Consider the following 144,179-nt stretch of genomic DNA (forward strand, 5'->3'; position numbering starts at 1 on the left):
TCTCCATCATTTGATTCGCCTCTCCAGAACCCTACTCTGCCCTCTTTGCCTACACCCCCTCCGCCTCCTCAGACCTCAAACCCTGCATCCGTTTCATTGATGCCGACGAACCCCCAGGGTGCTCAGCGACCCCCCCGTTCATTGCTTCCGGGCACCAGCAGTATCGACCCCCGCTCCCCTATCCGCTTGGGTTGTTTTAACACGCCGCTGCTACCTGCCCGCTTGGCGGGATCTGCACAGCACAACACTTCTGACCCGTGCCGCAAACTACTAAAGGATTTCCCTATTGGAAAGCGCTCGGAGAAACTGAAAAAAGGCAAGTGCCTTCGGGCTATAGACTCGGATATCAATCTTACATTTGGTGAAGACGTTCAGATGGCGGATGCTTTGGAAAATGCCCGAAAGGTTCTGGTCGGCCGGGTAAGAGGTCGTACCTATTCGGTTGAAAGATTAAAACTATGGACAGAGGAGATTTGGGGCTCTCTCCTCAAAGAACTACCAGTTATCAGGGTCCTTGCGAGGGGCTGGTTTGCATTGCATTTTCACAGACCCGAATATACCCAATGGATACTTTCCCAATACTGGCATATTGAATTGGCACCTGTCCTGCTGAAGCGCTGGGATCCTCTTTTCGACCCGGAGCGAGAACAATTGGGTGCCAGACCTATATGGGTTCGACTACTAGGTTTGCCCATGCAATTCTGGACTCCGCAAGTTTTCAAGAGAATAGGTGACGCGCTGGGCACCTACCTGGAGCATGATAAATCCTATGAGCAAACTGGAATCATGACCATGGCTCGCATCCTGGTTCACCTTGACACTAGGCCAGGACTGGAGGAGAAAATCACCCTGCATCGCAGACACTTCTCGCGCAAGCAACTGCTGGACTATGAAGGAGTCCCGTTTCGATGTCGTAGATGCCACAAAATAGGCCATCTGTACAAAGACTGCCCTCTTCTTTCGGGGGTGACCTCTGAGGATACAAAAGGACCCAGACAGCCGCCTACAGTGGATCAAAACGGAGGAGTAAACAATCCTGCGGAAGGGGATCTGACTCATAATGAGACTCCAGCAAATGTGGTATCAGAAGGCACCAAGAAGATCAACAACAGAAGGAAGGCTACATCCACTCCTGCTCCGTCGCGCACCCGGTCCAAGACAGCGGAGACTGCATCATCTCATCCGGGTAATGCATCTATTCCCTTATGTTCTCATAATTTATTTGAAGTATTGCATTCTGTTATGCACACCTCTTTGCTGTCCCCTCATATTGATCCGGCACCGTTTCCTTCCATCCTCTGCACAATTGCCCCCCCCCCCCACTTTCTCCACCACACCCTCCTCTCACAAGTTGGAGCAGGGCCTCCCCGATCCCTCATCCTCCCCTGCCAGCTCCGGATCGCATCCCTACCATCTCAGACCTCGGGCCCGTACCAGATTGCTAGGACTTGGTTCCTCCCCAGGTCGATACCGCAAGCCTAAGAGGGGCCGTCCATCAAAAATCAACTCGGCTATTCAAAGCGCTGTAGCTGATGTCGCCCAGGGGCGACAATACACCATTGAACGGGCACTTAGAGCAATTGAGCCCCTGGCAAGTGGTTCCCCATGATTTGGCTCTCCTTCAATTGTAGGGGATTAGCCAACCCCAAAAAGCGATTGGCTCTAAAACGACTGATTCATGAATCCAGATGTGACATACTCTTCCTACAGGAGACCCTTTGCACCTCGGAGGTGGCGGTGCGAACCCTACAGGCCCTTCTCCCTGGTTGGATATTTCAGGGTATGGATGCTAGTGGCCGGTCAGGAGGTCTGGCCATTGGCATAAACCCTAGAAAGGGCAAGCCTCTTTCCTCATGGGGGGGCAGAGGATTCCTTGGAATGGACATCTTCTTGGGGGAGCTGGGTTTCCCTATTCGTATTATCAACATCTATGGCCCTAACCTGAATAGGCTGACCTTCTAGCAAAACTTTCTGGGAAGCAACCACATTACTCGCGCTACTGTTATGGGCGGTGATTTCAATTTCTCCCTGGGCGTTGGAGAATCTTGGGGACATCATGCACAAATTGATCCCATCTCCTAACAGATGAGTATGCTAATTGATGCATACAGGCTTGTTGATATTCCTATGAATATGAAAGTTCCAACATGGCACAATCAGAGAACTGGGGAGGTAGCTCTGGGAAGATGGCTAGACAGGTTTCTGGTGCATGAGGATCTGATTCCATTATTCCCCCTGTATAGACAATGGGTCAGCTTAGGTGGACTCTCTGATCATCTCCCAATCCTCCTACAAGTCAGTGATGCAAAAATCAAGCCCCGCTCCCCTTTCAAATTTTTTGCTGGATTCCTACAAGACCCGGATTTTATTAAAATGGTCTCGGAATACTGGGGATCTCAACCTCCACTAAGAGAGCAGAGAAAAGCTGCGGATTTTTGTGACAGACTAAATGAGCTAAAGAAATTGACTGAGACCTGGGCAAGAAGGAAACGACTCAGAGATGAACAGCTGCTTATTGATACAGAAACCCAGATAGCTCAATTGACGGATGAAAGGGGGACTGGCTACCTATCTGAGGTATCTAAATCTTTACTGAACCATCTGGTTGCACAAAAATCTAAGATCTTACAAGAAAAAGAGGAGCTGTGGAGGTTAAAAAGTAGAGCCATTTGGCTCAAAGCAGGTGACTGTAATACCAAATACTTCCACAACCTTGCTAATGGTAGAAAGGCCTCAAACACTATTTGGCAACTGCCCTGTGAACCTGAAGGATGGGCTACTACGCACCAGCAACTTGCCAAAATGGGGGTATCACATTTCAAACGGCAATTCACTGCACCGACTGCCATCAATCTTCCAGATATCATCAATCTTGCTGGTCACTTCCCTAGATTTGTTGGTCAGGAGGATATGGATGACCTCACTCAACCAGTTACTAAACAGGAATTGGAAAGCACGCTCAAATGGTTCAAGAAAGATAAGAGCCCGGGGCTGGACAGCTGGCCAGTGGAGTTCTATCTGGCCTTTTAAAATCTATTGGGCGGGGACTTATTGGAGGTCATTGAAGAAAGCCGGATCACAGGGCACATACATCCCCCTATGAACTACACCTTCATAGCCCTGATTCCTAAATCAGATGACCCTACATCCTTTAATGACTTCCGTCCTATATCTTTATGCAATTTCCTCTACAAAATCATTTCCAAGATCATAAGAAATCGCATCAAGCCCATTTTGTCTTCTCATATTTTTGCTAAACAATTTGCCTTCCTCCAAAATAGACACATTCAAGAGGCCATTGGCACTGCCCAGGAAGCTTTACACTCCATAAAGCATAAGAATCTTAAAGGCATATCTCTTAAGATTGATCTTGCAAAGGCTTTTGATAAAGTTAACTGGCTCTATCTGAAGATGATACTCACCCATTTGGGCTTTCCCCTCACACTTATAAACTGGATTATGGGCTGCATCTCTTCTGCCTCCTTTGCTATCCTCATCAATGGCTCGGCCTCTGCTCGGTTCAATATCAACAGAGGAATCAGACAAGGATGTCCTCTATCCCCACTCCTCTTTCTAATTGTCATGGAAGGGCTAAGCAGGCTCATTGCAACTGCTAAAAGGAATGGCGATATCAGTGGACTCAAAATCATGGAGCATTATTTCCTCACTCATCTACTCTTTGTAGATGATATCCTTATTTTCATTAATGGGAGTGTTCGGGACACCACTGCCCTAAATGACATTCTCCAGCTTTTCTGTAAGGCTACGGGAATGGAGATCAACAGAAGGAAATCGACTATGTCCATCGCGGGGTGTACAAATCAGGAATCTCAGCTGGCAACTCAGAAATTCCCATTCCTGGAAATCAATCTGCTGGATGGCATCAAATATCTGGGCTTTAGACTAAAACCAGATGGTTACAAAATAGAGAACTGGTCTTGGCTCATCTCCAAAATAGAAAAGAGGATCAACTGCTGGCATCACCGGCTCCTATCCAAAGCAGGCAGGCTTATGCTGATAAAATCTGTCCTTGAGGCCACTCCAGTATACTGGATGTCACTCTCATGGATCCCAAAGGGTGTTCTCAATAGAATTCAACAAACATGCAACAAATTCCTTTGCAATGGAAACAAAAAAGGGAAGATTTTTTCCTGGACATGATGGTCCTTGATTACTACTACAAAGAAATGGGGGGGTGGGGCCTTAAAGCACTCCCGGATTTTGCGCAAGCGTTGGCTGCCAAGCAGGGCTGGTTATTACTTAAACAGAATAGTCTCTGGGTAGAAGTTATTCACCAGAAGTATATATGGCCTTTGAACATCATTGACTGGATCCGGAGGCCTCATTGGAACCGACAGGGCATATCGGCGATTTGGAAGGCCACTCTAAACGCCATGCCTCTTATCAGAGATAATCTTTTATGGCGCATTGGTAATGGCTCTTCAGTCCGCATTGGTTTTGATCCATGGCCTGGTTCTGGTAATGCACACATATTACCAGAAGGGCTGGTTCTACATCTAAACAACAGGGGCATCAAATATCTCTCGCAGATAGGTGATCAACAGCATTCCACCATATTCTCACAAGCTTGGATAACAGATCAGCAATGGCAACTAACAGAAGAGTGGAGCACAATATGGAAAGATTACATACAGGCATTAATTGAATCACATATCAGACTCAGGGAGGAAGAGGATGAGTTAATCTGGGCAGTATCCAAAACTGGTCAATATGTGCCGAAGCTTGGATACTACAAACTGATTGAAGCAAAAAATCCGGACACTCATAAAAGCTGGTGGTCCGCTATCTGGCACCTGCAAGCCCAACCACGAACAAGACTTCTCATGTGGAACATTCTTGCAGACAAAATCCCTACGGGATCCAACCTTAGGAAAAGGGCTTTTGCTGGACCAACATGGTGCGTTTTATGCAGGAAAGAGGAAGAAACTACCCCCCATTTATTTCTTACCTGTACGATCACCAAGGAATTATGGACACAGATCACCCAGGCTCTTAATATAAATGCGGTATGGCAGGGGGAAGACATACCAGCGGCATGGGATCAGTGGTGGACTGCAGTGGCATCAGAAAAGCCCAGGAATTTGCCACTCTTGGTGGCCTGGTATATCTGGAATAGGAGGAATGCAATCATATTTGAGAATTGCAATGTAAATTGGAACCTACTCCCCTCTACCATATGTGCGGCATATATTGAGATTCCAATTGAAATCAAACAGAAACAACCTAAGATCATCAGCCCAGAACTCATAAACAAAGATATGCCGTGGGCATATTTTGATGGGGCAGCTCAGAGACAAGGATGTGGAGGAGGCATTCTTCTACATCTTTCAGACTCACACTACTTTCATATGAGATTGGGACTCGGTCCGGGTACAAACAACCATGCTGAACTCATGACCCTGACGCATCTGCTATATTTTGCCTTGTCAAAAAACTGTCAACAATTACAAACTTTTGGGGACTGAAAGACTGTGGTTGATTGGGTTAACAACAAATCCATTTGTCATGCATATTCATTGAAGCATATCTTGGAAGAAATTGTTTTTTTCAAAACACATTTTGACCAGATAACCGTTTCTCACATCTACAGGGAAAGAAATGCAATTGCTGACCGGCTCTTGAAAGAAGCGGCAGATCGTCCTCTAGGAGAATGGCTGATTGAGGAACAGAATCCAGAGGGGATGCACAGTTTCTATCATAGACCATATATTGATGGTCCCCTTCAGGGAGGCAATGGCCTCATCTAAATTTTTGCACTATCATGATATATTTTTTTACATAGCTCAGTATATTCTAGCTTGATCTGTTTTTGTATAGCGAATATGCACTACTATGATGGACATTGATCCTATTATTGTATGCCTGCGGGTACCTATATGTAAATTTTGCTTTTTGATCAGTGGTGAAAACCACATTACAACATATGCCTATGGGCATCAACAGCATGTAATTTCTTATAATAGAAATTATGATTTTTCTTCTTCGGAAATATATGTATATCTATATATATATATATATATATATATATATATATATATATATATATATATATATATATAGAAGCCTTGGACCTGGCCGATTGTGATATGCGATGGGGCTCTGGACCCAATATTTATATAATATGGTTAATAAAGCCGTTGGTCCAGAGTATAGTGGTACGCATCAGTTCTTAGTGTTGATTCCGATAGGTGAAAAGAGGTGATTTATGCATGTTTTGTGAAGTATTTATGCTGTAAAGAGTTATGATGGAAATAATGATGCGATAGAAGGTTTCGGGGGTTAAAATAGGTCCTGATGAGGATATGAATGAAGGGGTTAGAAAGGGTTATAGATGAATCATGTGGCAGGGATTTATGAAGGGGGCCTTAACCATTTTAAAATTTGAAGATTTGACTTGGAAAAGAGTTAAATATTTGGGATAAAATAGATCGTTCGAAGAGCTGAAAAATCAACTTTTAGGGGACCCATTCAAAATTGCTACCAAGGCAGGTTTTATTAAGGTAGTGGTTGTGGCCACAACAAATGGCGAACCGCTAGGCAAACCAATTATATCTATTTCCAAATAAACCTTGGATCAATAGAACATCAAGGTGTTAAGATAAACTTGAAATGTAAACTGTATAGATGGATAGGCATGGGTTCCACTTCTACATTAATTGCTACAGGGGGGATAAAGACAAATAGCTTCTACCTACTAGCAGGGTTTTGACAGGCATTCTCCAATGGTAATATTATGGGATTTATTGACCCTCCTTTACCTATTTCCTACTTTCAAAAATTATTTCGCGGCCATCACTGGTCTGTCAATACCTGTTTATGTGTGTACCTCAGCTCTTTATTGCTCATCAAGCTTGATGTGGATATGTTTATCTACACTTTATATAAGAATTTCAGTGCTATATTTTCATATGATTGAATGGGGCACCGTCATGGATCATGCCATATTTTTAAACCTCTTAAACAAGGTTGGGCTTGCTGTATCAACCGGTACTCTGAGCCCAGCAACAGTCCCTACTCTAACCGGCTTCCCAAAGAACCTGTCCTTCCATATTCGCACAAGGACTTGACATTTCATTTTCTTTTAAATAAGTCCTTCCTGTTTTAGGCACAAGGACTAGAGCACAATTAGATTTGCCACAGGGTATATTACAATGATCTTAGCCCATGAAAGGAGGTTTACTTGTAGATGATAGGTATTGGAAAACTTAGTGTGGTGGATGGGACCAATGGAGAATGACTGCAAGCCTTACAAGCAAGTATAGGCTAGGTCTGAGTGGGATTTTAAAATGCAGTGTTCCTCCATGCCAATCCAGCTGTAGTTACACATTTTTTATTTTATAAAGATGCCCCTACATGCTCCAGGTATCCAGGTTATCAACAGATCTTACCTAGTTCCCAAGAGATGCTAATGAATGGCTTCGATTGGAATTCCACAGCTTTCGAGTTCTCATGGGCTCATTGAAAATTTGTTTGATTTGCAAGGTAATGATGGATTTAGGATCAACAGACTCATCAGCATGTTAATGAAGGAGGAAAAAGATGAAGGTGGCAAATGGGGGCAATCTGAAAAGGTAAATATGAGACTGGAGGACCGAAATCATCTGGTTAAAAAGGACTGCACTTGAAAATAGAAGGAAAATAAACTTTGCAGAAAACAAGAAAGGAAAAGACGGAAATGTAACTAAACTAACAGCAAAATAAAATGAATTCTAACCTAATCAGGAGGTAACCACCATGTGGTGGCTACTGGAAATATCTCTTCAGATGTTGGCCATTAACAAGGAGTTTTTCAGTGTCTCCTTGTAATGTTTTCAATCTGTAATTTCCGTGACCAATTTTTTCCACAACTTGGAATGGGCCCAGCCATAAGTGTTGGAATTTCGTGTGTTTACCTTTTGGCTCATTCAACTTGTCCCATTTCAGGACTAGCTCTCCTATTTGGTAATCTTTATATCCTGTCAGATGGTGATCAAAGCACCTCTTCACAATCATTTGGTGATTTCTGAATTTATTTTTGGCTTTATCTCTCAATTCCTCCAACCTCACTAATTGGTTGATCCTTTCTTGAAGTAAGGCTGAAGGGGTCCCTCTTGAGGCTTGGGAGAGCTGTAAAGAGGGAAGGGTAACGTTTGGAGGCAAGATGGCTTCCTGTCCATAGACAAGGAAGTATGGGGAGTTTCCTAAGGCCACTTTAGGGGTGACCCTATCGGTCCAAAGGGCATTTGTTAGAGCGTTGTGCCAGTTCTTCTAGTTGTCAGTGACAGATTTACAGATTATGCATATGAGGTTCTTATTTGAGGATTCTACAACTCCATTTCCCTGGGGGTAATAGTTTGATGCATACCTTATGTGAATTGATTTATCAATAGCAAATTCAGTCAATTTCAGTGATGAAAAGTAAGAAGCATTATCAAATATGAGAGTGTCAGGGATGCCATACATGTTGATAATGAATTTCTCAATAAATGATATTACCTCATCTTCGTTTACCTTCTAAAGCGGGATGGCTTCGGTCCATCTAGTGAAGTAGTCGGTCGCTGTGAGTATATACTTATGCTATTGTGAAGAGTTTGGAGTGATCTCGCCTATGATATCTAGGCCCCATTGTTGGAATGGGTGATAAATCATAACAGGCCTAAGGGGAACAACTGGTTTTCTTTCTTGTCCTGCACCAGTTTGACACACCTTGCATTTCTGAGCGTAGGCATTCGAGTCTTTGAATACTGTGGGCTAATAATATTTGGCTCTTAATATTTTTGTGATTAGTGGTCTCTTCGCCATAGTGACCACCTGCTGGGCCGTCATGCATTTCTTTCAAGACATGGTTGGCATCATCCTTTTCCAAACACCTCAGCCAAATTCTAGCATAATTTTTTCTGTATAATGTGTTATTGGCCAAATGATATTGATTAGATTTCAATCTGAGCACTCTCCTTTGTGATGCATCCATGTCTTCATGACATGATCCCCGTATTAGATAGAAGCATATATCGTAATACCACGACTTAGGATCCAAAAAGGCTTCCAACGTTTTGCGCTCGCACATTAGTGTCTCGTTCATCCATTGGGGATCCTCCCTGAATACTACTTGTGCATATTGCATGCTATGCACTTCTGGTTCTTTGGACACCCCTTCTTTATCTGCTAAGGCTTCTGCTGCTAGCTTTCACAATCCCTGCCCTCAAACTATCTCCGCTGGCCTTATCTCGAGGTTGAATTCTTGAAGTGCGACTATCCAATTCCCTCTTCGTTCACCCATTTCTTTCTGCATGAAGAGGGTTCTTAAAGCAGGATGGGGAATGACTACTTTAGTCCTGGCCTTTAATAAATAAGGGCGGAAGTGTTTTACGGCTTTTAAAACCACAAAGCCTTGTTTCTCCACGTTTGGGTAGTTCAGTTCTGCCCCTTGAAGACTAGAGCTCATATAAGAAATAGGGACTTCATTGCCTTCATCATTTTTTTGAGTGAGTACTGTGGCATATGAAACATCAGAAGAAAAGGTGTACAAGAAGAATTCCTTGCCGAAATTGGGGCTGACCAATGCAGGGGCTTCCGTGATGGCTTCCTTGATTCACCGAAATGCTTTCTTGGCATCATCGCTCCACTTATACACAACATATTTCTTCATCATTAGCTGCATGGGACACACTATTTCCATGAAACCTGAGACAAATTTCCTAACAAAATTGATCTTCCTGAAGAAATATTACATTTCCCTTTTATTTTTACGGGGTTGTATTCTCATTATGGTCTCTATTCTTTCAGGATCAATAACAATCCCTTCTTTAGAGAGGATATGACCTAGTAGTTTCCCTTCTGTGACTACGAAGACGCTCTTCTTGGGATTCAACGATATTCCATACCTTCAACATCTTTCAAAAATCTATTTCAGGTGATAAATATGATCCCTTCTATGATATGAATACACAGTGATGTCATCCATGTAAACCACTACTGATCTGTTAATCAACCCTCAGAAAGCTATATCCATAGCTCTCTGGAATGTGGCACCCGCATTAATAAGTCCAAAAGGCATTTTACGATATGCGTAAGTGCCCCATTTAGTGTTGAAGGTTGTCTTAAGCTGATCCCCATTGGATACCAATGCTTGATTATATCCTGAAAACCCATCTTATAAGGACAACATTTCAGACCAAAAAACGCACTGAAGAATGTGTTCCATAGAAGGGACAGGATAGTTATCCTTTTGCGATGCTTTGTTTAGGTTTTTGAAATCAATACACAACCTGATGTCTCCATTTTTCTTTCTTACTAGCACGAGATTGGCTACCCATCGTGTGTGTTTGACAGGAAAGATGATTTTAGGATCCAACATTTTGCTTAATTCTTTCTTCACCAACGGTTCTAGGCTTGGATGCATCTTACGAAGCTTTTGTTGGTAGGGCCTAGCCTCCTTTTCCAAAGGAATTACATGTTTCATAATGCTGGTATCAAAGGTTTTTAGGTCTCCATATGTCCATGCAAAGACGTCCTTGCATTCTTCAAATAGCTTGACAAATGCAACCTTTTCTTGTGGAGAGCACCCCAAACACAGATTGACATTTTTGGGTCTTCTTTGGGTCCAAGGTTGACTGATTCATACTTCATGGATGAGCTATGCATTTTGCAGTTAGTTAGCTTCTTGAATTTATCATGCAATTCATACAAGTGCTCCATCTTAACAACTAACTTGGGAATCACATTGGGATGATCCTTTTCCTCATCTTCCCTCTCGTTCATAAGCCTGTCATGCTCTTTTTCATCAATGACCGCATTCTTGAATATCTTCTCATAGAGCAAGAACTCAAGGATTTTCTCGTCATCTTCGAACACCTGCTAATTTGAGATGTTATCAGGCACAGATGGTCTAAAAATCAATTCAACATAGCATTTATTCTTCTTTAATCTAAAATCAGGCAAAATTTTAGCAGCCATACTAGCCATCAGACCAACATCTTCATTTTTTCCTCGAGGTATGTATGTGATATTAAAAGAATCAAAGCTGTCAATTAAGCTCCATACCTCATGTTGGTACCTTAACGGGTGTGGCGAATTGCAGTGTATCCTTTTCGTTACCTAATCCACAATTATCTGTGAGTCACCAAAAACTTTAAGATTTTTTACCTTCATATCAATGGCTTTCTTCAAGCCCTGCAGAAAGCCTTCATATTTTGTCGTGTTGTCGGTGCACGTGAAATCCAACTAGCTGGCCATCAGATGTTGGTTCCCTTACAAGTCAATGAGAATGCTCCCAGCACCTACACCTTCAAGGTAGTTAGAACCATAAAAATAGAGTGTCCAAAATATAAAATCTAATGTTACATCAATTGAATTGCTTCCTACAAAATACAAGGTGGTTCATCATTTGGAATATAGGGGAGAGCTTCCAACTGTGTGTTTATCAAATTTTTTTCAACTGTCTCTGCATGGAATTCTCCAAAACAGGTTTCTGTGGCACAAACACTGAAACTATAATTCCCAAGAATATAATTGGTAAACATTACAGGTTCATTGGGGCTGTTTAATTCTGTCATCACATACTTCATGTATCTTTCTCGATTAACGCTCAGCATATCACCCATCCCCTTCTGAGGCAACAAGAGATGGGACCAATCAGTTGAGAAATATCCATTCAGTTTTGCTGACCAGTCCCTACTAAGCAGCATTCCATAAGCCTCAGGTATATCGACTACCACTATATCAATGACTTGTGTGTATTGTGGTTTGGTAGCCATCCGAATCAACACATCTTTCAATTCCCCAATCGCTTTCACATTTGTCCTGTCCAGTTGCATAATTCGAGTCCTAGTTTTCTCGAGTATCGCATGTAATCTTTTGGCAACAACGTAAGGCATCACAGTGGATGAGGCACCAAAATCTAGTAAGAAAATGTGTACGTTCATGTTGAGGATCTCAAATGTGATAAGGAAAGGTGGAGTCATGGATTTAGATTTCCTCCCTATCATGGCTACACTGACATCTTGGGGTTTTTGATTCATTCTAGACAGAGTGGCTTCCATAGCTGATTGTATTTGGGCTATAATGGAGGTGTTGACAGGTCTGGACACTAACTTCTTGGTTTGACTATTTGGGATGGTTGTAATTTTGCAGTTTCGCTCATTCATAGCTTTCAGGAGTAGATCTCTTTGCTATGTTAATTTTAGCAGGTCAAAGTATGTGATATTAGCCCTAAATTTCTTAAGATCATCCACAATATTGTAATCAATGTTATAAACATGATAGGGCAGAGTAAACATACCAGTTTTGCTGTTCTTAGGTGGGAGTTTACCATTTTGAGTTGCCTTCGTTGCAGTGGGAGATGTATTATCTTTCTCTGGATGGTTTACAACTGGGGTATTCTTGGACTGCTCATTAGGCCTACCCTTCTAAACAGGAAATTTGGGATCGGGTGCCTTCAAAAGGTGAACATCTTTGTTTTTTTGGTCTACAGGCTTCATCACACCTGCATGTGGCCCCTTACTTCATGAGTGGATTTCATTAGTCTGGATTTCTACCATATTATCTCCTTCGTCATAATCATTCTCATTTGTATAGAAATCCCATAGTACATTGATTTGAGATTCTTCGTCCAAGGGCTCTTCTACTTGATATTCTTCCTCATTTTCTTGTTTTGGCTCTAGCTCCACTATATGTTCTTCTCTATTAAGGAGCGATCTGATAAGAGGTAGCTCTTCCATATTTAAATTCCCTTCATTGGGTGGAGCAGGTAACGCAAGTTGACCTTGACCACCTTCTGTCTTCTTACGATAGAAAGGTTTGAAGGGTTTTCTATTGTAATACTCTCCTCCATTCCCACTAGTACTCTCTCCAGAATTCCTTTTCATATCGATGACTGTGTTTGTCAGTTTCTTAATGATCCGATATAAACCTTCCACATCTGTGGTGTCCCTTTCTTCGCCCTCAACCACATTGTTATCACTCCCATTATTATTCTTGGATGACTGAGAGGCTTTCTTTACTTTAGTTGTATAATGACATGTTGTGGGACTGATCATTTCATTCTCGACTTTTATTGCTTCATCGATAGCACCTTGTAAATTTTGTGCATTACTTTTCTTGACCCACATCACATTAGGGACTGGGAGAGCAGTGATATAAAATTCCATGAGCACCTCATCAGTATGTCTAGCGTTAGTCGGGATCCTATTGAACAAAGTGTTAAACTAGATGTTGAAATCCTTGACCTTTTCTTTGGTGTTCATTTTCAAATGGGATAGCTCTAAAAGTAAGGCTGTCAGTGTTTTGTCATCGCCAAACTTGTCTAAGAAGGACTACTAAAAGGCACCCCATGAGGTGATTGATCCTATTCTCAAGCTAAAGTACCATCTGGAGGCTGAACCAATTAGAATAAAAGGGAACAAGTGACATACCACATCTTCATCATCTACCCCTCACATGCGCACGACTAAGAAGAAAGAGTGAATATGGTTATTAGCGGTGTCTCCCCGCTCAGGGTCAAATTTAGGCAATACTCTCTCTGCATTCTTGGGTAATGCATGTTGCTACCTAGGTACCACTATGGCATCCTGTGCAAGCCAGGGAGGGAGTGCTCCTAGAGGAGCTGGTGGAGGTTGATTCCCATCTGGAGGGGGAAGTAGAGGTTGATTCCCACTTGGAGGAGGAACATTAGCCATGTTATGGATATGGAGGTTCTAGTTGAGGCTTTCTTTGAGGCTTTATTTACTAGGATTTCCCAAATCAAACAAGGGATTACCTTCAGATGGGGAATCCTTAGGAATTTCTTCCCAAGGAGTGTTGATACTTTGCAAAGAGTCTAGCACAATATCTTCAAGAGAAGGGACTATGGATGTCTCTTCACTTATGGGAAGTATCCTTAGCTTTCTTTTAGCTATCAAAGGTAAGGAATGGAAGATGGGAAGCTGGGATAGGGAGCGAGCGCAGGCACGAGTAAGCATTCTGACTGGTTGTTCTTGAGTGACAAGATATTGCCACAGTCTATCTTCTTTGGGTGACCCAGACATAGGACTAAGATTTCCTTCCTCTGCTTCTTCGAAATGAGGCTTTTCCAAATGGGAAGAGGGATCTTTTAGACCTTTACGACCCATGGATCAATATTTTTGAATCCATGTGTGGAATTTACAAATGAAATCTTGAAAAGCTGTGGATGGCGGTTCAGGCCCTCCTTCTAGCACAAATTTGTTGACATGGTGAATTTTCGCTATACCAACAAGGGGAACTAACCCAATCGCAGGCCCCAATTAGACCTGCTTTCGTTTGGGGTGGCTAGCTCCAACGGGTTTTAAGGGACCTTATAAACTGTTAAATGTGTTGAAATATGGCTTCTGGGAGGAAGACTTCAAGTAAATCAATGAAAGAAAACAACTAACCTCTATGCATAAAATCCTATCTAAACTACTTAAGTTAGTCCTAACTATCCTAATCTATCCTGCAGGAATATATCAAAGAAATAGGTTAAACATCATATATAAATTCCAAGTCTAAATGAATCAATTACTGGTTCACATAAAAACAAGGCTGCATCAATTCTTAATTGCAATCCAATCACTCATACAGGAATACACATTCATTTTTATGGAAGTAAAGCTTGCAACTGATGTCTAACATGGTTTCAAATCAGGGACTGCTCATGGATTAACTATGATGAAGAATTACATTCAAACAAACAAAGCTAGTCATAAGTTTTAAGTTATCAATATGCACAAAGAAAAACACATTTGTATTTATGCTAGCAACAACATCCTGTTTCAAAACTCATAAAAGCAAAGGATCTTAAATCTGAAACACAAGGCTCCTCTTTGAGCTAAACAATCTTCTTTATTCACAATAAACCAAAGCTATTTTCTCCAAACAAAAATCCCCACTCTCCTATCTGGAGGTAATACTTATGCTGCTGGAAATGACTCTCGATCTTCCCCTAACCTTTTGCCTTCCCCCTGTTCTTTTCAATATACAGATCAGAATACACAGATGTAGAACAATCAGTGTCACTGCTGACATGTAGCAGGCGTTTCCTGTCACTGGAGCGCTTCATTTCCTGGGGAAATGAATAGATGTTGATTAGAAGAGGATGACTGTATGTCATCTCTTCATGATGAAACCTGGGGCAATTTCACTTTCGGAATACATAGGCGACAACTGGAAACATAACCGCCAATGCCTAAAGCCAAATCTTTAAATAAAACATATCCGCATGGATAAACTCTTCGTATCCGCTCATGCATCCTTTATCTAGAGCCATACTTGATGCTTGTACATTCGTTCTTTGAACTCGCTCGCCCTCTCTTGGTCCTTGTCTGCAGAGATAACAGACATTAGCTATGCCTATGCAAATATGATAAAAATGCTTGAAAAACATAATCCTTGCCTTCATTAAACGTTTATAACATCAACAGGAGCAAATGTGAAAGAATCGGAACCTTGTTTTTTAATTCACACATTGATTAAGTCCTACAAGAGTAGGCTTGATTTACATGGAAAATAACCGTATAACACATAATCAGATCTGAGATCTGGACTTGAAATATTATATATGGGAACTCATACTTTATCGAGTCCGCCATATAGGATTTTCCATTAAAAATCGTGACCACGACATTTTATCAAATACATAGGAATATATGTGAAAACCCGCAGCCGGGTCGTACAGCCGGACTTAAAAAATTATATACTGGAGCCTATAATTATCGGTGGGTCCGCCATATCGCAAATAGCTTTATATATAAACAAAAAACTTTTCCTATTGCGATAAGCGATTGGGGAGGCAGACCCAAAATACATATGAGCTGGGTTAATAATCCTTTTGGGTCCGCAGTATAATACTCTCCTTTGAAAATCGGGTCCAGAACATTTTATCGAAAATACAAGGGAATACATGGGAAAACCCCATGACCGAGCCATAGGGACGAACTTCAAATATTATGTATCTGGGCATATTATTATCACTGGGTCTGGTCATCACCCTTTCGCTAACTGCATAACCCCTGCACTCCGCCGATTGCGATAAGCAATCGGGAAGGCGGACCCAATATATATATATATATATATATATATATATATATAGATATATATATATATATATACATATATATATATATCTATATCTATATATATATATATATACATATATATATATATATCTATTATATATACATATATATGTGTATATATATATAGATATATATATATATATATATATATCGCCCTTAATAGTCCTGGCGGGTCCGTAATATATGTCTTCTTTTTGAAAAGCCCCAACCTCAATAATTTTCGAAAAACACAGGAATATGCGGGAAAACCTGCCTCCGGCCATAAGGCCGGACTTGAAATATTATATACTTGGATTCATAGTTGTCAGCAGGTCTGGTAGACAGTGGCGTGCCATATATATAGGCCTTGGACCTGATCGATTGCGATATGCAATATGGCTTCAGACTCGACACACACACACACACACTCACACACACACACACACACACACACACACACACATATTTATATATGTGTGTGCGTTTTAATATTACTGGCAGGTCCAGTAGATAGTGTCATGCTATATATATATAAGCCTTGGACCTGACCGATTGTGATATGCGATGGGGCTTCGGACCCAATATTTATATAATCTGGTTAATAAAGTCGTCAAGTCTAGAGTATAGTGGTACACATCATGCCTTAGTGTTGATTTCGATAGGCGAAAAGGGGTGATTTATGCATGTTTTGTGAAGTATTTCTGTTGTAAAGAGTTATGATGGAAATAATGATGCGATAGAAGGTTTCGTGGGTTGAAATAGGTCTCGATGAGGATATGAATGAAGGGCTTAGAAAGGGTTATAAATGAATCATGTGGAAGGGATTTATTAAGGGGGCCTTAACCATTTTAAAATTTGAAGATTTGACTTAGCAAAGAGTTAAAATCTCTGGGACAAAATAGATCATTCAGAGAGCTGAAAGATCAACTTTTAGGGGACCTATTCAAAATTGCTACCAAGGCAGGTTTTAATAGGGTGGTGGTTGTGGCCATAACAGAATGTTAGGTTTTTTCTACCACATTATAAGGTTGAGCGGATGAACCCTTCACTCAAACCAAAATCATTGGTTAGGCATGCTAAAAGGTTGAGCAATCCAAGTCTGAAGACTTTAATCTAGATGATGTTTATGTATCTCTTGTTGATGATCCCATTTTTAGTAATGTTGAATCAATGATGTGTTTAAAAACTGGTCATGTTGATCAGTGATTTGTGGATTAAAACACCCATGAACCTTCAGAGACTACTGCTAAGTATAGGAAGGCATGAACAGATTGAATGTGAAAATTTTCAAAAAATCAAGATCACCACTAGACATATTATTAATATACATGATAAGGGAGGAATCCCCTGAAAAAATAATCTTGACAATGTTGGTGTTTGTCAAGCCCCACAAGGCTACAAGAGAACAAAAAACAGTGGAAATGAAAGCAGGCAATCCTTTCTGCAATAGAAATTTTTTGAGCCTCGACATATACTAGCAATAAAGGAACCAATCTTCAAGTATTCATGCCAAAGCAAATATGAGTTGAGATGAGAGCATGATGAGAACTGCACACTTCAATTGTCAAGAAACAAGTCTTGCTAAAAATAACCACCAAGGTTGAGCAAGATGATGTTGGTGGCATTGATTGTTGAACTTCATTGATGTTAGTGGTATTGATTGTTGAACTCCTCTACCATGGCCCTAACAAAAGTGTACCCTTCACTCAAAGGAAAATAATTGGTGAGGCATGCTAAGTTTTTTCTACCACATTATAAGGTTGGGGGGATGAACCCTTCACTCAAACCAAAATCATTCGTTAGGCATGTTAAAAGGTTGAGAAATCCAAGTCTGAAGACTTTGAGCTAGATGATTTTTATGTATCTCTTGTTGATAATCCCATTTCTAGTAGCATTGAATCAATGATGAATTTCACGAGTGGTCATGTTGATCAGTGATTTGTAGTTTTTATGTCTAGTTTTGCTGCTACTACTACGGAGGTTGCAGAGCAGTCTTAGGAGCCCTAAAACTCTAAGCCAGATTATTTATGCAGCTCACATTGATGCTCCCATGTCTATTAGTGGTGATGAGATTGATCATGATGAGGAGTGATCATTTTGATCACTGATATGTAGACTTGTAGTAGGTTAGTGGCCCCATATCTTGTAGCATTGTTTTTGGACTCTAAAGGTCATTTAGAGCCTCATTGATTATGTATTTTGTTGTTGATATGTAGTGCACTTAGTTCCCTTTTGATATATTCACCTTTGCATGGTATATAGATGAGAAAAATTTGCATATTTTTTCTTTATTGGTTTGGAATCATGGTTTTAAATCTTAAAAATAGTTTTTTCATTAAAAATTAATTATTTTATGTATTTTTTTAAAAGCACAATTCATTGAGATCTATTAAAATTGGAAAGTAGGGCCAAATTCCACCATTGGAAATCTCATCTATTTGAGATGATTATTTCATTGAAATCCTCTTTTCAAGAGGACCAAAATCGACCTAAAGATCATCAAATTTGGACAAGAAAAAGTGTGTTTTTGAATTTATGCCTACCCATGTGCAAATTGTCAAGGTCGGCCTCATCATCATAAAGGCCAATGGCCATGTCTTTTGACCCTCAACAATTTGTCTATATAGAGGTGCCTTCAACCTCATTTGATACATCAAAGGGCTCCAATTTATATCTAAGCTATCTGATCTCTTGAGGACGAAGGGTCATCTGTTTTGGGTTTCTTCTTTAGCAACTAGGGCAAAGATACCTCAAATATACAACCACAGGACTGGATGAAATTTCGGGGAAAATTGTATGGGTAATCCTATCATTACAAGTCTGAATTAAACCTCATAAATTCATGTCATGTTTGGGTATTGACTTTGAGTTGATCTATGGTCAATTTAAGGAAGAATTTCTCCCTTTCTGTGTGCGTACTTTAGAGCCATTACTCCAGGTAGGTCCATAGGCATGCACCAGGTTAGACAGAGCAACCGAGAAGCCTGTCTTAGGTTCAGATAAGTTCTAAGGGCCAATGATGGACAACCTCTTGCTTTCCAAGGAAAGCTGCAGTTGAAAGGAGGGTTTCTTGATCAATTGAATGGAACAATAGTGGACTGTAAGAAACCCTAACCATATCTTAGCTGACTAATGTTGAAAAAATGATGATATTGCAGTTTAGGGCTATTTACTTGTCCAAGGGAAGTCATATTGGATCTTCAAATCGGAAAGTCATTTTGACTTTAATTTATTGTACTTTCTCTCTCTGTTGAACATTTGATATTAGTAATAAGATTAATTGATAAAAGGTTTTCCCCATCTTGGGTTTTTTCCTTGGCTTGTTCCATATCCTTGTGTACTCTTGTCTTGGTTTGTCTTTTGCATCTTTTATCTGTGTTCTTTCTCCAGTTACTATCTGTTGGGTAGCGAAGGTCTCGTGTAATGGTTTTGCGACAAAAAGCCCAAAAAATTGGATTAAATGATTATAAAAACTCCGCTGAAAGCACGAAGTGTGAACTATAATAGGTTGGGTCAAAGGGTAGTCCGCCTAAAAATAATGAAAAGAAATATAAATACAGTAATCCCGTGCAGGGATCGCGGGCCAAGGAGGGGTATAAATAGAGCGCGACTCTATGAGGGAAAGGCAATTCTTTTGAGGATATAAAAAATATGGGTTTTTGAAGAAGATAGTCTGAAAGTGTCTATAAGTCTGATTCAAGGGTTAGGGTAGTAGATAGAGGCTCTGCAGCTGTGTGTGCAGAGGCTTGGAAAGTCTGCAACTATGTGCGTGAACCCCTGCAGCTGAGTGTGCAGGGTAGATCTGGATGTATTGGTGGGAAATACTAATAAAGATAAGTTGCTTATGTAATTCTATGTTATTGTGCATCTAAATTTATGATTTATCTGGCTATATCTAGTTAAATGCGAATGTGAAGAATGTATGTGAATCTAGGTTCATTTTAATGTGTGAATCAATTGTGTTGATTAAATGTTTGATTAAAGACCTTGTTGATCTGTAACCACATCCTCCAATAGAATAGAGCACTAATAAGAAATATATAATCAATTTGGATTTGAGCGAATACCAAGTAGTGTGGAGCTATAAACCAGTCCGCGAAACCTCCAAACCACACTGAGACATCCCCAAGGTGCGGAAATGTGGTTCCAGCACCCTCCCCTGCTACCTCGGGTGGGAACTCAGTCCGAGCTCCACGGGCTGTTGTCGAAACCGCCGGTAGCTGCCGGATATGTTTGGGTAAATAAATCTTTCGAACCTAGGTTAGGCCCAAATAAGCCAACAAATGGTTCCATTGCCAGGACCGGGATTTGCATAAGGGGTGTCTGGTGTGGAATGTGGGGTTCTATAGAGAATGTTGAAAAATCAAAAGGATCAGGGATGGTAGTAAAGCAAGGGTAACTATGGCGAACACGATTCAACTACCAGTGTTCAAAGGAGTAGGAGGAGAAGACCTGAAGCAATTTTGGTTTCTGATAGCATCAGTATGGAAGCCACAGTAAGTCGTCGATGATAATATCAAGAAAGCCATCCTAGTCAGCGAACTGCAGGATCGAGCGCTAACATGGTACATGAAGTATTCAAGCATCAACCCAACGGTGGGGATAGTGGACATCCATACTGAATTAACAAAGGAGTTTAGTTGGCCAAAGTCAGAAGCGTAGTTGGTTGTAGGATTCAAAGAGATCACGATGATGCCTAGCGAGACCCCGTGGGACTTGGATTAGAGGTTTAAAAGCACCATTCGTGAAGCCAACATGACCTTGACAAATGCACAACACCGCACTTGGTTCGTCGCATCATTAATGCCATATTTGAATTTGGCTTTGTCACAAAAAAAATCTCAACCCAAGTGGAAGCGCTGGAGGCAGCAATGGGGCTGCACGAAACCCTAGTACAAGACCCAGGGTTGGGAGTTTAACAAATCCAAGTGCAGGTCCAAAATTTGTGTTTGGAAATACAGAAGTTAAAACAGGAATAGACACTGTGTTCGGAGGTCCGTGAGGAAGTATGGTGTAAAAAGTGCAGGAGCCAGGGACATGATAAAGATTAGTATCCAGTCTCGATGAATTTTGTGGTCACGAGGGGACCGACATCACTGTGACTAGAGGCATAGGCAGGGCCAAGCGCGATCACCCCACTTTGGTGCGCAATTTGTTAGGTAGGAGGAAAGCACAACACTAATAACTATCATCTATTGCCAAAATACAACCAGACCCCCCGACAGCTCTTTTGCAACTTTTGTAGATTGGTGGATCATGAAGAAAGAGATTGTTGTAGCTTTCGAATGTTGATGGACCAGGCACTTGCCTATAGAATGCAGACTGAGGTGCAAGGTCAGGATCCAACCGTGGCAATGGAACACGGTGGATTCCCAGGATGAGGTCGAGGGCGAGGCGGAATGGGACTAGGAAGGGGTCGCGGGCAGCTAATCTGTTACAACTATGGAGGACCAGGACATTATGCGTGGGATTTTACCAATTCGACCTGAATATCATGTCCTTATTATGAGCAATTCGATCATGAGCTACTAGATTGCCCTTGCTGATCGCACAGATTCGCGAAAAGAAGACATCACCTCGTACAACAACGCAAAACGTGCAGATGATGAGATCCAAACGATGCAACGACGAATCTATGGTAAACATGGTATTGCAAAGCAGCACAGCCACAGGAGAGGTCAATAAGGAAACCAGTATGTAAGCTAGGGAAAGCTTCATGGGCATCTCTACCCAAGGTAGTAGGGATCAGCTTGAGCTGGCTAGGGATCCCTCGATGTTGACTACCTTTTTAGAGACATGCATAAAATTACTTCGCGACTACAGGGCTATTAAAGGGTTACAAGAAGTGATTAATAGATGCGTAGGGTGGGGTGAACCTTGCGTAGTCTGGAAATTAGGAAGACACACATCGCAGACGGGTCGGGAAATGCGGTTAACGGCGCAGGTTGGCGACTACAAGATGGATTAGGTCATTTTGGACCTAGGTTCAGATGCAAACGTATTGCCTAAACAGACATGGGAGCGCATGGGTAAGCCTACACTACAATGGTCTCCTATCCAATTACGGATGGCCAATCACCAGAAGATATTGCCAATGGGAAGGCTACAAGGAATTATAGTAGACATTGATGGCACAAGCACCCACTTGGATTTCAAAGTTATTGAAATCATGGATGAAAAGAGCCCATACCCTGCGTTGCTAGGGATAGAATGCGCCATTGACATGAATGGGGTTATTGACCTCAAATAGAGGAAGATGATATTTGAGAAGAAGTTGCTCTGGGTAGTCGTTCCGCTAGATCCAACAGACAGACCACGCTACACAGAACCTGTGCGCAACGAGGAAAGGGATGATGCATTAGATTGTCTCTACAAAATTGCTGCAAATAGGCCAATGGAGGAGCGGAGACTCTCGCAGGGCTACGACAACTCATGCACCAGCGATTCGGATGAAGAAGATGAGCGATGGAGAAACAGGGTGAATGGGGTAACCACATTACACTGTAATATGATGATGAAATCTTTGTATTGTGTTAAAGCTCAGACCTGCGAGCTTCCGATGTATGATGGGCTGATAGTAGTGGATGAATTCCTGGTTAAATTCGAAAGTGTGGTACTAGAGGACCAATGGTTTGATGTGCTAAAATGGACATTACGCATGAACACCAGCGCAATGGTGTGATACCCATGAAGGGACCTTTGAAGATTGGCGAAGTTGTAGGCGCATGATGCAAATAATATATGGGAAGCTAGAGCTATGAATAACGGCCAAATATGATGGACGAGATGATTCGCACCTGCACCTGACAAAATGGACCAAAGCTTATGGTGCGGAGCCTCAACCAGAATGGGTGCACTTATTTTATCATACCCTAGATGTCATTCCAAGGAATTGGTATACGAAAACAAAGCTCCGACATGGCACCGGTGGGTGGGATATCCTACGCGAAGGGTTTCTGTCGACATTTCTCTTTGAAGACCAATGGATGGGTACCATGGATGACACATTATAGCTAGTAAAGACAGCCATATTCAGAACACCGCCGGAACCAGTGGAAGTCGTACCATCAAACTAGTCACGACAGTTGATCCAGGCCTTAGCATGTTACAATGTACGAGTAGAATATGATGAGGATGACCCGCACCAATATACCAGAATCCGAAGGGAGTCATGAGGTGCGTAGCCATGAGATAGAAGATCCAGACATCACGGCGCCATTGAAAACAAAGCAAGTAAATATCAAAACAGAGGAAGAGCCAAAGTATGCTACGCTTGGGGACTTTTGGGATGACGCCACAGTGGAAAAGATCGTCGAGTTGCTCCGAGAATACCGAGATTTATTCCCTACAAAAATTAAGAAGCTGAAAGGGATTCTAGGAGACCTCGGAATGATGAAGATAACTTTGAAGCGAGATGCGAAGCCTATGAAGCAGTGACGCTACCGATTGAATCCAAAATACAAAGCAAAGGTCTGCAAAGAATTGGATAAAATGTTGGTCACATGAATTATTGAATCAGTTGAGGAGTCTGATTGGGTAAGCCCTATGGTCATGCAAGAGCATAAATAGAAGGGTGAGATCTACATTTGTGTAGATCTACAGAATCTCAATGATGCTTGTGTTAACGATCCATTTCCAACACCCTTTACAGATGAGGTACTAGAAAGTGTGGGTGGGCAGGAAGCATACTCCTTCACAGACGGGTTCTCCGGGTACCAACAGATCAAGATCACACCAGAGGATTGGAGAAAGACAAAATTTGCTACCGAATGGGGTGGTTTTCAGTATACGGTAATGTCCTTTGGGCTGAAGAATGCGTCGGTGATATTTTCTCGTATTCTGGTAGCCGCATTCAATGAATTTATCCACAAGTTCTTAGAAGTCTACCTGGATGACTGGACCATTTTTGGCTTCGTTAAGAAACATGTCGCGAGCTTACAATTGATGTTGGATACCTACCGCTAGCACTAGATTGCGCTCAACCTAAAGAAGTGTACTTTCCTCATCCCTTTCGGGAACTTGTTGGGCCATGTGGTTTGTAAGCAAGGACTGATGGTGGATCTGGAAAAGATCACTGTGAGACTAAATCTACAAGCATCGTGAAGTGTAAAGCAATTATGTGCTACATTAGGACACATGGGCTACTAGCAGAAGTTTATATAAAGCTACACCTAGATCATAGCTCTAATGGAACAGTTATTAAAGAAGGATGCTACATATTGTTGGAACGAGGAATGTAGCAAAAGCCTGGAAACACTTACAGGAAAGATGGCATCTGCCCCTATCTTGGTCTTTCCAAAATGGGACGTTGAATTTCATGTACATGTCGACACATCATGTATCACACTGGGAATGGTACTTACTCAAGAAGGAGCTGAGGGAATCGATCACCCGATTGCGTTCACAAGTCGTAGGTTGTCCAAAGCAGAAAAGAATTACTCTACTACTGAGCAAGAGGGATTGGCAATGATATACATGCTCCAAAAGTTCTGCCACTATCTGCTCGGAGGAAATTTTAAGATGTATACTGATTACTCTGTGCTCAAGTACCTAGTGAATAAGCCTGTGTTGGGGGGGCGCATCTGTCGGTGGTTGATGTTGTTTCAAAAATATGACTTTGAGGTTGTTGTAAAGCTAGGACGTCTGAATGCAGGTACGGATCACCTATCCCGAATTGAGATTGGCGAAGAACCAACAAATCTAGAGGAGGGACTCCTGGATGCCCAGTTATATGCCATGCACATTGCAGATGGCCACTTCGAAGATATAATCCACTTTTTAACTACAGGCACTGTGCCACAAGGATATTCGGTTCAACAAAAGAAGGAATTGGTGATACGCGTAGTAAATTTTACCGTAATTGCAAGCCACCTCTATAAGATGGGCAATGACAAAAGACTACATAGATATGTACCAGAATTCAGGTGCAGACAGATCCTGGCCAAAGCACATGGAGGGGTTGTTGGCGAACATTATGCGGGCCGCACCACAACCCAGAAGATTCTTTGCACTAGATTATGGTGGCCCACTCTACATCAAGATTTGAAAGCATACTGTCGGGCCTGCGATGTATGTCAACAAATGGGCAAACCATCACGAAGGGATGAAATGCCACTTCAGCCACAGATGATGCTACGGCCATTTGAGAAATGGGCGATTGACTTCGTTGGCCCTATTGAACTGCGAGGAAAGTCAGGCGCACGTTATATCATCATGGTGACTGAGTATTTGACTCAATGGGCCGAGGCATAGCCGATTAAGGATTGCACAGCTATGACAACAACAAAATTTTTGTTCGAGAACCTACTGACTAGATTTGGCTTCCCAAAAATTCTCATGAGTGATAGGGGAACACATTTTCTAAATGAAATGATCAACGCACTCACTGAGGAATTTCAGATATATCACTAACAAAGTACGCCATACCATCAGCAAGCAAATGGGACCGTTGAGGTGTTCAATAATATTTTGGAAACTGTGTTGACTAAGGTATGTAATGCGTGACGAAACGACTGGGATTTGTGCATCCCTGCTGTGCTATGGGCATACCAAACTATGTGCAAGAAGCTGACAGGCCAGACACCATTTCGCTTAGTCTATGGCAAGGAGGCTATTATGCCTATGGAATATATTGTGCCTAGTCTATGGATCACGACAATCATAGGTATAGCAGACCACAGAGCATTGGAAGAGAGGCTCACACAGCTAGAAGAATTGGAGGAATGGTTTTTGGTTGGATTCCATCAGCAGGTACAGAAACAACACGAGATAGTGTGGCATGATCGCCATATCAAGGTGCGCACCTTCAAGGAGAATGATCTAGTATTGTTTTATGACAGTAAGTTCAAAAAATTTCCAGGTAAACTCCGCATGCACTAGTTGGGACCCTATGTCATCAAAGAAGTTACCGATGGGGGCACGGTTTAGTTGGCTAAACTCAATGGAGACCCCTTCCCAGGAAGAGTAAATGGCAGTCGCCTAAAGCTCTACACGGGTGGGCCAACTGCCTGACTAGTTAGCAAAAAGATAGTCTCATTGCTCCACCCAGTTGAAAGAGAGCATGGGATGGTAAAGAAGCCTGGGGGACAGATGCGCGAGTACCACAGTGCGCGTACACTTGACCAAACACATGGATCACGGTTACGCGAGAAGACTCCCATGGATGTGCTGATAAAAGGAATGATGACCGTTGATACCACTATTCATGACATGATGTCTGCATTATGGTAAAAGGGAGCGGGCGATGAGAAATTAAGAGAAACAACATGAACCAGCTATGGAACGAGTTGCCACATGTTTTACACAAGAAGTTTACATGAACTAGAACAAGCGGCAATCAATGCATTTGAAATTCACATGGCTTATAAATCACCGAGGAGAATCCACTAAGTGGCCTACACTTCGGAAACACAGATGGATCTGTTCATTATCTTTGCACAAGGCATGCGCCCAAAGGCAGTAATCTGGCCGATGAAGAGGCAAGACTCTCTAAGGCGTATGGGGGTGACAGCTGCGGGCATCCCGTAGACTGCAACATCACTAGTATGAGATGTACTGGAAAAGAGGGAACACGAAGCAGAATTGGTCCGGAGGCCATCGCCTTGCCTAGGGGAAGGTCAGTGCACTACAACAGAAAAACGAAAGGATGGACAGACAGTGACCACGGGTAGATATGCAGTTAATAAGTCATCTCTGATGTCCCTCAAAGATTGGGATCTTTCGGATAGTAGCCAGGGTCTTGTAAAATTGCAACACAAGCTACAACAGACGATGCAAAGAGAAGATACGAAGGTTGGAAGTGGCTGCGATGGTACTAGGCAGTCTCGTATGCGGCTCCCCCACTCGCGCTAAAATCCTATGAGGGGGTGTTTTGTGTTAACCGAGCAGAGTATAATGAGCATCATCAGTTGCGAAACATGGTAGACACACTGAAGCAGGAGCCGGACGAAGCGTTGCAGGAGACAATGAAGGACCAGTAGGACGAAGAGTTTCACTCAAAGGGAGGCAAATCGTGAAGCCACGACAGAGCGTCTAGCCATGCCGCTGAGTGATTCAGGACGAGTCATGATGATTGTGTTGGGGGACTATTGGGTAGTGGAGGTCCCGCGTGTTATAGACATTTTTGTGCCTTACAGCATTGAGCATGAAATGTCCATAATCTAAGGGATCCAAAGTCCCTAAACATGTTGTTCCTACCCCTAGAGGAACAAGGCTAACAAACCACAACAATTCACATAAGTTCTCCACCAGAAACTGCTCAAAAACAAGTCAATTCAGGATCATTTCAGTGGCTACACTAGCTGTTTGCGCTGAATGTCAAAGCCAACACTGGCTACCTGCGTTGAATGTCAAATGGAACACTGGCTACCTGCGCTGAACGAGAGTGGACATGTGGCAGGCTCATTTCTGAAGGTGTCAAAACCCAGGAAGCTTCCAAAATGACACTTGCCTCAGGGAATTCGACTGGTGATGAGTAAGAGGTTCCAAATCTCCAAGTGGAAGCAAGAACCTCCAAGTGGACTCAAGAACTGACAGAGGGAGAGGACACTAGTCAGATCTCAAGCTGACTCATCCTCTCTCCAAACATCTATATATGGATCTCTCCTCCATGAGATCCAGAGGCTGGAATTTTGTTATTGCAAAGAATTGTTGTTGGTTTGAGATTGGAATCATTGGGTGCTTAATGCTTTGAAGGGGGTGAAGATAGGAATTCCATTTGCTGGGAAGGAGATGCTGGATTGGAGCCCTCTGGGTTGTATCTCTTCCTGAACCTTGTTATTCATCAATAAAGCTATCTTGGTTTCTCCTATATACTGATGTATTTTTGATGTATGAATGCATTAGTATGTTTAGTTTATTTCTAATCCTGAACTAGTTATGAATATGAATCCATGTCTTGTGTAGTGTTCTCTTCTTGTGATCTTGCAGAAACCTCTTGAAGCTGGGCGAGCGAGAAGGCAAGTAGCTGGGAACTCTCCAAGAGAAGAGAAGCCGGATCGAGGGACAAACGGAAGACACCGGTTAGTCCATCCATCTCTCTCTTCATTCTTAATTCATAAAGGAAGAATACTAGAATAGCTATCTCTGTTTGTTGCTAAGGCACTGTCACACCTTAGGTGGATAGGATCATCCTGCATAGGGATTTTTCCCCACAACAAATTGGTGACTACACTGGGGAAATTTGTTTAGTCATTTTATTTGTGTTTCTATCATTGTTTACTTCATAGGTTTGACAGCAACAATCGAACTACATCTGCTAATCCCGGATGCAAAGTAGACAGTTGCTGCTTTGATTCAATCACTGGACTTGTCTATGATCTGAACAATGGACTCACAAATGATTTGATGATCCTTTGTGATAGATCTTAGTACCCCTCAAAGCATCCCTTTGATTACACCTTGCTTGTTGCTTTTATTTGGCCTAAAACAGTGAATTAAATAGCAATCTGTGACCCAGAACCTGTGGGAAACGAGAGTTTCTCCTTCAGCGCAGACCCAGTGAAGGGATTCTGCATTTCAACACAGTTCCCGTGAAGGCTACCTGCGCTGAATGTCAAAACCCCTGTGTTGAGGTTGCGCTGAACCAGTTTGCCCTTGTGCAGCTGGGGTTCTTTGCTCTGTTTTGCCTTGTTTTGATCTCTGATTTTTGCAGCTTGTAACCAGCATAGGTACCAGTCTGATAACTCCTTTTCTCTGCTTAGATTCCACCACCTTTTGTACAAAAAGGCTGTGAGTGTTTTTATGTGTTTGTGGCGTCATTTACAGTTTTCCTTTGCATGAGTAAAATAGTCATCCTGTAGCCCTTGATTCAGATCTGTTGATTGTGATCTTAGAAGAGAGTTCATTGGCTGTTTGCAGATTGATTATACATTTACTTTTGCTTATTGGTTTGAGTTTGTCTCTTTTAAGTGTCGAAACAAGTCTTTATTTCGAAAATCGTTAAGTGTTGTAATCTTTTCTACCCTCTCTGATTTCGAAAAAGTAAACTTGTTTGTATTGGTCAATTAAGAGCGAATTCAAAGTTGTACAAAAAGCTTTCTTTGTAGGTATCAATACTAAGAAAGCAGAAAACAAACACCTGCATTGTGCATTTGCATTTGATAGTTTGCATGTCTGATTTAGGAAAAGTGCATTAGAGTGTGCTGATTGCTCTTTGAGAAAAGATGGTGTCTTTCTTTTCCCTTAGTAGCTAGGATTTTCAAAGTTGAAAAGATATAAAGCTTGCTTATCATCTTTAGACTGCATTTAGGAATTGTATCATACATCTCGTGGTGAACCTTGAAAGGCAAACTTCTAAAAAGATCAACCTAAAATAAATGGAATGAACTTAACAACGCTTTGCAACATAACGCACAACATAGAGGTCTAGGCTAGAGACGTGTTCCGGCGTCGTTAAACCTGGTGACTGTCGATCTCATGGATGGTGGGTGATTCCTCCTGAGGGACGATAGGGCCAGTACGGATTGTGCTCCCACGTACCGTCGCGTATATATTGGGAGACCCCTATAGGCATAAAACCTTTATCCTTAGGAAGCCGTGTTGACCGCCCTACTGATCGCAATGCACTGAACACAACATTCAGGAAGATCGACCGCCCGTACCCTAAAAAGTATTCTGCGGTTTTGCGAAAAGTTTGGCACACCCTCTACCTAGAACTCAAGAGCAGTTCCTTTTGGCCTTTTTCAGACTCTATAACGGAAAAAGTCCATCCGAGCATTTTTCACTTCGGGCTCGTTAAAACATCGAAGGAGACTAGAGTCATATTTATCTTTTTCTCGACTCTTTAAAACTGAAAAAAGCAAGTTGTGTCTAAAAGCGTCTAAAAAATTCATTTAATTCGGAAACACACTTTCCCCTTTTGTATTTTCGTTGATCGAGTAATCCGCAATCATGGAAGAAAGTCAATTGAAACCCCGTCGTTCGCGGAGGCTTACGAGTCAACCGTCTTTGTCTGCGGAATCGAAAACAGTACGGACAAAGCGAACTCGTTTAACCGGTTCGAAATCTCCTATCAAAGTTAGAACAAGTGTTCCAACAACATCTGAGATTCCGGTTACTCCAAACATTTCTGGAAACCCTGCCTCTATAGAAGAAGTTCAATAGCCACAGAGGGACAGTAACGCTGATCCTAGTCTGGGAGCAAATACTTGCGTTATTGAACCAGTTCCATCTGTAACCGGTTCAGAGAGTCTTGCTCCTCAAACAACTGTCGCTGTTGATTCAACCCCTTCTTCGGCACCAGAAATATTTTACGGACCTGACGGTCTTCCTCTTCCACCTGGTTTGATTGCGATAGAGGAAATTGTAGAGGATCCGCAAGCAAGTACTCCAACACATTTTGGAGTAGGGGTCACTCTATTTCCTTCTACATCAGAAGTTAGTCTATCACCAGTGGAAGTTCCTGTAGAATCGCTAGGCAATCTATTGGATAGACTCAAAATGTCTGAACAACCATCAACATCTAGGACTGTGTCGAATGACACAGCGACAACAGAACTCCCTGCCGTCACTCCGACAATGTTTGCCGGCGTACCATCTGTCCCAACTAGTTCACAACCGCTAGAAGGAGTCCACCCAGGGACTATTTCGACAGTGTGGTCTGTTCCAGTTTGTTCCTCCGGAATAATATCCAGCAACTATTATGTTGAAACTCGCCAGATTGATCCATTTGGAGGTCAATTTGGGCAATCCAGTCCCTAAGTACAAACAATCCCCTTGAGTTCCGGATTGCTACCGTATGGGGGGAAGTATGCCCTTTCATTACCCCCTCCGGGAGGGTATCCATACAGGAGTTCACAACAGTATTCAGGTTATACTGGAGTTACATCAAGTGGTTGGGTACCTATGCTACCTCAACAACCAAGGGTTGCATATTATATGCAACAATGTGTACCTATGTCGAACATCCCGACCACACCGGCTATTGTAACAATGTCACAAGTTCAAACGTTGCCTGTTGTATGTCAACCTCAGATTTCTCAGGTTTTGATGCAACAACCCCTTGACCCTGTGACTCAACCACAATCTCCAACTGGTGGGGCGACACAGGTCCAAACGGGTACGATTACCCCACACCTTGGTCCAACGGTTAGTATAGCGCAACAGAACATGGCTTCGCAACCATGGTTGGTGCAATACCAACAACCACAATTCCAACAAGTATACCAAGGTTCTGAGCAGCAGATCTTTGCGAACAATGGACAACCGTACATTCAAAACGGTCAAAACCAACCACTTTACAGTGGTCAAGTCCACCAACCGTATCAGTCATACCAACATCAATTACATTATGCTGGTATGCAAAGACCCACTGCTCAGGTGATTCCATCTTATCCTGGGTATGCTTCGCCTAACCTAAATCAACAGTTGCCCTTTGTAGCAACTCTAGAATTACCAGATCTAAACCGGCTGACGCATGATCCAATTGCTTATGCCCCTTGGTGGCCAGCGATTCCGCATAAACTGCCGTCAGATATTCCTAAATTTAATGGAAATCCGGGTGAAGATCCATCGAATCATGTGATGACATTTCATCTGTGGTGTTCATCAAACACCCTAAATGATGATTCGATAAGGTTTCGCCTTTTTCAGAGGACGTTAACGGGTCCAACGGCAAAATGGTATATTGAATTGCCTAGAGCTTCGTTCGACAATTTCAGCACCTTAGCCACGACTTTCTTAACCCATTTTCAATTACCGATAAGGTATGAAATGGGAACGGAACTCCTAACCAACTTCAAACAGACAACGACCACTCACATATTTGATCATATACATGAGTGGCGACGTCGTCGTAGGATGGTAAAAACGTACGTTCCCGATCAGCTATTAGCTGAATGGTTTATCAAATCATTACTTCCTACAATCACGGAAGATGTGGCAAAGGGGGGAGTCGTAACGGAAGAGCAAGTCATCGCTCGTGCGCAATATCTGGACTTGGTCTATACTCAGTCTGGCACGCTCTACGACAAAATACCTGACGCCCCTAGACCGGAATTCTCAATTCCTCCTCCTCCTAAATCAAACAATGACTCTCATGCCATCGATGGCGTGATTGGCGCGATAGACACGAAATCGACAAAGGCTACATCTAAAAAGGCCCGTAATATTTCTAGTCAAAATGCAAATGAGGAACTTCTTGCCTCGGAAGTAAATGCCGTGTCGACCGACAAGGGCAAACAACTGAAGCAACCAGGGGGCAAGAAGAAAAATAAAGGGAGAAAAAGGAAACCCCCTGCGGGGTGTCATATATGCGATGAGGATCATTGGATGAGAGATTGTCCACATATAGCTAAAGTTAAGAAACTCTTTAAGAGTTCAAAAACATCAGCAGTATTGACTGATCCGTTTCCAAGCCCAGGTACCAAACTGGTTGCTAATCAAAATGCTTCCCGATCCCAAGTGCTTATGTTGTTATCTCAAAGCAGCAAAATGATGCTTTGGCAAGGAATAAAGATTACGGGAATCCACAGGTGTCGAATAACAAGGCTAATGAACAACCTAGTAGTTCGACAACAACTTTGACCAAAGTTGTGCCACCCACCATTCCTGAACAAATGATAAAGTCGCCAAAGGGAGTAGTGTACAAGTCGACATTTAATCCTTGTGCAAAAATACCACAGAACTATAATATAATAGAGGACCTGGCCCAATCGCCGTCCGCTATGTCGACGCTTGAGGTACCGCAAAATTGCCCCTCCCAAGAGCAAGCTTTATTATCAACAATAGGTGGGATTGGCCCAAGGGATCCCAATCTTGTAGCCTTTGATCATAAAGGATATGACCCTCAGTTACCAGCTCAACTAGCTTTCGTTATTCAAGTGAAAGCCCTCAACAAAACTATTCATCGAACAATTATTGATGAGGGGGCATCTACGTGTATTATGTCGATGAGTTGCTGGAAGAATTTAGGTTCACCACCCTTGTCAAGATCATCAACGACGTTAAAAGCATTTGATGGACGATCATACACTCCATACGGGATTCTAAGTAACTTGCAAGTTGAACTAGGGGGCAAAACAGTAGGAATTGATGTTGAAGTAATTGATGGAAACCTCGATTACAACATCCTACTGGGAAGGCCCTGGATATATGCCATGGCCGCAGTTGTGTCGACCTACTTCAGGAAGATTGCATTTCCCTTTCAAGGAGGAATTACAGTCGTCGACCAACAAACTTTCCTCCCCGATAGTTCACAAGTTACGGGAAGCATTCCAATGATCCATGGAAGCAATCATTCGCTTCAAAATATTGGAGTAGGTCTCCTAAAAGACCCTGCCTTAATGGGTACTTTTGCCCTACCGCCTGCAAGTAATCTGGCGGAAGTGGCCACAGTGGAAACCTACAATATGAAATCTTCTATATCTAATGGATTCGGAAGATTCCTAAACATTTTGTCAGCGTGGATCATCGCCCTAATAGAAATACTGTAAATACAGTGGGCTCCGAGGACGGTTCTAATCTCGTGTCAACCTCATTAAAAAATGAAACAAGTAGTCATGAGGATAGTTCTTTTACTGTGTCAACCTCATTAAAAAATGAAACAATTCCCTTTCCAAATCTCAAAGGCAAACCTTCATTGCAAACACCAAGTTGAATGCAATGAAGCTTGGGGGGGGCATGCACCTCGATTTACGTTGTTATGCTAGGGGCATGCAAACTTATCATCGAGCAGTTTTAGCACACAGTTCATGTTCGTTAAAAAATAAACGCAAGATTCGAGCAGTTTTAGCACACAGTTCATGCTCGTTAAAAAATAAATGCAAGATTCGAGCAGTTTTAGCACACAGTTCATGCTCGTTAAAAAATAAACGCAAGATCCGAGCAGTTTTAACGCAGACTTCATGCTCGTTAAAAAATAAACATAAGCAATGAGCAAGTGTTTCCACCAGCGTTTAAGCTCATTTTAAAATAAAAAATGAACCATCCCGGTAAATAACCACTGTGAATGTAATATCATCAGCCATTAAAGCCTTGGTCGTGTTTGCACCGTCACCTCCACTTTTCCATTGGCCGATCGTTCACCTCCATATGATTGTTTACCCATTTTGAGGAACAGCTGCGAAGAGTGATTTCACCTAGCCATCCTTGTGACACTGCCGTGATTGGAAAATTCCAACCTGTACCTGGAATCATCTGCTAACCCTGTTTATCACTCGTTCCTCAAAAGACGAGTCTTCTTTAAGCTCTTTTCAACTGACTCATAAAATATGAAAATATTGCCGAGTCCTTGGCCTTCGAGCTCGTTAAAGGGACAGGAAGAGCTATCCCTCCTCTAGATTTTAATCTTTTTGGACTTGAGGGATTATTGCACAAAAAGATCGAGCGCTTGTTTTATTCGGCTCGTTAAAACTATCGAAAACTCATCCCTTCTGTATTGTTTTATACTTTTTCGGACTTAATGGATTAGATGACGAAAAAGGACTTTTGGAGTTAACTTTATGTACCTTTTCAGACTCTCTAAAAATGAAAAGGACCGAGTTATCCTTGTCGTTAGACTCGTTAAAATCATTAAATAGCGACAAACTTGTCTTTAGACGAGAACGAGTTTCACTATCGCTAGGCTCGTTAAAACATAGCGATGGGCTTGCCCGAAGGGCAGGTTATAGAACAAGCATATGTTATCCTCCTCAAGCTTGACAAAAATAAAGAGGTACTGGTCAGCAATGACTGGGAAAAATTGGGAGAAACTAAAGAAAACTTTCATGGTAGCAAGTCGCTCTTGAACATGACACTTTTCCTCCGTACCACAATCGGGTTGGGTTGTTTCATTCACCGGTCACATCCATGGTCTCGCCATACCATCCATATTTGGGGTAATGCTACCAATCCATCGCATCAGTGTCGCCATATGTTCAAGAGAAGTCGTTCAGAAAAGTCAACCGTGTCCCATCCACTGCCATACATTATCCTTCATCCTTTCATGACCGCCACCCTGAATCATATGTCTCAGATCGTTTTCACCTCCATTAAAATCATTAGCTCCGTTCCATGTCATTGATGTGGGATTCATTAAGGCCCTCCTTTGACGGATCGCTTCTTGTCGACATCAGCTCATTATCCAAGAAGATGATCTAGGAACAACCCCTTCAGTACTTTGAAGCTTGCATGTCTCAATGGCAAGTTTCTCACTTCCGGTGACAGGTATACATCAATGACCTTTGACCGAAAGATTTTGCGTGGTGTTCGACGCCAAGTCCTTTATTCACACCACGTGAATTGTACTGCAGTACCTTGAGGGTCATTATCATTATCGGTGATTCCTCTCGCGCTTGTTAGCAGTTTACATCATTGACCGGTAATCAAGCGATGTCTTTCCATGTTCGACTTCAGAACATTTCTCACATGGATCGACTTGTACTTAGAGTGAAGATCGAACGAGTTTGAAGACCCCGGATCTAGTTTCATCCATCCGGGCTACAATATATATTCAGGAAAGATAAAGACATTGACATGTACATCATTGCAGCAGATAATCATCCTACTCAAAGGATGATAATTTCATCAAAATTATCAGTCTACCACCAGACGATTGTCTGTTCTATGTACAGAAAAATGAATTTATGAAGCTGAGCATGGGAATGCCCGCCTCAGCTAGATCATGAAAGCAGTATGAAAAATAATGTATTTTATTGTATCTTATTACAGGTCTCCTCCCAGCATTGGATGAACTTCGGATCCCCCTGATAAAGAATTTCGCCCGATAAACAGCCTCATACTTTAGGGGGCAACTATTATAGACATTTTTGTGCCTTACAACATTGAGCATGAAATGTCCATAATCTAAGGGATCCAAAGTCCCTAAACATGTTGTTCCTACCCCTAGAGGAACAAGGCTAACAAACCACATCAATTCACAGAAGTTCTCCACCAGAAACTGCTCAAAAACAAGTCAATTCAGGATCATTTCAGTGGCTACACTAGCTGTTTGCGCTGAATGTCAAAGCCAACACTGGCTACCTGCGTTGAATGTCAAATGGAACACTGGCTACCTGCGCTGAACGAGAGTGGACATGTGGCAGGCTCATTTCTGAAGGTGTCAAAACCCAGGAAGCTTCCAAAATGACACTTTCCTCAGGGAATTCGACTGGTGATGAGTAAGAGGTTCCAAATCTCCAAGTGGAAGTAAGAACCTCCAAGTGGACTCAAGAACTGACAGAGGGAGAGGAAACTAGTCAGATCTCAAGCTGACTCATCCTCTCTCCAAACATCTATATATGGATCTCTCCTCCATGAGATCCAGAGGCTGGAATTTTGTTATTACAAAGAATTGCTGTTGGTTTGAGATTGGAATCATTGGCTGCTTAATGCTTTGAAGGGGGTGAAGATAGGAATTCCATTTGCTGGGAAGGAGATGCTGGATTGGAGCCCTCTGGGTTGTATCTCTTCCTGAACCTTGTTATTCATCAATAAAGCTATCTTGGTTTCTCCTATATACTGATGTATTTTTTATGTATGAATGCATTAGTATGTTTAGTTTATTTCTAATCTTGAACTAGTTATGAATATGAATCCATGTCTTGTGTAGTGTTCTCTTCTTGTGATCTTGCAGAAACCTCTTGAAGCTGGGTGAGCGAGAAGGCAAGTAGCTGGGAACTCTCCAAGAGAAGAGAAGCCGGATCGAGGGACAAACGGAGGACACCGGTTAGTCCATCCATCTCTCTCTTCATTCTTAATTCATAAAGGAAGAATACTAGAATAGCTGTCTCTGTTTGTTGCTAAGGCACTGTCACACCTTAGGTGGATAGGATCGTCCTGCATAGGCATTTTTCCCCACAACACCGCGTAATGGTTTTGGGGTAGAAATCCCAAAAGATAGGATTAAATGATTGTAAAAACTCTACTGAAAGTGCGGAGCGCGAATTATAATAGGTTGAGTCAAAGGGTAGTCCGCCCGAAAATAATGAAAATAAATATAAATAGAGTTGGCCCACGCAGGGATCACGGGCCAAGGAAGGGTATAAATAGAGCGCGACTCTATGAGGGAAAGGTAGTACTTTTGAGGATATAAAAAATATGGGTTTTTGAAGAAGATAATCCGAAAGTGTCTATAAGTTTGAGTCGAGGGTTAGGGTAGTAATTAGAGGCTCTGCAGCTACGTGCGTAGAGGCCTGGAAAGTCTGCAGCTAGGTGCATGGACCCCTGCAGCTGAGTGTGCAGGGTAGATCTGGATGTATTGGTGGGATATACTAATAAAGATAAGTTGCTTCTGTAATTCTGTGTTATCACACATCTGACTTTATGACTTATCTTTCTATATCTGGTTAAATGTGAATGTGAAGAATGTATGCGAATCTGGGTTCACTTTAATGCATGAATCAGTTGTGTTGATTAAATGTTTGATTGAAGACCTTGTGTATCTGTAACCACATCCTCCAATAGAATAGAGCACTAATAAGAAAGATATAATCAATCTGGATCTGTGCAAATACTGAGTAGCGTAGAGCTATTAACCAATGCGCAAAACCTCCAGACCACACCAAGACATCCCTAGGGTGCAGAAACACCCTCCCCTACTACCTCGGGTGGGACCTCAGTCCGTGCTCCACAGGCTGTTGCTGAAAGGGCTGGTAACTGAGGATTTGTTTGGCTAAATAACTCTTTCGAACCTGGGTCAGACCAAAATAAGCTAACACTGTCATTATAATCATGTCCTATGTAACTGCTAATGGAAAATCGGGCTAATATGGATCTCTAAAGTAACTGTCTTAAGAAAAGAACATGTTAACCTAAAATTCGCATGGTATCAAAGCTCAGGTGAGGATGAGACCAAGAAAGAGAAAACAAAATCACTAAGATGGTTTCATCACATCAAAAGATAAATGCACTACCTGGACTGAGCTCCTTGTGGCATTAAATCAAATTCTGCGCATAATCACTATGATATCTATGACTAAGCCGAAAACCTAAATAGAGAGTTCATTATAGTAGTTATGTGCTCATTTTGGAGGATAAATCCACTCTACTTTTAACTAAGTTTGGAGTCCCCTTTGTGCATTTACTTGTGGAAGGATATTATGTCTTAAAAAACAAAATCTTCTATGATTTATGAACCACTATGGTGCCTTGTTTGAAGTGTTATAATAACTTTTTTAGGACCAAAACATTAGGCATATAGCTAGAGTATGGTTATTTTTTCCCAAAAGATTAGACCAAGAGATATCTCCCTCTGAGATCCTCCCATTGATCTAAAATAATTCGTTGACAGGTATTGGACATGAGATGTTTTAATATACCTTTCACTTTGCAATTTTTCATAGATCTCATCTACATAGAAGTATCGCTATTCCTACATGTTAGAGGTCCTGCTTTCTCTCAACATCTTTTTCTCAGCATAGTATCCATGTTTTATATGGCATCTTACGGTTGACACGATCCCTATATAAATAGTATTGCTCAATCTCATTTAGCACAATCCCTTTGCATATATCATCATATAGGTAACCTGATCTCATTGTATATGACTTCACTCTATTTGATCAATCCTATAGCTTACATTTCAGATGTATTGTTTGGCACATCCTATCACTATTAGGCACCTCACATGGTTCTGAATCCATCGTACCTCTTTTGGCTCATCGCATATGTAATTTTTCATTCTCGGCACATTGGCACTGAAAGTATGTCTCCAACAATATATGTAAAGAGCAGGCAACGTTTTGGTATGACAAAACCATATAGAAATCGGTGTATGGTTTCAGATTTGAGTATTTCATATGGTATGGATGTCATCTCAGCCATGTAAGATGATTTGCATTGTATGCATAGAATAGATACTCTAATTATAAGAAGACATTATGGTATTGCGTATACATATTGACATGGTTTCTGCAGTATGTGAATGTCATCATATTTGCAAGTAGAGCAATATTGGCATCAACAATCAGCATATATGCATAAACTCAGTCATTATTGGTATATGCATGGCATTCTTGCAAGCCTTGAAATAATTGTGGTATTTTGGCAAGCTATTGAAGTATGGAAATTCTGATCAACGTTATGATCAGTCATGGCCTTGGGTAGTATGTTGACATTTGTTTCTTATATCTCTCTATTGAACTTCTGAGCTTCTCTTCCTCTCAAAGCCTAGAAAATAAGAAGCTTAGTTCTCCTATTGTTCTAGACTCAACTGTAACTCAACTCATAAAGAAAAATAAGGCAAGACCTCTATGTCGATGGATGATTAGTAAGGCTCCAGAGCATTAATGCATTTCTACATCATATAGTGATAAATGTTGAATGTGAACCAAGTCTTGACCTCTCTACAGTGACATTGTATATAGTTCTTATATCAGTTGAGTTGACTTTTGGAGATTTTCTGACTTACAGTAGCTATAGGCATCAAGCGATGAAATCATTCAATATTTATAACACAGTTAACCCTTTTTTAGTTTTTCTATACTAAGCCTTAAGTAGTAAAACAGAGCTTCTGCTGAAGACATTGATGAGCCTCAATATTGCAACAAGAATGCTACAACTTCTGAGGCTACTGAATTTAATTATCAACTCGGGGTTTCATACAAACTTAAGAGGTATCGGCACTATATGTGCAGCATACAATGTGTCCTTCCTTTGTTGTCATGATGTAATTGAGTGCATGTACTGAAGTCAAATCCTAAACTAATTGCAGAAAAGGAAATGTTCGAAATGGAACCTTAACCTATTGCAAGAAAGAAAGTACAAGGAAAGAAATTGAAATCAAATGCTAAAACACACCATTTTCTAACTAACTGCCAAGAAACTATGCTTTGCAATAATGCTAAATTATCATGAACCAAATGCTACTATCTAAGCATGGAAGTAAGAATCATCAAAAATCACTAATGTGCATGTAAAGGGACTAAAATAATTTTTTTTTTTTGTCTTTTCATGCAAAATCAAGTATGCAAACTAATTTCCTTTGGTGATGTGGCAAGTGAATGTAAGGATGTTGAAGGTTGGATGGAAGGGGCTGGAGATGGTTGGATGGTGTGGGAGACCCTTGGAAGGCTTTTGGTGACTTCCTAGAGGTTTTCCATCAATTCAGCCTCAAAACAGGCTATTTTAGGAAAACCTACAGGATGTACTAGAAACCTACAAGATGATCCTCTAGGAATTACAGGAAACTTACAAGATACAACCGACAGAAAAATTTGAGGTGTTGGAGGTGATTGGAGGCTTAGGAAATGTGTGTGATGTGTGGAATGGAGTTGGAAAATTCCTAGGATCACTTAGAACTCAAAACCAAAGTTGAGAGATGGATGGATTCGCTCAAAAAGCTTGGAGAAGTTTCCTTGTGAAATGATGAAATTAGTGAGGGTTTAATGACCAAGCAAATCAAATCCAAATTGAATGGGACAAATTTTTTTTATTAACTAGGATGTCTTAGGTCCCTATTCCAAGTGAAATCACTCAAAAAGACGTTTTTTAACCCATTCTAAAAAAAAAGAAAAACACATTACTAGTTGAAAATCTAGAAATTCGAGAACTAGTGACCTAGTAAATCTAAAAAATTCCTAACAAATCAAGTGAAAATGCAATGGGGTGATATTTTTTATGAACTAGAATGTTTTTTTGATCTAATGCAAGTGGAATCAAGTCGATTGAAGCTCACTAGAATGCTATAAAGAATAACAGAAATTTATTGTTCTTTGTTAAAAAGGAGGTCCAACAATCTATATTTGGGAATAAGGAGACTAATCCAAGTAGCTCAATGATTTCTATGAACTTCCAAAGCTTTTCCAAGGATGAAATAATTCTTGTGATCCTGCAAAAGAACTTACATCAACTATTTAACTCAATCCTACATCAAGAAATTATTAATCCTAAATGCAGAAATAGAAAGAAATAAAAACTAGAGATGCATGTAAATAAGCAATGAAAAGAAGGAAAGAAAATGGTAAAAAAGGGCTCTAAGGTTCCTGGAATGGCCAATCCCAAGGAATATCAGAGACCTATGGAGGAGAACAAGATTTAGAAGCTGAACATGACACCAATCTTCATTATTTTCATCAATAGAATTACATCCCTCCAAGAAAATACAATGGAGCTGCAAGAATACAAGCTCTCTCCACAATAACACTAAAAAATCTATCTCCTAGAGGAAAATTCGACTTGTTGCTTATACAAAATTATTAGGAATCATTCCCCATGATTGGAGGAAGCTTTCCCGACCAAAATCCCTTGATTATTGGATCTAGTCCCCAATACTAGGAATTTGCATTAAATGGCAAGGAACACATTCCTAGATTTTCTCAATCATTCCCTAGAGGAAAATTCGACTTGGTACTTATAAAAAATGATTAAGAATCATTCCCCATGGATAGAGGAAGCTTTCCCCACCGAAATCCCATGATTAGTGTATCTGCTCACTTTATTGGGGGATATGCTCCCTTGATTAGTGGAACACATTCCTACATTTTCTCAATCATTGTAGTTCCAAAATTTGTGCCATAATTCCATAATATATTGTTGAGTTATTATTTATTATTGGTCCTCCAGTAGTAGGGAACAAGTCCCTAAATTATCTCCTCCTCCAACTCTTCATAATCTGCCCAATATTCTCATAATATTCTACAAAAAATAAATAATATTAGGCACAAATATTCAATTATTCACAAATCTTTCTAATGAATATATTAAAGTTAAAAATAAATTATCTAATGAAAAAAGAGAGGTTTAATGTGCTAAAGGATGGCCATAGGCCTTAATTTATGTTTTAAATTAGAGGCATGGGCCTTAATTTATGTCTAATTTAGAGGCCCATCAGACATGTTTGTAAGCAAAGATCTTGGATCGTTCGGAAGAAATCATGCTCCTGGAAGTTTGAAGCCCTGAAGCTATCATAGAACCCTGTACAGTTAAGATTGTTGGCTACCTCATAATGATATGTGGCATCAATTCTGCTATGTGGGGCACTTCTCTACAGCTCAACATCATCTATGATCTCTTTTCAAGTCCAATATTATGCATGATATTACTGCAATCCAATAGCCATAATGATATGTTGTAGCCCCAATAAATTGATGACTATATTATAGACTTATTCAGAATCGAAATTGTGAACAAGACATATGGAAACATTTCATAGCTTATCTTTTGAAGAAGCTACATGGATCTTCCTGTAAAAGAAATTGCAGCACCTTAGATTTTGAAAAGGGCTTGATTCGTGGTGGATACTAAATCATGAAGAAAAGGTATTATAGACTCATGTGCAGGAATGCCTATATTATTTAATGCAACAAATCGAAAAGATTGTGAATCATATAGACAATGAATAGTTATAAAACATAATAAACACACATCAACACAGTCAAAATAATGAAGGAGTTCAGCGGACCCCCTGGCTACATCTCCTGGTCTAGCTTTCAGTGTCGACCTCTATATTATGTCTTCAAGAGTAAAGTTTACAGGTGTGAGCTCAATCATAGCCATAACACAACAACAGTGATATTACATAGGGATTTCACTTGAAAACCTCGAGTCTAAGGAGTGCAAAGAATCTCCCTCTTAGTGCCTCTGATCAAATGTTCGTGGCTGTGTGTTTCTCTGACTCTCTATCTCTGAACTCCAACTTATCTTTTTTCTACTATGGGATGGCATTTTAAGCTTATCAGAACTGTTTTTTCTCCTCCATTTCGGGTTCTCTGGCTTCCGGCCGCTACCCTTTCCTCTCCCTACTGAGCATTAAACAATCATAATAATAATGCTCAAGGCATTGATACCACCTGTTTACAAACGGAAAGGATCTTTGGGCATGGGTGAAACCGACCGTCTGGCCTTCCATTGGAACAAAAATCTGAAAATAGCCCTTTAGTTAATACACGGAAATACATTGAAAACCAATGAAAAACCCGACTACAAAAATTAAAGCCGAATTTCAAATGATATAAAGTCCACCCTATAATCCTCTCGGGTCCGCCTTTTATTGCTGTTGCAAGCCCACCATTGATCTGCCTTTAATCCAATGGTTCGTATCCAACTCGAAACATCAAGTAGTCTACTTGATCCCCACCATTGATCCACGATCTCCCAATCCAACGACTGACAACCATTTCGGGTGGCCTACATGCATGGAGATTACTCGCCTGAAAAAGCGATTTTCTCCCTCCTGTGGCATGCTACGTGTCGGCCAGTGTATGGAACCAAGAGGAGCCTCTCCAATACCACTTACCGCCTGAAGTCCTCCCGAAATACCATTTACCACTGAAATCAAATTATATAAAGTTGTATTTATAAACCTTTTGGGTTTGTGCATATCACATAGTCTTTGGGTCATTTCCTTTTGTTGTTTTGTGATGCGATAAGTCACAAATCGCATATCTCATGGTCTTTGGGCCTAGGGTTAAGTCCTTCCCTTTGGAATATGTGATGAGATATATCTAATCTCCATCATCAATCTGTGCGCTTGATCAATGGTCCACATTAAGTCACCGATCACAATCGAGTTTCCCCTAAGGGCTGCCTCTGATATACTCCGTTGGCCTCTCCCGATGCGATATCTCAATTTAATTCGGGCCGTTGATCTGGTCGATTCGATGGCTTCAGTGCAACATTACTTCAACCATCGATTTACTTAGGTTTCTACCATTCTTTATTGTTTTCTGATAGTTAACACTACAAGAGAAAAGGACATTGGTGAGGGGTGAAAAATGTCACCATAAGCTCATTGGTGACGGTCAAAAGAGTCTTTATCACCAAAAACTGAAAGTCACCAAAGGTGGTGTCGCCAAAAGTATAGGTGTTGTAGTGACATTCAAAGTCCGTCACCAGTAATGATTTGTAATGACGGATAGTGACCGTCACCATTTCATATGAGTAATGGTGACGGACCATAACCTTCGTCACCAAAAATTAAATGTCACCAAAAGTATAGGTGTTGTAGTGACATTCAAAGTTCGTCACCAATAATGATTTATAATGACAGATAGTGAACATCACCATTTCATTTTAGCAATGGTGACACACCATAGCCTTCGTCACCAAAAACTAAACATCACCAAATGTGACGTCACCAAAAGTATAAGTGTTATGGTGACATTCAAGGTCGGTCACGAATATTGATTATAATGACGGATAGTGACTGTCACCATTTCATATGAACAACAACGATTTATTGTGATGGATCTTGCATGGCCATCACTATTAGTGCATATATATGGTGACATTCAATGATCATCACCAAAAGCCACATTTCCAGAAGTATAGGTGTTGTGGTGACATTCAAGGTCTGTCATGAATAATGACTATAATGACGAACATTGACCATCACCATTTCATATTAACATCAACGATTTATGGTTACAGGCCTTTGAGGGCCGTCACTATTGATGCATATATATGGTGACTTTCGTTGACCATCACCATTTCATATTTTGGTGAGGGTCGAAAAATGTCACCAAAGCTCATTGATGACGGTCAAAAGAGTCTCTGTCACCAAAACTTGATAGTCTTCATTCCATATGGATGTAAGTGCACGATGGAATCGAACCACCAACCTCCTACTTCTGAAGCAGGTGCTCTTCCATTGAGCTAGCACCATTTAAAGCATTAGACCTTTAAAAATTAGACCTTGAAACTTCATAAATTGTAAATTCTAAAACTTTCAATAAATTGAAGTCTCGACAATATTTTACTAAATAAAAAAAGCAACATCAATGTTGCAATTCCCTACCTAATGGTTATGGAAGTTATGAAAAGTGGGTGGAGGAAAAATAATTATGTATAAAAAAATCAATATGTTCAATTGAATACTCAATTAGAAGTGAAATTCTGAATATATTTATAATCTATAAATGACCTATAACTAGCAAATGCACCAAATATTGCAAAGGAAATGTCATAAGTGAATAGCATATGGAAGAAGAACATTGATGAAGACATATGCAATATGTTATAGGTTGAGTGAAAGAAAAATATCAATGTTTTTGTTGTTTGGCGTTTAGATATCTGAATGATATCTAAACTTTTGTGCAAATGTAACATGGATCTCTGAAAACCATGAACGACATGATAAAAAAAAAATTATATGTATATATATATATATATATATATATCCCCTTTACATAAACCAACATGCAATTTGGAATTTCACAAGTCCGCACCCAAAACATAACAACAACCAACAAATAAAGAAATTGACTTGGACAAAAAGCAATAGCTTAGCTTCACCTTCATTCTCGAGCTGCTTCTGTTTATTTGAATTTGACTTGCGACATTTTTTATCACAAAATGAATCAAAATCATCACTAGTATTAAATCATCCAACACGGACTTTGGATATCCCACTCACATCTGCGTTTTTGTTGCCATGCTTGAAAACCGTGGAGTTTCCTATCAATAATAGAATAAGATGTCTGCCTGCTACTCAAGAACACATTCCTTATTAACCATTGTTATCTGACAGAAACCAAAGATACAACACAATATCATTGTACAAAATCCCCTACCGAAATATAATCATAAATTAGCAAATAAGTCTAAAAGATGTTCTTAATTAATAAACTTTGTATTTGGAAATATTGTTTCTTTATATTTAAAAAAGACTATGTTGTACAAGGCTTCTGTCTATTTATCCAGACAAATATATCATAGCTTATGTCACACACTGGCAATCTACAGTACTTAAAGTAAAAAGACAAATTTGCTCAAGAAAATAGATTTAGAAAAGAGTTTTGAAAACTATAAGTTTGTCATCATGCAAGTTGTGCAGGCTATGCAAGTAGCCATTATTTCAAAATGGTTGATGTTTCAGCCCTAACAGTTATTGTGACAACCACAATGAGCTAATCAATATAGCATCTAATTATGTATTCCAGTGTGTAAGATTATAGCGACAACAAGGTAAAAATACCAACACTTGAAAGGATATGTCAAATACTTAAGAAGTTTTTAGTTTATATATAAATAGAAAGGTATAAAATCATGTTTAGCAACATAAAGGGATTAATAAATATGGGAGCTATTATAGTCAAAGCAGTGAGACTTTTGTAAAGCTAATTTAATTTTCAAGGCTAAAAAAGGATGTCTACTTGTAAAAACACAACACTAGCTCCATCCCCGAAAAGAACACAGGAGCTCCAGTCCATCCAATCAACATATCTAGAAAGAGCATCTACTCTAATAACAAAAACATGTTTAAATCCACCACCTATAATTGTTCCAATAATACTAACCATAAGTAAATGAATTATACAAAAAAAATTGGCTTTATCAGCAATCAGAATAGACAGAACAACTTACCTTTTAGGAAACATGTAGTTGTTACAAGACCCAACACAAATCCATTACAAGAAATTGTAATGTCGAAAGCCAAGGCTTTTATACAACCCACCTCACTTTGTACCTGATATCAAAATTATATTTTTTTCTAATATAGAATCATGAGTATGAATAATTAATGGAAAACTTTACAGAAAAATATCTAAAATCTACATGTAGTAAACCGTATTTGTTAAAAATATACAAATTGACAAAAAAATACCAATTTAATATGGTTAAGGGGAAAAATGGTTATGTCCTAAAGACATAGGTTGTTAGCATGCAAAAACTTAATCCTAACATTAACATGAAATCCAAAAAAAATGGAACTTTTGAGAGTCAGAAAACAAAATATTTTATAGACCCTTGGTTGGATCCCATTTAAAAACTGGAACAATTATTTATTTCCATAAAATCAACACATGCACAATCACTAATATAAATTACTTTTCATTTGGATATCATGAGGCAATCCACTTTGTGGTGGCTACCGCATGCAATTTTCATTCAAACCCAATAGGAATGTAGTTGCAGAAAGATGTTCATATACCAACATAATTATCGATATAGATGGAATACTTTGTGGTACCATTTTGTTACATATGTGAGAAGCAAACACTACTAACAAAGAACTAGAATTTTTTTAAAAACATAATACACACATGTACACAAGAACAACTTTTGAAGACACCAAATCATGCAAGTGATTGCAAAATGTATCCCAATGAGAAACTCTTAAAATGAAGTTCTTTGATTAAGTCTGTGTAAATACATTTGAAATTGGTTGCTACCTTGCATAGGTAACAAATGTAGCCTCAATCACAAGGCCCACAACATTAAAGGAAGCTCATTTGTTGACAATTCAAATCATTAAACCTAATTATTGACTGATGTGTGGTTTATTGACCATGGGACATGTGGGTTAGAGGACCATCAAATTATGTTGAATGATTAAAATAGAATCTGCTTAACTGTGATATTTCATATGTTGTGTCGCTTAGTCTAGTTAGTCATGAAAAATGTGCTCACTTTCTCATCTTGGTTATGGTCTGCTTCTAGTTTTCCTGTGTTCTAACCTCCATCTAGTATCAATTGTTTCAACCATTTGTAATTTTTTGTCTTTATGCAATATGCAAAGAGGTTTTCAATACCTTTGCAGATCAGATAGGGCATGTCTAGATCCCCATATATAAAATTCTATAAATTTTATAGAATTTTATATATGGTGATATAGACATGCCCTATATAATCTACAAAGGTATTGAAAACCTCTTTGGATATGCTGGAAAGTGGCAACTCTCAGCTAAAACTTAAACTTTAAAAAAGGGAACAACAAAGTCTCCACAGGGAATGAAAAAGGGAACAACAAAGTCTCCTAGGGAATGAAAAAACAATTACAAGCTTCTTTTCTATACGTCTTATAGGTTATTTCCTTAATGATTTTTTGATCAGATTTTGAACTGCTGTAAGGGTCAAATCCAACAAATTCATGAATAGGTGGCTAAATGGTAAATACAGGTATGCTCCAAAAGGATATAGGATATTGACAGTGATGTTGCTATAAAAAAGTCTCTTAAGACACTAAGAAGAAAGTTAATAAAATAAGGAAAATAGGGGTGCTTAGCATGTGGAAAATAAGTATGCTTTGCATATATTATGACAAGGCACTATAAACTAATTGCAAGGAATAACATACTAAAATATGATAGAATGATTATTTTTGACTCATAGATTTGCAAAAAAGAGGCACAAGTTCATTCAAAAAGCAAAAGGATTTTCACAAGGAAATACAAACTATTTGTGAGAAGCAACAGACGAAACTAGGATAACAATCATATGCTTTAAGTTAGAAATTTGCACATGTACAGATTCCTCTGTATGCAGCAAAATAATTTTGATATGAGCAATTATATACAAGACCTACCATATATAAGAGAAATTATATACAAGAATGTCCCTGAAATTTTCCAAGAATGTCTCGGGTATGGCTAGCAAGTCCCTTCATCCCCAATGAAATCCATCGCACAAAGGGACATTTCCTTACTCCCCAAGAAACCATAACAGTGGGTATGATATTTTCATTTTCTTTTTTTCTTTTTGGTGGGGGGGGGGGGGGGGGGGTGGGTGGTTGGCTGGGGGGGCGAGAGAATAGCAAAGGATAATCATCAACTTGTAGTTAGCATCTTTAGATCCATGTTCAACTCAGTGTTGCTGAAATTTGAAAATGGACAATCCAAACTAGAAGCAACTAGTTCTAGTACTGCTTTTAGCATTTCCAGTCAAAACCAATTCATGAAACTAGAATTGATTATTTTTTCCCAAAACTTCCAGTTCAGGAGAAAACCGATCAAACTAGACAGTTTGACCAATTTTGTACCATTGCAGCCCCAACCCCAGAAAAAGGAAAAAATAAACCTACAAAAAATCCTAAAACTGCCATAAACCTCATTTCCCATCTATTTAATCATTCCCCCTATATTTGCTTCACAACCTTCTCATTGATCATTTAAGCAGCAAAGAGCGTTGATTCAACAATATTCTTGTGTTGATTCATAATGCTTCTCAATCTGATTCAGAGAGTTTCATCCGATAATTTGGAGCACTCAAGATTTGATTGGGGAGTTTCTTGGATCTATTACTAAACCTTATTTGGATTAAGACTTGGATTATTGATTTGATTGGGGTGCTTCTTGTGTTTTTGGTAATGTTGTAAACATCATGTCAGCAAAAATATCACCAAGAATCAGGAAAAGAAAATATCACAAAAAATAGGCAAATTTAAAAAAATACAAAATTATTCAAAGACAAATAATTGACTTTATGCCCCTCCATCGATGAGTAGGGAAAATAATTTCATGCATCTCATGATAATATCGAGATATTTACAATATTATCATGCTATTTTCGAGAATGAAAGCATTGCACAGTTTATCGGCAATAATATCGTTTGGGGGTAAAATTTGTGACATTGCAATAATACTAGGACCATGATAATAATAGTGTTTGCAACATTGGTTTTTGGAGCTACTCTTTTGCTGATTCCAGATGTTGATTCAATATGTTCTTGCAATTGATTTAGATCTACTCCTGGAATTGATTTAGAGTGAAGACTTGGAACTTGTAAAGGTATTTACAAGTATTCTTCAAACCCTATTTCTCTTAATAGAGTTTGTTAAAAAATCTAGAAATTAAATGTAAGGCTTTATTGGAAAATTATTTACGTGGTAGAAAAAATGGCATGGCTCCCAAACATAAAAAGGATCCTACATGGAACTATTTCCAAATAGTTGGGGATGAAATGTTATGCAACTATTGTCCCATGGAAATTTGTGGGGTGGTGGTTATACATAAACTGATAGTCGAAACAACAACTAGAAAATATACTAGGGAAAATTCAATATTTGTGATGAATGACTCTAGCAAATGGATTGTATTCTTTGTGATGAATGGATCTCAAAGTCAAAAGAGATCCAATAATTTGTGAAGTTGTTGTTGCAAATTCTGCTATAGACACTTTGGGCAACCATACCAATTAGCATGAATAGCCATGCATAACCTCGAAGCTGCACTATTATGCTTATCATGTCATCCATGTATTTCAGATATCAAACCACTATGCCACTTGTCAGCTTACCATGAATTCTGAGGGTATGCTAAAGCTGTTTTCGAAAACCACTTCTGGGGGTTGAGCCCAACAGTTGGCTACCAGATAATCCCTATAAATTCGAACTTGGTACACATGGTTTGCTGCCTACAAGAATTTATCAAATTGAACAATGAAAGGGTAGAAGACTACTATGTATTGCATAGAACATAATGCCCTTGCTGATGCATATGGGCTCAAACTCCAATAAATGACTATTGATGGGCTCTAAGAGAATCACACAGCCCAAATCCTTCATAAATTATTAGAGTCACTAGTTTATTAGATGGTTCTAGTCCAGTCTGACCCTTTAGTTTCAATACCAATTCCAACTTCTAAAACATTGTTTGTTTGTCTTGATCAATACATTTGTTGTGCAGTTCCTTAAAGCCAATAAAATATTGCATAACACATATCTGCTTAAATCCCATGGATCTTCTACGCATTATATCTTTTTTTTTTACTATTAAACTAACACAAATTCATATATTCGTATATAGATAGGCATTCTGAACAAACAATCTTTGAAAGGAATCCACATTATCGTTACCTTGACTCTAGGGTGTTGTATTTTAAAAATTTGGCAAGGTCTTGAAAGCTTCATTGTTGGATGAATGATATTGTTTGTCTTTAATTTTGGATATTGGTTTATTTCTCATATTGTTGAAACATTCAAGAATAATCATGTCAATATATCCACACAAGAGAATGTTGTAAACCACACTCCAAACCTTATGCCATAGAAAGATAGTGGAATTCATGCCATTAGGCTCCTGCTTGCCTTTCCAGAATCCATTGGAGACACAAGAATAAAACTCAACCAGGACCTGCATATAAATGATGTTTGATCAGAGGGATTCCACCCAATACCATGCATCAGAAAATGGTGAAATCCCATGGATGATACTCAACCAAGATTTTCATATAAATGATGTTTGATCAGATAGATTCCATAAATTAGCATGCATTAGACAATGGTGAAATCCCAAGGTTGTTGTAAGAGTTACACCCCATCTTCAAGGTTTGCATGTATAGAATGAGAAGATCACTAATTACTCAGGTTGAGTGATCCAAAATGGTTTTTTGGTAAAGTCAAAGTGGCTAGGCAGATTGAAGCCTCTTTCAACTAAGGTTTAATGCTATTGCACTAAACCCATGATACCATAGGCTTGAATCATAAAGCTCTAGCAGAGAAGAGATGTGGAAGGGTAGTCAACACTATCATCAGTAGCACACTTCACCTTGTACATCTCCCCAGAATCATAGTTACCTGGTTTGTGTTCATGTTTGAACATCAAATTCAAAAAAAAATCACCCCATACAAAAATTCAATAAAATTCACCATTAAATTCAAATATATCTATATAAAAAACATACATATAATTTTTCAATATAACATATATCAAATAATAAATATATTAAATTTAACATTTATAAAACATGATAAATATAACTTAATAATTGGAAAGAAAGTATTGACAAGCCTTATTTATTATAGATTCAAAGATATGTTTAGGCCAAAGAATTTACGAATATAAATTCACTAAAGATAAGCATTCAAGAAGATTATGTTGAAAGAACGAGAACCAAATGCAAAAATTTGAGTCTCAATATATAGCACTAGGTTTCAATAAGTGGCACAAATACAACACAGTTCATAATCTTGGCAAACTGGAGGAGCGGGTTAATGGAAAAAAAGTTGCTACCAACAATAAGCATATAGAAAAGGACTTGTCTCACATCATCCCCAATGCAGAGTTTTCAAGAAATAAGAAGAAAAACCCCTCTTTGACCATAGATCTATAATAGCATGCCAAAGAAATGATAACCTGTCACATGGAATCAACCTCAAAGAAGAACCCCCTATTGAATGGTATCAAAGGAAAGCTACAACAATTCAATGATGAATACTACTTGTTGAAAGCCCTCCAAGGTTCAGAGCTTGCTCCAAAAGCTAGGGATGAGAGACAAAGGGAAGACCACGAGGCTGGAGAAGACATCCACCATCCCATTTCCTTGAAGTGAATGAATAACATGAAGAATCTTAGGTCCCCCTCTCTATGAGGGTTTAGTTTATATATTTTATTTCTATTGTTCTAATAGCATAGGATTTAGTGGCTAGTAGCCAAGCTATATACAACACTGGCATGTCTTTCTTCTATTATATTTAGTGGACAACAACCCAACTATACTTAGTATTATTTTCTTTTGAGTATATTACGAGACAATGGACAAGGGCCCAACACTATTGTTCTAAAACATGGTCCAACTTGGTTCGATGGGCCAGTTTGGTACCAAATAAGACCTACTCAGCCAAGTAGATGCATGATGACCCCATACAGAATCCAAGAAAAAAATTCTATAAAGAGATATCCCACCCCTCTATTTGTCTCACACCTTTCTCACAGAGCATTTGTGAGCATTTCAAGTTTTGGAGCAGAGCTAAAATCTTGAAGAGCAATGTGATGCTTGAGCTTGGTGCTAGTTTGGCATTTGTTTGAGGTTGTTTGCAATGGATTTAGGCAGCTTAATCAAAAGGCTATAATGTATCTTGAAGCTTGGAGGAGTTGTGGACCAAATTCTTGTGCCCACTGCCCATTATTTTCATTTCCAAGCATGTTTTCCCTCTCTTTAAATTGCAAATGTATATGCTCTGAAATCTGTCCCTGTTTTTAATATTTTTCTCTTCAAAATTCAAATATGTGCCTCTTTAAATTACAAATGCAAATCATCTAAAATCTGTCCCTATTTTGAATTTGATGAGACAATGGACAAGGGCCCAACACTAGTGCTCTAAAACTTGGTTTGACTTGGCTCAATGGGCCGATTTGGTACCAAATAAGCCCAACTTAGCCAAGAAGATGCATCATGACCCCATACAGAATCCAAGAAAAATTTAGTATTAAATTAAAAAACTAAAAAAAGCAAAGCATTAAACTGAGCAAATTGCTATAAAGAGATCTCCCACCCCTCTATTTGTCTCACACCTTTCTCACATAGCATTTGTGAGCATTTGGAGTTTTGGAGAAAAGCTGAAATCTTGAAGAGCAATGTGAAGACAATCCACCCCTCTCAAGAAACTGCATTTCCAAGGAGAATGACCTATTGTTGCTTCAAAAGTATTCAAAAGAATTTTAATTGTACCATGAGCATAGAAAGAATTCACCACCGTTGTATTGCACATTCGCTTATGGTTGTCATATCTAACTGCTGCCATGTCATCAACAACTTTCCTAGGGTAGTGACACTTTGACAAAAGTGATGACGCAAAATTAGATTAGCTACATTTCTCATCCACATCAAGACTTTGGATCCCTTGGAACAGTGACAGAGCCTCCAACAAATGGTTGCACTAAATATGATGTAGAGGGCACAATTAACAGCGAAGAAGAATTCACAAGGTACTCCAAAAGCTTGCAATAGCTTTGTAATGCCTATAACAACCAAGGTACATGCTCTATATTCTCATTTCTATCTCCATTCCTTGTTGTGACATAAATGGTACTGTCCACAGAGAATGACCTGTTGTTGCTTCAAAAGTAGTCAAAAGACTTTTAATTGTACCATGAGCATAGAAATAATTCACCACTGTTGTATTGCACATTCGCTTATGGTTGTCATATATAACTGCTGTCATGTCATCCACAACTTTCCTAGGGTAGTGACACTTTGAAGAAAGTGATGACTCAAACTCAGATGAGCTACAGTTCTCATCCACATCAAGACTGTCATGAATTTTTTTTACAAGAGTAACCACCACACTTCAAGCTTCAAGCGTGCTATGGTGCTATCCAAGCCTCCTAAATACCTAAAGGAGGCTTTAGCAGGAACTTGTCGATGAACTCTATGCTAAGAACAAGGGTGAGTGGTAGTCCCTTTATGCCATATGTGGAGAGCAATGGGATGAAGCGGTTTCATGATATCTCATGTTGATGGCCTCTATTTCAATAATCTGTCATTGTCCATGCTAGTGACACCCTGTATCCAATCTCTTCATTCCTTTGATGTTTGAGAGGTGGAGTTGTCAACCAAGTAGGCCTTGAAGGTCCTTGTAGTGCACATTGTCTATTAGTAACTACAACTTGCATTATTGGGGTAAGCATCTATGGTTTGGGTTTTAAAAAAAGGTCGCAAGGGACTTGCTAGAGTCTCTATAGAAGCATAGGAATCTCCCTAGTATCTTGTATTAGATGGCGCACTTGAAACATGAAGTGCTCTTTAGTCTCCACGTCCTAGAAGGAGGAGTGTTGAAAAATCTTGTCCTCTTAGGGAATCTAATGATACATATCTTGACACGTAAATGGTGGTAGAATGATCTTAGTTGATGATGGGAATATTGAGTTCATGGGATTAGTGCCTTCATATGTAGTTGGACAAACAATTGAATGTTAAGTTGTAAAAAATGCTTAGCATAAAATGCTAGCTTAGATCTAAGACATTGTGAGGGAGAAAACTAGGTGATTAGAATGTACTGCCATTAGATGTCCTCCTTGATTGATTCATTATTCTATGCCTTGGGGGGGAGAATTCAAGGGAACCTATAAAGTAGGGAGTCAATAAATGGAGATAATGGAAAAATGAAGAAAAAAATTGGCCTCAAAGTCTCAATATTTCCTTCAACTAGAATGACCCAAGGAGACCAGATCTTTATAGGAAAGGAATGGAGAGCTAGATATGGATCTCTCTCCAAACTCAAGGTAGAGTCTCAAAGGGCCCAAAATATAACCTCTACACCAAATTCTTTTTTGGGTTGTTCCCTAGTATTAGAAATAAGTTAGAGTTTATTCTATTTCCTCCTCGAAGCATTTTATGCAAAATTGCAAATTGGTTCCAATATTGAAGCCAAGTTACATAAGACCATTCAATTCTTTTAGATGAAGGGAATTTTGTACTCATTTTCTTTCTACTAATTACTCAGCCCAACAATATTGGGTAGAACAAAGGAGAAACCAATTTCGTATCCTCTACCCACTGTGGGAAGAAGATATATGGCACCTATCATAGGAAGCTTGCCCATTCCAATGAGGAATGTCAAACATTTAGGCCAAAGAGCTCTGAAAGGAAAAATACTTCCTTTCTAAGAATTATTGAGAGGTTGGAGACTTAGAGGTTGATGTCAACAATCCCAGCTACATTTATCCAAACTTGATGCTAATGCCCAAAGATAGCCTTACCAGCAACAAGGAATCTCTTTGTACATAGAACTGTCAAATCAAGCACAAACTAGCATATATGGTAATTGATAATGGCAACCAAAATAACCTTCTCTTGCTTCAATTGGAAAAGGAACTCAAGTTACCAACCTCAACTCATCCCAACACACATTAGCTTGGATGGGTGAAAGATGCACATTAGCTTGTGCTAATCACTTGACAATAGATCAGACTGTTGCTAGAAGATGGCAAGATTTTGCCCAATATCGTATATGTTCTTACAAACAAAGATGAGAAGACTTACGAAAATAAGATGATGATAACAAGTGTAACTAATTTCTCCTTTTCCTTGAAGTAATATAGGTGGCATTTAAAAAATAAAAGGAAGACTACAAGAGAGGAATGCCACAAATGCAGATATATTGTAGTACATAAAATCCAAAATATAATGAAGTCAATTAATGGAATAATTGATGGAGAAATCAACAGGGTCATTGGTGGTTGTTTGTCTCCTAAACATAGGAGTTACAATTAGATGTTCACAAATACACTGATACATTCCCACCTGCCACTTGTGACCTAGTATTATGATCACCTCTTCCTCCTTGCTTGCAAGGAATTGTTCCGTAAATTAGAAAATGGAAACCATTATCTCTTCCATCACAGGGAAGCCACATCTTTGCCATTGAAATGGGTGGCTGTGATATTTCTTTGGGTGATGAATGATTAAGAACACTAGGACGCATCACCATGGATTTTTTGGAATTATACATGAGTTTTCAAGAGTATGGCAATTTCTAAATGAGTGGTTGCGATATTTATTTGGGTGATGAATGGGTAAGAACACTAGGACCTATCACCATGGATTTCTTGGAATTATACATGAGTTTTCAAGAGAATGGCAATTCCTACATGCTCAAAGCTTTCAAAGCAACCACTACATAAATAATCAACTACCATTGTATGGAAAAGCTTCTGAAAAAGTGCCATTGGTTTGAAAATGGGGGATATGTGAAATGTGAGGGAAGACATATTGGTTTCCATTTTGCTAATTGACTAGGCGAAAGACTCAACTATTTTCTATACTTCCTCATGGCTGACATGCTACAAGTGTTTATCATGGGACCATTGGGTCCATCAAAGGGGTTAGCCAAATTTTAGCCCAACATAATGAGTGTACCAAAAGGAATTTGTTGAGAGGGGCCACAAGTAATGGTATGAGCTGGTCCACAAAAAATCAAAAATTTGTTACCGTAAAGTGACACCAAAACAATCAATGTTGCACAAGGATTTTGTTGAGCTAGGTCTCCTATAATAGTATTGGCAGGCCCTAAACATATTTTTTCAATTTGAGGGGAGTATTACTACAGTGATGAAATTCCAAAACTCTTGATACTACAAAATGTGTAGGAACTTTGTTACCTGTGTTGCAAAAGCTATGGTTTAGAGGAAGAGGCTAGGATTTGTAGGGTCCTAAGGATAGAGGAGTGTCAAGTTCTATAGATCTTAATATACCTATGGTTTCCATCAATAGTAATCAACCGAATCTTTCATTGCACCAACTAATGGTGATATATTATAACCTTAGTCATACTACCCAATTCCCTAGTATGTGAGAGTTATCTCCCAAGTGCTATTCTTCATGTACTTATGGCAATAGGATGACTAATAAGGTTAAGTAAGGTTGGTTTCAAGTGTACCAAGGGGTATTTTGATATACCTGAAGGAACATGGAAGATAATTCCATATGTAGGTGTTATTTGATATAGTGCTACACAAAGAGGTGCCAACAGATGTCACAAAGGTGTTCAACAAGGTAATGCCTCTATTATTTTCTACACGTATTCTTCCCCAATTATAAGCTTTCCCATTGAATGATAGAGATGTGTGTTATTTAAAGATGTTGAAACACATCTCTAACCTAAATAATGTTTTTCTAAAATTGGAACATGTGTTGGCATGAGAAAGTGCTCTAGAACCACTTGTATTTGTGGTGTTTCTTGTTAGGAATATTTAGAGCAATAAGGGCATAATATAAATTCAGGAAGCAATTAAATAAGATACATGGAATGCAACTATGGAAAGAAAATAGTAGAATTAAAATTAAAATAACACTTTAAGCAATCCTTTATTGATATTCCAAACTAAATGTAATGTTCACTTACCTTTTCTACGGGGGAATATTCAACATGAGGAGCTCCAAATACTACAATATTCACTTGATAACCCATTACATAGCTTCTACTACTACTACTATATATATATATATATATAGTTTCTAATTGACGAAAACTGTAACCACCTAATGGACTTCCATTAATGAGGCCTCAACCACTAACTAATGGACCTTCTTTAACAAGTTCACTTACATTTATTGATTTCACACTATACTACTGTGTAGAGCCTTATTTAATAAATATGGTTGTCAATACATTAACAATATATTCCACTAACTATGGAAATTAAGGTGGCTGTGGAACCCTAACAACAATGCAATGTTGTCACACTCAAACTTGACAAAGGCTCAACTAGCCTAGGACTCAAAAAAACTCAATGACTTGACATGACTCAGTGACTTGGGAAAGACTCAACAAATACAAATGAACCTCAAAATACAATAAATTCAGTGCCCAAAAATATGGCGAGTCTCGATGAGCATGGAAATTTTATGGTGAGTATAGAAAGTGGTGAGTTTGTTGGTGAGATTTTTAGTAAGTGTGGGGGCTAGATAAGACTGAAAAAAAGAGCCTTGGATGAGTCAAACTACAGGGGTACAATGTGTATAGTTGCGACAATTCTTATCTTGCATTTTCTTGTTATGTGAGTGTTCTCTCATTTTTGTCTTTTGTGCACATATCAGATCTGCAGGTTTAGAAGCTTCTAGTTGTCCAAAACTCTAGATTTTTTCATTGGTCAATTCATTTAAGTATTGTTTTGGATTGCGTTTTAAAATGCTTGCCTCTATGAATATACAATACTATGGTAGGAGTTTCTCTATTCTGATTTTTGAGTTACAAGAAAACAAAATAGTTGTTTTGAAAGTCGGGCCATGTTAATTGTGGAAGGAAAACCTCGGTTGAAACCATGGCATACAAATTTCAAATTTCAATCCTTACATAAAAAATTTGAAACTATGTAATTTTGAGTTTGACTCCTAAATTTGTTAACATAATTTTGGTATGAATCAACCTTGAAGAGTATTGGAAATTTTCTAAGAAAGTACTTGACAATGCAACCTCCCATAGTTGGTCACATGTCTTGTACTATTATTTTTGGAAATGAATCTTCATATAGGGCTTCCTCTAAAATTCAATGTTTTTACCTAGAAATGGGGTTTACATTATGAAAAGGTTACCCTTCAGTGTCGGTCTTGCCATGAATATGTCATATAGCCCTACTATTTCCATCTCCATTGTTGATTTTCATGTAGCTTGGGAGGTACTCCAAGCCCTAGGGTTTAGGGTTTGGAGGGTAAAGCACCACAAGTAGGATTGTGGGCTTGGAACCCAAGCATGGGGTTTTGCACCCATCAGGATTCAAGCCAAAACCATCAAGAATTTGAGCATGGGAAAATTTGAGGTGATAGAGCTTGGTGTGCCGATTCCAACACTTCGAAGATCACCTAAATCGGAGCTCTAAAACTTGAGATATGAATTTTTGAAGGTCATGAGTGGGTTTACACCATATGTGTCGAGGTCAGCTTGAGTTAAATAAGCCTCTTGACAAGTTGGATGGCCCTAGAATGACGTTGGAAGAATCCCTCTTGTTTAGTATAAATAAGAGGTGATATGTGATCATTTAATCATTCATTTTGTGCAACATAAGGACAGCAAAAGGGTAGCGTAGAAGGGGAAGAGGCCACTAATTAGCCACAAGAGACTAGGGCAGAACAACGAGGAGCAGAAGGGCCATTTTGGAGCCCCTTGTGACTGTGTTGAGGATTATCCCATGTTGCAGCTAGGCCAAGGGTGTTAAAGGCTAAACACAGGACTGATATGGTAGCAACAAGGTGAGTTAAACCCTGTTTTGTGTGGGTTGTAGGCATTAGAGCTTAACTGTGGTAGGCTGCAGGCCATACCACCATAGGAAGGCATCTACACAAGGCTGTTTGGGGTGGTATATGCCCAGAACAACAGCACAATAGGTGGGCACGATCCCATGGTTAGGCCACATTGATTGGAGGTTGTTTGGGTGGTATATTGAGGGTTGTTGTAGCGTGCAAGTGCCCTAACTAGGGACAACATAGATATATCAAAACTGAAGTTGAGTTTTCCTTGTGTTGGGTCAAAGTTTTGACCAGTATTTGGATCAATCTACATTACAGTTTGTTGGGAGCCATTTGTTGGAGTTTCCTTGGGCATGAAGGAACTCCAACTAGGAGTAGATCCTGCTATGGAGTGATGTAGGTGTCCTAGTGTGGATAGAGTCATTGCAGCCTATGGAAGCCAAGGAGGTAGGGCTCACATGGCATGTTAGAAGCCCTAACCAATGGCCAGTTTCACAGTGAAGTTTGGAGCCTAGATTTGTGCAATAGCTCCTTTATTGCAGAGCAAAGGGCAAATGTGGAGAAGTTTGTGGGTAGTCATGTGTAAGGGTCTCCTAGGTGTGGGGATTCCCTAACTAGGTGCAAATGCTACATCGTGGACTTGGTCACTTGTGGACTGTTGGAGGGTAGTGTGAGAGTGGACCAAGTGTGGATGTAAATTGAGCACTTATGGTCTATTGGAGGATAGCATGATAGTGTCCAAGTTGGAGCCTAGTGAGCAAAACCTTGATGGACAAAGGTAGTTGTGAGAGAGGCAGTTGTTGAGCTCAAGGGTCTGATCAACCAGGAGTAGTTGTGGAGCCCGAGACTTGTGTGTGGAAAAGGACTTCTACAACAGATGATGGGTAGTCCTCCTAGCCCATGTTCATTGTGGGAGATGGAAATCTTGCAGTGATAGGTGGTAGCCCTTCATGCCCTATGTTGGTCTTCATCGATGTAGTGCAGGAAGACCATAGTGAGTTGAAGTCCCTAACTAGCTGACGAGCAACAGTGGGAAGTTGAGAGTTGTTCAAAAGTGGAGTTGTGAACAATTCGACAGGAGTCTCGATGTGTTGTGGCCTTGATGGACTAAGGCACAACTAGAGAGTAGATTGACAGCCAAGGTTCAGTGGCTAGATGGACTTGGAGCATTGATAGAGGCAGGAGCTGTAGATCGAGAGCTAAAGGACTGGGTAGTTATAGGGTACGACCGAGGGGAGCTGAGAGAGTCGACTACATCAACCAGATGGTCAGAGTATCTTGTTGAGGGTAGATTGGTTGTCGATGGACTAACACCAAGCCCCAATTTGTATCTTGTACTAGTGGATGTATGATGGCCATTATCCCTAGTACGAGAGCCCTAGATTGTTGTATTATATTTTGTTTAATATAACGAAGTTGGGTTAAAATTTGTAAAAAGTTGTCTATATTCTATGCATGTATGATTTACTGTTGTTTATATTATGTTTTGCAAAGTAGTATCATTTAGATTCTTGGTTTGGTAGTGTTAGAGATTTTAAGATTCTATCCTAGACACACGATTGTGGAAATTCAACATGGTATCATAGCGTATCTGAGCTACTTTGAGGGATAGTGAATCAAAGTGTGCACAACGAAGCAACTTAAAGGGAGTTGTGGGTGTTTGGATCATGGAGTAGAGGGTTCAGCTGAAGACATGGAGATGTGGTCTCGATAGACTACATGATCTGGGTTGGGAGTTTTGGTGGATCGGTGGTGAACCTAGTGCACTTTAATATGTTGTGTGGCAGTTTGTAGATCGTGGACTTCATATGTCTTTTCATGGATGGTTGGGACAGCTCGAGGGTTTCTTTGGCATGGACAAGATCAGGTTGATTAAGATGGATTCATGTGATGGACTAGATATTGGTAGGCTAGAATATTCATCAGATCATGATGTTGCATATCCGAGATTGGAGGGATTTGCATGATTGGTATTTGATCCAGGAGGATGAGTGCTTATAGGATTGAGCCAGTGGAGATCGTTTAGGCTCAGAGGGAGTCTAACCTCAAAGGGAGAAGCCCTATGGAGGTTCGGGATCTTCAGGTTTAGATGTGATGAGGTAGAGGCACTACCGAGATTGTCAGATTCATTCTACAGGGTATGTTGCAGTGATGGATGTCAGATGGGCTAGTGTCAACAGAGATGATGATGGTGACTTCCTAATCTTGGAAGTACCTCCCTCGCTAAGAGGGAGTGTTGATTTTAGTGTAGCTTGGGAGATACTCCAAGCCCTAGGGTTTGGGGTTTGGAGGGTAAAGTGCCACAAGTAGGCTTGGGGGCTTGGAACCCAAGCATGGGGTTTTGCACCCATCAAGAATTTGATCGTGGGAAAATTTGAGGTGATAGGGCTTAGCGTGTTGATTCCAACGCTTTGAATATCACCCAAATCGGAGCTCTAGAACTTGAGATGTGAATTTTTGAAGGTCATGAGTGGGTTTGCACCATATGTGTCAAGGTCAGCTTGAGTTAAATAAACCTCTTGACAAGTTGGAAAACCCTAGAATGATGTTGGAAGAGGCCCTCTTGTTTGGTATAAATAAGAGGTGATATGTGATCATTTAATCATCCATTTTGTGAAACATAAGGATAGCAAAAGGGCAATGTAGAAGGGGAGGACGCCTTTGATTAGCCGCAGGAGACTAGGGGAAAAAAACGAGGAGCAAAAGGGCCGTTTTGGAGCCTCTTGTGACTGCATTGAGGATTATCCCATGCTGCAACTAGGCTGAGTGTGTTAAAGGTTGAACGCAAGACTGATATGACAACAATGAGGTGAGTTAAACCCTGTTTTGTGTGGGTTGTAGGCATTGGAGCTTAATTGTAGTAGGCCACATGCCATACCACCATAGGAAGGCATCTACGCAAGGTTTTTTGGGGTGGTATATGCCCAGAACAACAACATAATAGGTGGGCAAGATCCCATGGTTAGATCACACTGATTCGAGGTTGTTTGGGTGGTATATTTAGGGTTGTTGCAGCGTGAAAGCACCCTAACCAGGGACAATAGAAATATATCAGAACTGAAGTTGAGTTTTCCTTGTGTTGGGTCAAATTTTTGACCAGTATTTGGAAAAATCTACATTACAATTTATTGGGAGCCATTTTTTGGAGTTGCCTTGGGCATGAAGGAACTCCAACTAGGAGTAGATCCCGCTGTGGAGTGTGTTGGCCCTTAGTTTTGGTCTATTTTTGCTTAAGGAAACTTACTTAATATTTATATTTTCCATCCATTTTCCATCACATCCATCTCATTTTGATGTATTTTATGCATATTCAGGTGTTTAATTTTAATTTTTCAATTTCTAGAAGTTTTTATGAAAATTGAGTTTCAAGTGCAATTTTGGACTGAATAAGAAATTCCCGTAATACCTATGTGAATGACATGTTTGCAAGACACTTGGGCTTGAGTTTGATGCATGAATGGAAATATTGGGAACTAGGACTAAGCTAACTCCACTTGGTTTGGTCAAAACAAGCTTTATTAGGCCCGGTCAAGGCTGGTCAAACATGACTAGTCACTAGGAAATCCCTAGGAAATAGGGCAGTTTTGAGATTTTATGGGATTGACCATATTTCTTAGGATGAATTGGATGAGTTCAACCTACATAGGTGGACATGAGTAGATATGAGTGTTAGAGATAATATAGATCATTTTGTTTCACAAAACCTCTATTTAAAGCCAAGACTTTGATGGCTTATGTATGTAACTTTTGTATAATTTTATGTTGAAACACTTTGGAGTTTGAAGCTAATTTGAAGAACTTGTTTCATTTCAATTTGTTGTTCATGTTTGGTTGATTTACTGAAGTTTTTGTAGCTGAGATTTCTTCAAGTGTGCAAGGCAAGGGTGGAGGGCCCCCACACCAAGCTAAGTGCACTTCTTGGTTCAATTTTCATAGTTTTCATAGATTAGTTCTTGTTTCAAATGTATTTAGATGTGTGATGATTGCTGAATGAATATTGTTTTAATTCTAATCTACATATGAAGGGACACATAGGAATTTAAGTTAAATTCCCCTTCTATTTGATCTTGAACTAAAACTGAATTTCATTCTCCATTTCTTATTTGAAGTTATTTTTGCATTTCTAGTTTGAAGCAATGGTGATTGTGATATAGTAGGATTGTGAAGAAGGATAATCTGGACCCCCTTAGTTAGGAGCCTCTTCTTTTACATATTCTACATCATAAACCATTGTTAATTAGTGCTCTTAGATTTATCTTCATGAAAGTAGTATTGTAGGGAAGGACAACCTGGTTCTCCTAAATTAGGAGCCTCTTCCCTCATATATTACATAAATGAATTAGAAATTGTTAAAATAGGTTTATATTTGTAATATGTAATTCTTTAACTCTTCAAATTTTATCTTCTAATCTTGGCTACATCTGATATCCATATATAGTGGACTTACCTCCAAGTTTTACAAACCCGGATTGATAATTAAATACTTGTGTTAATTTATGTTGGCATTATGATACATATGTTGTACTTGATGGCAACCCACTCATCTCAGATGATAAATTATAGTGCAGCAAAGTTCACGCACCTTCATGAAGATAAAAGTTTCTTCCATGTAGAGAAAAGTTCACGCACTTTTATGCAGAGAAAAGTTTATTTCATGTAGAGAAAAGTTCACGCACTTTTATGCAAAGAAAAGTTTATTTCATGTAGAGAAAAGTTCACGCACTTTTATGCAGAGAAACGTTTATTTCATGTAGAGAAAATTTCACGCACTTTTATGCAGAGAAAAGTTTATTTCATGTAGAGAAAAGTTCACGCACTTTTATGCAGAGAAAATTTTATTTCATGGAGAGAAAAGTTCACGCACTTTTATGCAGAGAAAAGTTCACGCACTTTCATGCAGAGAAAAGTTCCTTTCATGAAGAGAAAATTTCACGTACTTTCATGGTTGGTTCATGGTATTAGTTCGACATTTTTTGATCCTATGGTTTTGGCCCGTGGTATTGCATCCAAAAGTGTTGATCTCACGCACTTTCATGGTTGGTTCATGGTATTAGTTCGACAGTTTTTGATCCTATGGTTTTGGCCCGTGGTATTGCATCCAAAAGTGTTGATCTCACGCACTTTCATGGTTCGTTCATGGTATTAGTCCAACAGTTTTTTGATCCTATGGTTTTGGACCGTGGTATTGTGGAAGGCCTAAGACTATAAAAGAGGAAGGAGATCATTTGGCAAAGCATCATCGAATGAATTGAATATCTAATAAGTGCTAGATCTGAAATATTTGTGATTGGGTTATGGTGCAGATCTGGATCTGAATGAAGGAGGAACCTTAGCGCATAAAGAAGGATAAGTTCTTTTGATGGGTCATAATCTTTATGCTTGAATAATAGTATCTTTGCATGATTTTGATCTGTTATATGAGGCACATGCTTGATCTATAAATCTGACAATCTGGGTTAATTAGTGTCTGAATATTCGAAAGAAGGAATTATCCTTTATAGATCTGCACGCAGGTTTCAGGTTGTTGAAGTAGCGTATATCTTTAAATTATGATCTAGCTGCCTCTGTCTATTGCTGCAGTATTCTGGGTTCAGAATTTGGTGTGTGGTTACTGTTACTGTGTTCTGGGTACAGCTGTCAGAGAAGTGTTTACTTGATTCAGTGCTAATTGGGAAAAGGAGATTGTTTGATGCAGATATACTTGATGATTGATTGATGTTCATGGATCCAGTCTGAAAATTTATGAAACGTAGTCCCTGGAAGAAAGAGAAGGTTGTAGCCTTCAGTAGGCTAGCACCTATGTACTAGTATCTTGGCTAGTACAAGAGCTAAGAGGGTTGTAGCTCTCTGCAGGTTGTAGCCTGCGTACTGGTAAAGGACTGCACCAGTACAAAATCATTGTAAAAGGAGTTTGTTATTAAAAGAAGATAGAGACATATTGCAGCAGGTGGTTTTCACCCACATTGGGTTTCCACCTTATATCTGGTGTTCTTTTGTGTGACTATTTTCTTTTCTTGTTCCTGCTCATTATTGTATGATACTGACATACAAAGTAATGATCAATATTTGAAGAATTATTCAAAGTATAAATAAGGAAGATATATTGAAAAGAATTTGATAATACTGATTCAGCCCCCCTCTCAGTATTATTTCCAACAATTGGTATCAGAGCAGGTCCTTCTGAAGAAGCTTGATCGCTTGAAGGAAGATCTAACATCATGAGCAACTACGAGAGGGAAGCATCAATCAGGCCACCGATTTTTGATGGGACAAACTTTGTATATTGGAAGGTAAGAGTTACTGCTTATCTTCAATCTTTGGGTACATAAGTATGGGACATTATAGAAACAGGGTATACTTTTCCATCAGCTACTCCTACAGATTCAGCTGAGAAAAAGAAATATGAATCAAATGCAAAAGCGGTTAATACTCTTCTAGGATGTGTATCTCAATCTGAATTCGTGAAGGTTATGCAATATAAATCTGCAAAAGAAATATGGGACAAGATTGTTTTGAGCTACGAAGGAGATGAACAGGTAAAACGTGCAAAACTTCAAACCCTCAGGATTCAGTATGAGAATCTCAGAATGTATAATGATGAAAGTGTGGCTAACTATTTCCTTCGGGTAGATGAGATTGTTAATTGTATGAAAAACTTGGGTGAAGAAATAAAAGAGGCTGTTGTGGTTGAAAAAGTCCTAAGATCATTGTCCCCCAAGTTTGAATCTAAAGTATCTGCAATAGAAGAAAAGGAAAATCTACGAACTCTTACTATGTCTCAGCTACACGGAATTCTAACTGCTTATGAAATGAGAAAAGGAGGTCCATCAGACAGGAGAGAAGTTGTTTTTAAGGCTTCAGGCAAAGGAGACTACTATGAATCAAGTCACGTGCCAGAAGAAGAAGAAGAATCAAATTTTGTCAGAAATCTTCAACGGGGTACTGGAAGGTTCAGAGGTAAGCTACCTTTTAAATGTTTTGCTTGTGGAAGAGTAGGTCATTATGCTGCCAAATGTCCTCATAAGGATAAGATTGACAAAGGAAAGGAACCTGCTAGATGGAACAAGAAACAGAATGCAAATAAGAAAAGCTACTACACTCATGAAGACAGTGATGGTCTATCAAATAGTGATGAAGATGAACGAGGTAATGACTATAAACTTTTAATGGCATTTGAAGATGATGATTACATGGATGCTATAGATGTGGATAGTTTTTATGATGAGATTTCTAGACTTAAGACATGTATAGAAGATAAGAATATGATCATTGATACTCTACAATTTCAAATTGATGAAAAAGAAAAATATCTTGAAAAGTTAGAAGGTGAAATTGTTGGCCTTAGAAAAGAAATTGAGAAAACAAAGGCTATTAATCTTAAGTTTGTCAAAGGATATGAAACTCTGGATGAGATCATCAATGTACAGCGTTCTCCGCTAAACAAGACAGGTCTGGGGTATAATGGAGAAACATCTCAAGCATCCACCTCAAAGAGTTATCTTGATGCAGCAAGAAGGAATGAGAAAAAGCACAATGGAGATCACCAGGTAAAGCAGGGACGAATTACATCAAGAACGAACAAAGACTATCAGGTAAACCAGGGGCAATCTGTCTTAAGGATGAACAAAAGCTACAACCAGCCACAGGTAAAATCTTCTCAATTTGCTTCAAGAATGGATGACAATAGAAATTACAATCATTTGGCCGGTAGATTTGATAATCGCAGAAGTTTCTTCAATGGGAAATGTTTCTCTTGCCATAACTTTGGTCACAAAACAGCTCAATGTGTTGCATATAAAACAATCATGACTAGAGAAGCTCAAAAACAAAGAAGTATGATCGGGATTACAAAAAGGATATATAACAACTTTTCGGCTCTTTAAAATGAAGTTGAATGTTCTATTTGCAATAACTTTGGTCATGAAGATTCTGAATGTAGGAGCAGGTTTCAGCAGACAAAGGAACAAGCCTCAAGCACCAGAACATGGAGAATAAAGGAACCACAAACAGAAAGATGTGGGATAGAATTTTAGGTAGAAGGACAAGAAAATCTATGGTACATTGACAGTGGATGTTCGAAACATATGACAGGTGATAAAGAAAAACTTGAATCATATTCTGCTTTAGAAAAGGGAAAGAAAGTTTCTTTTGGAAATGATACTCCTGCAGCTATAAAAGGAAAAGGCACTGCTCAGTTAAAAGAAAAGGTCAAAGATGGAAATGTTTTGTATGTTGATGGATTGAAGCATAATCTTCTAAGTGTCAACCAGATGTGTGATCAAGGAACCGAGGTGATATTTAGATCAAACGGATGTCGTGTTCGTGATCTTGATAAAGGCGAAACAGTGATCAAAGGTAGATTCAGAACTCCAAATAATCTATACATATTTGAAGAAGGACAACAACAATGCTATTTGAGCAAGGATGATGAACACTGGTTATGGCATCGGAGTTTGGGGCATCTAAGCTTTTCACAAATAAGGAAAGCATGCAAATATCAGGCTGTTCGTGGTCTTCCAGATATCAAAATTCCAGACAACACCATATGCAAATCATGTCAGTTTGGAAAGAAAACCAGAACTAACTTTCCAGACAAGGAAGGATCAACTAGCATGCCTCTTGAGCTAGTCCATACAGATGTATGTGGTCCATTTAGGAAAAGGACACCTCGAGGAGAAGAATACTTGATATTATTCATTAACGATTTCTCCAGGTTTGTTTGGTTAGGACTTATGAAGCACAAAGACGAAGCATTCGAGAAATTCAAATCCTTCAAAGCCTTCGTTGAAAATGAATCAGGTTACAAAATTAAGTGCCTCAGGTCTGACAGAGGTGGGGGTTTACCTCAAATGAATTTTTCGATTTCTGTGAAGAACATGGGATAAGAAGAGAATTCTCTACAGCTAGAACTCCTCAGCAAAATGGAGTGGTGGAAAGGATGAATAGAACAGTCCAACAAATGGCTCGTGCTATGCTAGATGAGTCTGGAACTCCCGCAACTTTCTGGGGTGAAGCCGCATATGCTGCGGTTGTTATTCTCAACAAAACAAATGTCCGAGTGAACAGCACTCAAACTCCTCATGAGCTCTGGTATGGTGAGACTCCTTCGGTAAAGCACTTCAAAATCTTTGGGAGCAAATGCTATATTAAGAATACTGATGAGCAACTTGGCAAACTTGAACCTAGAGCAGATGAAGGCATTCTTCTTGGTTATTCTCCACACAACAAAGCATATAAGTTCTACAATAAAAGACTTGGAAGAATTGTTGACAGCATTGATGTAGTGGTTGATGAAAAGGGATACATTCCTAGGCAAGTAAATCATGAAAATATCGAAGAAGATGAAGACTACCCTCAAAGACAGAATGATGAAGAAGAAGAACCTCAAGAAGCACCAGAGGAACAGATAAGGATATAAGAGAAGACTCCATCCCGGTACGTTCGGAAGAATCATACAGAATCTCAGATTTTGGGGCAGAAAGAAGCAGGTGTACAAACAAGAAGAACAATTGCAGAAGCTTCAAGCTATTTGGCATTACTCTCCTCCACTGAACCACAAAATGTAAAAGAGGCATGCAAAGATGAATGTTGGGTCAAAGCAATGGATGAAGAACTTGAGCAGATCGAAAAGAACAACACTTGGGAGTTGGTTCCTAGACCAAAGGATAAGAATGTTATAGGGACAAAATGGGTCTTCAAAAATAAGTTGAATGAAAATGGGGAAGTAATTAGAAACAAGGCAAGACTTGTTTGTAAAGGGTATGCGCAGCAAGAAGGAATAGATTTTGAGGAGACTTTTGCTCCTGTTGCAAGACTTGAGGCCATCCGAATGTTCCTTGCTCTCTCAAGCTTTCAAAAGTTCAAAGTATTTCAAATGGACGTGAAATCAGCCTTTTTGAATGGAGACTTAGAAGAAGAAGTATACATTGAGCAGCCATATGGGTTCATTCTTGGAAATGATCCAAATCTTGTATGCAGATTGAAAAAGGCTCTCTATGGTCTTAAACAAGCTCCAAGGGCTTGGTACTATCATTTGGACAAATATCTTCATCAACAAGGTTTTCCAAAAGGATCAGCAGATAGCAATCTTTATATAAAAATTGAAAATGACAAATTGCTAATACTTGTTGTGTATGTAGATGACATTATCTTTGGTAGCAATGAAGAATCTATGAGTCAAAGCTTTGCCTTGGTGATGCCAAAAGAATTCGAAATGTCCTCGCTTGGAGAATTGACATATTTTCTTGGCCTGCAAATCCAAAAAAAGGAAGGAGGGATCTTCTTGTCTCAAACCAAGTATCTCAAGCAAATTTTGAAGAAATATGGCATGGAAGATGCAAAACTAGTATGTACACCCATGGTCACAGGATGTAGCCTCAGTGAAAATGATGAATCAGCAGCAGTACATCAACCAACCTACAGATCTATGATTGGAAGTCTACTTTATTTGACAGGTACCCGACCAGACATCATGCATGCAGTGGGAATAGTTGGAAGATTTCAGGCAAATCCAAAAGAAACTCATCTTTAGGCAGTAAAGAGAATCTTCAAATATCTTCAAGGGACTCAAAATTATGGCTTATGGTATCCTAGAGATACAGATCTCACACTTCATGCTTATACTGATGCAGATTGGGCCGGAAGCATGGATGATAGGAAGAGCACAAGTGGTGGTGCATTCTTTATGGGTTCCAGATTAGTATCTTGGTTCAGCAAGAAACAGAGTTTGATTGCCTTGTCTACAGCTGAAGCAGAATATGTTGTTGTTGCATCTTGCTGCACTCAACTCCTTTGGATGATGCAGACCCTGCAGGGTTTTCAAATCACTTGTACACCACCTATCTCCATCTTATGTGATAATACAAGTGCAATTAGCATTTCAAAGAACCCAGTCATGCACTCAAAAACCAAGCACATACCAATCAAGTATCACTTTCTCTGGGAACAAGTGCTTGAAAAAAACGACAAGTTGGAGTATGTTCCTTCTAAGGAACAGGTTGCTGATATACTCACCAAACCATTGCCTAGGGAGACGTTTGAATACCTCAGGCAAAAGCTGGGGGTTGTTGATGCATCATCTTGTTGTTGAATCTCTTCTGATTGTTGGTTGTACGCAAGGTTCATCTGAAGTATATGCGTACATGTGCTGGGTTGCGGATTGGTCAAAGATCGAATGGCACAGGTTCAGGGGGAGCATATCATGCATTGTTGGCATTATGGAGGAAGTACAGAAGGAGATCATGGATGTTGTTCTGAATATTGCTGCAATACGTCTCTATCTCTTTCATGGTCATTTATGGTGTTTGATGGATTATGGTTCTTCTTTGCAGATCTCGTTTATAGTCAGGGGGAGCATGTTCTTAGGGGGAGCATAACCCTTTGCCCTTGATGTCAAAGGGGGAGAGTGATTGGTTGTTGTTGCCATCAAGTCCAAAGGGGGAGATTTTTGGCATTATGATACATATGTTGTACTTGATGGCAACCCACTCATCTCAGATGATAAATTATAGTGCAGCAAAGTTAACGCACCTTCATGAAGATAAAAGTTTCTTTCATGTAGAGAAAAGTTCACGCACTTTTATGCAGAGAAAAGTTTATTTCATGTAGAGAAAAGTTCACGCACTTTTATGCAGAGAAAAGTTTATTTCATGTAGAGAAAAGTTCACGCACTTTTATGCAGAGAAAAGTTTATTTCATGTAGAGAAAATTTCACGCACTTTTATGCAGAGAAAAGTTTATTTCATGTAGAGAAAATTTCACGCACTTTTATGCAGAGAAAAGTTTATTTCATGGAGAGAAAAGTTCACACACTTTTATGCAGAGAAAAGTTTATTTCATGTAGAGAAAAAGTTCACGCACTTTCATGCAGAGAAAAGTTCCTTTCATGAAGAGAAAATTTCACGCACTTTCATGGTTGGTTCATGGTATTAGTTCGACAGTTTTTGATCCTATGGTTTTGGCCCGTGGTATTGCATCCAAAAGTGTTGATCTCACTCACTTTCATGGTTGGTTCATGGTATTAGTTCGACAGTTTTTGATCCTATGGTTTTGGCCCGTGGTATTGCATCCAAAAGTGTTGATCTCACGCACTTTCATGGTTGGTTCATGGTATTAGTCCAACAATTTTTTGATCCTATGGTTTTGGACCGTGGTATTGTGGAAGGCCTAAGACTATAAAAGAGGAAAGAGATCATTTGGCAAAGCATCATCGAATGAATTGAATATCTAATAAGTGCTAGATCTGAAATATTTGTGATTGGGTTATGGTGCAGATCTGGATCTGAATGGAGGAGGAACCTTAGCGCATAAAGAAGGATAAGTTCTTTTGATGGGTCATAATCTTTATGCTTGAATAATAGTATCTTTGCATGATTTTGATCTGTTATATGAGGCACATGCTTGATCTATAAATCTGACAATCTGGGTTAATTAGTGTCTGAATATTTGAAAGAAGGAATTATCCTTTATAGATCTACACGCAGGTTTCAGGTTGTTGAAGTAGCGTATATCTTTAAATTATGATCTAGCTGCCTCTGTCTATTGCTGCAGTATTCTGGGTTCAGAATTTGGTGTGTGGTTACTATTACTGTGTTCTGGGTACAACTGTCAGAGAAGTGTTTACTTGATTCAATGCTAATTGGGAAAAGGAGATTGTTTGATGCAGATATACTTGATGATTGATTGATGTTCATGGATCCAGTCTGAAAATTTATGAAACGTGGTCCCTGGAAGAAAGAGAAGGTTGTAGCCTTCAGTAGGCCGGCACCTACATACTAGTATCTTGGCTAGTACAAGAGCTAAGAGGGTTGTAGCTCTCTGCAGGTTGTAACCTGCGTACTGGTAAAGGACTGCACCAGTACAAAATCATTGTAAAAGGAGTTTCTTATTAAAAGAAGATAGAAACATATTGCAGCAGGTGGTTTTCACCCACATTGGGTTTCCACCTTATATCTGGTGTTCTTTTGTGTGACTATTTTCTTTTCTTGTTCCTGCTCATTATTGTATGATACTGACATACAAAGTAATGATCAATATTTGAAGAATTATTCAAAGTATAAATAAGGAAGATATATTGAAAAGAATTTGATAATACTGATTCAACCCCCCCTCTCAGTATTATTTCCAACAATTTAGTCAATAAATTAGCCCAACATTTTGGTGTCGTTGCCGGGGAGGCAATTATCAGCATGGTCAAATAGAAGATAAACAAAAACACTAAAAATTTAGTTAGTATACATTTCTCTTAGTTATGTTTCTTTATGCCTAGAAATAGAGATCCTAAAAGTAGATTCCCAAAACAAAACCCCCAACAAAAAAAAATAAAAATAATAATAATAATAACTACAAAATCCATTTAGAAGACAAGATCTAAAAAAATGATGTTAAAGAATAGGCTACAACACTACTCCATTCTTCAACATTCTTTCTCATCAAATTTTTATGATCAAATAAATTTTCATGTCCAAACATTCGTTAAAGTATATTTTTCAAATTTGGATATGAGTTTACTTATGATCTTGTTACGAAAATGGATGCATTGGAAATTATCTTATGCTTGAGAGAATGAATTATTTTTCTAAAATAGAATAGGATAGAATAGGATAAATAAACAAGTAGAATGAATTCACAATAAGGCTTCCATAATAAATTTGTTTCAAACTATTTCTTCAAATCATTGTTCAATATTCATTTGAAAGGACTACATGGCAAAATGCAGTAAGAACAAGCCTATTTTGGGTAACCATATATGATCATTCTGAAATCATGGTTTTTTTTTACATATCTCTTGAAATCTAGTTTTGGAATCCATTCTAAAGTTTTCAATTTATATCACAACTAAAAATGTGATCAAAATCAAAACTAGGTCTCAAGTGAAATGTTGAGCACAGAGTTAGTACAACCTATATTTTAGGTGTCTAATGGAAACATTTTTATCTGAAATTCATAGGGAAGATAGCCCCTGGAATATAGTTTCCAAATCAATTTGAATCACTTCAATCAGATATCATATGAAAATGTTATTCTTGAAATACTAACTACTTGTCGAAAAATATGCATGGTGACAATTCTAGGTCTTGACTATTCATTGGTATATTTGACATACAAAATCATCTTATTTTCAAAACTTGTTTATATGGTAGATATATATTCAAGTCTAGTTCAAGACACAATTTAAATCATCCCATTTGGAGGTGAAATGAAAATGTTATGCCACATTTAGTGACTGCATGTCTTCAAAACAGTATGGTAAAACTCTGCCTCCTAGGCCTGTTCATCACCAATTTTGTGATATCAAGCCTAAGAATTTTTAAAACCTATTTCTACTGGAAAGAAAAAAATTCATCTACTTTAATCTCCAAGTGGAATTACATTTATCCGATCTTTATCGAAGAAGTTACACTTCAAATAATGACTGTTGGTCTAGTTAAAAATTAACAGGCAACTCTATCAAACATGGCACTCCTTATAATTTTTACCATATCATTTTAAACCCTTTTGAAAACCTATTTATACTGGAGGTAGCCATAAGAATTCACTTCAACTTTGCTTTGGAATCACTCTAATAGGATATCAAACAAATATTTTGTAAACAAAATACTACTAGGAGGTCTAGGCTGGCCACCATTCCTCAAGGGGTAAATAAATGCATTATGTTTGTCTATCATATTTGGACTTGTTTTCTAAGAAACGCTTGTAATGATTTACATATATATTGGAAGAAGAGGGACTGTACACCTCTCTTCCTCCATCATCTAATGTTGTATTGCAGGCAAGTGTTATGTTTTTGCAGGTCATAGGAAGAATGAAGGAGTGAACTCCATGGATGAAGTAATTTTCAAAGTCAAATTCATATTCCAAAATATGAATACAAATGTTCAAGTCAAAGAAAAGTGAAAATTCACCTGATTTTGAGTTCATTCGATGAAACTCAAAGTCTTGAAGCTTGCTCTTAGATGTTGACCAACAACACCAACAAACCCTACAACATGATCGAGATCAAGGCAAAAAGACATGAAGCTAATCATTATAAGAAGCAGTCAAGTTCAGTACCATGTCAAGTCACATAAATCTCCAAAGAAGCCTTTCATAAACCATATTGTTCATGATTTCATCCATCATCCATATTGTATGCTCTGTGATCTATTATTCATCCATTTACTACTTTCTCATGACTTCAATATAACCTATTTCCATAAGCTTTTCATACTTCCCTACACCATTACACCCCACCTCCATCTAGAAAGGAAAAAAATAAAAAAAAAATAGAAGAAGATCAAAAATAATAAAGGAGTTTGGTTGTGAAAATCCATGAAAGTGGCACAATACAAACTTGAATTCATATAGGAAAACCAACCAGCTTGGCCAATATGAATTTTCTATTTTGTTTTACCATTTCTTCAGTTTGAGTTTGCAGGAATCATCCTACAGAATAAACAAGACTTGGAGACAAGTCTTCCCATCAGCAAGGGGGGAAGGCTCGCAAAAAGAAACTTAGTTGTGCAGCTGAATTGATGATGGAACTTGTATTGTTGGCAGTTGGGACCTGAAATATTTTTGAAATCAATAGCAGTTGACCTGGAATGTTAGAAAAAACATGTATATATTGCATAAAAATGTACATGACAGAAGGGACCTGAGTTATTATGAATCAATTGCAGAGGGACCTGAACGACATCAACAATCAATGGACCAGAATCAATGAAGGATGCTAGAACAGGAAGCATAAATAAGCTCTATGTTTCTATCTATCTACGATATTCAAACAAGACAATTTCATCCAATATTGTTAAAGAACAACAACATTCATCCAATACTATCAGGGAAGTACAAGTATAGTAAGTGCACAATTTTTCTCTTGTAAATTCAAATTTTTGTAGAAATTTTTAGACTTTGTTAAAATTGAGATTAGTACCTGAATGCATATTCATTACATTACCTTCATCCTATATCCATTATTTTATACCCATTATCCTATATTCTACATTTACATTTACCCTATACCTAATCCAATGTACATATGTACATTTCTATTTCATTCCATAACCCTTATATTCTACATTCCCTTCATATATTTCACATTCACTTCATAACTTTTAAAAACCCTAAGTTTTTTTCCATAAAGCAAAAGGGATCAAAATGAGGATTTAACAAGTCGAAACCTGCACCATAAATAAAACATTAGTATTATGGGAAATAATTTTAAACATGACCTAAATGGTCATTTTAAAATTAAAGAGATATTGTAAAACATAAGGGATGTGCACATTATGAAATATATTTCAAGAAAATACAAAATCGGAATGATTAATGTATTAAATATATCATAGTGCATGAAATGGTAATACGATATTATCATAGCAAACTTTATGAAAATACGATGTGATGGTGCAAGGTTATTATACCAAACCTTATGATAATACGGTTATTATGGTAAGCCGGTGGTAATGCATTGCAAACCCAATGAGAAGGGATGAATGGTGAATGCAAGTAGCTATAGGTAGTAGAAACCAACGTGGTAATAAGTGCAAAACAAAATCATGAGTCATGTAATCGACATGGTAATAAGGTAATGTATATATGATAGTCACAGCATAATAAGTCGGTATGCAGGAGGACAGCCATGAAAAAATGGAAGGACGGCTTCAAATAAATCAAATATAACCTGCGCCGAAGTCATAATAACAAATATGAATGAAAATAGTTCTATTTAGCAGTCCAATGGAGACTATACACATCATACCAATCAAAAGGACAACAACCGAATAACAAAACAGTCAAATATGCATTTGAAACAGCAGAGAAATAAACCTTGTGCATTCAACAAAGAAGAGCTCTGCCATTGTTGAAGCTCAGAATTGTAAATTTGTTGCCATAACAACCATTGAGAGGCTCAGGAAAACGGTATATGCCATTGGCCAACAGTTGAGGGAATTAAAATGTTTTGACAGAGGAAGTGAAGGTAGAAATAGAGCGTTGAGGACTTGGAGAGATAAGAAGTGTAAGTTGACGGAGGAAGTGGAGTTAGTTAAAAATTCTCGGAGAAGCAAAGGTAAGATCGAAAGCTGGATTCTCTTTAATAAATACAACAGAGGTTCATGAGGAAATCTCGGGATTTTTCTAAAGATCGCCGGGATATGAAAGCACACAACTTTTGTTTGTCATCCATTTGTGCCACTAGTCAACCCAACAGTTTTCTAAAACAATGCTTAACAATGGGAAATGATATGAAACACAACTAAGTGGGCCATGAATCAGGTATAATCCATGACATCGCTGAGTTTGTTAATAAAATGAAGTGTTTAGACAGTGAGTTTAATTGCACAGACAGTGTGCTTGATTGCACAAGTAATGAACTGTGGTATAGCTTCAGGTTAACATGTGATCTGTTAACGTAGGATAGAAAAAAATCAAAACAAATCTTGGCTGACAAATCAAATTTTCCACGAACAAGGTGTCTTATTGAAGTTTGATTGCATGTTGAGTAATGAAACAAGAAGTTTAAGTGTAGTTTTGAAAACACATGGTTCGCCAAGCATAAAACAAGATGTTTTTAAAAAACATGTATTTTTCAACGTGAATTGGGTAGTGTGATAGAGGAACAAGTTGTTGTCTGATTAATTAAAAGAACTCGATTTCTAAGAAGGCAGAGAAGGTGAATTGTTCATCTCAATAATTTGATTTCAATTTAAGAGCAGAGAGTTTTTTGCAGGATTCGATTTCATTTCTGAGCATTTAATTGCATTTCAGGATTCGATTTCAGATTCTGAGCATTTAATTGCTGGAGACAGAGATAGCAGGTTTAATTGATTTTGTTGCAGCTCACATATCGATTTCCTCATTCATATTTAAAAAATGCAGTTCACAAATTTTATACACGCAGTGAAGCCATTTCATGAGTTATTTGATGAATGTTGACATATATACAGTGAGCCATTCTTTGAAAAATTTTGCACACGGTGAGCTTAGATCATTGCAGAGTGACTGCATGGTGATTTTGTCTTAAAGAGAGGCGAAATTATGTGAGAATTCAAAGAACAAAAAGATATTGTGACATAATTTTTATTTTATTTTTCTACACAGCCAATTCAAAAACAGAGAATTCTACATTAGAGACAAAGGAGTTTTTTTTTTTTTTTTTTGATGAAACAGAGGATAGAATATAAGAAATAGATTAATAAAAACATGTTTATTATGTTTTTATAATCTTTCTATATCAAAATTTTGTGTTTGCGGAAGCAGTAAGTTCATATTTTTGAGGATTGGTTTCATCTCTTTGTCAAGGGCATCAGAAAAGAGGTAAGCAGGATACTGGAGAAGCATTTGAAGAGAAAAATTGATTTCAAATTGAATGATCATTCAATCTCAGAAATGCATTTCAATTTTGAGAAGCTACTATTTTTCATTGCTTTTTCTGGGAAAATGAAAATGAAATTTGAAAAACGAAAACATGGGTTTTCTTTAGAACGAGCCTAATTAGGCTCCATGCAAGCAGTTTTCTCAAATTCATTTCTATTTGGGATATTTTTATGGTTCTTTTGACCCCTATTTTGCAGATTGCGTGGGTAAACTAGTGGCTAAATTGAAAGTGAATGCCTAGACATAAAAAAATTGCTTCTTTTAGTGAGATGTAAGAGCAACTGGATATTGGATCCTTTGAGTAAAATTGTTGATATTGCTAATTTGAGAGGGACATGAATCCTGTGTCAGAATGTATTGCAAAATTCAAGTTTTATTTGTTGTCTTCTCTGAAGCTACTCATCCAGAATGATATATTGGCATTTTATCATCAGAGGAGGAATAGTGTAAAGTTTTTGAATTTGTATGTTGATGGTGAAACCTCATCACACATCGGAGACATTCTTGTTCCCATCACTCCAGAATACATAGCCCAAGCCATAATTTTTCCACTGATAGGTAAAGAATGCCATCTACAAGAAAAGAGAAGAAATACATGAAGGCATAGATATTATTTTACAGGTAACTCAAGAGAAAGCTTCATCTTCAAGGGTCAGAGCCACAAGTACATCAGCAGGCCAATCAACATATAGAAGTAAAAGGTCAAAAGGAAGAAACAAGCATGAGGACATGCTTGAAGATCAACAAGGGGGAAATGTTGGCCCTCAGTTTTGGTCTATTTTTGCTTAAGGAAACTTACTTAATCTTTATATTTTCCATCCATTTTCCATCACATCCATCTCATTTTCATGTATTTTATGCATATTCAGGTGTTTAATTTTAATTTTTCAATTTCTAGAAGTTTTTATGAAAATTGAGTTTCAAGTGCAATTTTGGACTGAATCATAAATTCCCGTAATAGTTGTGTGGATGACATGTTTGCAGGACACTTGGGCTCGAGTTGGATGCATGAATGGAAATCTTGTGAACTAGAACTGAGCTAACTCCACTTGGTTTGGTCAAAACAAGCTTTATTAGGCTCGGTCAAGGCTGGTCAAACATGACTAGTCACCAGGAAATCCCTAGGAAATAGGGTCGTTTTGAGATTTTATGGGATTGACCATATTTCTTGGGATAAATTGATGAGTTCGACCTGGATAGGTGGATATGATTAGATATGAGTGTTAAAGATAATATAGATTAGTTTGTTTCACAAAACCTCTATTTAAAGCCAAGACTTTGATGGCTTATGTATGTAACTTTTGTATAATTTTATGTTGAAACACTTTAGAGTTTGAAGCTAATTTGAAGTACCTCTTTCATTTCAATTTGTTGTTCATGTTTGGTTGATTTATTGAAATTGTTGTAGCTGAGATTTTTTCAAGTGTGCAAGGCAAGGGTGGAGGGCCCCCACACCAAGCTAAGTGCACTTCTTGGTTCAATTTTCATAGTTTTCATAGATTAGTTCTTGTTTCAAATGTATTTAGATGTGTGATGATTGTTGAATGAATATTGGTTTAATTCTAATCTACATATGAAGGGACACACATGAATTTAAGTTAAATTCCCCTTCTATTTGATCTTGAACTAAAATTGAATTTCATTCTCCATTTCTTATTTGAAGTTATTTCTGCATTTCTGGTTTGAAGCAATGGTGATTGTGATATAGTAGGATTTTGAAGAAGGACAATTTAGACCTCCTTAGTTAGGAGCCTCTTCTTTTACATCTTCTACATCATAAACCATTATTAATTAGTGTTCTTAGATTTATCTTCATGAAAGTAGTATTGTAGGGAAGGACAACCTGGTTCTCCTAAGTTAGGAGCCTCTTCCCTCATATATTACATAAATGAATTAGAAATTGTTAAAATAGGTTTATATTTGTAATATGTACTTCCTTAATTCTTCAAATTTTATCTTCTAATCTTGGCTACATCTGATATCCATATATAGTGGACTTGCCTCCAAGTTTTACAAACCCAGATTGATAATTAAATACTTGTGTTAATTTAGTCAATAAATTAGCCCAATAGAGTGATGTAGGTGTCCTAGTGTGGACAGATTGTTGCATCCTGTGGAAGCCAAGGAGGTAGGGTTGACATGGCATATTAGAATCCCTAACCAATGGGAAGTTTCAGAGTGAAGTTTGGATCCTAGATTTGTGCATTAGCTCCCCTATTGCAGAGAAAAGGGCGGATGTGGAGAAGTCTATGGGCAACTGTGTGTAAGGGTCTCCTAGGTGTGGGGATGCCCTAACTAGGTGCAAATGCTATATAGTGGACTTGGTCACTCGTGCACTATTGGAGGGCAACATGAGAGTGGAACAAGTGTGGACATGGATTGGGCACTTATGGTATGTTGCAGGATAGCGCAATAGTGTGCAAGTTGGATCCCAGTGAGCAACACCTTGAGCGACAAATGTAGTTACGAGAGAGGAAGTTGTTGAGCTCAAGGGTCTGATCAACCAGGAGCAATTGTGGAGCCTGAGACTTGTTTGTGGAGAAGGACTTCTACAACAGATGATGGGAAGTCCTCCTAGCCTATGTTCATTATGAAAGATGGACATCTTGTAGTGATAGGTGGTAGCCCTCCATGCCCTATGTTGGTCTTCATCAATGCAGCGCAGGAAGACCCAAGTGGGCTGAAGTCCCTGAGTAGCTGAGGAGCAACAATAGGTAGTTGAGAGTTGTTCACAAGCAGAGCTGTGAACAATTCAACAGGAGTCTCGATGTGTTGTGGCCTTTATGGACTATGGCACAACAAGAGAGCAGATTGACAGCCGAGGTTTAGTGGCTAGATGGACTTGGATCATTGATAGAGGCAGGAGCTGCAGATCGGTAGCTGAAGGACCCGACAAGTACAGGGTATGACCGAGGGGAGCTGAGAGAGTCGACTACATCAACTAGATGGTCAAAGTATGTTGTTGAGGATAGATTGGTTGTCGATAGACTGACACCAAGCCCCAGTTTGTATCTTGTACTAGTGGATGTATGAGGGCCATTATCCCTAGTACGGGAGCCCTAGATTGTTGTATTATATTTTGTTTAATATAACGAAGTTGGGTTAAAAATTGTAAAAAGTTGTCTATATTTTGTGCATGTGTGATTTACTGTTGTTTATATTTTGTTGTGCAAAGTAGTATCATTGAGATTCTTGGTTTGGTAGCATCAGAGATTTTAAGATTTTATCCTAGACCCAAGATCATGGAAATTCAACATCCATAACCTAACTGCTAAAGGAAAGAAGGGTTTTGAGATGCAAGGAGAAGGGAAAAAGGAGAATGGGTTACGCAACAAACCTAAGAAAGTGAAGGATCAAGGAAAACCCCCATCAAATACTGAATTGAACTTGGAAGACAACTCTAATTGGAATAAAAATAAATGTAAAGAAAGAAGGTCGCAAAACAAGAGAGAAGAAACCATCATCGTCTGTGAGTTCAAGAAGGAAAAAATTCACCAAAGGAACAGCAAGGTAAGAGGTACAACAAAATAAAGTTTTAGTTAGGAAAAAGAGGTAGGAAAAGGAAAAGAATGCTGAGAAGAGATGAAAAAATAGTTGAAATTGAGCACAAACAAAATGCAAAGTCAGTGTTAAAACTTCCATACAAGTAGTAAGGGCTTTCATTGCAAAAGTTGCATCTCTATTAAAATTATTTTGTTTCTACTATAGAGACAGAGATCCTATATTTAAGTGATTTCTAACAAAATTGGTGAGAACTAGAGTTCAATCTAATAAACCTATTTAGTCTGAATGAGGGAAAGAAATCTAAGAGAAAAAATCATGTTTGATGAATCAATGAATCGATAATTAACAGAAAACAAGTCTATTATACCTTTGAAGTGTCATTTTTCAAGTCAACTACTATCTTTGTTACTTTTTACTATCATTTCTTTCATCTAGTTATCTTGCAACAAATTAAGTTTAGCGTACTAAGAACAACTGGTCATATGAGTCCTTCGCAATCAAAACTTCTAATGGGTACAAGTTTCTTCTTTTCAATATACATTTGTACTTGGTTTGTACCTATTGCAATCTCACATTTCTCTGGCAGGAGGAGCTTTCCCATATTTTGGTTCTCATAGTTACAAAACTTGGCTCTATGAAAACTTGGGCGAGCCGGAGAGTAAGTGATCAGCTCAAACGTGGCAAAAACTCATGCAAACTAGGCTAATTTTTTCTTACAAGAATGGAAATTTTGTACTGGCCAAGAAGCAAGTTTGACTTGCCAGCAAGTTAGTTTGGCTTGTTTTCTCTATTGGTCTGAGTTTGAATAGGAAACTATAACAAATTTTGTAACAATTATATTGATAATGTTATCAAGTTATAAATACATATTTTTAATGTATTGGAAGACTAAAAGAGGAAGATGGAGATGAAAGTAAACATGATAGTGTTGAAGCCCCGAAAATCGGGTCTACAACAAGGGGGATACCCACCCGGTCCGGACCTTGGTTAGCAGCTCCTTTTCTGTTTGGTATAGTGGGTCCGACTGGGGATATGGGACCAGTTTCCCAATTTATGTGTGTGTGTGTTGAGAATTGATATTTCCTTTCTAATAATTTCTAAGTAAAATATTTTTATTCTAAATTTAATGTAATTGTAATCTAATGAACATAAATATCTAATTCTAAAACTAACCCGGGATTTAATCTTTCAGTTATGCAATCTAAAATGATTTCAAATGGCAGTTGGTAATAAAGATCATTCAACTTCTATGAGAAAAGAATTCAATAAAGATAAACCATTTCGTATAAAAAGTTAGACAAAACGATTGTGGAAAACATATCGCATAATAAGTTACTCATATATTAATCATAAATAAATAGCTATCACCGTACAGAAGTGTCAAATGATAACTCAAGCATTCAAGCATTTATATATAAATAACAGAACATGAATATCACCTTAACACATAAGTAGAAATCGTTAAGAAATAAAAGTACCATTTATAACTAGTTCTACTCATGAGCTTCAGCAATAATGATCTATCTCTTCTTAATCCAACATCTACTAAGAGTACAAAAGTGCAACATCAGTAGTAGATATTAAACACAGATATCAATAAATCCTGTTTCATTCATTCATTAAAACCTCCTCGGAGGGTGAAAAAGTGCATGTTCTGAGGACAAGTTTTTGATAAATTTAAGGACCCTTCTCTAAATGCATGAGAAGGGTTTAAATACTACTTAGCTAAATCTAAAAATAATTTATTACAAAAATGTAGGATGTGGTTTAAATGACCATCCTCATTTCAAGCCAAAAATAAAGCAAAATTAAAACTAAAACTAAATCTAAAATTAAATTTGGCAACTAACTATCTATGTAAATGTTCCTTGTAGTCGCAAGCATTCAGCATTTGCTTGAGGAGAGTAGGCTGGCCGACTTCCGACTTTAGTTGTCCTGCGAAAATGGAATCGGCAAGTGCTGGCGCCATATTCTCGACAGAATTAATGATACATTTGAGAGTCATGCACTGGCTGTGTGGTTTTACCAAGTGCGTCCATTAAGAATCCCAATTTAACTTGGTTAACCTTTTGATGGACTCTGCTCCTTCTTGAGCCTTCTGTCTCCAACTTGTCTGTAGATGTTGTACATTTGGTAGATATTTACATACCACTTGAGGATATCCTTGATAAATACCACTGGTTTTAGAATTCATGTTTTGCCTTTCGCATTTAGCACTTTTTCCTACAAATTTCTGGGCTTACAAGCGACTGAGTGATTAAAGGCTTTCCTTTTCAAGGGGTTTTCCTAATCACGCATCGAAAATTGCCTCTGTTTCTCGATCCGGGCTTCCTTGGTGTGATTTTCGCCTCTTATGCACTTTTTGTTAGAGGATATAAACCTTAAATTTTGTGGAAAGAACGACTCCATGAGTTCTTGGTTCTAAGTTTTAAATTGTCTGTTTGTGATATTAGCACTATCCAGTACCCATTTGACGATGTCCGTGTATGGAAGAATCTTGGGCCTCACTGCTATCTAGTGTAAGAACAAACGTGCTAGTTCTGTAATCGATGCCTCAGATGACCCGCGTGAATCTACAGTTGCTGTAACCTCCATTACTCTAGGATTTTCTTCCTCGAGTAGGTTGTACATGCTTTCCCAAGTTGTAATACCGGCATCTTTGTTACAGGTGGTGTCTGTGTATAAGGGAATCATTTCTTTATCTTCATAAATTGGAGCTTTACCCTTCTTTCCCATAATATTCTAAGCACTGCTATGTATACTTCTCTGCTTTTTGCTCCTGCAATTTACAAATGAGGCAAGAGTAATGATAAAAAAAAGATGACGGGAAAGCTTTAAATTCCAAAAACATATAAAATATATCACCCTATGTGAAATGGCTCTTCAATCAGATCAAAACCATATTTCATTAACGATTGCCAACTAACTCATTAATTAACATTAACGCACATAACTGGGCATCCGTTTATGGAAAAAGCTTTTTTGAACAACGAGCCCTATAGATCTGCGATAAGGCGATTTTTTGCGATTTTCTTTGCAATATCGCTACTTTGTTGAGTGTGGCAATCATCCATTAACGTGTTTTTCTGCGAAATGCAATTTGTGAGACTCGCCATCGCATATCGGTGTTTTGAGGCATTTTCACCTTAACTGATATTTGAGGCATGCGATGTGATGAGTGTCTTTTAGTATATGATTTTGCATCGAAATTTCGCAATCTTAGGATTCTGCTTATAGGAAAGCATTCATTAGCTTTTAGTGATGCGACACTTTTTATTGAGAGTTTGATTTATTCGAACTTATCATAAAACTTAAGTCTTTTTATATTTTTGGAGTATTCTCCTAAGTTTATGATAGTAAGTTTTATTAAAAAAGGGAATACAAGTACTAAAATTTTTTGAATAAGGGTCCCCACTTATTTAGTATTAGTAATAAGACTAAATAAGAAGGGGGGTTGTTGCTGGCCACAACAATTGGCGATTCACTTGGAAGAACTAGTTATCTCTTCTTTTCTTTTGAATTTTCTAAACTTCCAAAATAGAAAATTTTTCTAGAAAATCAAACTTCATCATAGAAAGATAAAGTTCATCTTGCTTTCAGCTGTTAATGATAGTTTGCTTCTTCTATGTTAACTTTGGTTATTAACTTCCTAGAGCTAGTCATTGTATCTACATCAGTCACTACTTGGTTTATAAAGATAAAAACAAAGACTTCTCTGTAAATCAATTTTAAATATGCTCATTTGTCGTAGGTAGAGCCTCTGCTACCAGCAGGTGTTTATGGCCTCGACAGGGTTACCTGTTACCCAACAATGATCCTGTATCCTACTTGGAGGAATATACAATTTTCAAAGAAAAATCCATATCTACACTTAATGCTTTTATTTTCTTTTAATCCTTAAAGAACAATGCCTTGGTTTGATAGCCAAATTATGACAGTGCCACTTCCTTGATTTACAACTTTTTTGAACAAGCTGGCTCGTGATGAGACCCCTTGTCTTTTGATTGCAACAATCTCGAGTCATTGCCCTATTGTGGTATGCAGTTTTGGCAAAGTCAGCAAGCTATAATATCTATGATCATGATAATTCAGCTCGTGATGGGACCTCTTATTCTTTAAGTTTAAAGCGTATTGTTGGATTATTCCTTGAAGCTCGTAATTTCCTAAGTGGGGAGGAAGTCATTGTTTCCTTAAGGATAGCTCTAGACGACAATTGTAGAGTTTTTTGGAAAGAGATTTTCTACGGAGAATCCTCATTTTGTTATTGATACCTTTCATTTGACTGATATAAAACAAATTCCCACTAAAGGTCACTTTTTATCAAAATTTACAAGGTTGAAACTAGTATCATTTGCAGGTTTATAGCATTTTATTGTATCTTTCAATAATAATGACCAATTTTCTAAATCAGTTCTATTTATACAAGCGAAAAAAATAAAAATAAAAATAAAAATAAAAAAATAAATAAAAAATAAAAAAATCTAAAAGAAATACTTGTCTTTTTTGTGATTTCCAAATGTAACCATTTACAACTGGTTTTATTATGAAAATAAAGGTAAAACTAATCTACAAAAAATAGAAGAATGATCTCCTATGGAAAGTATTTTTTGAGGATCTGCCCGTTAACAAGTAAAGATTTTCTTTTTCCTGTTAAATCCTGTAACATAAAAGTAGATGGACCTATGATTTCTGCAATTTGGAAAGGGCCAAGCCACATTTGTTGAAATTTCATATGTTTGCCCTTTTCCTCATGAGCCTTGTCCCATTTTAAAACTAGATCTTTCTAGATATCATGTTTGAATCAAAAGAAGCTTTTACTAATGTTTGGTGATGAGCATGAGTTATTTTAGCCTGTTCTCGTTGCTCTTCTAGCTTAATGATTTGCAGTTGCCTTAGTTGTAAAGAAGAAGTCAGTGTTTCGTCAATATATTGAACTAAGGCCAAATAAGGAATCGCTAGATGAGTTGGAAGGACCACTTCTTTCCCATAAACTAAATTAAAGGGAGAAGTGCCAATAGAGGCTTTTTGCGTTATTCGGTCTACCCATAGAGCAGATATTAAGGATTTGTGCCAATTCTTATGAGTTTGATCAATGGTTTGCTTAATGATACTGATTAAGTTTTTATTCGTTGGTTCAGCTAACCCGTTCCCCTGTGGGTAATAATTGGTAGAGTATTTAAGTTTAAAACCTCTTTTGAGTGCAAATTCAATCATAGCATTGCCAGAAAAATATGATGCATTATCAAACATTAAATCAAAAGGTAAACCAAACCTGGTGATTATGAACTGATCTATGAAATCAATGATGTGTTCGGTGTTAGTTGTCCTGAGAGGAACTGCTTCTACCCATTTACTAAAATAATCTGTAGCTATAAAGATATACCTATGTTGTTTAGAAGAGTGAGGAACGATCTCACCTATTATATCCAATCACCATTGATCAAAAGGCTACTCAATGTTGACTGGTTGCAAAGGAAATGATGGTTTCTTTTGTCTCCCAGCAGCAGTTTGACAAACTTGACATTTCCTTACGTAGCTATGTGCGTCTTTGAATAATGTTGGCCAATAATAGCCTGCGCGTAGGATTTTATGTGCGGTAGCATCTCCAGCATAATGTCCACCCACTAGTCCATCGTGGAGTTCATGCAACACCTTTTTAGCTTCAGATTTCTCAAGACATCTAAGGAGGACAGAATCATAATTCATCCTAAAAAGTACATCGTTCACGAGTTGATATTGCTTAGCCTTTAACCTTAGGGCTCTTTTCTTTGTATAATCGAGGTTTGAAGGAGCATATCCATTCTTTAGATAAAATATGACATTAGCATATAATGATTCAATATCGTTTAGGCTTACCTGATACGTTTGTATTTCTGCAGATGGTGTTTTGGAAATAAGCGATGCTCCAGCCAGTATTTTGCAAAAGCCTTGACCTTTTACGATATTTTCTGGTTTAATTTCAACGTCGTATTCTTGTAAGGCAGTAACCCAATTGGCTCTTTTCTCACCTACGTCTTTCTGTACTAAGAGATTTCTTACTGCCAGAAATGGTACTATGATTTTTGTATGGGTTTTAAGCAGAAAGGGTTTGAAATGTTTGATCACTTTGAAAACAGCATAAGCTTGTTTCTCGACGTCTAAATAATTCAATTCAGCACCTTGTAGATTTGAACTAAAAAAGGCAATTGGGGCTTCCGCCTTATCTTGATTTGCTTGAGTGAGTATCGCAACATATGATCTATTAGAGGAAAATGTATACAAAATGAAAGGATCAGAAAAATTTGGAGTTGCTAAAGATGGAGCGTTTACAATCGCTTGTTTAATCAGATTGAATGCTTCATATTCATCTTGGCCCCATTTGAAAATTGAGTTCTTTTTAATCATTGCTTGTAAAGGAGATATGATCCTTGAAAAATCTAGAACAAATCTCTTAACAAAATTAATCTGGCCAAGGAAGGATTGCATAGCTTTCTTGTTGTGAGGCAAGGGTATTTCAGAAATCTCCTTGATTCTATCGGGATCAATATGTATTCTAAATTTTGACATTATAAATCCAAGAAGTTTTCCTTCACTTAATGCAAAAAAGCACTTTTTTGGGTTAAGTGAAATTCCATACCTTTGGCAACGTTGGAAGATCTGTTTTAAGTCTCTGAGATGATTTCCTCGTTTTTTGGAATATACAGTTATATCATCCAAGTAGATTACTACTGATTTGTTTACGAATCCCTTAAATGCGATGTCCATGGCCCTTTGAAAAGTGGCGCCAGCATTGATCAGCCCAAAAGGCATCTTTTGATATGCATAAGTACCCCATTTGGTTCTGAATGTGGTCTTTAATTGATCTTCGGGATGGACCAAAACTTGATTGTAGCCAGAGAAACCATCCAAGAAGGATATTAGTTTTGACCCTGCAACTGCCTATAATATTTGCTCCATGGGAGGCGAAGGAAAATTATCTTTTTGGTAGGCTTTGTTAAGATTTCGAAAGTCAATGCAAATTCTAATGTCTCCATTTTTCTTTCTAACAGGAACCATATTGGAAACCCATTTAGAATGTCGAACGGGAAAAAATATTTTGGATTTCAATAACTTATTGAGCTCAGATTTGATCTGGTTTTCTAGATTAGGATGGATCTTTCTCAGCTTTTGCTGGACAAATTTTTCATTGTTTATCATTCGGATAGTATGTTGAATGATAGAAGTGTCGTAAGTCTTAAGTTCATCGTAGTTCCAGGCAAAGACACTTTTGTATTGTTTCAGGAGACGAACATACGCTAATCATTCTTCAGGGGCTAGGCCAAGACCTAGATTGATAGTCTGCAGCTTGGTATCAGTTCCTAGATTTACTAATTCATAGTTCAGAGTTGAACTTTGAAGTTTTGAATTGGTAGATCTTTTAAATCGATCTTTAAAATCATATAAGTCTTCCAATTTGACCACTGATTTTGGCATAGCATTATTAGTGCTATCTTGTTGTAATTGTTTGTCATGTTGGTCCTCATCTATTATTTGATTAGTGTAGGATCCTTCTGATGTGAGGAAGCTTACAATATCAGGATCATCGTTGAAAATTCTCCAATTGGTAATGTTATCAAGAATCGAGGGTCTAAAGATTAATTCGATTGAAAATCTATCTGGGCTATAGTCTTCCGAGGGAATGAGCTTGGAAGCTACATTTGCTAAGAGGCCAGCACTAGCATTCTGGAGTCTGGGAATTGATGAAATATTGAATGCTATAAAATGTTCAGTCAGATCTTGTACTAAAGATTGGTAATGCTTTAAATGACCTGATAGACAATGTATAGTATTTCGTACCTGTCTAATAACAATTTCAGAATCTCCGAAGACTTGTAAATATTTGATATCTAATCCAATTTCTTTGTATAATCCTTGGACTAAAGCCTCATGTTCTCTAGTATTATTGGTGCAATCGAACTCGAACCTACAAGTTAGCATAGTTTTGTTTCCCTATGGACTGATTAATACTCATCCTGCTCCTACTCCCTCGTTAGACTTAGAACCATAAAAAAAAACTTCCAAAATAAATATTTATTTACAGGACTATCTACGAAATTAACACATTTAGAACTATCTATTTGAGAAAAAATTTCTACTTGAGATAAAACATAATGTTCTAAGTAAGGCGAAGTATGAGTATTAAAATTTCCTAAGAAAAAATCAACAGAATAGTTGCCAATTATATTGTTGTTGTATGCTACAGGTTCATTTTCTCCTTCCAATTCTGTTACTATGTATTTCTGATGTCTTTCTTGCTCAACCTTATTTGATTTGGTTTACCATTGTTAGGGAGCCACATGTGCGACCAATCAGTTGCAAAGTATCCATGAAGCTTTTCAGACCAATCTCTGCTAAGAATTAGGCCATAAAATTCTGGAATATCTGCAACTAAAATGTTAATAAGTTGACATACCTTTGGATTAGATGACAACCTTATGGTACCCTGATTTAGTTCACCGATCACTTCAACTTACGACTGGTCCAGCTACACTATGCGTACTGCCGATTTTTGAGGTTGAACCTTCATATTGATTTAGGTAAGATATTAAATGAAGCTCCCAAATCAACTAAACAATTATGCAAATTTTTGTTGAAAACTTCATAAGTAAGAAGAAATGGGGGAGTATGAGATCTTGACCTTCCTCCAATTAAAGCAATATCGTTTGGATCAACTTTATTAGTCACATTAGTTGGAGGTCTTCCTATCTCATGGGAAGCTTGCAAGATTACAGCAGTGGGTAGAGGTGCAACTGGTACTGCGTGTAATTCTTTCAAAAGAATCTTTTGCTGATGTTTTAACTTGCTCAACTCATAAAAAGTAATGTTAGCCCTAGTCTTCTTCATATCTTCTATGATATTATACTCCATCTCATCATAAACAATCAATGTTTTAGATGGAGCTGGTGAATCGGTTTGGACTGGGCTTGTTTAAGTCGCTTTGGGTGATGTCTTCTTTGTTGCGACTTTATCCATAGACATCGAGCTTGTGCTCTTTGGCTTAGGAGTAGGTTGAGGAGGATCAAGTTGATTTCTGCTTCTAGTACTGACCGGCAATGCCTCTTGGTCCTCTTCATCTAAATCCCACATACCTTGTACTTCTACAACTTCTTCTTCATCGGTAGGTTCTTCGGTAGCAATTTCCTCTTCTTCTTCTTCTTATTCAACATTTGTAATAGCATTGGGAAGCTTTGAATCAGTCGAAGGATTTATTCTATAAGGCTTGTATAGCATTTTAGAAGAAATCTCTACTACTTGTTTCTTAATGTCAACCATTTCGTTAGACATGGTTTTCAAAACTTTTTGCAATCCTTCTAAATCAAATGGGTCTTTCGATTGTTTTTTCTTTGGATCTTCCTTAAAAGTAACCTTCTTAGATTTTCGTTCATCAACAACGTTTTTCTTTTCTAATGCTATGATACGTTTCTCTACCGCTATTGCTCCCTTCATATTGTCAGCTAAAGTTGTTTTGTTAGCCCTATCAATGAATATTGCTATGTTTGATGGTAGAGCAGATATATACCATTCGCCTTGAACTTCTTCGCTAGGCTTGGAAGCGGTAGGAAATTTTTTCAACAGTTTATTGAAATGTGAGTTGAAATCTTTGATAGGTTCCTTTGACTCAACCCTAAGGTTAGACATGTCATTGATCAATGTTGCAGTAGACCTGTCATCACTGAACTTAGTCAGGAATTGTTCTTGGAAAATGTCCCAACTAGTGATAGATCTAGATGGTAATGAAAAATAACATGATCCAACTGCTCCTTGCAAAGTGTAAGGAAAGAGCCAAACAACAACATCTTCATTAGTAACCCCATTGAGATTTATAGATAACATAAATTTATTTATATGTTCTTCTGCTAGCATGCCTGCCATAGGATTAAACTTAGGCAACCATTTTTCAGGATGGGCCGATATTTGACTCAAGGGCGCAGGCATTAAGATTACCCCTAGGTTATTCCATGGAGATTGGGCCATCGTTGAACTACTAACAGAGGAAAGCGTAGAAGATGCTCCTTGTGGTTGGGACGATGAGGATATTACAGTTCTAGATGATTGAGAAGGAGATGTGGAAGTTCCAGTGGGCTGGTGGACAATAATATGAAGTGGAGGGGTGGATGGTTGACTTCGTAGTGGAGAGGTTGAGATGGATGATGATGAAAAAAGAGTCTCGCTATCAGACCCTTTAGGTGATTTCCTTGCTCTCTTCCTTGTAGGTAGAGGTAACTCAGTTGGCTCAATACCAAACTTTTCGCTCTTCAATCTAGTAAGAGGATGAGCAGGGTTATATTGCGAAGTCACACTACCTTGAGATTTTTCAAATCTTTGAGGTGATATAGAAAATCGCTGAAGTTTATGGATCAAAGATTCAACTTCAGGAGGTTCAATAGTAGATTTCTCTGAAATATTCAGGTTTGTGGCAGTGGTTGTTGTTTTATCGACTTCTTGTTCAAGATTTAAAAATTCTAAGTGCGATGGAGAAGTCGAGGGAGACGGTGAGGGCGATTTACTCTCAAAATGGTATTTAGATTTAGATTTACTTGCCATTCACAGTTCGGGGCCCTCCTTCTAGCGCCAAATATGTTGAAGCCCCGAAAATCGGGCCTACAACAAGGGGGATACCCACCGATTCCGGACCTTGGTTAGCAGCCCCTTTTCCGTTTGGTATAGTGGGTCCGACTGGGGATATGGGACCAGTTTCCCAATTTATGTGTGTGTGTGTTGAGAATTGATATTTCCTTTCTAATAATTTCTAGGTAAATATTTTTATTCTAAATCTAATGTAATTTTAATGTAATGAACAAAAATATCTAATTCTAAAACTAACCCGGGATTTAATCTTTCAGTTATGCGATCTAAAATGATTTCAAATGGCAATTGGTAATAAAGATCATTCAACTGCTATGAGAAAAGAATTCAATAAAGATAAATCATTTCGTATAAAAACTTAGACGAAACGATTGTGGAAAACATATCGCATAATAAGTTACTCATATATTAAGCATAAATAAATAGCTATCACAGTAAAAAAGTGCCAAATGATAACTCAAGCATTCAAGCATTCATATATAAATAAAAAAACATGAATATCACCTTAACACATAAGCAGAAATCGTTAAGAGATAAAAGTACCATTTATAACTAGTTCTACTCATGAGCTTCAGCAATAATGATCTATCTCTTCTTAATACAACATCTACTAAGAGTACAAAAGTGCAGCATCAGTAGTAGATATTAAACGTAGATATCAATAAATCCTATTCCATTCATTCATCAAAACCTCCTTGGAGGGTGCAAAAGTGCATGTTTTGAGGACAAGTTTTTGACAAATTTCAGGACCCTTCTCTAAATGCATGAGAAGGGTTTAAATACTACTTAGCTAAATATAAAAATAATTTATTACAAAAATGTAGGATGCGGTTTAAATGACCATCCTCATTTCAGGCCAAAAATAAAGCAAAATTAAAACTAAAACTGAATCTAAAACTAAAGCTGGCAACTAACTATCTATGTATTTGTTCCTTTTAGTTGCAAGCATTCAGCATTTGCTTGAGGAGAGTTGGTTGGCCGACTTCCGACTTTAGCTGTCCTGCGAAAATGGAATTGACAAGTGTTGGTGCCATCTTCTCAGCAGAATTAATGATACATTTGAGAGCCATGCACTGGCTGTGTGGTTTTACCAAGTACGTCCAGTAAGAATCCCAATTCAACTTGGTTAACCTTTTGATGGACTCTGCTCTTTCTTGAGCCTTCTGTCTCCAGCTTGTCTATAGATGTTGTACATTTGATAGATATTTACATACCACTTGAGGATATCCCTTATAAATACCACTAGTTTTAGAATTCAAGTTTTGCCTTTCGCCTTTAACACTTTTTCCTACAAATTTATGGGCTTACAGGTGACTAAGCGATTAGAGGCTTTCCTTTTTGAGGGGTTTTGCCCAGCGATGTGTGAAGTGCTAGTCGTGCATCAGAAACTGCCTCTGTTTCTCAATCCGGGCTTCCCTGGTGCGATTTTCGCCTCTTGCACGCTTTTTGTTAGAGGATATAAACCTTACATTTTGTGGAAAGAACAACTCCATGAGTTCTTGGTTCTGACTTTTAAATTGTCTGTTTGTGATATCAGCACTATCCAGTACCCATTTGACGATGTCTATGTATGGAAGAATGTTGGGCCTCGCCGCTATCCGGTGTAAGAACGAACATGCTAGTTCTGTAATCGACGCCTCAGACGACCCGCGTGAATATGTAGTTGTTGTAAACTCCATTACTCTGGGATTTTCTTCCTCGAGTAGGTTGTACATGCTTTCCCAAGTAGTAATACCAACATCTTTGTTACAGGTGGTGTCTGTGTATAAGGGCGTCATTTCTTTATCTTTAGAACTTGAAGCTTTACCCTTCTTTCCCATAATATTCTGAGCACTGTTATGTATACTTCTCTGCTTTTCACTCCTGTAGTTTACAAATGAGGCAAGAGTAATGATAAAAAAAAAGGTGACGTGAAAGATTTAAATGCCGAAAACATATAAAATATATCACCCTATGTGAAATGGCTCTTCGATCATATCAAAACCATATTTCATTAATGATTGCCAACTAACTCATTAATTAACATTAACGCACATAACTGGGCATCAGTTTATGGAAAAATATTTTTCGAACAACGAGCCCTGTAGATCTTCGATAAGGCGATTTTTTGCGATTTTCTTTGCAATATCGCAGATCGCAATATCGCTACTTCGTTACGTGTGGCAATCATCCATTAACGTGTTTTCTGCGAAATGTGATTTGCAAGACTTGCCATCGCATATTGGTGTTTTGAGGCATTTTCACCTTAAGTGATATTTGAGGCATGTGATGCGATGAGTGTCTTTTAGTACAAGATTTTGCATCGCGATTTCGCAATCTTAGGATTCCGCTTGTAGGAAAGCATTCATTAGCTTTTAGCGATGCAATGCTTTTTATTGAGAGTTGGATTTATTCAAACTTATCATAAAACTTAAGTCTTTTTAGATTTTTCGGGTATTCTCCTAATTTTATGATATTAAGTTTTATTTAAAAACGGAATACAAGTACTAAACTTTTTTGAATAAGGGTCCCCACTTATTTAGTATTAGTAATAAAACTAAATAAGAAGGGGGGTTGTTGTTGGCCACAACAGATAGTAGGGATAGTAGTTATACCACACTAGAGAGTTTTGGCATGTCCCCAATAATGGATGACAATAAAGAGGACATCCCAGATCCAATTGTGCCAAAAATTGCCACCAAAGATCCACTTCAAACCTCAAGGTTGATATTTTGAAGAGTGGATTTGGATTCCTCTTCATCCCAAAAGAAAGTACTATTTTCAACTACAACAACAATCTCTTTGCCTGGCAGTAACCTTTCGACTGCCTCAGGATCAAGATCCTTCTTGGTCATATACCTGTCAAGTCTATCCAAGGACACCATTGCTTGTGAGATAGATATTAAAGCTTGAGGAAAGTTCCTAATGGGTTCTTGAAGAATTTTGAAAATCAATTTTGTAGTGAACACCTTCCCTGCTATAAGTTTTTCTCCTACAAAAATGTATGTAGTGAATGTCACTATTGAAACAAGTGAAGGTGTGCTCCATGTAGTGAATGTCACTACTGAAACAAGTGAAGGCATGCTCCATGTAGTGAATGTCACTACTGAAACAAGTGAAGGCATGCTCCATAGAGTAATTATATTCACGCAAATAGAATACAAAGTTTTGCAGAGCCATTGATATTTGGAATTCCTAAAAGTCTCTACATGTGTTTGGAAATGGTCTTCCCATGCTTGAAGTTTGATAACCCTCATATAATTCAAAAACTCATTAGTTGTATGAAGATCACACATTTTCACTAATTGGAACTCATATCTCCTATTTCTCTTGGATCCCCAAGCTACAATGCCCATTATTAGTGCCATGTAAACAAAACTAGAAAACATAGAAATTCCCAAAACCTCAAACAAGATTGATAAATCAGCCCCAACTTGTAGAGGCATCATCCAGATGTAATGAAGCTACAATATCACATCCGAAAGTTGTTGAGAATCCACGACCATGTAATTTACAATCTGGCCAACACCATGAGCTTGCCTAGTGGAGCTTGACAATCTTAAACCCTTTCTGTATAAAGTTGTGATTGGAGTAGACCTTATCAACATGCCCAACTTCTGACATTGAAAATTATATTGATGGGAACAAAGAACCTTAATGGATTTTGCTGAAATAGTATCAATACAAGGGCAAATCCTTCATAAGGAAAGCTTTGATCTCCAAATGTAAAATCAACAAATTTTTGTATAAAAACTGGGCCAATATACATCACATGCATTTTTGCAATGAGATTTGGCCAAAAGCATCGAAGAAATGTAACGTGTACAGGGTGTTGGTGTTCAACTATGTCGTGAGACCAGTTTGATTTAAAAAGTTCAAACATATTTTCAGCGCTATCACCAGGTGCTAGTGCAGGAACATCTATCAATTGCAAAGCATTTATGTAACCTTTGTTTAATACAGGATTCAACCATAACCATGTAGCCCTTGAAAAAATACTTGCTATAACATAAGGGGTTATTAATTCTTCTCAGTGCTATAATTCAAAGTGTTACCATCGAGAAGAGGTTCATGTAATTTTTTTCTGTTTCGTCAACAATGGTGATTCTTGTAGTCCCTTTGAGGGCTAATGCTAGCAAAAATCCATGGGTAGGGAAAATAATCATTGCAAAAAGGTCATCAAGAAGGAGAATACTATATGGATTAGGAGTTGTGGACATGAACCTGATGATTGTAGGGATCAAGAATATTGTATTCAGGATAAAATTCATAAGCCACCAGAGATATAGAGACTTTGGACGTGTTGTAGCTTTGAATTTATTCTCATGTCCAATTTACTGCCCCAAATGCAATCCATGAAAGTGCTTGGATTCCAGACAAAGCAATAAAAAACCAATGTTGACGAGGATGTCAAATCATCCCAGCTGCAATGAATTGAAAAAGAGGAGTTTCGTATTGCTACTTACAGGCAATGTCACATGGTTCACATTCGAGTTAGGGTTCAACAATGATTAGGTTCGGTTTGAGTTTGAATTTTTTGATGAGGTTCACCATTAGGTTCATATATATATATATATATATATATATATATATATATATATATACATATACATATACATATACATATACATATACATATACATATACATAGACACACACACACACACACACACACACACACACACACACACACACACACACACATATATATAATGAATTATAGGATAAAATAGTAAGAAATCAACATCAGTAAACATCAAAAAAGTTATCACGGACATGGAAACTACAAGGATAAATTACAAGCTCGAGTTGTGACATGAGGTTATGAGTTTTGATCTATGAACTTGGTCAATGGCTATGAGGTTCGATTAGGTTTTCCGAACCTCAAAATTTTTTTAAGGTTCTCTAAAATTCAAACCTCAAGGTTAAAGTTCGACGAACATTTTGACATAGCTTACAAGCAGAGGATTTTCTACTTATTTTTAGTTCAAGACTTAACGCAATACAACATGGGAGGTTTTAGGTTCTAATTGACTCAACAACTTGTCTTTATTTGCAGCAATTTCCTTCCAAAACTTCATAATGATGAGGCAAAATTCAATTCTTTATTGAAGGTAAATGTTGTAACTATAGATTCTAGGAAACCTCCACTAGAAATCTCATAACCCATCTGAATCTCTCTTTCATTAAAATACATAAGTGGCAATAGTTTTTCTACAGATTGACATGGATCCTCTTCATTATAATACATGTACTACATCCAACATAAATGAAATAGACAGAAAGAGAAACTTATGGTGTGATGCCCAAGGCCCCAAATAGGTTCATCACGAAACTTTTTCCTTAATGGATGCCTGAAACAATTCTTCATGAAGACAATGAATGCAAACATTTTGGAGATATCGAAAATATCTCTATCTTGGAAAGACTAGTGAAAGGCTTGTAGAATCACCAAGCCGAGGGTTGAACAAATCCTCATGCCCACATTGAAAGGCATCATCTTCATCTGCTTAAAACTCCTCTTTTGATTCCTTCGGCTCGAGGTTGTCTTCGTCCTCATCAGCTGAGTGATTTAGAGAGTAATTCAGAGATCGGACTTATCAACATCCTCTACATCTTCATATTCTGAATCCACTTCCTTAAGATAGTTTGTCATCGATCTTCAGGGTTTCATTTGCTAAACTCTCACTCCTGTGATCGCCTTGTTGCTTCAACTTTGAAGGATCATTTCAATATTCAGCTGTCTCAGTCTTGGCCTTATCAATTCTCTATTTCTTTTCAACAATTCTAGCACACTTCATTTGCAGAGTAAACGGTGTTACAAGCCATAAAACAGTGCATAATAAGGCTTCCAATCATTGCCACTCCCAGTATATGTTCTCTCCATACAGACTAAACAATGTGCCTTTGGTCTGTATGTATCACTTAGCATAAGTAGTAGCCATTCTTGCCAAGTGTCTCATCCCTGCACTCTCTGAAGGCTCTAGGTGGCCATTAATATCACCATAACCATGTAATATCTGAGCCTTCGTCAAATCGTCCTAGCTACAATAAATTGAAAAAGAGGAGGGTCATATTGCTATTTACAGGCAGAGGATCTGGTTGGGAGGTTATTTCTTGTTTTCTCATTATACGCTCTTGACCTGGATAGCATTCTACATCTCTAGAATTTTATAACTATTATGGAGGATGCAACTTACCCATCCTCGACCACCTAGAGAGGACCTTCTGAGCTGCTTCAGCTGAACACATAGTCTCTTGAATGTACAGAATGGATGGCCGATGTTTTTGAATCAGCCTATTCATGGATCGTTGTTGGGAGGCCATCCCTATGCCCCTCATATTATGGGATAGCACAATCATCTTTTCACCCCTCAGGGGATGCTTTGCTAAGGGCCCCAAGTATCATTTGCTGCCTACCTTCCAGTATTTCTCTTTCCGCATTTGGCACTACAAACCAGGAAGGGACTGCAATGCTAAGTTTGCTCGGAAGCCTGGTACGAAATAGAATTTATTTATAGTAAAATCCCTAGCTACTCAGTGTTATTGGCTTTGAGCCCTCTCCCAACCTGCTAAGGAAGAAAAGTAGTGCGGAAGGGGAAGGAGGGAAATTAAATGATTAGATTTTAGCAATTTGTAAATTTGTTTGTGGGAAATTAAATTTTAATGGGTCAATTTTAAATTTTAGATTTTAGAGTGGCCCAAAATTAGATTTTAATAATTTGTCCATTGTTTATGTTGCTATTATTGAGTAGGAGTTTCCTTTTAGAGGAGTCTCCAAAATGATAATTTTTTATTGAGCTATCAATAAAATTAAAAAAAAAAATATTATTTTGAAAAATGTTTTTAGGATCTATTACATGAAAGTATAAAAAAAAATTTAGTGTGTTTATATAAAGAGGGAAAGAGAACATGAGGTTTACATATAAGGGGAATATTAACGTTGTAGTCTAACAATTATGTTTTTTTGCTTTGAAAGTTATGGAAATTCCGGTCATATTTTGAAAAAATCCAGTAGGGATTTTTGTAAATCCAAGTAAAAGTTGTCAAACTTCATAATTTTAGGTGCCTTAGAGGTTTTTGATGGTGCTGAATCTATTTCCACCATCAAAAACATGATTCAAACACTGCATCTACAAGATTTTTTGAATTTTTTTTGCCTAGATTCCAGCCACTTTTGGTCGTCCGGGAAATTCCTCCGCCTCTGTAGACGACTCCAATATTAACTAACCCTTAAGGAGGTGGAAAATATATCTAATTCTATGAATAATGTTATTAATAAATTCAAATAGTCCTAGGTAGCCCATTATTTTATGTGGTTCAAAGTTCTTGGAGAATGGTAACCGTTACATCTAAGGAATATTTGTACCATGTAGATCCGCCCAAAGGATTCACTTCATGTTGGATTAACCATGAAGCTTGACCCTGATAGTGTTGAGTGAATTGAACTTGTGAACTCTCAATAGAAGAAGTATTTTTCTAAACGGGACTCGACGAGCTGAGCTAACCCTAGGGGCTAAGTTCAGGGTATGTTGATTTTCTACATTTTGTCTTTCAGTTTTGGTTTTTCCTTCGGGTGGGCTTGGGTGATGTGGTCAAAATGAGTTAATAGAATCATAAACAACCATTAAACAAAGGCTAACCAAATTCAAGTCCATTGCTTGTGTTTTTCTTAATATATTGAACATTCAGTGGAATATATAGTCTAGGAATGATATTTGGTAACTGGAAAAATAGTGCGGAGTAGAGATTGAAAGCAAAAAATAATACATACCTAAAACATTTTGATGTCTTTATGATTTTCTATACATGAAAGTGTTTCTGCATTTACAAATGCCCTGGCTGACCATGGCAGGACCTCCCAGTAGATGCCAACTATGAAACATTAGCTCATTGGTGCATCAATGCCATATCAAATACACAGATTGATAAGTATTATTATCGATTTCCAAAAACAACTACCTTCAATTCTTCCTCCCTTTGATTCCTCGCCCTCGCCCTCTTCTTGCTAATCCACCCACCCATGAAAACAAAAAAATCTCTTATTTTTTCCATCTATCATCACAATTCAAATGGCTTATTGGCAAAAAAAAAAAAAAAAAAAAAAAAAAAAAAAAAAAAAACCTACACTATCTTACAACTTCACCTTGAATTATTCCTCCCTGTGATTCATGGTTGTCTTCGCCCTCTTCTTGCCAATCAATGCACCCATTAAAACAAAAAATCCCTTACTTATGACTTCTTCCTTTGTTTTTCATTCGTTTTCATTAATTAATTAATGGCATATCTGTTAATTTCAATCATAAACTTTATTTTGCACCTCCCTCCTCTTACTCGCTTTGGAACATGAGTCTCTTTTCACAGGTTTTGTAAATAAAGTGGTGGGAATTTAGAATGTGAGCCACCATTAAATGATTTTTTAATCTAATTATGTTATATTGGATAATTGGTATGGTGGGGTTTTATTTTTTAATTAAAAAAACATTATTTAAATAAAAATGGAAATTTTGTCATGTAATATTAAGTTTTCCTTTTTAAATATTAAGTTTATTTTTGGAGATTAAAAGGGGAAAATGTTATTTTCCTCACTCATATTCAATTCTTGCTTACAATATATTAGTTCTTCATGAATTTACTATTGCTTACATTTTTTGTGAATCAACTATTGATTAAGGTTCACAAGGTATCAATGATCTCATTCTCACTTTTGGATTCGAGGGTGATACAAAATGTTACATGTAGAGAATGAAGATTGATAATGAAGGGTGATACAAATAGTTACAAGATTGATAATGAAAATGACGATAGGAACTCATCTCCTTCTCAACTTAGTGGCACCTACCTCAAACCCTTGTAGGGTTCCACCCATAGATTGCACAAGGCCTTTGGATTGCAAAGCAAAGCAAGGAAGTCAATGATTTAAAGGGAGAAGCAGAGACACGACACCTATAAATATCACGATTCTTGTTAGACATTTTCTATAACCAAACTCAAAGGATTTCTCTCATGTTTTATGTGCTTTTCACAATAAGTCAACCTCGTAGACCTACTTCAAAGGCACATTATCCTACATAACTTAACAATCTTTCAATGATGGAAATATGCATGTGTATTTTGATGATGGTGGTGTCCAAGTGTTTTTTGTGTATCCTATTGAGGGTGACGGGTACACGTCTTACGTTTATGGAAACTGCTAGACTCTGTCTTGTCAGTCTTCCATCAAAGTCAAATTCATCAAAATTTATCTCTCGTCATTTGTAGTCATTTGGGTCAAAAAGAGTTATTTTAAACTTGCACGGGTATTTTGCGCTGATCTGAGAGGGCACCTCAAAACTACATTAAATGTGTTGGGTCCTGTTGTGGGAACTAATTTATTAGCTGTAGAAAATGGACTGAACCACAAAGTATTTTGGTGCTTGTTTTTTGTCTTTCTCGCTGATGCCACTAGGGAGAATAGATGGTTGGCAGCATTAATGGAAGAGTTTGGGAATGATAGCAAGGACATGCTTTCTTGACATTGAAATGATACATCCAGAGATTCTATGGCAAGTTGCATTTATTCAAGATTCAAAGGCAGTAATATGTCAAACTCAAGCTGTTGGACCATCTCCTGATGATTCAGTGCCCCTTCTATTGAGAAGATATTTTCCACTTGCATGAAATTGCTCCAGGCTAAGGTTATATTATTTCTTGTAGAGCAATTCAAGCATTGTACTTTGGATCATGTAAAGGATGATAGTATGATGTCCCTCATATCTCATGTTTTGGCTCTAATTTTACATGAAGACAATGTAGCTTGTGAAGTAGGTGCTGACAATGGCCTTGTTAGTGTTTCATTGGATATCTTGTTCAACTTTTGCCTGCAGGTATCAAAAAGTGAGGGCTAGCCAGATTTTAAGTATGTGACACCCATGCTACTAGTTCTTGATAATTTGCTACAGTTGAAGCAAAAAGTTGATTCTAAATTCTGAATTGTCCAAGAAAAAGATGGTGATGCTGAGAATCTTGAGAACTTGCAATCTCCTTCAGCAAAATCGTATAGAGCACATGTTGAATGTCCCTGATGGGTATATAACTATCGAAGAACTGAAAAAATAGGGTCGAAGCCGTGTTTTCATAACAGTGGACAGTGATTGAGGGTGCGCGCTACCCATAGAGTGGGCGCGCTACCCATATAAGGCACGCTACCCATTGGGCAGGTGCGCTACCCACACAGAGACATAGTTTAAAAAACATTTTCTTGCGACCAGTTTCATGTTGAATCGACTCCGTCGACTTGCAACGGGATGGAAAACCTTCATGTTCTTTGCCAAGGCGATTGAGCATCTGCGTTTTCAGGATTGCAATGTGTCATTTGAAACAACAGAGAGTAAGTTTTTTTTTTTGGTCACACAGCATCAATTACTGTTGCTATAGTCCAGGTACTAATGACTGCAGTAGGTGCATCATTGATGGACAAATCTGGAAGGTGCCCACTTCTAATGATTGCTACAGGAGGAATGTGCATAAGCTGCTTTATTATTGGATTATCATTTTACATACAGGGACATTTTGATGGGTCTTCTCTTCTACTACTTGCAAGAAAATTATCATTAATTGGTCTTTTGGGTTATATTGCAACATTTTCAATGGGCATGGGTGGAATTCCATAGGTCATAATGTCTGAGATATTTCCTTTGAATATGAAACGTATTGCTGGCAGTCTGGTGTCTCTCACAGCTTGGTTTGGTTCATGGATTGTCACCCTCACTTTTAATTCTCTCTTCTCTTGGAGTTCTACAGCTTCCTTCTTTATATTTTGCATTTTCGCCTTCACTGTGCTATTCGTGGTAAAGCTTTTACCAGAGACAAAGGGACGAACTCTGGAAGAAATACAATCTTCTATCTCATAAAATTCTAGGGGAAGAAATCAGAAGTTTGTCCATAGAATCATGGCTTGGTTGAATTTTATGGTTTGCAATGATGTTCTCATGAAGAGTCTGTAAATATTCTCTTTACTGATATCATATCAATTTCATTTATTATTCTTGTAGAAGAGCTCAAGTGTCAGGCTATTGCCTCTTCTATATTAACCACAGCTCTCGACCTTGAAACAGTGGTATTGCATTTGGTATTCACATTGATATCGCAGGTTCTGCAGTCGGCATGCCAGTGGCTCTAATTAGAAGCGGGATCTGACTTATATTTATGAAGTCCAGCCCTGCGTGATCCAGAGAATGAATGGCGGTTTGAAACAACGTCTCATAACGTTCCACCTCAGCAATGTTATCGCTAATGGTGTTGCACATGTCAAGCTGGTAATCAAACGGTGGTGACACAGGTAAATGTCTTCAAACTGAAAACACGTGGTGAGGTTGGTAAACTGCAGCTGCGATTGTTCAGGTGGAAACTTATTTAAAGGATCAGTTTTATTTAAAAATTGGTTTCATTCAAATGGAAAGCGAACAGTCATAGACTGAACGCCTATATTTAAACAAAGGAACCTACAATGTCCAGGCCTACAACTCCGTCCTCTAATAATAGTCGCCGAGCAGATTCTAGACCAAATTCAAATGGACATGTAAGCAAAAACGCTCCAAAGAATACACCACTACCATCCCCAACTGCAACACAGGTTGCAGAGCTGAAGGTTGTAGTTAACAATTTGGAAAAGGAAAGAGACCTTTACTTTGGAAAACTAAGGGACATCGAGAGTATATGCTATAACTCTAAACTCCTAGAAATTCCGGCAATCAGAACAATTAAAAGACTGCTCTATACAGATCACTATGAAGCCAATACTCTCACTGATCTAGTAACAATGAGTATAGCAGAAAATGAAACCTCGGGCCATGTTATCGAGGACTGTGAAGTTCAACCTTCAAGATCCAGTAACAGGGATAATCAAGATGATTTATCCTTATATGATTTTGCAGCACTATACAATGGAGAGTATACTAAGCCCTTTGTTACAGAGCACTTGATGATCATACCAGGCCAGACGACCACTATTTTTTATTAAAAATGTTTTTTCAAAAGGCAAACGTAAAGTAAAAAGTCAAAGTCAAAGGTAAATTTAAACCGTAGATACTTGCCACAGCAGAGAAAAAGATTCGATTGCCTATGTTTATCTTCAGTAAATGGGATTGACACTTGTAATGCCACCTCTTCATCAGTTATCAACAGATTCGAGTAGAAGAAGAAGCGCTATTCTATCTTCAGAAGTGCTGATTGTTTTTTTTTTTTAGTTTTATTTATTAATAATGATAAAACAAATCCCTTGTCTTGGGGTTGATTTGTTTTCCCCTAGCAGAGTTTATTTAATGTATTAAAAATCATTTTGTAAAGTTGGAGAGAGAGATTTCTGAGAGGTGCGTGGAGAAGAACAGAATTTCATTGTACAGTGTTTGACAGAGATTAATCGAAGAATACAGCTCTGATTTGTAAGATTCTTGTGGTGTGAAAATTTAGCAAATGTATCTTTCTTTCTGTTTCAATGTCTTTTGTAATGTTTCATAGTTCATTCAAATCGTTTCTAAATGAATACTTTTAAGTGAGAAAGGCAGAATTCAATTTATTTTCTCTGTCTTGAGGAAGTGTTCATATTTAATGTTTTCTTCTGTTTGATAAGGATCCATCACACATGCCCTTGTCGACTTCTCAGCAGTCTTGCCATTCTGTTTAATCTCAATTTTATTGTTAAACTTCATTCCTACCTCGCCTTATGGATTAACCTGTGCCTTTGATTAAACCTCTGCTCTTACTGTCTTTGCCCATGTAGCCCAGAAAACCCAAACATTTATTAAAACCTCATTTCCTATCTCTTTACTAGCCTAAAATCAGTATTAAATTTGAGTCATCTCAGCCCCTTTGAAGACCTTTTGCCGAGATAGACCTGGAGAGAGCCTTCTCCTGTCCTCGTAGGGCTAGCTACGAGGCTGAGCGTGGTATGATGTTGCCTCGAGTTTTGCCTTCCTCAGCCTGAGGCAAATTCGAACGCTAACATAGTGGCGACCATACTGGGGACGATGGTTTGTTGTTGATGTGACATTCGACTTGTTGATTTTCTTGTCCTAGTACATGAAATCAAATTGCAGATCTGATGCTGATGGTGGACAGCAGTCGGACACTTATGAAGGCTGAAAACATTCACCTGGCGAATCCAACACGATCCAGACATTCCAGTGCTCGCTGATCCATTTATGCAATGGTAGGGTATGTGGCAAACCCTGCACTTTGTGAAGCTGTAAAAGATGTTAGAAATTGGTTAGCAGATTTTGAAATTAATGAAGATTTTTTCAGTGCCTTGCTTCAATGTTTGAAATCTCCGAAGTTTCCTCTTGAAGCTAAAACTGGTGTCTGTGAGTTAGTGGTTGAAAGAGTTGAGAAGGAGATTCAGTGTTTAGATGAGCAGATCCAGTCATATGATTTCCAAGACCCTAAAAAGTTCTTGGAAATCCTTCCTCCTTCGAAACAAGAAATAATAGAATTGCCTACAGATGTTTGCATTGACAGTGTGCAGCTGGAGGTATGTATTACAGAGTTGGGGCAGCCAACAGAGTCTGGGTTTCACGATCTAATGGCAACATACATGGAAATTTTTTTCAGTTTGATTGATAGATTAGGCTGTCTTTTACGTGACCAGGCTCATTACGTGCATGAAGGGCTGCCAGCAATTGCATCTGTGATCTGGTTGAATCACTCTCAAGCGGCATCATTTTCAGGTTTACTTGAATGGTTAATATGGCATTTCAAAATTACCTGATCTATTGTTTTTGCAGCAAAGTAGGGTAGATTTTGTAAATAAATAAGCAGCCAAAAGGAAACATTTCATTCTGAGTTTCATTTACAGTTGTAGTGTGAAGTTTGCTGAGCAAGTTTTTCGATCATTTCAGTCAAGTTTCAGTCCATAAATGAGTTGGAAGTCTCGTGTTGTCTGTTGAAATAATGACTCCATTGCCCAATGGACGGAGGCACTGTCTGCTCTTCCAAAGCTCTGCGGTTCTTGGCACCTCCAAGAAGCGGCAGCTGCCATCCCCATTGGAGCCAATGTTAGACTCCGTCTTGTCAGTCTTCCATCAAAGTCAAATTCATCAAAATTTATCTCTCGTCATTTGCAGTCATTTGGGTCAAAAGGAGTTATTTTAAACTTGCACGGGTATTTTGCGCTGATCTGAGAGGGCACCTCAAAACTACATTAAATGTGTTGGGTCCTGTTGTGGGAACTAATTTATTAGCTGTAGAAAATGGACTGAACCACAAAGTATTTTGGTTCTTGTTTTTTGTCTTTCTCGCTAATGCCACTAGGGAGAATAGATGGTTGGCAGCATTAATGGTAGAGTTTGGGAATGATAGCAAGGACATGCTTCTTGACATTGAAATGATACATCGAGAGATTCTATGGAAAGTTGCATTTATTCAGGATTCAAAGGCAGTAATATGTCAAACTCAAGCTGTTGGACCACCTCCTGATGATTCAACGCCCCTTCTATTGATGAGATATTTTCCACTTGCATGAAATTGCTCCAGGCTAAGGTTATATTATTTCTTGTAGAGCAATTCAAGCATTGTACTTTGGATCATGTAAAGGATGATAGTATGCTGTCCCTCATATCTCATGTTTTGGCTCTAATTTTACATGAAGACAATGCAGCTTGTGAAGTAGGTGCTGACAATGGCCTTGTTAGTGTTTTATTGGATATCTTGTTCAGCTTTTGCCTGCAGGTATCAAAAAGTGAGGGCTAGCCAGATTTTAAGTATGTGACACCCATGCTACTAGTTCTTGATAATTTGCTACAGTTGAAGCAAAAAGTTGATTCTAAATTCTGAACTGTCCAAGAAAAAGATGGTGATGCTGAGAATCCTGAGAACTTGCAATCTCCTTCAGCAAAATCGTACAGAGCACATGTTGAATGTCCCTGATGGGTATATAACTATCGAAGAACAGAAAAAATAGGGCCGAAGCCGTGTTTTCATAATAGTGGACAGTGATTGAGGGTGCGCGTTACCCATAGAGTGGCCGCGCTACCCACACAGAGACAGAGTTTAAAAAACGTTTTCTTGTGCCCAGTTTCGTGTTGAATCGACTCCATCGACTTGCAACGGGATGGCAAACCTTCATGTTCTTTGCCAAGGCGATTGAGCATCTGCGTTTTCAGGATTGCAATGTGTCATTCGAAACAACAGAGATAAGTTTTTCTTTCGGTCACACAGCATCAATTACTGTTGCTATAGTCCAGGTGCTAATGACTGCAGTAGGTGCATCATTGATGGACAAATCTGGAAGGCGCCCACTTCTAATGATTGCTGCAGGAGGAATGTGCATAAGCTGCTTTATTATTGGACTATCATTTTACATACAGGGACATTTTGATGGGTCTTCTCTTCTACTACTTGCAAGAAAATTATCATTAATTGGTCTTTTGGGTTATATTGCAACATTTTCAATGGGCATGGGTGGAATTCCATAGGTCATAATGTCTGAGATATTTCCTTTGAATATGAAACGTATTGCTGGCAGTCTGGTGTCTCTCACAGCTTGGTTTGGTTCATGGATTGTCACCCTCACTTTTAATTCTCTCTTCTCTTGGAGTTCTACAGCTTCCTTCTTTATATTTTGCATTGTCGCCTTCACTGTGCTATTCGTGGTAAAGCTTGTACCAGAGACAAAGGGATGAAATCTAGAAGAAATACAATCTTCTATCTCATAAAATTCTAGGGGAAGAAATCGGAAGTTTGTCCATAAAGTCATGGCTTGGTTGAATTTTATGGTTTGCAATGAAGTTCTCATGAAGAGTCTGTAAATATTCTCTTTACTGATATCATATCAATTTCATTTATTATTCTCGTAGAAGAGCTCAAGTGTCAGGCTATTGCATCTTCTATATTAACCACAGCTCTCGACCTTGAAACAGTGGTATTGCATTTGGTATTCACATTGATATTGCAGGTTCTGCAGTCGGCATGCCGGTGGCTCTAATTAGAAGTGGGATCTGACTTATATTTATGAAGTCCAGCCTTGCGTGATCCAAAGAATGAATGGCGGTTTGAAACAACGTCTCATAACGTTCCACCTCAGTAATGTTGTCGCTAGTGGTGTTGCACATGTCAAGCTGGTAATCAAACGGTGGTGACACAGGTAAATGTCTTCAAACTGAAAACACGTGGTGAGGTTGGTAAACTGCAGCGGCGATTGTTCAGGTGGAAACTTATTTAAAGGATCAGTTTTATTTAAAAATTGGTTTCATTCAAATGGAAAGCGAACAGTCATAGACTGAATGCCTATATTTAAACAAAGGCACATGCAATGTCCAGGCCTACAACTCCGTCCTCTAATAATAGTCGCCGAGCAGATTCTAGAGCAAATTCAAATGGACATGTAAGCAAAAACGCTCCAAAGAATACACCACTGCCATCCCCAGCTGCAACATAGGTTACAGAGCTGAAGGTTGCAGTTAACAATTTGGAAAAGGAAAGAGACCTTTACTTTGGAAAACTAAGGGACATCGAGAGTATATGCCAGAACTCTGAACTCCTAGAAATTCCGGCAATCAGAACAATTCAAAGACTGCTCTATACAGATCAGTATGAAGCCGATACTCTCACTGATCTAGTAACAATGAGTATAGCAAAAAATGAAACCTTGGGCCTTGTTATCGAAGACTGTGAAGTTCAACCTTCGAGATCCAGTAACAGGGATAATCAAGATGATTTATCCTTATATGATTCTGCAGCACTATACAATGGAGAGTATACTAAGCCCTTTGTTACAGAGCACTTGATGATCATACCAGGCCAGACGACCACTATTTTTTATTAAAAATGTTTTTTTAAAAGGCAAACGTAAAGTAAAAAGTCAAAGTCAAAGCTAAATTTAAACCGTAGATACTTGCCACAGCAGAGAAAAAGATTCGATTGCCTATGTTTATCTTCAGTAAATGGGATTGACACCTGTAATGCCACCCCTTCATCAGTTATCAACAGATTCGAGTAGAAGAAGGAGCGCTATTCTATCTTCAGAAGCGCTGATTGTTTTTTTTTTTAGTTTTATTTATTAATAATGATAAAACAAATCCCTTGTCTTGGGGTCGATTTGTTTTCCCCTAGCAGAGTTTATTTAATGTATTAAAAATCATTTTGTAAAGTTGTAGAGAGAGATTTCTGAGAGGTGCGTGGAGAAGTACAGAATTTCATTGTACAGTGTTTGACAGAGATTAATCGAAGAATACAGCTCTGATTTGTAAGATCCTTGTGGTGTGAAAATTTAGCAAATGTATCTTTCTTTCTGTTTCATTGTCTTTTGTAATGTTTCATAGTTCATTCATAATCGTTTCTAAATTAATACTTTTAAGTGAGAAAGGCAGAATTCAATTTATTTGCTCTGTCTTGGGGAAGTGTTCATATTTAATGTTTTCTTCTGTTTGATAAGGATCTATCACACATGCCCTTGTCGACTTCTCAGCAGTCTTGCCATTCTGTTTAATCTCAATTTTATTGTTAAACTTCATTCCTACCTTGCCTTATGGATTAACCTGTGCCTTTGATTAAACCTCTGCTCTTGCTGTCTTTGCCCATGCAGCCCAGAAAACCCAAACATTTATTAAAACTTCATTTCCTATCTCTTTACTAGCCTAAAATCAGTATTAAATTTGAGTCATCTCAGCCCCTTTGAAGACCTTTTTCCGAGATAGACCCGGAGAGAGCCCTCTCCTGTCCTCGTAGGGCTAGCTACGAGGCTGAGCGTGGTATGATGTTTCCTCGAGTTTTGCCTACCTCAGCCCGAGGCAAATTCGAACGCTAACAGAAACCTACATGTGTATTGCGTTGATGGTATTGACTTTATGTCTTTTATTGATATTGCATTGATCTATATGTTGACATTGGTGAGCTCTTCGTATGGGCTTGGATCTTTTTCTCATCGTGGTTCCTAGTGGATTTACTTTCATTGAAATGTATCTTATTGTACACAATTAAAATGACTAATGTAAACCACTAATTCATATTATTGTAGTACTTGGTAGGTAGTCGTTTTTTTGTTCCTAGACTAAATTAGTCATTTATATTAGTCAATTTTAGTTGGGTCACTTAATATTGCTCATTTTTTGTAGTATTTCACTTGTAAAAGTTGTGGTGACTAACTTTTTTAGTCACCTAGTCACTATCTTCTCATTTTCTATTAGTGGTGCCATCATAATTTTATATGCCAGAACATAGAGAACATAAGGTGAAATATAGAGGTTGATAGCTATAGTATCTTATGGTCTACAACCCTACACAATCAAATTCTCAAGAACAATCTCTAAGAGTTAGTTATTAAGCATCAACCATAGAAATTTATTTGGTTTGGCACTTTTCTCCAAATCTAGAAACACACATAGGCTTAAAATAAATTGCAAACCCTGTTCTCATTATCAATTCAAATCCCAATCCTTGAAGTCTATGGTCTACTCAAGCAACCAAACACAAATAAAAGAGGAAGCTTTACATGGAATCAGAGGTCTGAGAGTTAATTATCTTGTTTGCAATCATGGAATTACCTCAACAACAAAGCCAACCTAGATCTTGTCATTGTGAGCTTCCATGACTCTCGTTAAAATCATAAGCCCCAAGCCTCAAATGATGTCAGCTATTTCAAGGAAGAGTCGCCACTCCTCACAAAGCATCTACAATATTGGTGAAAACCAACAGAAGATAACATGACAACGTTAAACCATGTCTCAAAATAACAAAAATGAGTTATTGAATGCAATATAAAAACCCTGTCAATCTAAGAAATTAACTGACCTCTATAAGCAATTCTTGGGGCTGACTCATATTCTCCACTATGATAGGGCACCCCATAGTTTGAAGACCCAATTCCACTGTCAAGCTTGCACCACTTTCTAGGTTACCTTTTGAAAGAAATCCACCATCCTTATCAAGCACCTACATAGTTTCCAAGGTAATAAACAATTATACTTGACTGGCAAGTTTATAGTGATATATATATTTTTTTAACTATTGGAAGAAGCAATTTATTAGTTGGAGCAAAACAATCACTGCATGGATGGAAAATACATAAAGAAGCACAAGAAGATTGGAATTGTAAATGCAAATCTCCAATATACCATAATGGTAATGTAATATTTTAAGGCGCCACTAAACAACAAGAATGGAGGTGAAATACTAGTCTAGTTGTAGCAATTGTAACTTGGTCACGCTGTTGTTATAGTTAAGTTGTTGTTATAGTTGAGGTATGATTTTTTTGGGTTCCCATGTTGCAAAAACTGTAAGGGTAGTTGTGCGGGCATGAGCGCTAAGGAGTGCCAGGGCGTGCTAAGGAATGAAAAGGCATGCTAACACATGCCAGATAATTTTGTGGTCTAACGGTTTGATTTAATTTTATGGTGTTATTTTTATTGTCTGCTTTGCATAGCACTATTTTTCATAGTTTGGAACATTATAGTCAACGTGTTCCAGGTGTGCTAAGGAGGGAGTGACAAGGTATGCTATGCATTATTGCCAAGGCATGCTAGAGTGCTAGGGAAGCATATCAAGATGTGCCAAGCACCAATGTGTGCCAATGTGTGCTAACGAGTGTTAGGGAGTGCCAGATAAACATAAGGGATCACTAGGTTAAAATGCATGGAAATGAATGAATAAGAGTGTGTGACAGGGAGTGTCAGCGAGTTCCAAGTGTGCTAAGGAGAGAGTGACATAGTATTCTAGGTTGCACTAAGTCATGCTAGATTGCTAGGGCGACATGCAGCCAAGATGTTCCACGTGCCAGGGTGTGTCAACATGTGCTAGGATGTGTTAGGGAGTGCCAGGGAAACACAAGGGAGAACTAGGTCAAATTAGTGCATGCAAATGAACAAATAAGAGTTTGTGACAAGAAGTGTCACTGAGATACAGGTGTGCTAAGGGAGTAACAAGGTATGATAGGTAGTGCTAAGGCATGCTAGAGGCCAAGGAAACATGCCAAGATGTGTTAGGTGCTAGGGTGTGCCAATGCATGCCAAGGAGTGTTATGAAGTGCCAAGGAAAAAAAAGGGATCACTAGTTTCAAATACATAGAAATGAATGAATAAGAGTGTGTGAGAAGGGGTGTTAGTGAGTTCTAGGTGTAGTAAGGAGGGAGAGAAAAGATATGTTAGGTAGTGCCAAGGAATTCTAGAGTGTCAAGGCAACATACCAAGATATGCGATGTTTCAGGGTGTGTCAATGTGTGTCGGAAAATGTTAGGGAGTGCCACAAAACACAAGGGAGAACTAGTTCGAAATGCACAGAAATGAAGAGATAAGAGTGAGTGATAGGGAGTGTCAATGAGTTCCAAGTTTTCTAAGGAGGGAATGACAAGGTCATATGCTAGGTAGTGCCAAGGCATGCTAGAGTTTTAGGGCATGTCAAAGAGTGTTAGGCTGTGCTAGGCAGTTCAAAGCATGCCAAGAAATGTATGGGATGCTAACACACGCCACATAGGTCTAAGGGATTGTTAGACATGCCATGTGATATGGCATGTCAAGATGTAAACTGTGTTTCTTAGTTGTTTTGTGGCAATGGTTGGACGTGAGCCTTCAATTGGTAACTTATTAAGTGGAATGAGTTGATATTGGACATGAGTAGCCTAAGATGTGTTATAGGAAGTTCTTAGGTGAACAAGGCATAGTCTAGTTGTAGTAACTATAACTTGGTTAAGTTGTTGTAGTCAGGGCAGGACTTGGTTGGGTTCCGACCAAGTCTAAAAAAAAGTAAGGGTAGTTGTGAGGGAATGATAGCTAAGGAGTGTCAAGGCATGCCAAGGAATGAAAAGGTGTGCTAACACATGGAAGACAATGTCAATGGATGGTGAGGAGTATTAGGGAGAGTCAGGGGAATACAAGGGAGAACTAGGTCAAAATGCTTGGAAATGAACAAATAAGAGTGTGTTCCAAGGAGTGTCAGTGAATTCCAAGTGTCCCAAGAATGAAGTGTTTTAGGAGAAGTTCATAATAGGACTTGCAGGAGGCAAGCCTATGGTTGTGATAAGGCATGGACAAATCAATTTCAGAGAAAGGGAGACTTTGGGTTGGGCACAATATTGTTTTGCTAATGAATTGGTTGGGTTCCCAAGTCACAAAAAAGTAAGGTTATTTGTGAGGGTGTTAGTATCAGTCAGTTCAGTCTATCACTGGTGATCAAATATGCTCTTACAAGGTGTTGTTAGGGTGTCAAGTCAATTTTTTGTCATTTCAATGAGTCTTCAAATAAAAATTTGGTCACTGGCTAGTGTGTCTAGGGCTATTTCCACTCTCTCAAGAATTTCATATGCCGATCACTTTCATTACTCAGTTGAGTCCACCATCATGAAAACATCATTAATATCACTTCAGTCACATCATCATGGTCTCCATTCAGCTCAGTGTCACCATTAGGTCATTAGGGTTAAGGTCACAAAATCAGTCATTTCATGTATAAATCCAGCAAATGAGGAGTAGCAATAGGTAAATTTGTTCAATAACACTTGATTTCAAATGTAATTTATGTTTTTAGATGTAATAATGTTACTAAGGTTATAAATTTACAAGAAGAGGTCCTAAGGCTACAAAACTCAAAAAGAAAGTGAATTGGTGAGGTGGGCCATCCTACCTCATTAATCACTTAGACACCAAAATCAAATTATAAAATCACATGGAGGAGCTCATTCACACTCATTTGCACTTGTCTACCATCCTAGCATCGAGATCCTCCCTCTCCTTTGCAAAAAATTATGATTCCATATTCCTCACTGGCAAAAATTGACTCTTGTTGCACACAGAGAGCCTTCGCTACACACCTAGACAACACATTACGCACAGGAAGCCTTTGTTGCGCATGGGGCAAAGTTGTCCAAAATTGTTGTTTGACCACCAAAATTCATTTTTCAAAGCTCCTCTTCAGTCATTTCATCCTCCATGCTCTATAACAAGTAAGTTTAATCATTTTCATGCCCTCCTTTGCCTCATATGTCAAGAAAATGATCAAATACTTCTTCTTCTAGGGTTTACATGATTTCCATGGTTTTGATCCTTAAATGATTATTTTCTGCCCTAAATGCTATTTTCCTTGTCCCTACACCTCTGTTTGCAGCTAATACACCATTTCCATCCATCACAAAGCCTTATCCCCTCATTTTCTATCATTTTCCTCTAAACCCTAATCTACCCTATCTCTTTCTAGGATAGGCCTATGTTTTGGCCTTTTCCACCCCCTCCCCTCACTCATTTCCAAAAATTCCCTTTTCCCCTACTCACTAACATCATCCCCTACCCTCCTAAATTTCCTTACAAATTTAGGCAACTCCTAAGTCCATCATACCACCTCATTCCCTCACAACATCAAATTTCACTTTTTTTGCTTGCCTTTCACCTAGGGATTGAAGTATGGAGCCTGACTCATCACCATCAGAGAAGAGGAAGTACAACAAGGGGAGAAGATACTAAGGTTTGAGACCTCTAATTGCAATGAAATCACCTCCTTTCCATTTTTCATGAAATGCTTTAAAGATGTCAATCATTTAGGGTTTTGTGAAAGAGTATTGGAAGTAGGTTACCATGAGAATCTCACACATATATTTGCCCTCACCTTGAAGGAAGACAAGATCACCATTGCAGGGACTGATTCCATGTTTTCAATGGATGCCATCTCTCAAGCTACAGCCATACCAAACCATGGTGAAAATTAGTTCAAAACAATGAACCTAGACCTAGAAGAGTACAAACCATACTTGAAATCACAATACAAAGGATCTCACTCATTTCCCATTCATATACTTGTTGGAGAGATATGCACCATTGATGAAGGTTTTCATGAATCTATTCACATGTGAGGGCATACTTTCTAGGCTATATGAATACCACATAAGACTGCTCATGCACTTTACAGCTGCCAAGTCTCTAAATTTGTCCAGCTACTTGTAAAGGAGCCTAACCAAAATGTCTGAAATGGTGAAATTGAAAGTCAAAGTGCATTATCCCAACCTCTTTCACCATAGCCTAATAAAGGTTATAGTACTCCATCAGTTGAAAGAGAAGAACATGACATGGGACACCTTCATTGAGGCAGCCTTGAAAACGCATATAACCACTTCACCAAGCCAGCACCAAACCATGTCAGTACAACCCATAAAGGTGGGGTCGTCAAGTAAACATGATGAGGTTTCCAAGGCACCTAGGCCTCAGGTGACCAAGAAATATCAGAGAGGTAGAAGCCTTGTTTTTTCTCCTCATAGGAAGGGGCCAAGCCTACTACATCAACAGAATAGGGATCGCAATCACATCATGAATCTTATTTGCATGATGAGTAGCGCGTTGAGCATGACTTTGACCTAGTTGAATTGGAGGGACATGATGAGAATCAAATCCTAAAACAAGTCATCAAATAGAAGGATTCTTAGATCACGGAGCTCAAAGAAAATTTGAAACATTTCATTCCTTGAGCAAGAAAACAATCAACTTAAGGCAAAACAACTAGTCATGGAGAAAGAGAAATTCAAAGCAAAGAAACAAGAGATGAAAGGAAAGTCAGTGGTGGAACATGAGGACATTGAGTAGCATGAAGGACATGTGGTAAGGAAGAGACCAAGGAGAACAGGTCTTAGAAGGCACTTTAGAGGGAAAGAGAACAAAAGCCACCAATGGAAGAATTGACCTTTGAAGATAGGATTTCCATGGAAATAAATGAGGACAAGGAGTTTTTGCTTGACAAATTAAATTGCCACCTTGAGAAACTCCTTCACAAGGCCAAAAGGGATAACAAGTTGCAAAATAAAATGGCCATCCATTATTACACAAGGAATCAGGTTGCCAAGGTCAAAATCAAGCAGTTGAAGGAAAAACTTAAGGAAGCCCTAACCAGACAAGAGGAGAAGAGTAAGTTAGATTTACTTGATGATGCATCCATGATTGCATAATATACCTCATCAGGCATCTCTGGAAAATTTTTAGGAAGATTTGGAGAAAATTTTGTGTTTTGGTGCAGACTGGTGCAGACTTGCAATTCTTGGGCAATTTTTGGGTAATTTTTTCTCTAAGAATGTAGCGAGCTCACGCTGCACATCTTCCTCAGGGCTCCAAATTATGGAAACTCAAAATTTTTGGAAATATTATGACCCCCTCTCAAAACCCATTTTCCCACTTTCCTGGTCTGGGGCTTAGTTTTTGAGAAATTTGCAAAAAAGAGGCCAAAAATCACCTTTCTGCCCCTCTTTTTCCATTTCGCTGTGCACCTGGAGACATCTTGGGAGAATGGCCATATATCAGCCAAAAATGGGTCATTTTGAGTGCACAAATACTCTAAAGACATCTACACTCTCACATTTTTCCATAAAATGCTTTAGATATAGGTTTGGACTTCATAAAGGCAATCAAAAATGGCCTCCAATAGCTCGCTGCACACTTGTAAATTTTTGAGATGTTTGTAAAATTTTCACTATGTAATTTTTTGTAATTCCTAGTTTGACTTTGGTAAAAGTCAAAAGGGTGAAGTAGATGAATGTGAGGGGTAAAATTAAATGTAAATAATGGGTGTTTAGTCTTTGTAAGTTTTTTTTATGTAAATTTTACCTCATTTATGAGAGAGGTTAGAGTCAAAGTTAATTGTAGAAGTTGTTTTTAACTTACTTAGACATTAGGGTTTGGTTAGAACACCTCATGGAATAGTTCCTAGAGTCATGGGTTCGACTTTTGAGAGTGGGGATATGTTTATTTGGTCCTTATGTATCAGTTTCTAAGTGATAGAATGGGTTGGATATCAAAGGAGAGACCTATTGTAGCTTGTATTGGACATTTTCTAGAAATCAAAGGACACAATTTGCAACTATTATCTAGGAATTCACATGCAGTAAGTTTGTGATGTTATTTTTTATTTGTTATAGCTTTATATGAAATATATTCATCTTCTATTTCCATTCATCAATTATTCAATGGTTTTCCTTACTGTGTATAAACAAAATTCTTTGCATAAAGCTCTATTTTGATGGAAAAACCATTATCATGTGTTACTTTCTTTCTTGGTTAATGAATTCATGTTTCATGCTCATTTAGACCTTTTGCTTCTTCTAAACACTACACTACACTGGAAAAACCTAAGGTCCATCACAAAAGTAATTCTACCTTGCTCCTTTATATCTTTATTATTTTAACCCTTTGATCCTCTGACCTAGCTACTTGGTTTTTCTCCCTCATCCAGCAACAAAACCCTAAATTTTCTAAAACCCACCTGAGCCTAGCTATATAGCCTTAAATCCTTTACATTCCAGTCATCTCTTGTCTGTGATTTAATAGAGAGAACCTTCTCTGGTTTGGTAGGGCTAGCTACCAAACGAAAATCTTGGTTTGTGGTTACATCTGTCGATCTCCTCATCAGCTTAGGACATTGTGGAGGATAATAGAGGGCATGACAAATAGGGAGTGCCAAGGTGTTCTAGTGAATGTAAGGTTCCAAAGTCATGGAAAAATTTAATTGTAGTTGTGAGGTCATGACTACCAAGGTGTGTAAGGGAATGGTAGGGCATGCTAACATGCACCAGATAGTGCAAAGACATTTCAAACAAGCTAAGATGTGCCAAGTGCTAAGACATGCCAAGATCTACAAGGGTGTGACAATGCATGCCAGGGAATATCAAGGCAATAGAAGGGAGGAACAAGTTAAATTACAAGGAAATGAGCACATAATAGGGTTAATAAGTCTTCAATTTACCTTTTCCATTAGGGGCATGCTAGGCACACCAACACTAGGTGCCAATAGGTTACAAGTCCCAAGTGTCAATGCATTCTAAGTGCCAAATATTCCTCCATTTCTTCTCATCTAGTTTCTAATAATTGATCTCAAATAACTTTAATATTAAACCATGCCAAAGCATACCAAGTCATCTCAACACCTGCCAAACATGCTAAGACTTTCCAAGTGCCTGCAACATGTGCCAAGTGCCAATGTGCATCAGGGAGTGTGATACATGTGTTGGAAATACTGAGAGGGGGGTGAATCAATATTTTCTTTCAATTGTTATTATAACCAGTTAGATTCTTCACAATTTTAATCAGAGAACCATATAAGAGTAATTTTATTGAATATAAAAAAAATAGATACAATGTATGATAAATATTCCCAAGCACCAACTTGGTTTTGATGAGGCTCTGACCTCTAGGGCTTCGACCCTATCTAATCCAAGGCACCTACCTTGTGTTTAGGAGCACCGACTCCAAGGACACCAATCCTGTTGTCTTTCTTTAATAGGGAATATGAGAAGTTCTTACTTAACTGAACATGACATAATTCTTCACTGTGTCGTCCTCAATTTCAAGCTTCACTTAATTGTCTTTGTTGATGAGAGCGTTCTTCACTATTCAAAGAAAGATTATGGAAAAATACGTGGGAAGTCAACATGGGACCGGTTGATGTTCAATTGCTATTCAATTGTTGTTCAATTGTTGTTCAGTTGTTGTTCAATTTTTGTTCAATTCTTGTTCAATTCTTGTTCAAATGTTGTTCAACTATTGTTCAGTTGTTGTTTAGTTGTTGTTCAATTGTTGTTCAATTGATGAAGTCTGCACAATATGTAATTCCAAGAGATAAATCATTGTCCCGAGATTATAGAGCCGAGACTACTATGCCACGAGATCAACTTCCATAGGTCTGAGAAAAACGAGCCTCCACAAGGTTTAAGTAACTGAGCCTCCACAATCAATGAACCTCCACGACGTTTTCACACATCAAATCACAAGAAATCGGTCTTTGTGACAAGCCACACTTTTTTAGAGAAACAAATTCTCGAGCTCAGATTTACTGTTACATATATTCAAGCTTTATATCACAACAAACTCGGGTCCTATCCACCACAGCAAACTCGAATTTTTCCTTCACCTAGATCCCTTTCGCATTTCTTGCTTTGTTGGTCTGAAAATGAAAAATGCACATGAATGATCATGCGTCCTGTAGACCGTTCTGCAATATTTCCTCCACCCTCTATGATCCCATACACGGATCTGCGATGGTGATGCACCCTCAGTGAAATTCCAAACCACATGATGTCAAAAATCACGCTGTCTTAGAAACTTCATCCGCAGGTTGTCTGAGATTTTTCACGCTCACTGTAATTATTTGACCCAGAAATATGCGTTCACTATATTTTATCCAAAAATTACGTTTACCCAAAAATACGCTTTTATCCGCAAGCTATCTGAGATATGCATTTATGGTATTTCTTCATTTAAGTTCACGAGATGTGAGCACGTTTTCCTATTTTTAATCTGCTTTTCTTCTGTTTTCTTCTTCACATCACTTATCCCTTTTTCCCAAAATCAAATCACATATATATGTAAATAGAAATCATGATTTTCTTTTATGTAACTAACTTGTTGCTGGAATGGGGGCTGACATATGTTTTTTGGTGAATACGATATATAATTTGCTCAAAATAATGTAGTGGTGTATGTTTTCTGACGTGAGTTGTGTGGGGTCAATAACAGATTTCCATCTCGACCAATGCCATATTGACTTCAATGGCAACCTAGAATAACAACATGCTATGAAGTGGCAGAGCATATCGAAGAGTGCTAAGGTGTGCTAAAGAGTGCTAATGAATGTTGAGGAGTGTTAGGGAGTATTAGGAAAACACAAGGGAGCACTAGGTCAAAATTCATGGAAGTGAATGAATATGAGGGCATGTTAGGGAGTGTCAATGAGTGTTAGTTGTCATGCCAAGGAGGGAGTGACAAGGTATGCTAGGCACGTGTAAGGCATGCCAGGGAATATCAGCGAATGTCAAGATGTGCTAGAGTGTGCTAGGTAGTTACGGGGTGTGCTAACATATGCCAAAGAGTGCCAAGGCATGCTAGGTGCTAAGACATGCTAGGATGTGTAGGGTGCCAGAGTAAGCCAATATGCGTCAACGAATTTCAAGGCAACAAAAGGAATAAGAGGGAAATGAACACATAAGAGGGTAATAAGTTATGACTTTATATTTTTCAAAAGGAGCATGTTAGGCACAATAATAATATGTTCCAATACATGGCAAGTGCCAATGTGTGCCAAGTGCTAATGTTTGTCAATGCAATATGCTAAGGTGTTCTAGGGCATGCCAACACATGATAGGGGAGTGATATGCTATACTAGGGCATGTCAACATGTGCTTGGGAATCCTATTCATGGAAATATGTTCTAAGTACAAATATGATCCAGGTACAAAGATGTTCCAGGACATGCAAGGTGCCAAGGAATGTTAGTGTACTATTCCAAAACATGTTAAGGCGTGCCATGAGTGTTGAGGAGTGCTAGGTCTTTCTTATTAATAGAATTGACAGAGTTTGATTATGTATTAAATAATATAGCTCCTACACATACTAGTGGAACTTTATTTAGAGGAAATTTGATAGATAATAAGCCTAATAGAGATGAATCATGTGTTGACTCATAGGAAAACTATATTCTTATGACTTGAGGGAAATGATACACACTAATTACTTCTTAACTATTTGACTGACTATTGTAACCACTATGACCTTGGACACATAATGAAAAAGACTCCACAACAATGGTCTTAAATTGTTATCTTTTGAGAAAAAATATAGTAACAGGTACATAGCGTCATCAAAAACTCATTGGAATGATCAATGATAATGAACATTTTTTGACCGTCACCAAAAGTAACCAAAAAGAGCATTGGTGAGGGTCAATAAAATATCGTCACTAGAAGTGTTACCAAAGAGAGAATTAGTGATGGGCCTTTAACGACCCTCACCAAAAGTATCACCAAAGAGAGAATTAGTGACGGGCCTTTAACGACCCTCACCAAAAGTGTCATTGAAAATGACTTTGGTGACAAACCTTAAAGGACCATCACTATATACACTTACAACAACAATTTTTTAAAGACCGTGACCATATGAGACATTGGCAACGGACCTTAAAGGTTCGTCATAGGAATGCAGCGTCATAAAAAACTCATTGGGATGATCAATGATGATGAACATTTATTGACCGTCACCAAAAGTAACCAAAAAGATCATTGGTGACGGTCAATAAAAGATCATCACTAGAAGTGTCACCAAAGAGAGAATTAGTGATGGGCCCTTAACGACCCTCACTAAAAGTGTCACCAGAGAGAGAATTAGTGTTGGACCTTTAACGAACCTCACCAAAAGTGTCATTGAAAATGTCTTTGATGACAAACCTTAAAGGACCATCACTATATACACTCACAACAACACTTTTTTAAAGATCGTCACCATATGCGACATTGGTGATGGACCTTAAAGGGCCGTCATAGGCATGACCCTCACCAATGACCTTTTTTTCTTGTAGTGTAACATATATGAAGACTTAAACTTAGAGGTTTGATGCAAGATCCATTTTGGATCACATCTTCCCACTGAAAAGCTTTTGGACCACCAAAAGTTGGTTTTAGGCATCGATCAAGTGAGGATACTACTCCTTCACATGTCTAACTTCTATCCATCGTGCTTTGCTTAGATTTGACCCTTTGAGTCCCACTCTTAGGTACTAAACATCCCCTTGACGCGTAGTTCTTACCTTCCTGTCCAGAACTGTGTCCTCCTTTAACTCATTGAGATACTCAGGCAACAAATCCCCAATAGAAGGCAACTGAATTTGCTCTTTAGGATCTTCAATCAATGAAGGTTCATACAATCTCAAGTTTTCTACATTAATGACCGAATAGATCTACATATAAGTTGGAAAATCAAGGCGAAAAGCATTTTCACCAATTTTATCAAGTATCTTGAAAGGTCCGTACCTTATTGGTTTTATCTTCTTACCTTCACCCTGCATTCTGTATTTGTTGATATACAGCTAGACTTGATCACCAACTTGGAAACTATGCTCAACTCGATGCTTGTCATGTGTTGCCTTGTACTTGGCTTGACTTTTTTCCAGCCATTCCTGTACTTACTAGTGAATTACTTGGATTTGTTCAATGAACTTGGTTGCTTTGTCCACATCATTGTGTCCATCAACTACTATGTCTTTACCAAAGACAAAATCCAAGGGAGACTTTGGTATAAAACCAAAACAAGTCTCAAAAGGAGATCTCTGAGTAGAAGAGTGCTTGGCACGGTTGTAAGCATGTTGCACATAATACAAATGCTCATCCTAAAGCTTGGGATGCTTGCTGCAATAGCCCCTAAGCAACTGGATCACTGTCTTGTTGACCACTTTTGTCTCACCATCTTTTTGTGGATGAAATGATGTGCTCTTCTTCAACCTGGTGTCCATCAACTCCCATAGATTTGACCAAAAATTCCCAACAAATCGATAATCTCGATCAAATACAATAGAAGTGGGTAACCCAAAATGAACCTATACATTCTAAAAGGACAACTTTGTTTTTTTTTCATCTATAACCTACTTATTACATGGTATCAAAATACACATTTTACTTAACCTATCCACAACAATAATCATGACCTTTCCTAGATTTCGCCATCCCCCAACAAAATCCATGGAAACAATTTCCCAAGGACGAGAAGGAATTGGAAGTGGAGTGTACAAGCCTAATTTCCAATTATTGGGGTTTCTTGTAGCACACATAGTACACCCTTTGATATATCTAGAAATTGTCTCATGCATTCTTGGCCAATAACAAAACCTTCGCAATTGTGCAATTGTTTTACTTACACCAAAATGACCTGATATGAGAGAAGTATGTGCGTCTTGAATTATGTTAACTCTTTCAGTTTGTGGAATGCATAGCTTTCCGAAATGATATAAGAGTTGGTCCTTTACATAATAATCCAATTCTTCTACTTGCTTTCCATGACTTAAAGTTGCATATACTTCTTTAAAATCTACATCTTGAGCATATTGTTGAATGTAAATTTCATGCATTACTGAGTTATGCTTAAGTATAGTAGATGCATTTATGATTGGTCTTCATAACATGTTTGCAACCTTATTATGTATTCCCTTCTTATATCAGATGACAAGATGAAATTTCTATAGAAAACCCATCCACCTATAATGTCTTCATTGTTGCAATTTAGTTTGTGAGTGCAAATATTGAAGTGGTTGATGATCTGTATGTATGATTGTTTCTTTACCCATTAGGTAATGTTTTCACTTTTTCACACTTTGTACTAATGCATTCAATTCTTTATCATATGTGGGATAATTAACTACTTCAGAAGTAAATGTCTCAGAATGATAGCATATGGGTTTTCCATGTTGCATCAACACTGCTCCCATGGCATAGTCACTGGCATCTGTCTCAATCTCAATTTGATGTTGAAGATCTGGCAGTGCTAGTACTGGTGCTGTATTGATTTTCTCTTTTAAGGTGTTGAAGGCTTTCTGTTGTTTGCCTCCCCACTTAAACACCTGTTTCAATCCCGTTAAAGCATGTAATGGAGTTGCAATCAAAGAAAAGTTAGCGATAAACTTTCTCCAGTATTATGCTGCTCCTAGGAAACTCCTAACCTTTGTAGCAGATTTGGGCTTAGGCCAGTTCATAATGACTTCAACCTTAGAGGGATCTATCATCAATTCACCACCCCCTACAATATAACCCAAATAATTAAAAGATGTTCTGCCAAATTCACATTTTGACAGTTTTACATAGAGATTTTTTTCTTTTTAAAACATCTAAAGTCTGCTTTACATGCTTTACATGGTCTTCCCATGTCTTACTAAAAAAAAGAATGTCATCCAAATAAACAATTACAAAGTCATCAATAGATAGTTTGAGTACATCATTCATAACCCTCATAAATGCAGCAGGAGCATTAGTTAAGCGAAAAGGAATAACCAACCATTCATAAAGTCCTTGCTTTGTCTTGAAAGCAATCTTCCATGCATCCTATTATGTAACTCTAACCTGATGATAACCACTTTGCAAGTCTAACTTAGAAAATTAAACTGCTTCTTTCAATTTGATTTAATAAATCATAAATACGAGGAAAAGGATAATGTTTCTTGATCGTTATTTTATTTAGTGCTTTATAATCAATGCACATCTCCACGAACCATCTTTATTTCTCACCAGCACAATTGGAGATCCACTTGGTGATGTGCTTGGTCATATAAACCCTTTATCGAGCAACTCCTGTACTTGCTTCTTTATCTCTGCATTCTCTAAAGTTGACAACCTATACATTCCAATGTTAGGTCATGGAGCATCTTGCTGCGAATAAATATCATGTACTATTTCTCGCTTGGGTGGCAGACCTTTTGGTTCTTGAAATAGAACATCATACTCTGAAACAACTTTAACTAAATCAAATTTTTGTTTAGAATCATAGCCTTCAAATGCATTGGATTTTTCAGGATCCTTTTCCTTTACAACCATTAGTAAAAATTGCTTACTTGAATTCACAATTCTTTTCATCTGCCCTGAGTTTATGAGAGAATAGTTATCTTTGAGTTTATGAGCTCTTACAATGTATTATATTCCATTTTTAGTGAGTTGATACTTATTCTCAGCTCTATAGAAAATAGCTTTCGTATCATACAAGTATGGACTTCCCAAAAAAATACCACATATATCCAATGGAACTATATCTAACTCAACCTCATCTACATATGTTGATCCGATAGCAAACCTAAGCTTACATTGTCTTGTTACTTGTATCTTTGTTTTATCACACACCCAACCTAATGGATATGGCTTCTCATAAGGTTTTATTTATAATCCCAACTTCTTTACAATTGTTTCAGAAATAAAGTTTACTTTTGATCCACTATCAAATAAAGTATCAATCTTCTTGTGCTTGGAAATTACTCTAATACAAAAAATCTCATTTCTTTCCCTCTCATTACTTTCATTATCAATAGATTGTGCAAAATTACTTGTGGAAGTGCCTGAGTGTAAGATCCTCCTGTAACTCATTGAGACACTCCGGCAACAAATCACCTTGACCCTTCTTAAAATCCAGATACATATCTTCCACCATAGCTCAGATTTTCATAAAAATTTCTATAAACTGAGATTCTGATCCTAATGGAGCTTCTTCTACCATTCTCCTCTGAGAATATACTCTTCCAATCTCTGGATTAGACTCAACAAGTTCTCATTCTCCTAGTCTGAGCTTTAATCTAGTTAGAATTCAAAATCCAACACAAGCTTGTCTAACCTTAATAAAACCAAAACCAAATGATACCAATTGATCCATGGTGGATACTAAATCAAGAAGAAAAGGTATTATAGACTCATGTGCAGGAATGCCTATATTATGTAGTGCAATAGATCAAAAATATTGCGAATCATATAGACAATGAACAGCTATAAAACATAATAAACACACATCAACACAATCAAAATAATGAAGGAGTTCACCAAACCCCCTGGCTACATCTCCTGGTCCAGCTTTCAGTGTCGACCTATATATTGTGTCTTCAAGAGAAAAGTTTAAAGGTGTGAGCTCAACTAGAGCCATAACACAACAACAGTGATATTACATAGGGATTTTACTCAAAAACCTCGAGTCTAAGGAGTGCACAGACTCTCCCTCTTAGTGCCTCTGATCAGCTATTCATGAATTTGTGCTTCTCTGACTCTCTGTCTCCCCTCTGTCTCCGAACTCCAACTTGTCTCTGTTCTGCTATGGGATGGCTTTTTAAGCACATCAGCGCTATCTATTCACCTCCATTTCAGGTTCTCTAGCTTCCGGCTGCTGTCCCTTCCTCTCCCTACTGAGCGTTAAACAATCATACTAATAACGCTCAAGGCATTGATGCCACCTGTTTACAAATGGAAAGGATATTTGGGCGTGGGTGAAACCGACTGTCTAGCCTTCCTTCAAAAAAAAACTCAGAAAATAGCCCTTTAATTCATACACAACAATACACGGAAATACATTGAAAACCAATGAAAAACCCAACCGCAAACATTAAAGTCAGACTTCAAATGATATAAAGTCCACCCTATAATCCTCTAGGGTCCGCCTTTTATTGATGTCGCAATCCCACCGTTGATCTACCTTCAATCCGACAGTTCCTATCCAACCCGAAACATCAAGTAGTTCGCTTGATCTCCACTATTGATCCACGATCTCCCAATCCAACGGCTGATAGCCATTTTAGGTGGCCTATGTGCACAGAGATTACCCGACTAAAAAAGTGGTTTTCTCTCTCCTGTGGCATGCTATGTGTTGGCCAGTGCATGGAATCAGGCGGAGCCTCTCCAATACCACTTACCACCTGAAGTCCACCCGAAATACGATTTACTACGAAACTCAAATTATATAAAGCCGTATTTATAAACCTTTTGGGTCCATGCATATCGCATAGTCTTTGGGTTATTTCCCTTTGTTGTTTTGTGATGCAATAAGTTGCAAATAGCATATCGCATGGTCTTCGGGTCTGCGGGTTAAGTCCTCCCCTTTGGAATTTGTGATGTGATATACATAATCTACGTCGTTGATCTATGCGCTTGATCAATGGTCCACATTAAGTCATTGATCATAGTCGTGTTTCCCTTAGGGCCGCCTCTGATATACTCTGCTGGCCTCTCTCGATGCAATATCCCAATTTAATCTGGGCCATTGATCTGGTCAATCTGACAGCTCCGATGCAACGTTACTTCAACCTTCGATTTACTTGGGTTTCTACCATTCTTTAGTGTTTTCCTCTGCGATAGTGTTTTCTGATAGTTAACATATACGAAGACTTAAACATAGAGGTTTGATATAAGATCCATTTTGGATCAATGCAACACTCTCGAAACCTTTTTTTTAAAAGAACATATAAGTGAAGAACTGCATGGGACTTTGGAGCAGATCTTGATAACAACCCTTATCAGCATGAAAGTTGAGGTGCTTTCAAGAAAGTGCATGAAAGATTCTATACAAGCATAATAAGCAAATGAGGTGTTTATTTTGACATCTATCACCTAGCGATGGAGGATAATTCAAATATTCTGAAATAATCTCATCGGTGGATTTCTTCTCCCTAACTGTAGAAGAACCATGAAAATTCTTCAAAATTTTCCTCTTTGACCTGGAGCTTTCTTGATGTTTATTGTTGCAGTTGCCTCAAGAAAAGTCTCATCCCTTGCTTGAGAAGCTCATAATTGAAAGCTAGATGATCACGTGAAACAATTCTTCAAAGGGAGCTATAGAATCCTTCGCAGTATGACCTGATGAATCTTCTTGCAAAATGTTTATTGATAAGGGTAATAACTCAAATATATCCCTGTTATTTGAAAGACTGCATGGAAGTTGTGTGATCACGATTTTTGTTATATTTCGGCAAAGGTCACTTTTCTATATATATCCAAAGTAAGTTACAGTCAAGCCATAAAGGTGCAGATATTGATGATATATGATTGATGATCCTCTCAAAGTAAGAGGGAGTTGACCCGGCCTTGATAATCTATTTCATGCACTTAAGATCTGATGAAGAAGTTGTTGGTCTGCATATGCATATCTTGTGGGATCCCCGATGTCCTAGATAAATGCCTCGATATGAAGACTCTATCTATATATTGATAGCTACTTAGCAAGATATCTCAATGACTCTATTGTCTATAATTTAAGGTACACATATGAAATCCAAGATTCCATGGACACTCTAATGCTAGCTTGGTTGGCAATATGATGGATGCAAAGAGAACATCTAGTACTATATCTCTTGATTCGGTTGCTTTGAAAACACTATTGAGGTTGATTGTATCAAGATATTCTTTAGACAATCCATACTCCACATATATTCGGTACCGCTTTATGGTGCATTGGAAAGCTACCTAGATTCATCATTGTTGAATGAGAATATTACTTTCTTTAGAGAGAGAGTGGGAGTTGTGGATAGACCTTACTAGGAGGGTCCCGGTTGGACATTGATCTTTGGGATCTACTGAGGGCCTAAGGTACTTCTTGAGATCTATGAGTGACAATAGGGCGAGTAGTTCACCTTCCCCTATGATACCCCATGATGGTTGACATGTGTGTAGGGTGAGTGTTTCACCTTCCCTTACGATTGACGATATATGCATAGGATGAGTGGTTCACCTTCTCTTATGGCATATGAGCGGGATGAGTGGTTCACCTTCTCGTACGGATACCCCAGTGAGAGATGCATTCAGGCATTTTCTTGTGGACATGTTGGTGGGACGTGGTTCATCCTTTCCCCACATGTAGGATGTTCATTCCCTACGATTGATGATTGACATGTCGGTGGGACGTTGTTCACCCTTTCTCTGCGTGTAGGATCCTTCCTATGATTTTTTATTGGCATGCATGTAGGATGTGTTTTATCCTTTCCCTAATCTTGGTTTGCATGCATGTAGGATGTGGTTTCTTCTTTCCCTATGTATGGTTGTGACATGTGTTTGTAGGATGTGGTTTCTCCTTTCCCTACGAATGGTTGTGACATGTGTTTGTAGGATGTGGATTCTCCTTTCCCTACGTGTGGTTGTGAGTAGGATGTGATATATTATTTCCCTGCTAGTGTTCCTACACCATCCTACCCATGTAGTCTGGGACACATGGGAAGTACCTATCATCTAGCCAATGAGTTGGGAAAAGTGGTTTGGGACCATAGCACTATCGATTGATGCATCATGTACTGTCATACTCCCTATGTCTAAAAATGAATGATGTTCAACAAACTTGATCACTTGGGATCAAGTCTAATTACGATTTTACATCTAGTTATATGTATTGACTTTTGTCAGTGGAGAGTGGTAAGGTCTTGTGACTCACTCTCATAGTTCATGATGACCGGATGGCATGATAGGCTGCTAGGTGGAATTCTCCCTAGTTGAGAGGGAGTGCTAAAATTGACAACTAGGGAAAAATTCCACCATTGGACAACTAACCTATTGGAGATGATTATTTCATTCAACTCCTCTTTTCGAGAAGACCAAAATCGACCTAAATATCATCAAATTTGGACAAGCAGAAGTGCGTTTTTGAATTTATGTCCACTCATTTGCAAATTGTCAATGTCGGCCTCATCATCATAAAGCCCAAGGTCATGTATTTTGACCCTAAAAAATTTGTATATATAGAGGTGCCTTCAACCTCATTTGATACACCAAAGGGCTCCAATTTATAACTAAGCTAGTTGAGCTCTTAAGGAGGACGAAGGGTTGCCTATTTTGGGTTTCTTCCTCAGCAACTAGGGTCAAGGTTCTTTAGATAAACAACTGTAGGACTTGATGAAAGTTTAGGAAAACTTGTATGGGTAATCGTGTCATTACAAGTTCGAATTCAACATTAAAAATTCAAGTCATGTTTGGGTATTGACTTCGAGCTGATCTATGGTTAATTTAAGAAAGAATTTCTCCCTTTCTGTGTCTGCACTTCAGAGCCATTACTTTAGGTAGGTCTGCAAGCATGCACCAGGTTAGACAGAGGGGTTGAGAATCCTATCTTAGGTTCATATCAGTTCTAAGGGTTAGCGATGGACAACCTCTTTCTTGCTAAAGAAATCCATAGCTGAAAGGAGGGTTTCTTAATCAATTGAATGGAACAATAGTGAATTGTAAGAAACCCTAAACAGATCTTAGCTGACCATTGTAGAAAGAATGATGATATTGCAGTTTTCGGCTATTCACTTGTCCAAGGGAAATCATCACTACAAGGAAAAAAGTCATTAGTGAGGGTCCTGCTTGTGATGGACCATTAAGGTCCATCACCAATGTCGCATATGGTGACGGTCTTTCAAAAAGCGTTGTTGTAAGTGTATATAGTTATGGTCCTTTATGGTTTGTCACCAAAGCCGTTTTCATTGACACTTTTGGTGAGGGTCATTAAAGGCCTGTCACTAATTCTCTCTTTGGTGACACTTTTGGTGAGGGTCGTTAAAGGCCCATCACTAATTCTCTCTTTGGTGACACTTCTAGTGACGATCTTTTATTGACCGTCACCAATGATGTTTTTGGTTACTTTTGGTGATGGTCAATAAATGTTCGTCATCATTTATCATTCCAATGAGTTTTTGATGATGCTTCATGCCTGTGACGGACTTTTAAGGTCCATCACCAATGTCACATATGGTGACGGTCTTTAAAAAATCGTTATTGTAAGTGTATATAGTGATGGTCCTTTAAGGTTTGTCACCAAAGCCATTTTCAACGACACTTTTGGTGTGGGTCGTTAATTGCCCATCACTAATTCTCCCTTTGGTGACACTTTTGGTGAGGATCGTTAAAGGCCCATCACTAATTCTCTCTTTAGTGACACTTCGAGTGACGATATTTTATTGACCCTCACTAATGCTCTTTTTGGTTACTTTTAGTGACGATAAAAAAATGTTTGTCATCATTGATCATTCCAATGAGTATTTGATGATGCTATGTACCTGTTACTATATTTTTTTTCAAAATATAATGATTTAAGACCATTGTTGTGGAGTCTTTTTCATTATGTGTCCAAGGTCATAGTGGTTATAATAGCCAGTCAATTTGTTAAGAAGTAATTAGTGTGTATCATTTCCTTCAAGTCATAAGAATGTAGTCTTCCTATGAGTCAACACATGATTCATATTTATTAGGATTATTATCTAGCAAATTTCCTTTAAATAAAGTTCCACTAGTGTGTGTAGGAACTATATTATTTAATACATAATCAAGCTCTGTCAATTCTATTAATGAGAGAGACCTAGCACTCCTCAACACCCATGGCACACCTTAACATGATTTGGAACAATACACTAACATTCCTTGGGACCTCGCATGTCTTGGAACATCTTTGTACTTGGAACACCTTTGTACCTAGAACATCTTGCCATGAGTAGGGCACCAAAGCACATGTTGGCATGCATTAGCATAACATAACACTCCCCTATCATGTGTTGGCGTTCCCTGTAGTCCCTAGCATCCTCTGGAACTCCTTGGCATAATATTGCATTGGAAAAAATTAGCACTTGGCACACATTAACACTTGGCATGTATTGGAACATATTATTAGTGTGCCTAGCATGCCTCTTTTGAAAAAGTTAGAGTCCCGACTTATTAACCCTATTATGTGTTCATTTCCTTTTATTTTAGCTTGGTTATTACTTTTTTTTCCTTGAAACTCCTTGACGCATATTGGCATACTGTAGCACCTGGAATGCCTTGGCACTATTTGGCAGATGTTAGCACACCTCGGAACTACCTAGCACACTCTAGCACTTCTTGACATTACCTGATATTCCTTGGCATGCCTTACCCGTTCTCAGCATACCTTGTCACTCCCTCCTTGGCATGAAAACTAGCATTGATTGACACTCCCCAACACACCCTCATATTCATTCACTTCCATGCATTTTGACCTAGTGTTCCCTTTGTGTTGTCCTAGTACTCCCTGACAATCCTCAGGATGCATTGGCAATCTCTAGAACACCTTAGCACTGATAAGTGAATAATGAGACTTGTAACCAATATTACCAGCCTAGGAATAGACAATAAATCGACGAGGCAAAAGAGCTAATAGTTTTAATCAGATTGGGGAAAAATAAAAATACAAAAAATTAAAAAAATAATTGGGAAAAAATAGTGAATTCAATAAATAAAAATATACACATATATTGAATTAAAAAAAAAAAAAAAAAAAACATTTTTCATTGATATTCAGTAAAGCCATGTCCAAACAATTCATAATATCAATAGATATCCAAAATATCATGAATGAATAAGCATCTCATATATGTTATGAGTCCAAACATGATCCAAAGTACTAAGTCATGACTCCTAACTAGTGACTACATAGAACTAGAAGCAACTGCTTCTAAAAGTTTACAAACAACTGAATACTAATTAGAAAAAATCAGTAACTAACAATCTAAGACTCTTAAGAGTGATAACTAGAAGCTATTCCTCCCACTCCTTCTCTTGCTTGACTCTCAAAGTTCTTCAAGTCATGTAGGCTTAAAAGAGGAGCCTCCTCTAATTGGACCCAATATGTTGCATTTGTAGTTTGAAAATCTATCTCTTCAAGGTCTATTGGTGAATGATCCAAACCTATCATAATCATGAGACATTGAAATGTGAATTTGAGTTTGAGTTTGAACTTTAAAATTTAAACTTTAAATTCCAAATCAGATTATGAAACCTTCAAATTCAAGCTCTCACCTAGTGTTTTTTTGTTGTGAAATTTTAGATTGTAATGGAAAAATACAAGGCCATTTAAGCACTTTTGTGTCAATCAGTTGCGCTTCTTAGAATGTATTTTCTCAAACATGCTCCAAATGCACTCACAACCTAAAACACTACATGCTTGGTTTAAGATTAGAATGGAAAATCTCTTCAAATATAGCATATCACTACAAAAGTTCTTCCACCAAAGACCTAGCAAGTGGCAAGGGTTCATGAGTAGACATACCAAATACTAAATAGTAAAAACTTAAAAAGACAACAAAATTTAATAAAACATTTAACATGCAAAATAAAGTTTAAACAAATTTAATGAACTGAAAAAGCCTTCAAGCCTCAAAGGGTACTTGGCAACACCTTAGACCTTTCTCGTATAACACTGGTATAGGAAAATAATTTAGGTGGTGCTCTATAATCCTATAGTTGGGAAAAGACACGAATTTGAAATTCTGGATCAGGGAAGCACCTTTCCATGCATGTCATAAGTCCTCTGTGAACCTCCCCATCCTCATTAAATTTTTTATTATCATAAAAATATTATGGGTTTAATAAGTACCTAGCAGCATGTAAGTGGGAATGCGATTTCCTATCCCAATGTGCATCAATAATGTCCCAAAGATGCATATACTTTGCCTCCTCATCCCCATATCTTCTTTTGATGGCCTCCTTTGGGAGATACATCGCCTCATAAATGTAACCCATAGCGGGTTCGTCACCATCAACCATCCTGAAAGTTCAATCTTTCAAATTTAAATTAATATGAAAAATTAAAAATAAAAAGAAGCTTGAAATAAAATTTAAAACATGAAAATGTTAAAAGACTTGAAGTACTTGAGAACTCTAACAAGGGACTCCATCACAACAATAATCTCTTCGGCATCTTTCCAAAAACCGTCATTAAACACAAGTGCAACAACTTCAATGGCTTCAAGGGTCTTGGAATGTTTAGATGCCATCCACTCAGGTCCCAAGGACATCCTCTACAGATTTATCTTTTTCTCAACCACAACTTTCAAAGATATGAAATTTGTTGCAAATACAGTCACTGCAGGTCAAACAATTTCTTTACCTTCAATGTATTTTATCATGGTTTTTAGGACAATAATATGGTTGTATAGGTATTTGGTTATGGATTTTTCCTTCTCCACAACCTCATGTATCCAATGAAGCTTACCAATGTCCTCAAGCATTAAATTTATACAATGGGCAACAAAATAGGTCCAAAAAATAGTGGTGCGCCTAATCTCAAAAAGTCTACTAGTAGCCATATAATTAGATGCATTGTCGATGACAATTTGTACAACATGTTCTTCTTCCACTTCTTGAATGATTTCCTCCATCATTTCACAAATAAGTTGTGCAATACTAACCTTGTCTGAGGCATCCACTGATTTGAGAAACATTGTACTTACTGGACAAGATATAAGGAGATTTATTAAAGTTCTATTCCTCTGATCTGTCCATCCATCACTCATGATTGTGCACCCCATCACTCATGATTCTGCACCCTGTTTCTACCCATGATGAACGAAACTCAGATAGAACAATCATGGCATATTCAACACTTTCTAATAGCAAATTTTTCCTAATGCTCTCTAATGAATGAGCTTTGAACCTTGGACCTGCAACATCAACTGCATCAATCATAGCTTGCCAATAAGGACTTATGGCACAATGGAAAGGTACGTCAGAATAGCACCAAAAGTTAGCAATGGCCTTCCTTACCTGTCTATGGATATTTTGTTTCCAACCAATGGTATCCAAGGTAGGTTGGGAACTGGGTTTTGTATAGGGAGATAAAAAGGTGTTTATGTTTCCACCTCCAACATTGAATGCAAGAGGATCCATTTGGCCTTGAGTTTGAATTGGACTTGGAGGCATGTGTGGGAAACTTGGGAACTGCATTGAGGATTCAACAGAGGGAGATGACAATGGGGTAGTGGAAGAAAAATTGTCAACTCCAGGAGTTCCTATTTTTTTTCTTCTCTTTTCTTTCTTTGCATTATGCTGACTCAACACATCAATGGCCAAGGTTTCTTAGTGTTTGACATTTTTGTCAACGTTTTTGCAGAAACCTATATCATGGCCAGGTATTTGTACAAGGTGGTACTTGAATCTATAAATGCCTCCACTATATTTCACTTTGCAAAATTTACAAAGGCTCTTAGAGTCTCCAAGAATCTTGTCACAATAAGCCCAAGCAAAGTCCTTCTCCCTCAACATTGTTGTTGTTTTCGACTTGTGTTTAAATTGCGACTTCTATTTAGATTTGGAGTTGTGACTTCTATTTAGTTTGGCTCCTTTAAAATACAATAAAAAATTAAAATTAAAAATGCCATACATAACTTCGCAAAAAAAAAGGGTTGGTTTTAAAGGATATGAGGTTTTGTTAAGGATCAAAGAGGAGTCTGTCCAGCAACACAAGTACATTTCGACCTAATATATCATTATGACCTTGAAACATAATTAGTTATATATGAGGAAATGCTACCTAAAGGAAATATTATCAACATATATTGCATTGTAATCTTGAATTTGCAAGTTCGTTTAGCATAAGACAATTGAACCAATACATCTATAACAAATTCTGGAAGAACAAAAATACCCAAAGTTGTGAATGCATGGCTAAAGCCTTTGAAGTCGACAAAACATCGACCAAGGAAGGAATGCTTGATGACTTCGTCGATGGTTGGTATGAAACCATTTCTTAGTGCATTTTTAAAATCTATCTAAGCCCCATTTATAGGGTTGAAAAGTCATAACCAAATGAATATGCCGAAAATTTGATTACTAAATAGTGAAAATTGAAACTTACCATTGAAACTTCAATATAGTAATATACCTATTATTTAAGCCAAGTGCCAATGTACCTTGATTGTTGAATAGTGAAATGGCTAAGCCTAAAGGTAACACACGTTGAAGGTGACACGCGACTCCTGAGGGTCGATATGGAGTATGGATAGAGCACACATTGGCAACTACCCGATATGGAGTCTGGACTTAGGCTCACCTTGGCTGTTCCCCAATATTGGGTTTGGACTATGTAATAGTGAGTAGTGATTGATTACTAAAGGTCTCGATGTACGACTTTTGGGCCTGAGAAATGAGAAATAAATTTTGGAACGACTGAGTTTTAGTTTTTAGCGATGCAGCATACCTAAACTTGAAAAACTCATGCTCGTTGATTCAAGGATGAAAATCAAATAAATTGGAATCAATCGCAGGAATTTGCTTCAATTGGAAAGTCTCAAGTCAAAATTGCATTGACCATGAGTTAAACTTGGTCAATGTGAGTTTGACTAGCAAATATTTAGATCGGATCGTTTGGAGAGAGAGCAAATCTTGATTCATGATTAATCATGATTGATTGGCGAGTCATATTTCAAAGCTTGTAACTGAAATCTGAACTGAAAACAGGAGATCTTACAATTGAAACTAATTGTGAATTTTCTAAACTGAAATTGGACCATCGGTATCATTTCTATTTGCGGCTAGGTGCATCAACAAAAGAGATTCATTTTAAATCAAGTTCATGGAGAAAATATTTTATGGAAGATGTTTATTTTATGTCGAGGAAGACATAGTAATATTTTTTATTAAATTTGAATAACAATAGTATCTACACTGTATCTCTCATATCTCATTATTTTTATCTCCTATAACTCATACAGAAAGTGGGATAATAGTGGACATGTAGCATCAAACTCCACTCATTTTAATCCAAAGCTCTGCATGCAAACCTTTGTGTCACTTGCGCTGCAAAGCCTTTGTTGTAGAGTGTGGAGTTAACACCTACCTCTACATGAAAAAAGCTACACATACCTTTTGACTTGGTTTTTTCACCTTTTGTCCATTCTTTGTTTGGAGTTTGGGACAACAAGCTCCACATACCTTTTTTCCATACCTCTATGTGAGTGTAACTTTGCACATTTTCTTTGCTTCAACCAACATCAAAAGCATTTGTGAGCTTCTTTCAAGGCAAGAATACATGCTTAAATCATGGAAATTAGAAAAGTTTCTAAAGCAAAAAATAACCATGGAGTTATCCTTTTCCATTTCAAATATGTTAGGATTCTATTGAGAGTTTTTTAGAGATAATTATTAACTAGCCCTCTACTTTTCCATTTTCCTTAATATAAACTGCATCTCTTATTACATTTCTAATCAAGAGATTTACATCAAATACTAGACCAAAGGGCCAAGGAAATTTCATAAATGCTTCCTTGTCCAGTAGAAGAATAAATGGTAAACATGTTAGCTTGGATCCAATTTCTTGGGAATTAATAATTCTTTTGAAAAATGACTACTCTTGTTTGAATCTAGAACTATGTTTAATCCTTGAAAATGGATTTTCCTCTAAATTGATCTTTGAAAGGTCCTTATTAAAGGCTTCTCTATATCTCCTCCACTAGAATGAATGACTTGTATGTTGAAAAGTATAGCACAGCTCCCTTCTAGAAAGCCTGATCATCCCATTGCCACCAAGAGCTCCTCCTTTTCCCCAAATTGGACCCAAAACAACATTGAGTACTTAATTATGATCCAACCTAAGAAATTTTGATTGACACTGCAACTCAAGATCTATTAAATTTAAAGTGCGCTAATATGATTCGTCATTATTTCATTGAATAAGTATATTGTTTTTAAATTTGCCATTTGTGTTTGTAGTATGTGGTACTGACCTCAACTGGAAGGGTTTTTATTCTTGGACTATAACAATGCTACTAATATTTAGGCCTTTTGTAGTATTTGTACCCCATGATCATTTTTGCAAGATGTATGTCATATGTGGAAAGAAATAAGAGTTTAGTTATTACCTCCTAAACTAAAGCACTGTTTCTTTTATTAGGTGTCATGTAATGTCCTCTACAAATTTAGGATGAATGAGATGTAATATCCTATCCATCCCCATAGACTAATGTCCTCCATAAACGGGAAAAACCCAAAAATACCCATTGTTGGGAAATTTTTGGGGAAACTGGGCTTAAAAACCCCAAATTTGGGGTTTGGAGTAAGGTTTACTCAATCACTTAAGAATATGAAACCCCTCTAGAAAATATATAAATAAAGAAGGATTGAATTCATTTTGGATCACCAAGTGTGGATTAATTCATTTGTTCTTGAGCATTAGGTCTGATAGTTTTTGACCCCTTCTATCTCTTGTCAATTTTAGTGGTGAAATATTCCACCCTAGTTGACATTCCCTTATTATCTTGCTGTTTGAGCACAAGGGTTTCTAGCTGGTCAGTGAATTCTATTGGATATTGGTCTCTTGTCTTTTTCTGGGCACAAGATTTATGTTAAAGGAGAATGAATTTGGAGGATAGTGCATGATAGCTTAGTTCCATTTGGCATACACCTCTCTTGAAGGAAGCAACAAAGTTTCTGAGTCCTTAATATCTTGTTCTAGGAAAAGCACTTACCTTAGGCAGTGGATTTGTTTCTGGCACCTGGAGTAGCAAAACTCTTTGCTTTATTTAGTTTTTGCATGCACAGTTAAAAGGAGCACTTCCCTAGTTATTAATTCTCAGCCTTAGCTAAGGAAGCATGTTTACATATCTCATATCATATTCACTAGCAGTAGACTTTAATTGTCTTATTTATCCATGCAAGGAAGGTGCATTAGGATTAGGAGTTAAGAAAGTTGAGACATTGTTGTACATTTTTCCAAATTCATTGTACCTTCTAGACTAAAGGAAAAGTGAATAGTAGTGTTTGAAATTTTTAGTTATTTCTTGTTTCAAAGAGTAATAAATAGTGATGTCATTTGAGTTCCAAATCTATGTACTTACTGTTACTTTCTTCAGTGGCATGTGCTTCCTTGTTCAGAACAAGGGGTTTTTCTCGAGTATCTAGCCTCCAAATCTTCTTCAATGCAAACTAAATATCAAATCATGCCCTCATACTCCAAATCATCTAAGGCATCACCCTAGAGCAGTTCCAAAGTAGACCAATGAGATTTGATGGGCCAAATCCAACCCCATGTCACTATACAAGTGTTGACATCACTACTACAAAAATTATTCTGAAGTGTTGCATCCTACACCAATTCCTATGATGGATGCCCAAAGGGGTTCTAGAATGAGGCTCAACCTTCATTACCACATTTAAGACTTTTCAAAGGGACCAGTCCCTTTAAACTATACCAAATTTTACACTTTCACAATTTGGCCATGTTCCTATCAATTTATATTTTGTATTGAAAATTCAGTCCTATTTTACATGTTTATTAAATTTAGGAACAATTATACGTCAGCTCCAGCAAAATGTCAACAAATTTGTGGGTTAGGTTGGCATTTCTCCAAATACTATCACACATGTATTATAATAACACATTTTCCTTTTTAGATCTTGATTGGTTGAACAAAAAGATTCGATGCCTATGTAATTTTGTCCCATACCTCCACATCAGCACTCATAGATAACGATATTCTTAATTCTTCATCTGTGTCCATGGTAAGGTCCCTTTTGGTTGCTATTTTTGATGGAGCATGTTAGGTCCCTATAATACTAGTGATGCCCCCATTAATGTTGTAGTTGTATCCCTTATTAATATTGTTGTGCCCCTATTGTCCCCATATTGTTATTACTATGCCCCATAGAATCTCTCTATTGTTTATTTTGTGCCTTTATATTATTATTGTTAGGCCAGCTTGGTTATATTGTGACCCCTTAGACTCCTGTATATAGAAAGGAGGTTTTATCATTTGAATCATCCAAGAATTACTCATTTGTGTAATGTAAAGGAGGTTTCCCCCTCAAAGAGGTTGAATTCTAAGGCGTTCAACTATCTTTTCTATCTTTTTGTGAGCTGGTTTCATAACATTTGGTATCATAACTTTGGATTCTAGGGTTTCACTACTCCAAATAGGTCATCGTGGCATTTTCGCTATAACTTTTTTTCTGCGACATTTCAGAAGTGAAAAAAACCCATTTGAGATGAAATCACACTGAACCTCGGATCCAAATTTCAGAGCTTTTCGCTCTATATTTGCAGAGATATGATCTGAGGAATTTGGTCATTTTACAAACTCCTGAATTACATTCCAAATAGGTAACCTGGGGAAACTCGTCATAACTTTCTCTCTGAGCATCGGATTGAAATTTTGTAAGAAGGTATAGAAAGAGGATGGATTGTAGTTTCTTGTATATATTTTTCAGAGCCAAAGGTCGAAACAATGACACGTGGCACTTCATACAAGTTCACTCTTCTGGAAAGGTCTATAATCAGGTCATCTTGGGAGATTATGCATAACTCTTCCTTGGAGAATCCAATTTGGATTAGACTGGTGGAATTGAAAAGAGGACACAGAGGGCTACTACAGGTCACAATTTCAAAACTGGATGATCCAAAATTACAGAGATACATCAGATTCAATATCAAGCTCCTACAAAGTGAAAAAAAGTGTGTAGTTTTTTTTTTTAATTTTTGCATAAGCTTGGTTTGAAAAATTAGTTTGAAGGAATTCAAAGGGCATAATAAAGCATTATTATCGGTAATTGATGCCCTGAGGAAAGAATATGCAAACACCTAATAAGCAACCTGAAAGTTCTAGTGTGACTCATGAAGAAGAGGAAGAAATGCAACATGATATATCAAAATTACGAGACCAAGTGCAACAAGTGTCACTTGCAAAAAAAGGTGTAGAAGCTAAGATGGATGATTTAAAGGAAGGCATGGAAGCTAAGATGATTAGCATGGATGCTAAAATGGATGGCCTGGATGATAAGATGGAAGAATTGAAGATAAAATTGAATAAGTTGCTACAAGAAATGGTCACTAATGGTGAAATGGTAGTAAAGGAAACTCATGATGAGAACAAAATAAATGTTAATCATGATTCCATAGACTCTAATGTTGGATCGAAGACCCACCATATTCCAAAAAAATTATATGAGGAAGTTTGATGGCAAGGATCCTGCAACATGGATATTACATATGGAGCAATTTTTCGATCTCAATAATGTGAAAAACACACAAAAGGTACATATTGCAACTTTATATTTGGAACCAAATCAATTTGTATGGTATCAATGCCTTTGCTCTCATAAACAAATTATTACTTGGGCAATTTTTACGGAAGAATTGATAGCACATTATGAGGATACAAAAAGCAACACTTTTTTTAGCCAATTGATAAGTCTCAAACGAAAGGGTTCAATAATGGAACACATTGAGGAGTTCCACAAATTGAACATAAGGGTAAAAAATATTCCAAAGGAGCATAGGATTGATGTGTTCATAGGGACTTTAAAGGATAATATCCAACATGATGTTCACCTTTTGGAACCTGATGCATTAGAGAAGGCATTCAGGTTAGCAATAAAAATTGAAAGCAAAATTATGGCAACCAGGAAGCATACCACTCACAACTATAAAGATGGAAGTGTTGTTGCCCCTAGCCTTCCATAACCTATAAGGTTGACACCACAACAATTGGAAGAAAAAGGAGCAAAAGGGCTTTGTTACAGTTGTGATAGCAAATACACTAAAGGTCATAAGTGTGCTGAGAAGAAATTATTCTACATAGATTGTGAAGAGGAAGAATAAAAGGAGCAAGAAAGGTCAAAAGAAGAGGATATACTCCAGGAACAAAGCCTATATAAAGAAGAAATGAATCCGACCATATCTTGTAATGAATTGGCTAGAATTACCACTCCTCAAACCATCAAGATAGAAGGACAAATCAAGAAGAAAAAGGTAATAGTGTTGATTGATTCAGTAAGTACCAACAATTTTATTCAATGTAAGATAGCAAAAGAGTTGAATTGCTTCCTACATCCAGCACCAGAGTGTCAAGTGATGGTTGCAAATGGAGAAATGATAAATTGCTCTAGAAAGTGCAATAATATCAAGCTATCCATGGGAGAATATGTATTGAAAATCCCAATGCTTTCCATTCCAATGGGAGGTGCTGATGTTGTACTAGGAGTCCAATGGCTACAATCCTTGGGTACAATAGCTTTTAAATTTCAAGAACTTTTCATCAAATTTTATGCAGAAGGAAAGGAAGTTGAATTAAGGGGTATTATAGGGAAACTAGGAAAGGTAATAAGCTCTAAAGGTATGACAAAGCTTCTAAAAAAGGAACAACGAGGTGTAATTGCACAATTATGTTTGCTAGATGTTTCCACATTGAAATCATCTATTTCTCCAGATCTCCAAAAATTCTTGGACAATCATTCCAAGGTATTTGAGACTCCCAAAGGTCTCCCACCTATTCGTGATCATGATCATTCTATTAATTTGATTCTAGGAAGTGTTCCTCCAAACATAAGGCAGTACAGATATCCCTATGCCCAAAAGAGTGAAATTGAACGTATGGTTGCAGAAATGCTTGAGGCTGGTATAATTCAACCTCGCCAAAGTTCTTTCTCTACTCCAGTAGTATTGGTGCAAAAGAAGGATGGATCATGGCGCATGTGTCCAGATTATAGGGAGCTCAACAAGATCACTATTAAAGATAAGTCTCACATTCCTGTCATTGATGAATTATTGGATGAATTGCATGGATCAATTTACTTCACCAAGTTAGATCTTCGTTCAGGATATCATCAAATCAGAATGAAGACTCAAGACATTTCGAAAACAACATTTAGAACTCATGAGGGCCACTATGAGTTTTTGGTCATGCCTTTTGGCCTTACCAATGCACCTTCTACATTTCAAAGTTTGATGAGTTCCATTTTCAAACCCTTCCTTAGAAAATTTCTGTTCATATCTTTTGATGATATACTAATCTATAGCAAGTCTTGGAAGGATCTTGTTGAACACGTTGACAGGGTGCTACAACTATTGGAGGAGAAACAATTATATGCAAAAAGATCCAAATGTTTCTTTGGAGTACAAGAGGTGGAATAATTGGATCATATTGTATCTCATGAAGGAGTTAAGGTAGACCCTAGAAAAATTAGAGCCATTAAGGAATGGGAAATCCCCACATCCATAAAGCATTTGTGAGGATTTCTCAGGTTGACAGGGTATTATCGCAAGTTTGTTAAGAATTATGGGAAAATAGTAGCACCTCTAACAACATTGTTGAAGAAAGATGCATTTTCATGGACTCCAGAAGCAACAAAGGCCTTTTCATATCTTAAAGAGGCATTGTTCCAAGCATTGGTCTTAGTTACACCAGACTTCACAAAAACCTTTATTGTGGAATTTGATGCTTCCAGAAATGGAGTTGGTGTTGTTTTAATGCAAGATGAAAGACCCATTGCTTTCAAAAGTCGTCCAATCAAGGGAAACTATTTACACAAAGCTATTTATGATAAGGAAATGTTGGCAATACGACATGCACTTAAGAAATGGTGACCCCACCTAATGGGAAGACACTTCAAGGTAAAAACGGATCATGATAGCCTTAAATACTTTTTAGAACAAATATTATCCTCTGAAGAACAACAAAAATGGGTCACAAAGATGTTGGGTTATGACTTTGAAATCATATACAAAAAAGGGAAGAAAAATGTTGTGGCAGATGCACTCTCAAGAAAGGATGACGATGTGAAGCATTGTTGTGCGCCATTTCTATTATCCAACCAAATTGGATAAACGAAGCAAGGGAGGAATGGAGGAATGACGAAGAAGTGTGGGAACATATTCGAAAGTTACGACAAGATTCCAGTACATCTGATACATTTAGCTGGAAAAATGATTCGTTATGGTACAAAGATTTCTTATACCTCTATAAAAATTCCCAAATCAAACAAAAGATTCTTCTGGAATTGCACGCTTATCCCTTAGGAGGGCACTCGGGATTTTTAAAAACTTACCACAGGGTTAAGAAGGATTTTTTTTGGGATGGCCTTAAATCGGGTATTCAAAAGTTTGTGGCGGAATGTTTGGTATGCCAACAAAATAAAGCTGAAACAATTAAGACACCAAGTCTATTACAAACTTTATCCATTCCAAGCCAATGTTGGGAGGAGGTTTCAATGGATTTTATCACGGGTTTACCCAAGTCTGAGGGAAAGAGTGTCATCATGGTGGTAGTTGACAGACTTACCAAGTACGCACACTTTTGTGCATTATCAAATCCATTTAAAGCCAGTACAGTTTCTACAACATTGATGGAAACAATTCAAAAGCTACATGGAAACCCAAAGATTATTGTAAGTGACAGAGATCCCATTTTTACAGGAAATTTTTGGACATAATTATTTTCTTATCTTGGTACTCAATTAGCTCATAGCTCATCTTATCATCCACAATCTGATGGGAAAACGGAGATAGTAAACATAAGTTTGGAAGGATATCTTCGTTGCTTTGTCTCTGATAAACAGACACAATGGGTCAAATGGTTGCCTCTGGCTGAATGGTGGTATAACACTTCCTTCCATACTGCAACAAAAATGACCCCATTTATGGAACTTTATGGATATCAACCACCATCCATCACATCATATTTAAGAGAAAATTCTAAGGTTCAAGCAGTGGAACATCACATTGAGCATCAACAACAAGTTCTCCAAATCTTAAAGGATAACCTCGTGTTGGCACAGAATAGAATGAAATAACAGGCAGATCAACATTGCAGTGAAAAAAGTTTTGATGTAGGTGATTGGGTATTCCTATAGCTACAACCATATAAATAAATGTCCCTCAAGCAAGCTAAAAAGGATAACAAATTGTCACCAAAGTATTATGGTACATACAAGGTGTTGCAAAAGATTGGTACTATGGCATATAAATTGGAGCTTCCTGCAGCGTCTCGAGTGAACCTAGTTTTCCATGTTTCATGTTTAAAGAAGGTTATAGGTGACAAGCTCCCAATTCAAACAATATTGCTAGAACTTGACGAGGAAGGAAAAATTATATTGGAACAGGAAGCAGCCATAGAAACAAGAACTTGACAACTACGAAATCGATCCATTTCAAAGTATCTCATCAAGTGGAAGAACTTATCTGCTAAAGATTCCACATGGGAGGATGAGAATTTAATACAGAAGCGTCCAGAACTACTCAAGCATTGAGGACAACACTTTTTTGAAGGAGAGGGGCATGTTAGTTCCCTATAATACTAGTGATGCCCTCATTATATTGTAGTTGTATCCCTTATTAATGTTGTTGTGCCCATATTGTCCCCATATTGTTATTACTGTGCCCCATAGAATCTCTCTATTGTTATTTTTGTTTCGTTATATTATTATTGTTAGGTCGGCTTGGTTATATTGTGACCCCTTAGACTCCTATATATAAAAAGGAGGGTTTGTCATTTGAATCATCCAAGAATTACTCATTTGTGTAATGTAAAATAGGTTGCCCCCTTGAACAGGCTGAATTCGAAGGCGTTCAACTATCTTTTCTATCTTTTTGTGAGCTAGTTTCATAATAGAGCAACCTCTGAGAGTACACCTTTTACCACAAAGATGTTGTTGTTGGATAGAAATATCGAGAGGAGTTTTACACCAGACATATAAATGGATATTGTATATCACAATAATAAGCATTAACATATGAAGATGTGCAGATCCTCAACTATGTGCATTCAATCCATTACTTTTTCTTTCATGGAATATTTCGTGTTGCATAGTAGATGTGTTGTGGCACTTAAGTGTGTTCGCATAAAAAATTCTAAGGCCAAACCCATATTCTCATGTGTCATGGAAATTCAACATATGCCTTGTTCACCTAGAAACT

The 144,179-nt window shown here is 38.0% G+C and overlaps 2 protein-coding genes and 1 pseudogene across 2 annotated transcripts; all 3 read left to right on the forward strand.

Moving 5' to 3' along the window:
* Window positions 1-2,085: 2,085 nt before the first annotated feature.
* LOC149164533 (uncharacterized) lies at window positions 2,086-3,030 on the forward strand. Its single transcript, XM_089429517.1, has one exon. It carries the CDS (start codon window positions 2,086-2,088, stop codon window positions 3,028-3,030), a length of 945 nt encoding a protein of 314 aa, XP_089285643.1.
* A 1,157-nt stretch (window positions 3,031-4,187) lies between these two features.
* On the forward strand, window positions 4,188-5,486 carry LOC149164534 (uncharacterized). Its single transcript, XM_089429518.1, has one exon. The coding sequence runs from the start codon at window positions 4,188-4,190 to the stop codon at window positions 5,484-5,486; it is 1,299 nt and encodes a 432-aa protein (XP_089285644.1).
* Window positions 5,487-26,114: 20,628 nt separating this feature from the next.
* Window positions 26,115-102,425, forward strand: LOC149164535 (sugar transporter ERD6-like 5; annotated as a pseudogene).
* Window positions 102,426-144,179: the final 41,754 nt, after the last annotated feature.

This window comes from Pinus tabuliformis, chromosome 5_1 (assembly GCF_031772625.1).
Source record: "Pinus tabuliformis cultivar Carrire ecotype Pingquan chromosome 5_1, CPIR1, whole genome shotgun sequence".
NCBI classification, from domain to species: domain Eukaryota; kingdom Viridiplantae; phylum Streptophyta; class Pinopsida; order Pinales; family Pinaceae; genus Pinus; species Pinus tabuliformis.

What these genes read in the sequence shown, in the direction of transcription:
- LOC149164533 (XM_089429517.1), top strand. Translation starts at nt 2,086, where the DNA reads ATGAGTATGCTAATTGATGCATACAGGCTTGTTGATATTCCTATGAAT.
- LOC149164534 (XM_089429518.1), top strand. Translation starts at nt 4,188, where the DNA reads ATGGGGGGGTGGGGCCTTAAAGCACTCCCGGATTTTGCGCAAGCGTTG.